Here is a 144,179-nt window from a genome sequence, read left to right as displayed (position 1 = left end):
AGACACGAGAAGCAGTTGGAGTTCTCAGTTTTCTTTATTCTGCATTCAGCTTACAAGTAGATGGCTTCATGGCTTCCCAAACGCTCGCAGCCTCTTATATAGGCAACTCCCGGGTAATTGTGTTACTTTTCCCGCGCCAGCACCCGCGCATGCGCATGGCGCTGGCGACAGTCTGTCTGGTCCCGGGCAGCTTTGCACCTGCCCGGGACTGCCTGCAAACGCCCGAGCCGTTTGCAAGGCTCGGGACATAACACTCTCTATTGTAACTTAGGAAATATGCCTTCTTTGTTGTGGCATCTGGCTCTGAACCAGCATCCCCTCAACGATCCATTTTGTTCCTATGTCAATTTTCAAAAAGTTGTTGAAAACTTGTTGGATTCCCCATTCTGGAGTAGGATAGCATCAATTCCTAGTAGAATTTTACTTTCATATGAATACATATGATCTTTGCTCCTATTCGTTTAGTGCTTGCTTACTTTTAATGATGTGAGCTGTGCAGAGTCTTGTGGAATTAGTTGGTCTCAAAATTGAATCAACCAACCAATCAGCCAGCCAGCCAGCCAACCAAATGTCTCATTTCATAATGCCAGCTGAAACAAATTGCTAGGACTACCAGATCAGGACTTGCTTTCATCTAATGGTCATGTGGAGTTTTGTAGCTAATATCTGGTATTCCTAAAATTGCTTTATCCATTTGTGCAGCAGATCCACCTTGCATGTTCGCTCAGAATTAAAAAATGAAATAGCTTTCATCAAAGCAAACACATGTTTGTATAGCACCAAAGTTTATGAAATAAATTAGCAACAAAAATTCCTTCTTACTCTTTGTTTTAATTAATTTTTTGCTAATTCTATTAACTTTGTCACCTGTGATAACTGACAGTTTATTCATTAGCACCAGAGAGCAAGAGACTCCTTAATGCTTAGGCACTGATGTCATCAAATTCCAGCTTTTCCTTTATCAGAATTTCAACTCCCACAAAGGTCTGGTTATCACAAGCTGGCAAATGAGAAGGAGATCAAGATTTTTTTAAAAAAAATCCCCTTCTCTATATTTCCTATTTACCTTAAAGACCTATTTCATGTAGAAAAAGAAAAAGAAAAAAAATTGAATAATGAAAACTATTACTTTTAAATTTTTTTAAAAAAATAAAATATCAACTTTTGTATACTTACCTTAGAATTAAATGATCAAAGGAATGAAAATTAGAAAATGTTGAACTTTTTTTATATGATAACAAATGTTTTAAATAGCTATTTTTCCCTTTCCTTTTGTCCATTCTGAAAAACAATGGAACATAGCAAAAGATTCTTTCTTTATGATGCCACAGACAAATTTCCACACTGTGCTATCGAATGATGTAATGGAAAAAGTTATCAGAATTAGCTGGTCTGATGAAGATTTAATGCTATGTTTAAAAATGGAACTATTTTATTTCATTCTGTTTGTTTTCCTTCTTTTGGTATTATTTTCTCTTTATTTCAGTGTATTAAAACAAACAGATTAAAGTAATACATCCCACAAATAAAAAATAGAAAATCAAAAGTCCTTCAGGGATAAATGAACCTATGGAACAGATTTACCATAACTTTATTGCTTCATTGTTAAGAATTTGTATATCTGGAACTAATATACAATATAAAGCTTCGGAAGTGATGAACAAATAAAGACTCTTATTTTATTTGTCAGAATCTATGTTGCTTACTATAAAAATATCAAAAGGAAATAAACATTTGCTGGGTCTTTCTAAGCTGCATGCTATTTCTCACAATCCATTAATCGTAGGATGACAAAGAACGAGGCTCGGTGGGTGGGTGCAGAGGCTGTTTCAGGAAAGTAACTGAATGTAGCTAATTTTTAAATGTAGTAAACAAAAGCTTTTTGCACCTTTAAACAAAAGTTATTGTGTTTCTTCATTTGCTCTAGAGCCTGTTTGGGCTTGGGGAACAAACAGGGCGAGCTAGAAGTAATAGTACATGAGGGAGGGTATGACAAAACTTTGTGTAACATAATACCATTTTCTTTAATTTCTTGTTGAAAAACTGGACCAGAACTTTTTTTAATAAAGCAAACAAACAAATAACATGATCCTTCGAAGTATGAACGCCACCTATAATTCCAGCTGACAGAAAAGATATTGGAAGCAGGTACAGACAAGCTCAGGTCTATTGGATTAAACAATGACACTTCTGACAATGGTGTTGGCCATCTTTCCTGGAAAGCATGGGCTTTAATCATAGCTGGAATTAGCACGCATGACAGGTGATTATGGGATGGAACAGCTCCAGGCACAGCTGTGTTGATTCTTATTATTGGTAACTTCTGTAATTGCAGCTTTTCAAAAACAAAGTTATTCAAAATTGAGAATGATGGGGGAAAGGGATGATAGCACGTACATTTTGTGGGGAATAAGATAGGGAAGAATAACTACTTACAGTTGTAAAGATAAAATCTGTCAAAATCTCATCCAGTTTTCTTAACAATTCTTGGCTTAAATTCAACTTTATCTTTTTTAATTTAACCAGTATAACATCTTTTCAATCTTTCTTGGAAACCAATTACAGATTCTGTTTTTAGAAGAAACGAAAAAAGACTTTGGAATAATTCCTTCTTGAAATATAAAACTCCTGACTATGTTCTTATGAACACTTTTCTCATTAACTCATTAAACAGATTTTACTCCCCTAATTATGATATTAATATTTCAAGATAAATTTTAAGTTATGCAATGCTATTTTCACACATCACTATTATATTTTACATATTAATATTAATTTGAATTTTAAAAATAGTAGGACAGTCTTTTTGGCACACATCAGACAGATCCAATATCCAGTAATGTGTAGATGTCTCTGTCTCTTTACGTATGTATACTGATTTTCACATCTGACTAGTGCTTATTAGTCATTAACGCATTTCTTATTCTTCATGACTCTAATGGACCTCATCCATCCAAGACTGTTTATCTGTAACGGCTTTTATTTTGAAGGAACAATGACTCCAAGTGTTAAAAAATTGAAATATACTTATTTCTTAAAATTAAATAATTCAACACAAAATATTGTGTGTTTTTGGTCCCTCTACGAATATTTAAAACTCTTTTTGAGTATTAGGTATGATCACTGCTTTTTGTTATTTATAAAAATAACAAAAGAAAGATAGAAAGAGAGAAAGAAAAAAGAAAGAAAGAAAGAAAGAAAGAAAGAAAGAAAGAAAGAAAGAAAGAAAGAAAGAGAATACTCTTTATGTTGACAGTGTTTTTGTAAGCTCTTGCTTATTACATCTGTGGTAGTATTCTGACACTATGTCTTCTGTCAAATTCTTTTCAATTGTCTTCGTTTTTTTTCAACAGTCCAAATCTTTTCCAATGACTCTTGCCTTCATTGTATCCCAAATATATAAGTTTAACATCATTAGCAGTGTTTCGAGAGAAGACTGGTTTTATTTTATCTAACAGTTTATTTTCTTGTGAACCAAATCAATGGTACCACAGTTCAAAGGCATCACTTTTTTTGTGTTTAGCTTTTCTCATGTTCAGTGCCATAGATTTAAGCTGAGAAATCATGGCAAACTGCACCTTTGTTGTCAGCAGACTGCCACTGGTTTTTAACATTTTATCTAGTTTTGTCACAATCTTTTCTCCAAGCAATAGTCATTGTCCTTGTAAAATTCTGAGCCTTGGAAGATAAAACATATTACCACTCCAACTTTTTCTTTATCTATTTTTATTGGTTCTGCTCGTTGAAGTCTAAAATGAATTTCAGTGTTTTTGTTAATGCTTTTTCAATTATTGAGTGGCAGATTGGCTTTTCTTTTCTTTCACTAGAGATTCCTTAAGATTCCAATCATTAAAGCAGAGAAATTTCAACTGTTGGAAGAAACTTTATTGATTTATTAATGTGGCTATATAAATCTTTTAAGTAAAAAATAATATTTTCCCTGCAATCTGTTTCTTCCAAATCAGCATGTCCTAGGAAATACTTTGAATATAACTTAATTTTTTTAAAGGGAAAAACTACAGATTTGGTGCACTTTTTTTTTTGACAGTCTTGAACTATTTAGTTGTCTCATATTCTTGGTTTCCATAACTTGGTTTCCTGGCTATCATAGAAATTCTTCAATGGCTCAATGTTTTGAAGTGCTATCCATAATTTCTCAGTTTTTCATGTTCAAAAGTTTTTATATAAATAATGTTCTTTTTGGAACTCCCTTGCCTTTTCAGTTATTTATTATATTTCAATAGAAAATAATTCATCAGGGGTTAGCAATTAAATCTCAAATTCCCCTGGCTCTTTGAATTTTAGTTATTTAAATATAACTTCTTGTCTCTTGCTGTTGTCTGGATCTCAGTCTTTAGTTGGATATAGTTTCTTCTGCTTTCCTTCAGCTATTTCCAGTATGTGAACAGAAAGTCATTTTGTCTTTTTTTTGTTTCTTGCATCTTGTGGTATTTTATGTCAAAATTGCAGTTCAGAATTATTCAGGTGCTTTGTCAATTATAATCCATTAAATCTATTTTTTTTATCTTCATCACAATGTTGTTCATTCATTATGTTGATGAAGGCGTCAGCACTGTTAGTCACATTAAATCTGAATGTGGTGTGTCCAAAGATGACTAGTCAGGCCAAATTGGGCAAATATGTAGGCACTGCAATTGTTTCACTGCTGATTCTAGATTGGTCTTATATTGTGCTTCAACAATGTGCTTTACTTCATAAGCTTGACAGTCCTTGTGAATTAGGCCATGCTGATAGGTCAGTTTTGTGCCAACAATTTCCCAGATGATTGTATCTATGTCAAACAATTTCAGGGAGGCTTTTAATGTGTCTTTGTATCATTTCCTCTGCCGTCTATGCAAGCATTTTCTACCATAGAAGTTCCCGAAAGGAATACTTAGGAAGGTTTGTATTCTGATCAACAATGTATGGACAGATGGTACATACAGTATGCTCTAGAAAGAACTTCAATGTCTGGTACTTTATCTAGCCATCTGATACCTAATATTCTGTGAAGACAAATAATGTGAAAATGATTGAACTATCTTATATGCATTGATACACAGCCCAATAATAGAGACAGCCAGAGATGGAACCAGGCAGAATGGATGACCAGGATGTCTTTGGTGCCTTATCATGCACATTGCACAACACTTGCAGAGACCACCTTGTTAACTGTTGAACCTTCAATTGGTCTCATCTACTCAATTTACCAGAGTCTATCTTCATGTTCTGAGAAGATAGACTTTGATAGATGTAACTCCTGTCTCACTGAGGGTTTAAGACCCATTACCCATTGCACTACCTTCATCTGATTTTACTAGCTTGTCGAAGCTATTGCCCAGTGTGTGGCTGCAATCACATGCAAACAGTTACAAGGAGCTACAGTTGTGAGCTGATTGCCAGGTGGGGATGAAAGGAGAATGGAGGGACTTGAAAAGGATGTGAGATATCCCCACCAAAAGTACTATCCCTTCTTATACTCAAAACAACCATCTCTAATGTCATATCTTGTTGGCTGGATAATTTTGTTATCTTCAGTTTAAACTATAATTTTGTAATGAGTTGTTGATTTGTATCATACTGTAGGTCTTATTTTGTTGATTGAACAGTTTTCCAAGTTTGCTTGCAGAGTGCATAGTCAATCATATTTCATTCTTGTCTACATTATATGTTGACATAATTAGTCGTCTTTTATGTTGCTGTATGTGGGTATTTGCTGTAAACATGTAAACAGTGATTTATCTTAGCAAAAGTCTGTTAATTGTTTTGTTTCATGCAGAGCCTTTCTGCGTGGCTTCTGTATGATTATGTAGAAATTAATTTTTATAAAGAAAATGTCCTTTTACAGTTTTTATATACTGTTACATTTTTCTTAGATTTTGACACATAAGTGCTGAGTTTAATCTTGTAATAAGAATTACCTTTGTAAGAGTTTGACACATGACTTAGGGCAATGTTTCTCACCTTGGCAACTTTTAAGATGTGTCGACTTCAACTTCCAGAATCCCCAGAGTTGAAGTCCACACATCTTAAAGTTGCCAAGGTTGAGAAGCACTGCATTAGGGAATACACCACCTAATCATGTTTTCAGTGATTGTTGGACTTTGGGATGGTACTGAAGGTTAAAACACTAAACTCTACCTCTCAGAGACTTCTATCTGACCTTTTGAATGCAAGTCACATTTAATCAGGTTAACATACTAATCCAGATGGCAGGTTTTATGAAGTGTTTATTTTCTGTCTAGGGAAAACTGAAAAAGGAGCAGAAATTCAATATACATTTTATTTATTGTATATATTTATTATTTTAGACATTACCTGTCTCCAAAAGATCCTGGGAGGCTTACCCTTTAAAAACAAGAACATTTTTTAAAAAAAAAACAAGTCATAGACATTTAGAAAAGAAGGAAACCAAAAAAGCAACAGCAACAACAAACATACTAGGGCTCAATAGCCACCCTACTTCAAGGCCTGGGAAAACAGCCAGGGTTTCAATAACTTGTGGAACATCATTAGGGTGGGAGCTGTATGAATCTTGGGGAGGAGAGAATAGCATTCCAGAGGGCAGCTGTGGAAATAGAGAAGGCATATTTCTTAGGTCCTGATCGATAACAATGTTTAACAGAGGGGAGCTGGAGCATGCTTATTTCATCCAGTCTTATTGGACAGGAACAAATTATGTAAGACAGATGGCCCCTTGTTTCATAAAGGACTTTATAGCTGATAAATGAGCACCCAGAATTCGACTGGCAACCACTGAAATTAATGGAGCAACAGAGTCATATGGCCACACTGTGGCAGTGTGGTGGTCTCCCATGATTTTTACATTTTGGGCACACAGTTTTGGGCTTGGCTCCGGGGATGGCAGCGGGTCGAGCTGCGCCGCCTCCTGGGGCTCTGCATTGTTTTTTAAAATGACCAGGTTTTTTACAATTGAAGCAAGTGCCTTGGGGTTGATTCCCCTTTTGGATTGCAGCTGCAATCCAAAAAGCATTGGTTCCCACAATGCGGCAGGCTTTAAGAAAGTCTGCTAGTGTGGCCGTGGGACTGGAAACAAGTGGTTTAAGAATGGACTGGCAGTCTGCATTTGCATGTCATAAGCCAATTTTATGAGGATTTCATTTGCTGCATCTCTGTTTGAAATTTGACGCTCAATGGCAACTTGCAGGCGATTCACAAAGTCTGCATAGGATTCAGTTGCAGTTTGGTGAATGGCAGAAAAAGATTGAATCGGGGTGCCAGACTCATCAACATGAGCCATGGCAGAAAGAACACAAGTATTAATAATTGGAAATGCAAAGGGAGTAAAAGTTTGAGCCTGAGCATTAAGGGTAGCAAAATTACCTTCTCCAAAGAGTTGTTCTGCTGTCCATTGTGAACCTGGGTGATTAGCTCTGTTTTGTGCCTCTCTTTTATATTCAGATTCAAAAACTACATATTGCGTTCCGTTAAGAAGCATGCGGAACAGATCTTTCCAATCTTGAGGCAACATTCGATATGCACTAGCAACTGAATGTATTAGTCCTCTAGTATAGGGACTGGTTATGCCATAATCTTTTGTAGCCTTTTTCAATTCTCTGATCATAGCCAGGGGAAGTGCTTCCCAATCGACCACTATGCCTGTTGCAGTCTGTTGGTAAGTAACAGGGAACAACTCAGTCTCGGATAGTTCAGAAACGCTTAAATCACCATTGTTTAAAGCCTTTTGAAAAGCACCATGGATGATTCCGGGCCGGGAGAGAGGCGGCAACGTGGCAGGAACAGGAGAGGCTGTTTGTTGTTTATCAGGATCCATAAAATTTGCAGGGGCCGAAGGAGGGTTAAAACCAGCTCCAGGGGGTAAGGGAGTGGCCAACATAACAGACGGATTTTTATACGGTGGAGGGTCTAATAAAGGCTGATGAGGCGAGTCAGCATGGGTTTGAATCAGGGTATAGGCAATTTTCCAAAGGCACAAAATCTCTGGGGGGGGGGCTCTTGGAGACTGATGGAGAACGGCATCAATTTTCCTCCATGTATCTACTTTTAAAGATCCAGACTCCGGATAAGATGAGCAGTTAGCCCATACGTAAGCAAGCAATTTAACAGCCTCAAATTTAGAAAGGTGACGGGTTAATTTCTGTTCCTGATCAGTAAGATATTTTTTTCCTGCCAAGTAGCCTCAGCTCTTCCACATGCTGCTTTTGAGCGTGAGACATTCCACCCCCCATACTTACGAAGAGGAGTCAGTTGCCAGCAACTTCGTCGGGTGCACCAAGCCTATTCCAGGCGATAAGTAAAGGGTCGGCAGGGACGTATCCTTCAGTGGATCACGTCGGGGTCACCAGATGTGGTGGTCTCCCATGAAGAATGAGACACACACGCAGGTATCTCGGGATGAGAGCCCAGAGCTGACTCCAACACCCTCTTTTATTGTTACTAAGGTTTTTTCATCACACAGCGTAATCAAAAGACGTATATAGGGGTGGTTACAATATATCAAATAACAGACACTCTCCAGATGCAAGGCTACGCAGGTGTTCTTATCAGACTCTGTCCAAAAGGCTGATGAATATATCCTGTGTTTGGAGCAGTCCGCCTGCTATCTCAAGGCCCTTGTGGGAGATGCCCATGGACATATTTGTGCAATTAATCCCACATGGCAGATCAGTTATTTCCTGAGTGACTGCATTCAGGAAAATCCAGGAGATCTTCCAGAGCAGTCCCTTGGAGGTCACATGACAATAGCCCAATCCTGAGATAACACAAGTGACTATCTAAAGAGCCTCCCAATCTAAGAATGAGTATAACTGGTGCATTAGATGAATACAGGTAGTCCTTGACTTACAACCATTCATTTAATCACTGTCAGAAGTCACAGTGGGTGCTGAAAAAAGTGACATATCTTGATAAGACCAGTCTTCATACTTATGACCGTTGTAGCATCCCTGCAGTCACATGGTCAAAATTGGGGCACTTGGTAATAGTTGTAAATTCACTGAAAAACAGCATGATTCACTTAATGACAATGGTGATTTGTAAAATCAGTGTGAGTCATTTAATGATAGCATCATTTAGGGATGGAAGTATCAGTCCCTATTGGGCTTTTAAATCAAGGACCTATGTGTCCTTGGCCACAGCTACCCCATGTGATAAATGCAAGGTTTACTGTAAAGTGTTTGGATGGATTAAACTGGTTTAAGGCTCTTTTTGTTTTCCGCTCAGTTGTTACCCCGCCCCCCAATACGCAAAAAGAAAGGACAGGATGATAGACAAGAAGTATATGATAGGAAAAAGAAAGGCTTCAGTAGCCAGCAATTTTAAGAAAGAACATGTGGTGCCCTCTTATAGCTCACAGACTCTGAGAAGACTCTCACTGTACCTGACCATGAAAAACAAAACTATTAGCACGGAACTGTAGAATACTTCTACAATATAATATATCAACATCTATTTAATTAAAGCACTAAGACTGAAGAACACTTGCTAAAATAATAAATTGTGAAAGGAATTTAGAGCTAAATCTCATTTTCTCTTTCCTTATCCTGGAATTATCCTTGAGAAGAAATGTAAACATGTTTGCAGACACACTAGTTATGTGTCCATTTCTCTGGACATTTCTGAATCATTAGCAAACTTTGGCTTTAAATTTAGGGTTTATTCCATTGGAAATAACCCAATTTCATTTTAGAAATTTTCTGAATTTATGCTACCTGATTCAATTTGGTCTGGGATTTGGCAAAATCTAAAATATAACCATACTAATTTTTAATCATGTGCCCTAAATAAGGACTACAGGAACATAAAAAGGGAGTTTGTTTGTTTTATTAGATAATGTAATTAGTACAACATCAACAGAAGTCCTGATGCAGCTGATATTTTCAACAAGCAGAATTGATCCAGCTATAAACATCCAACAAGATGACTGGATTGAATGGAGCAATATTCGTTGTTGTTTTTTAAAAACTTAAACTTTGCAACTTTGAAATTAAGCTAGCAGGACTATCGAAAGAAACTAACTGAAAACAAACTAAATTGAGTAAACCAGATGACACTGAATTTTAGTGGTACTAAAAAGTGTGTTGAACAAAAATTACTAGGAAAATAAGTCTTTAAGGGACAAAAGCTAGAAGCTTAAAATTACATCTTGTCCTCTGTTGATCTCTCTTACTTACTACCTGCAGCCTGCCTCTCCATTACCTCTGTTTAGCAAAGAATATGAGAACCTATTGGGGAAAACTAGGCAAGAGTTTTGCTCTGCTCTCTCCAGGTTTAGGTTTTGTAGTGACATTGAAGTCTCCTACCTGTTTCTTAAGTTTGGGACTGTGTATTAGCTATCTGGCTGAATGAGGAATGAGGGAAAAATGTACCATATCCTGCCTCCATGAACTGAGAATTACCCATTCACTATAACAATATATACAAATTTTTAACAAAAACAAGTAAAAAACATGGAATTGTGATCCTCGGACATGCCCCACTACAAAACTTGAAGGGGGATTTTGTAAACAGGCAGTGGAACAATACCATGGCCTTTGTGTTTTGGGCTAAGTGGCAAAAATCAACTACTCACTGCCCTTTCTACGATGATATTAGGAGAAAAATATTTTAGCAGATTTTAGCAGCCAGATCTCAAACAACTGAACTATCGTCTTGTAGATGTGATTCCAATGCTTAGTATTCAGATTGCTACCTTTTGCTATGAATTATGTTTCTAATGTTGGTTTCATCTTAATCCTCCTATATAACTTTTCTTTGTTATTCTTTTTTTTCTATTGCAGCTATTTTTTTAAAAAAAGAAAGACACTATATAATGATGTTACAATCTGTGGACACTAATAAATTTATCAATTGGCTGGGTGTCATCCTCCCACTGATTTAAAGCAGAATGTCTAATCATGGCAATGAAACAGCATGTGTTAAATGACACAAGTTCTAAATAGTTAACTTAGGTACTTTCACTAAATTAATAATAGAGAATTATGTTTATTTATTTATAAAAATCAAACCCATTGAACTAAAAGAAACCAAAGACTAATGACTAATAAATGTTACTGCAATTGGGAATTACTGTCCTCCAATGCACTTATTATAATCCACATATTTCTAAAAGCCTCGCTATGATTTAGGAACCCAGCCATGCTGCTTTAAGTCACTTAGGAGCTTTTGAAAATAATTTTCCCTAATTTAACAAATGATAACAGCTTTTCTCTTTGTGTTGACTTTCAGAATTAAGGAAAAGTGGATTTAAACAGCAAAGGCATTCTGAACCTTCTGCTAAAAGGTATTTCATTGCTTTATAATAAGATTACTGCTTTATGGCCTTGTTGATTTTAATTGCCATTTTTGTTATGGAGATGCCAAAAGAACTGAGTATTTTGAAAACAGCATATATTAGTGCTTATCTAAGCTTTCTGTATTCTGTAATGGGAATTCAGAGGACAGCATTTTCTATTTGCAATTTCTCTTATGTCCTATTTTTTGGTTTCTAAGACAGAATTTGGCCTGTTAAAGACAGTAAAATCTTGCCCCTTCTAAGTGTGGTTGGACTTCAGTACAGTGTTCACTCATACTCATTACTCATACTGATGATGTTACTTAATTGGGTAATAAAATGTCTGCCAGCAAACAATCAAGCTGAGAGAACATGAAGGTTTCTACATTTCGGTTTTTGTCAATTTCAGACAACTTGACCATGTGTCAGAGACTATGGAAACTAGAACCCAAAAGTTCCTATATTCGTTAAAACCATGCTGACATTACTCTCCAATAACGTACAGGCACTGTATAGGTTTATATTGCAGGTAATCTGACTTATGATCACAATTGAGTCCAACTTTTCTGTTGCTAAGCAAAACATTTGTTAAGTGAATTTTGCCCCATTTTACAACCTTTCTTGCCACGGTTGTTAAGTGAATCAGTGCAGTTGTAAGTTAGTAACATGGTTTTAAGTGAACCTTGTTTCCCCCTTGACTTTTCTTGTCAGAAGGTAGCAAAAAGTGATGTAAAGGTGATCACGTGACCCCAGGACACTGCAACCATCATAAATATGAGTCAGTTACCAAGCATCTGAATTTTGATCACGTGACTCAGGGGATGTTGCAAAGGTGATGTAAAAACTATTAAGATGCCAGCCCTGATTGCGTGATGGAAGTTCCAACTTTAAAAAGAAATAGCTTGCAGAATGCCAGACCCAAGAGAAGATACAATTCTGATGACCTGAAATTTTATGGGGATGACTGAAGAAATACCTTGAAAAGTAATGTTTCTATTAGATAAATACCTGTTCAATTTCTGTAGCTGGTTTATTGTGGCGGTTCTTAATTGCCATAGGATCTATACCAAATGACGGTTACTAGTGCATGTTTTAGAATTAGATATCTTTCTAGAGATAATGGATCTATATAAGCCGTAAGTATAAAGTAGTAGTATCAAAGTACACTTAGTGGTATACCTTTATATTGCATGTGTGGAGACTTTTAAAATAATTACTCTCTAAAGGTGTTCCATTAATTTTATTGTTGAATCAATATTTTAATCCTGTGATAAAGATTGGACAAACCTAGTATTTTAAATATTTCAAACCATTATCTTTAATATTATAATTTGGTAAGAAGGAAACTGCAATACCAATAAACATATGATGGTAAAAATCAACATGAAAACATTTAATTCTAGTTTTGTTTTAAAGATTTTATTAAGACAATGGTACCTACTTATAATATAATTAAACTTGATCATAAAATTTCCATTCCTTATGGTAATAATAAATGATTTATTACTAGGGATACTTTTATATTAGTAATAGAATCATGATTTAGGAGAAAGAAAAAACAACATATGGCAATAGTGCTATTGAAATATTAACATGCTGAATATGATTAAGAGAATTATTTTCCAGTATGCTTTGTGGCTCATTATCCAAATGAGATTAAAATATTTGTGGCAATAAATCTGATATTTGATAAATAGGAAAAGGAAATGTTTTCATGTGGCCTAAAACACTTTATGGTTCACATTTATTTTATCAATAGTTTAATAAGATATTGAATGGTTTATTACAAATAATGTATTATTTAATCATACTTGCAAGCTTGTTTTATAAAAAGAATAAGGCAATTAAAATATATGATTAAGTATCCTTATATATTCATTTACTGGTAAATTAAAGCTCTTGGTTATAAAGACAAAAAGACATTTTGCAATAAATCTAATAGAGAGGTGCCAGTCATATATTAGGTAAATACTTAAAAACAAAGACTAAAATGAAATATGTGCTTTTTAAAACAAAACTGTTTTATTAGATATAACATAGGAGGAAAAATATAGAAATTGTTAATAAATATTTAAAAACATTTGAAGACAGCATTTTATTGTTTATATATAGGACTAATCTCCCCCCCCCCTGTAATGTGATCTGAACTACAACTTGGAAATTTTGCTGCTCAGTGTAATTGTTTTGTATGTCTTGAATTAAGTTTTGATTAAAAATAGTTATAAATGCAAATGGAAAATAATATAAAAATATGACACAACCAGGGACTTCTGGAATAATAACAGAGTTGTAGTTAAACTTACTTTGAGGGGAGAAGAATATTCCATATGGTCGGGACCACAGCAAAAAGGCCCACCTCCTGGGACTCACCAAATATAGGTCCCTGGCAGATGGTATACATAACATGCCTTCTCTGCTAGATCTAATGAGACAGGCTAACATAATTGGGGGGGAAGTTGTACATCAGATAACCCAGTCCCATACCACAAAGGGCTTTAAAGGTTAAAATCAGAACCCTGAATTGGACTTGGAAACAAACTGGCAGCCAAAACAGCTCATGAAACAGAAATATAATATGTGGTCTTCTAGGAGCATACATAATTGCCTGCACCACTGCATTTCTGAACCAGCTGAAATTACCAGATACTCTTCAAGGACAGCCTCATGCATTGCAATAGTCCAATCTGAAGGAGACTAGGGCATCAGCAACTATGAATAGAGTCTGCTCATCTAGGAAAAGGTGAAACCCTCCTAGCTAGATTGTTACTGGGATACTATGTCCATAGTATCGCTTAATTCACCAGAGGCATATATGTATAGCTGGGTATCATCAGCATACCTAATGGCCTCATATGATGTTATATAGGAAATTCCTTAGCTTCCACCGGATTCCATGTAGCAACCAATAGTTTGGATGGACTGTGCAGCGGACCAACAGGAACAACCTCCAGATCCCTCTGAAACCACTTACGGTCCATCATTCACAGGAAGTGAACAGATCTAATAAGCCCAGCTTCTCTAGATAGTGGCTGCGGCACTAGATAGTGGCTGTGGTACCATGGAGATCAAGCTCCAAGACTCCCCGAATTTCAGATCGCCACACCTCAATCATTGCCACAGAGTCTTGGCTGATGTGACACCTGATGGCTACTCCCATTCCAGACACAGACAGATTGCACTAATACATGCCAGGTCAACCTTTTCATCAATGTTTAAATCACTTATAAGTGAGGCATTTTTGCAGACCAATTTGGCATTCAGTAGCAGCAGCCAGAGGCCAGATTCAGTATTATGTTCTTTCTCAAGGTCTTCAGCAACAATTTTGCAAGATCCTGTCTTAGGCCATAAAAATAAGAAAGCAATAAGCGAAAACAAAATATGAGTAAAATAAAAAAGACAATATTGCTAAAGGAACAAAGAATTTTCTCCAAATGCCTTAAGATGACAGTGAAAAAAATGCTATGTTTGATGCAGAAAAATAAAATATGAAAATATGAATGTCGAGGTGCTAAAATTTAGCACAAGTCGTTTCAAGGGCTGTTTTCTCATAAAATTTAGGTACTCAGTCACTTTGGCAGCATTTCAAGCAGAAAACCTTTTGGCGAGGAAGAAGGACAAAGTTTATGCAATTTATTTAAAGGGTTAGACTTTATTATTAGATTTTTGCTTCTTGACTTTGCTTTTCCTCCTTTTTCATTTAATAAATTACTGATGGGCACAGCAGGTCGATGGGGGATGGGCAGTGGTTTGATTTCTGTGTCAACCCTCCCCAGGAATTCAAGATAGAAAGCACAAGGCAGTTGTTTATATCCTTTTTAAAACCTTCTCCTGTGCAAAAAATTCCAGGATCAGCAGTGAGAAATTTCCTTCTGTGCTGGGTGTTCTTTTTTGGCAGCAAAACAGATAGTTCTCATATCAGCACACAAAGATAAGACATGTTTTTCTTTACTGAAGAATGTGCTAAAATATAACTTCTGGGAAAATTAGCCATTCAAAAGTTTATACTTGAAACCCTGTGTTTTATTAAGGTGACCAACATTTTTACAATGAAAAGGAGGAAACAAATAAATTGAAGAAAAAATATCATAAATAAAAGAAACATTTTATTCATTGCAACAACAATACAGAATACACTATAATATGATAAATGCATAATAAAAAACATTTGTAACAATAACATTTTATATTGTAATTATGCTTACATGCCGCACCCCCGTCCGCAGTCGCCCTGCCAGCACTGCTGCCCCCCAGTGTAGAGCGGGCCCTGCGGCTCCCAAAGCACCAGCTGCACTGGCTCCGGTCCCGGGGGCAGCCCGCCGTCAACACACCCCGCCTGCAGCCGCCCCGCCAGCACCACCGCCCACCCTGTGCAGCCCTGTGTAGAGCAGGCCCTGCGGCTCCCACAGCACGGGGGGCAGCCAGCCACCGCCGCACCTCACACCCTCACCCGCAGCAGCCTTGCCACCCCTGCCTCTTGCGCCCGCAGCCATTATTGCCCTAGCAGGGCCGAAGATCAAGAGAAAGTTACCGTGGTGTCGCCGCTCCAGTCTCCTCCAGGTATCTTCGGGACTAACTAGGAGATGGTGTAGTTGGGTAGCAGGGAGGGGTGCAAAGTTCCTGCCAATTCGCCTTCGCTGTAGACAACTTACATATGCAAAGTTTGCCGGCCGGGTGTTTTGGCGCGCTCAGCAGCAATTCCTATTGGCTTTCGAAAGCCAATAGGGGGAGTAGCACAGCTCATGCAAAAGTTGAAAAAAAACCATCAAAAAAAGGTGCCGGAACGCCGTTCTGAGTGTTCTATGAGGAAAAAAAAAAAGCCCTGCAGATTAGTCTTCAAATATCAAAAAGAAGGACATGTAGGAGGACACTTTTCAAGGGAGGACAGAACTCACAAAAGGAGGACTGTCCTCCCTAAAGGAGGACAGTTGGTCACCTTAGTTTTATATAACATTGAAATACTTATTAGAATATGGCATCTCAGTTCAGATAAAGCATAAAACTAGGCCAGGATGAGACAAATCCAGCAATGATAAAATCTACCATTATTGTGAAAACAATTCTTTGTCACAAGTGGTATCAGCAACTTTTCATCTTGTATGATATTGCAAGCACCAAATTTCAAAATAAATAAACAACCACTAAGAGAAAAATGGAATATAAAATATAAAATCTCATAGGAACTTGTGTGAGGATACAGGTATTTCGTAACATGTTATTTAAATTATTATTTTTATTTTGGTGTCCATGTAATAATGTTGCTAATATTAGAACTCCTTTGGCTGATTAACTCCTCAAGTCCTTTCTAGTCCAGAATGGTAAACAGAATACATTTTTCTGTTTACTCCTAAGTTATGATAAGAACAATGAATATTTTCCCATCCAATACAGTTTGTATTAGCAGCATGACCTCCAGCTTGTGTGGATTTCAAATATTTGATCTCAATTTCCTTGTACTTTTTATATGATTAATATTTCATAGTTATCATCATTACTAAATAATGAAATATAATTTGTTAAAGCAAGTTATTTGGGTATGCACATGAACATATATCACATGTACCCAGATCATAGGAAGCCCTTTATTAAACATATTGACATGTAGGAAATAAAACAAGCTCTGTAAGACTGCAGGTTGCTTACTGATGTGATTTATTACAAACTGGGAATTTATTAAATCACCGAAGTCCAGGTACTGCTATTTTGTATTACAAATAGTGGCACTTTTTATTTCTAATATTATTCAAATGATAACTTCTGAAAGCTAGCTCTAGTAAAAGTGCCTTTTAGCTCTGTTAAAACTACAATCTGACAGTCTGAGAATTCCAGGAATTGTAATCTTAATATAGTGGTAAATCACCAGATTGGAAAGGACTTGTTTAATCATTATGTTGCTGAAGTCCAACTTAAGAATTTAAGAACAGACAAGACGATTAGAGCTGACTTAAAAACAGACAAGATAGTTAGATCAAAAGTTCAGTAAAGGCATTTTTGGCTACTGACATCACCTCGGTGTTCAATGGTAAAGCCCTATTTTTGAGAGTGCAAGAGAAGCCAGCAAAGTTGTTCAGTCTACCTAACTCAAACTTTGTTGAGATAATCCTGAACTGAATTTAGGAACATTCACTTACATTTAGAAAGATTACATTTGGAAACACTGCATTTCCTTCTGTTTTTATCATAATCCTATACAGAAAGATAAGGTTTAGATAAATTAGCTTTTAACCAATTAAAGCTTTAAAAAAAAAATTTTCTCCCCCCCTCTCCCTTTTCCACTAACTACTGCTAATTCAATAATTCTTTGTTATTGTCTTAGGAACAATTAGAATTAAGAAAGGAACAATTTATCCAAAAGATTGGCAAGAGAAACCTTTAGAAAACATGAACTCTTAAGATTAAAAAAATGAGCAAATAGGGAATAAAAGGTAAATCTTAAATGTTCTTCATTCTAGGAAGGGAAAGGGAATCTCCAAATCCCAATTTAATATTTTTGATATGATAGAATGCCTTGTCGCTCTTCTTTCTTCAATATATGTTTTCTTTCTAGAACAATATATAAAATGCTAAAAAGTTGGGAAAAGGACAACAAATATTCTGATTTGAAATCTAGAGTCTTACTTTTGAGATAGCATTAACCCATAACATTCTATTGTTTACTTATAATCCAAAGCAAATTATTTAAGGGGAGATCTATCTGAAGCATTCTGCTCATGAATGAATGAATCTTTATTATCAATGTACAACATGTATACAATGAGATTGGCTGAGCCTCCCTCTGTGCCTCCCCCCCCACAACTCACAGTGACAACAAGCCCACCAACTTATTACCCCATGTGAGCTAATTGCACAGCACGCTGGCCTTGCAAGTCTATCATGCATAAAGGTATGTCCCGTTCAAGAGCCTGACAGCCCATGGATAGAAGCTGTTCTTCAGCCTGTTGGTACGGCTGGCTATACTTCTATATCTCCTACCTGATGGAAGGAGAGTAAAGAGGTACCAACCAGGGTGTGAGTCGTCCCTGAGAATTTTCCTCACTCTTCCAAGGCAACGGGCCCTGGTGATGTCATCCAGTGGTGTCAGGAAACAGCCCACGATGTTTTGTGTTGTGCTCACCACCCTCTGTAATACCTTCCTATCCACAGCTGTCAAGCCAGTATACCAAACCACGATACAGTGTGAGAGGACGCTTTTAATAGTAGACCGGTAAAAGAAGGTCATGAGTCATTGTTCTACCCTGTTCTTCCGCAAGACCCTGAGGAAGTGGAGTCTCTGTTGGGCCTTTCTGGCCACCTGGGCTGTATTGATTTTCCAGGTAAGATCTTCACAGAGGTAGACTCCCAGGAATTTAAAGGAGGAAACTCTTTCCATACAGCCCCCTTTGATGTAAAGTGGGCAGGTTCCTCTCTTTTCCTCCGGAAGTCTAACACCATCTCCTTTGTCTTGCCGACGTTCAGGTGCAAGTTGTTCTCTAGACACCATGAGGATACTTTTTGTACCTCCCCTCTGTACGCTGGCTCATCTCCACCTGTGATAAGACCCATCCTGGTGGTATCATCTGCGAACTTGATGATCGCAGTGGACGGGTCGGATGATACACAATCATATGTGTACAATGAATACAGGTAGGGGCTAAGCACGCAGCCCTATGGCGAGCCAGTGCAAAGCTTCAGGGAGGTGGATAAAACAGATCCGACCTTCACTGTTTGTAGGTGAATGGTAGGAAGATTTTTTTGTTTTGTAAGAGATGAGGTGATGAAATGATGGGTAGTTTGCATTGTATATACATACAATAATGAAGTAAAAAAAAGTTTGTGGGTCCGCTGCTGGCCCTGAACATCATAAAAGTAGAATAACTATGCCAATTAGGATAGATTGGTTGATATAAAAAATATGCAGACACAGGAAATGTTTATTTAATTGTCAAATTTATATAGATACACAATAAGTGATTCTGGGCAGCATACAATAATCACTGGAACTAGAATGATGTGTATGTATGTTCATTACTGTGTACACTGTTGCACATTAGATAATGAACAGTAAAAAGTAGTCTTTCAGTTAAACAAGAAACCAACACCTTTTAGGAATTTCAGCTGCTAGGTGATGAAAAGTGAATATAAAATAGAGAATGTTCACCTGTGATAGATGTAGTGTACATCAACAGAGACAATCTTCACAAATGATTCTGCACCAGAGAGGGTTGCAATGAATAAGTTATAAAGTTAAGTGTTATGAGTAAACATGATTGTTACCGGTACTGTATATTTATTACTGGTTCTTTCAAGGTACACAAATGAAAATAGAATGTCTATTGTCAGTTGGGACACAATTTTTTGACATAATTATGATATAAATATATTCACATTAGTTATTTCAAATTTATATCTTTCTACTCAGCTTCAAATCTTCTGGGTTCTCTTGTTTGCTTTAAGAGAATGGAATGGGTATTCTTACAGATAAATAATCTCAATTTAAGTACATTGGATTTAAATATTTATTTTCATAAAAAATAGTAAGTGGATTACTGCCATTGGTGAAATCTGTTAAACTGTATAATAAGGATTGAAGAATTAAGCTATGATAGTTTTTCATCAAATGTCATTACCTTTTAAAACTCACGTAATGCCACTTCAGAACATCCTGTCCATTGAATGCATTTTGCAGAAAGACCATAAAAACTGAGTTGTCTAAATATGTTTGATTAAATACCTAGTATCTATGGGACAAAAAGCTTAGTCTTCATCCTATAAAGATTAAAAAAAGATTTAATCAATTATTTTTTTTAGCATTCATTAGCAGTTCATTAAAAGACTTATTAGCTATCCTATACAACAATGTTTCTGGTAACTTTAATATACGTGGGTTTCAATTCTCAAAATTTCCCAGCCAGCCTGCTGTAGCACAATAGAGTATGCAGTATGACAAGTAATAGCATACCTGGTAGGAGAGGAAGCCATTGAGAAAGTTATAGGTATAGTTCAGAAACATCCAAAGAAAAGCATTGGGAAGGCAATTCTCAAGCTAAGGTTAACATCCAGCAGGAATTCACTAATTATCCACTTGTCTAGTCTTGCCAGATAATCTTAAAGTGTAGGGAAAGATACAAGGTCAATAAAAATAAATTTACCTGTTGAAAATTGATGGCTTTTTTTTTGCTTGTAAATAATTTATATTATTTGCTACTTTCTCCTTTTATCTTTAAATTTTAGATTAGATGTTCAGCATTGAATTAACTGAATACACTGGATTGTTCAAATCAAATTATATATCATGCTAATTTACCATTTAATCACCATTTATTGATTAAAACAAAATAGGCTGAATTTACATAAATCATGATCAAAGAGTTTTTGTTTTTGATTATTTTACTGTTTTATAGTTATTTTATAGTTACTAGTTTTACTGTTGTGAGCCACCCAGAGCTGTTTAAGGTGGGTGTCCATATAAATATTTAAAATAAATAAAGATCATTATAACCAAGCTTCACTTTTCCTCACTTGAATGCCTTCCATATTCATGGGCTCCAAATTCTAGAATTCTCAGCAACTGTGTCATGCTGCCTCAATTATTCTGGAAATAGAAAGTTACATACCTAAACCATGTGTAGGTTGGGGAAGGCTGGTGTGTGAAATCTAGACTTCTAAATTATATAGGCTATATAAAATTACTTAATCCATTAATATCTTGCTTCCTATGCAGTGAGCCTCATAAAGACTGAATACACTGTTAAGAGTTAACAGTGCTGACAAGGAAGGTTTTGTATTGCAGCTGCCACTGTTCCAAAGTAGTTTTAGGAGCCAACTCATACTCATGTTAATGTGCATATCACAGCTCCCTTATAATTTTCTTTCAGGCAAGCAGTGTTGAATGGGAAGTTTTCAAAAAAAAGGTAGTACTTAATCTTTTGCCTTTTGGTAGCTTTCCCCCTCAACATTAATTTTCCAGATATACATCCTACAAGTTTCTTTAAACCTGATGAGGAAAGACAATTAAATGTGAATAACTAAATGTGAAATTGAGATGCTTCCAGTGGACGAAATATTAAGTGCTGTATATTCTCCTATGCTCTTTATTATGTCTCTTTCCTAGGCAACTTTTCTAACATGTGTTGTACTGTACACCCACACCCACACATACATATATGCATGTTGTGCAGCTGTTAGCACTTCTGTCCTGATTTTAAGTCATAAATCATAATACATACCAGGCAATCTGAGGCTTCTCATATTCTATCAGCCTGGGTTTGCCAGTTTCTGAGTACCCTGGTTTGTGCAAGATATGAAATTCCTATAGTGACAACATTAGCATTTCAGTTTTGTAGACAAATACCAAGTTTTAGATCTTATATGGAACTACCCAAAAGGGCACTTTAAAAAAAGAAGAGACTTTTGTGAAATTTTCCAGAGACATTCACTTTTTTTTCATAATCACAACTGGGACTGAATAAATTAAAATTTCTGATTATGTTGTGCTGAACAAAAGTGCTTCTCATACCACTTATTGTCCACAGTATGACCTGATCTACAGTAAACAAGGATTTGCTGTTTGATTCTTTTATGCCTCCAAGATTCAGTGAACTAAATGACAAACATTATGACTCATCTGGCACTTAGAGATCAATTTTACACTAGGACCAATCTGTCATAGTTTAACAGTGAAGAATAAACCACATCCTATTAGCTCTAAGAGTTTCCTGTTGAGTAATGGGGGAGCTTATTCTGTGTTAACACACCCATTTGTATTTTCCAAATTGTCCATACTCTAACAGAACAATAGTCCACTTTTCTTAACAACCAACACATATGAGTGAAATCTAGGTCCAAATATTTGCTCTGAAAACTTTCTGCAATATGTACCAGTTTTTTAGCCTTTGCAAATTTACAGTGGCTACTAGTGTGGCTTTTCTGAACACAGTTCCCATGGAAGTAGATGCATCTAAGTATAAACAATGCCACTTCCCAATATTTTATTCTGCCTTTATATGTTACAAGTTTTGCTAAATTGGCTGATTGCTTCTTAGTCCCCTAAGGGAAGCAAATTTCAGAATAAATCAGTTGTTCTTTTATCTATTTAATTTCCTGAAAGTTCAAAGCTTCCTTATTATAATATAATATAGTAATTTAAATTCAGCAAAACAGGATGGAACTTATGAACTTTTAAAAATCTATTATTTTAAACTATGTGTGATATTTTGGTAGCAAATAAGAGGATATAAGTTATCTAACATTTTTCCAATTATCTATATTTGGCTTTTACTGACCATCAATTTTCTTAAGACTAAAAACATGCCTACAACTATATGGGTTTTTCTCTAGCAAAATCCAAAAGTAACAATTATTTTTTAAAGAAAGAAGAGGAGTTTATGCCTAATTCTACATGTGAAGCAATTTTCATGGCACCATAGAGGACTTTTGTGTAAATATTAAACCACAGTCTTCCTCCTTTATAGATCAGCATCTCTTCACATTTTATACTATTCTTTTAATTTATAAAATGGGCATAGAAAGCTGACATTCTGCAAAGCATCTCACCAGCTTTTAGTATTATACATAGATACAAGAATGTTTAGGCACTCACAAAAACCCAACTGGGATGATAGATGGTGTTATGTCCTGCTCCTTGGGGGATCAGAGCATTGTACTAAGAGTGGGTTGTGTATTATTATGGCATTGGTCGTAGTTTTAGCCCGGGGGAAAGGGGTGTTATCTCCGGAGCCTTGCAAGCAGGCTCGGAGCATTGCAGGCGGTCCCGGGCAGGTGCAAGCTGCCCGGGACCAGACAGGCTGTCGCCAGTACGTGTGCGCATGCGCGGGTGCTGGCGCGCCAAAAGTAGCAGATTGATCCGGGAAAGGCCTATAAAAGGAGGCCGAGAGTTTTAGGCGTTGCCGCCATATTCCAATGTAAGCTGAACTGAAGAATAAAGGTTTCCTGAGAACTTCAACTGCTTCTCGCGTCTTACCATTTCGCGACGGACTCAACACTGGCGACGAAGGTGGGATCGCCTTACATCAAAGAAGAAAAGGTGTAAAGCTTACCCGAGTGAGTTTGGAGCGGCAGGAACGGCGTTGACTCGGCAGCTACCCGCCAATCCAGTGCGAATTCGGGGGTAGGATGGCTGATAGATCCTTCCTGATTCGAAATGGCAAAGATTGGAAGGCTTTCGGAATTCGACGTCTCACATCCAGAGAAGTGGGAGTCCTACGTAGCCAGGGTGGAAAACTACCTCAAAGTGAACCAGGTGAGGGAAGAGAGCTTGAAGGCTGCCACCCTGCTGTGTGTTTGCAGTCAAGACGCATTCGAAATCACTGAGAACCTCACAGCACCTGTTCCTTTAAAGTCTGTCAGCTATGCAGATCTAAAGAAGTTATTGAAGGAGCACTTCCAGCCTAAGATGTCCGTCATCGCGTGGCCCACACCTTCGAGCAGAGGGATCAACGACCTGGAGAATCGGCCAAGGAGTACATCGCCGCACTGAGGAAAGCCGCCAAACATTGCGAGTTCAAGGACCTCGAGGAACGACTGAGGGACCGGTTTGTATGCGGGCTAAGGCATCGAGAGTTGCAACAGAGACTTTTCGCCAAGGAGGACTTGTCTTTCCAAGATGCCTTGAGAGAAGTCACCGCAGAAGAAGCAGCGGGCGGCGCCATCAAGAACATGCGGCCGATCAGAAACAGTCCAGATGCTGCGTCCGTGCACCAGGAAGAAGTCCAAAGAAACTCCGAGGAGGATCCGGACGAGGAAGTGGACCTTCTCCACCCCACAAAGGAAGGAAAACCAAGAGGAAGCTCTTCAGCTCTCCCCAAGTGCATAGGTTGTGGAGGTCGCCACAAGAGAGCCGACTGCAAGTTCCGCTCCGCTATCTGCCGGGCGTGCGGAAAACAAGGACACATTGCAGCTGTGTGCCTGGGCCGTCAGAAGGTACAACCTCAGGAAGAATTGCGCCTGAAAGGTACCAGGGTTCCCAGCCAGAATAGGGTGGGGTTTTTCGCTTCGCGAAGAAGCATCTACAGGACAGGCACACACAAGCCCATTAAGAAAAAGCTGTCACTTAAGGTGAAGCTACAAGGGGTTCCATTAACTATGGAACTGGACACGGGGTCTGCACTTTCGATCATTTCTATGCACACATTTAGGAAGATTTGTTCCGGCAGCGGAACCCAGGCCAAGTTGAGGCCTTCTGACATTGTGCTAACGGATTTTCAAAACTCCAGAGTGTGTGTTAAGGGGGAGGCCACCCTTAACGTACAGTATAAGGATTTTGAGGGTCCACTAGACCTACTAGTAGTAGAGGGTGAACGAACGAGTCTCATAGGACTCGAGTGGTTTGAGGCCTTGGGGATACACGTCACAGGGCTCAACAGCCTACAAACACTCGACCTACAGGAAGTCTGCAAAGAATTTGCAGACGTTTTCAGCCCCCAGCTGGGCACATTCAAAGGACCCCCTGTGTCGTTAAAACTAGACCCCACGGTCACTCCCATTAGAATTAAAGCAAGAAGGGTCCCTTTTGCTTTAAAGAGTAAAATTGACACTGAATTGGATAAACTGATCCAACAAGGAATTCTAGAACCAGTTGACTCCAGTCCATGGGAGACCCCCATTGTCACGCCTCTTAAGGCAAATGGGGACATTCGCATCTGTGCTGATTACAAATGCACTCTAAATAAGGCATTGCAGCAACATGCCTATCCTGTTCCTGTGGTCAGTCATATCCTGGCCTCCCTCAAGGGGGGGCGCGTTTTTGCAAAGCTTGACCTAGCTCAAGCATATCAACAGCTGCCTGTTGATGATGACGCTGCTATAGCTCAGACTATTGTGGGGGCTTTCAAGGTAAAGAGACTTCAATTTGGAGTAAATGTCGCTCCTGGGATTTTCTAAAGCGTAATGGAAAACACACTACGGGGTATACCTGGGGTTTGCCCCTATTTTGATGATGTCTTAATTACAGGAGACTCCACACACATTCTAGCTGAAAGGCTAAGGGCTGTCCTATTAAGGTTCAGAAAAACGGGACTCAAACTCAAGAAGGACAAATGTAAAATTGGGGTGCCTTCTACTGAGTTTCTGGGGTTCAAAATTGATGCTGCTGGGATTCATCCTGCTGAATCCAAACTAAAAGCCATTATGCAAGCCCCTAGGCCAAAGTCTAAGGCCGAACTACAGGCTTTTCTGGGCCTTCTGAATTTCTACAATTCCTTTCTTCCACACAAGGCTAGTGTAGCTGAGCCTCTTCACAGGCTATTAGATAAACAGGCAGTGTGGCAGTGGTCACAAACACATGAGGCTAGTTTCAATGAGGTCAAGGCCTTGCTCACTTCTAACAGTGTACTTGCTCACTTCAATGAGTCCCTTCCTGTGTGCATCGCTTGTGATGCTTCCCCTTATGGGGTGGGTGCTGTACTGAGCCACCTCAGGGCTGATGGAACTCAGGTTCCTGTTGCATATTACTCCAGGACATTGTCTTCAGCTGAGCGCAACTATGCTCAAATAGACAGGGAAGCCTTAGCTGTTGTTGCTGGAATTAAAAAATTCCATGATTTTTTTATATGGTAGGCATTTCACGGTCTTCACTGACCATAAGCCTTTCTTGGGACTGTTTACCACAGGTAAACAAACTCCCCAAATCATCTCCCCCAGGATGCTCAGGTGGTCTATCTTTTTGTCTGCATATGATTTTTCCCTACTTCACAAGCCTGGGAAGGAAATGGGCCATGCTGATGGCCTCAGTAGATTACCCCTGCCGGTAATAGAGGCTGACCCCGTGCCAGCCATCAATATTTTCTTCATTCAGGCCTTGCCCGAGTCCCCCCTGAATGCCAGGGATGTAGCCGCTGAATCAGGCACAGATCACACACTTTCACGTGTCCTTTCTTGGGTTTTGTCTGGATGGCCTGAGCACTGTCCTAGTCCTGAGTTTCAGAGTTTCTGGTCTAAAAGGAACGAGTTGTCCACCTCTCAGGGTTGTCTGCTTTGGGGAAGCAGAGTTGTCATTCCCACCTCAATGAGGACTAGGGTCTTAGATTCCCTCCACGAGGGTCATCCTGGCATTGTACGAATGAAGGCTCTTGCACGCAGCCACTTGTGGTGGCCAGGTGTAGACAAAGACATAGAAGCTAAGGTGCATGCTTGCCACCTTTGTCAACACTCACGCCCTGAAATGCCCCAAGCTCCTGTGCATAGATGGGAGGAAACACAGTCTCCATGGTCTAGGGTGCACATTGACTACGCTGGGCCCTTTCAGGGTCAATTCTTCTTGGTCCTCGTTGACAGCCATTCAAAATGGCTTGAGGTTGTACCTGTCTCTTCCACCACCACTGCAAAGACTATTCAGGTACTGAGGGGGATTTTTGCTGCACACGGGCTCCCAGACGTCATTGTGTCTGACAACGGCCCTCAATTCACTTCCTCCGAATTCCAAGCTTTCTTGCAGGCTAACATGATTCGTCATGCCACTTCTGCACCTTTCCACCCGTCCACCAACGGTATGGCTGAACGCATGGTTCGCATCACCAAGGACGCCTTGAAGAGGCTCACCTACGGGGACTGGCATCACAGGTTGGCTGACTTCCTCCTTTCTTATCGCACCACACCGTCCACTTCTACAGGGAGGAGCCCAGCTGAACTTCGTTGGGGGCGCAAACTGACTACCAAGCTTGACCGGTTGCATCCGGACAGACTGCCTCCTTCTGTCTCACACCCCAGGGCACCTAGGCAACTACTTGTGGGTGCCCCGGTTTGGACTCGTAATTACGGGCCTGGTCATACATGGGTCCCCGCATCTATATCCAGGGTCACAGGTCCTCTATCCTATGAGGTATCCCTGGACAATGGTCGTGTCCTGCGTCGGCACATTGACCAACTTCGCCCTAGACGGGACCTTCCCGCTGAGACTCCTGGGTCTTTTCCAGGGGGGGAGGGGGAGCCCTTTGAGCAAAGGGAGGGGCATGGAATGCTGCCCTTTACCAACGAGGGAGCCACAAACGGCCCATCCCAAAATTCCGCGAGTGCTCCAAACAGGAATTCTAGGAGCTTAATCAGTTATCAGGCATTCACGCCTACTCCAGCCAGGGAGTCACCCCGGGGGCATGATCACTTCTCACCCGTATCACTCAGTACTCCAGTCAGGGAGGATACCCGGGAGCATCCCAATAAACCATACCCCACAAGAGAGCTGGCACACACTCCTCATAGTTGGCCTGATCTTACCCCTAGTCCTAGAAGGGAGCAAACACACAGGGAGGTGGTCGAGGAACCAAATCCCGACTACAACACCTCTGACTACACTCAGGGGACAACTGAATTTTGGGACAGTACTGAAACCCACACAAGCCCGGACACAGAACGGGATTCAGGGGATAGACAGCCTACTGGCAGGTCTTGGACGGACCTAGGAGGTTCTACAGAAACGCCCAACAGTGACAGTCACTTAGAAGAGCCAGAGAGCCTACAGCTAGGCGGGACAACCAGGTCATACACTGGAAGAAGCCCTGGCCTGACGAGCCCATTGGGCAAGCAAGCAGGCCAGGCATTGGAGCACAGTCCTTGGGAGTCACCAAGGCATAACAAGGGAAACAGGCACACATCACCCCTCAGTCAGGGGGTACCTGTCAGACACCCAGAGCTTAGGAGGTCACAGAGAGCAAGAAAATCTCCTAAGTACTTAGAGGATTACATAACACTATTGGCTAAACAGAGCCAGTAGGAAGGTAGAAACATTAAGGCAATGGAAACGGGGGGAACTCCGAACACTGGGGGAGCAGAGCATTGTACTAAGAGTGGGTTGTGTATTATTATGGCATTGGTCGTAGTTTTAGCCCGGGGGAAAGGGGTGTTATGTCCAGAGCCTTGCAAGCAGGCTCGGGGCATTGCAGGCGGTCCTGGGCAGGTGCAAGCTGCCCGGGACCAGACAGGCTGTCGCCAGTACGTGTGCGCATGCGTGGGTGCTGGCGCGCCAAAAGTAGCAGATTGACCTGGGAAAGGCCTATAAAAGGAGGCCGAGAGTTTTAGGCGTTGCCGCCATATTCCAATGTAAGCTGAACTGAAGAATAAAGGTTTCCTGAGAACTACAACTGCTTCTCGCGTCTTACCATTTCGTGACGGACTCAACAGATGGTATCTTAGGAAGAGTTAATTCTGGTAAATTTTAATGCTCAAGTGTAGCTATTTGGCTATATGGTCAGCCATTTTGTGACTAGATAAATTTGTCTTGTCCACCATTTCGTGAGTGTTTATCAACATAGTCTCTCTATTCCAGGCATGTCAAACTGCTGGCCTGTGGGGCGGATGCGTGACACCGAAACCGCACCCACCCATTGCCAGCAATGGGGGGAAAGTCCCGATACATCCTGCGACATCACATGACATTGCAAGTTTGACATGCCTGCTCTATTTCAAGTTTCTTTGTTTTGGCATAACAGCAAACAAGGTAAATATATAACACGATGCTCTATTTAAATGGCTGTTCTATGGAAACAAAGCAATGTGGTGTCAGTTCAAGCCCGGGAATTAAATGTTTAAATGTGGAGATGACAATATTTAAAACTTTAGTCTACATAAGAGATAGAAACAGGTGGCTATTTGAATACAAGGAGCCAGAATTTGGCTGCTTTCATTCTTTTTGAAATGAGGGCAGTTAAACAGAGTCAAAGGAGAAAGGGAGCAGATGAAAAGCACCTCACTTCTCTTTTACATTTTTAAACTTTTGTCAAGGAGAAACTAATCTACTGCTTCCTAAAATTTTCCATCTTTGTAATTGTACATTAGTAGAATTACAAGAAAACATTTCAAAAACTCCACTTTGAATTTTGATAAAAATTTCCTGCTTTAAAGTGGAGTTTTTGTCTGATTTTTATTTTCTCTTAGCTGACAAGCCAGGGCTTAGACTGTAATTATTCCAGCTGTGTCCTCCTTTTGGAAATGTTGAACTATCCCAAAAAGTTTTTTTAGAGTAGAAAATTGAAAGCACATCGGTTTGCTGTATAAATTTGTAGAAATATAAAATATTTTTAAATAAGCAAATATTTTTAAAAAAATGTTTAATATTAATGCCTTAATGGTCAAGGTAAACTATATTGAAAACTGTTTCCTTTTCATTATTTTATTTCTATTTTATATATTTAATGTGTTTTTTCCTGTTTAGGCATGTAATAACTTAGATATAATGTAGGGATTGTCCAGCTTGGTGGTATTACTTACCGTATTTTCCGGCGTATAAGACGACTTTCTAAGACACAAAAACCTTCTTAAAAGTTGGGGGTCGTCTTATACGCCAAGTCGTCTTATACGCCGGAAAATACGGGTATTCTATTTTATTCCTTTACACATGTGGTTTGGTATATTACTCATCAAGTTTTCTCTCCCCCCCCCCTCACTCAAAAAGAGTCCTTGATTGGTAGAGTGGCAGTGGGGAGAGCAATTAAACTCTAAGCTGTTTGTTTCAGTAATCCGTCCCCGCGGCTCACCTCTAGCAGGCGTGTGGTTTGCAGCTGCTTTTTGCTAACTTGAAGTCACAGGCTGGTAAATGCCTGTGGGTCTCAATCTGTCTCCTCGCTGCTTTGCACCTTCCAAGCTGGAGATCAGGGTGGGAGGGAAGGATTGGAGGGAGAGGGAGGAGGGAAAGGGGGCATGTGTGTGTTGTGTGTGTGTGCGCACGCTTCTCCTCGCTGCTTTCTGAGCTGGGAAGGATTGGAGGGAGAAGGAAGAGGGAAAGGAGGCCACGCGCACGCACACACACGCTTTGCATTTTCCGAGCTGGAAATCGGGGTGGGAAGGAAGGATTGGAGGGAGAAAGGAGGCGTGTGTGTGTGTGTGTGTGTGTGTGTGCGCGCACACACACACACACTTCTCCTCGCTGCTTTGCACTTTCTGAGCTGGAAATCAGGGTGGGGGGGAAGGATTGGAGGGAGAGGGAAGAGGGAAAGGAGGCGTGTGTGTGTGTGTGTTGTGTGTGTGTGTGCATGCTTCTCCTCGCTGCTTTCTGAGCTGGGAAGGATTGGAGGGAGAGGGAAGAGGGAAGAGGGAAAGGAGGTGTGTGTGTGTGTGTTGTGTGTGTGTGCGCACACTTCTCCTCGCTGCTTTCTGAGCTGGGAAGGATTGGAGGGAGAGGGAAGAGGGAAAGGAGGCATGTGTGTGTGTGCGCGCACGTGGGATGGAAGACCAAGAAGAGGAGATCCAGTCTCCGGAGATCCCGGTGCGCAGCCCGGGGGAGTCGCATGCATGCCACGCGCACGCACACACACGCTCAGCACTGGCATAAAAGAGCGCCTGCAGAGGAGAAAATACTGTACTCATTTGGGCTTACAGGTGGCCAATGAGAACTCAGAAAACTTCGCTCCCTTTCCTCCCTCCCTCTCCCCTTCTTCAGCGAAAGGGTGTATTAGCATGTCCATTTTTTCCCTAGGGCATATAAGAGGACAGGGAGGGCTGGGCAGGCAGGGAGAGCTGACCCACCCAATCCAACCAGGCTTTGTATACAACAACAAGCCAATCACCGGTAAGGTACATCGCTTGCCAGTGATAAGGTATATCGCTTGCCATGATTGGCTGGTTGTTGTATACTGGGTACGTACCGGTACAGTACAGCACCAGTATCTGTACCAGTTCATACAGTAGAGCACCAGTACATACAGTACTGTATACAAATGTCCAACAGTCAAGATGCCATCATGGCTCCACCAGCAAGAAGAAGGAAATATGAAGCCAGTTTCAAACTTAAAGTTGTAAACTTTGCCATGGAACATAATAACTGCGCTGCTGCAAGACAATATGGAGTAACAGAAAAGATGGTTCGGGACTGGAAAGCAAATGAAAAAGCGTTAAAGAGTATGGCAAGGGGTAAGTGTGCATTAAGAAGAGGCACCCCACATTGGCCAGAACTTGAAAAACATGTAGCAGACATGGTGAATGAGCATCGCCAAAATGGTTATGTAGTGACACGAAATAAAATATGTTTGTCTGCACTTCAGTGGGCCAAATCTAACCCAGATCACAGCAACAGATTTAAGGCCACTGTATCTTGGTGTACTAGATTCTTGAAAAGGCATAATATGGTACTGAGGCAAAAGACAAAAATGGCACACAAATTACCTGCAGATCTTGATAGCAAAGTAATTAGTTTCCATCGATACGTAATACAACAGCGCATTAAACATGGCTATGCGTTAAGTAGTATTGGAAATATGGATGAAACTCCAATGAATTTTGATATGGTTGGAAATAAAACTGTCCATCAAAAAGGTGAAAAAACAATTTTAATTAAAACAACAGGACATGAGAAGTCCAGTTTTACAGTGGTACTAGGATGCACAGCTGATGGTGCCAAACTGAGACCAATAATTATTTTTAAAAGAAAAACAATGCCGAAACTCAAGTTCCCTGTTGGTTGTTTTGTACATGTGAATGAAAAAGGCTGGATGGATGAAGAAGGGGTAAAGCTATGGCTTGATAATGTATGGAGCAGGCGACCAGGCGGACTTCTTCAAAAACGTAGTCTACTGGTGTGGGATATGTTCAGGGCTCATTTAACTCCCAGCACCAAGCAAAGGCTTGCAAGAATAAACACAGATGCGGCAGTTATTCCTGCAGGATTGACATCGTTGGTACAGCCACTGGATGTGTGCCTAAACAAGCCATTTAAAGATCGCATTCGAGAACAGTGGAATGAATGGATGGTTAGCGGCGAAAAGTCATTCACAAAAGGAGGAAACATGCGTGCTCCACAGTTGGATGTTTTGTGCAAGTTTGTCATAAAAGCCTGGAATGATATTGATGCAGAAACAGTAATCAAGTCTTTCAAGAAGTGTGGCATATCAAATTCATTAGATGGTATGGAGGATGACTACTTGTGGCAAGATGAAGAGGAAGCTGAAGCTGAGACCACACCATCTGATACAGAATTCGATCCATATGATGACTGCCTTACAAATGTACCACAAGATGTCATTGATATTTTTATGATATCAGATGATGAACAGGATGATTTTGAAGGCTTTTAAAGGGAAACTGTCACGCAAGCAAAACCTGTAAAAATAGCTTGCAGTTATGATGGGCGTTGCTGACTCGCCAGGGACTTGCCCGGCACTTGCTCTTTCTATTGTTTTTTATCTTCCTCCTATCATCATCAGTTCAGTTTGGTTGACAGCTTAGAAAACAAACAGCATGGCAGCTCCCATGGTTTTATTGTCTTATCCTTCCTTTCAGCTTTAGAGTGAATTAGGAAAAGTTTAATCCACTTGCACTGTTTTATGTTTATATGTTTGATGACAGCCTTATGTTTATAAATGACAGTTTTTCTGCTAAGTACCTGCATGTCATAAGCATTTGAATTAAAATTACCATATTGAAATCAAATCTGATGTTTTTTAATTTTTATTTGGTGTGCGTTGGAAGAGGGGTAGTCTTATACGGTGAGTATAGCCCAAACTCTATATTTTAACTGGAAAAGTTGGGGGTCGTCTTATACTCCCAGTCGTCTTATTCGCCGGATAATACGGTATTTTTAATAATTATACTGTATGTATGTATATATGTATGAATGTATGCATTTGCTATGTGCTTTAATTAGACCACTGTATTTCCTAAGAACCTGTGGCAGTATGCAGTTAGAATACACTCCAATGATTCAATTACAAATGGTCCCCAACTTACAACTATTCATTTAGTGACCGTTCAAAGTTAAATGGTCCTGAAAAAAGTGACCTATGACCAGTTTTCACACTTATGACCATTGCAGCACATGGCAGCTTGGCAACAGGTTCTTGCACGGTCCTGGAGTGAAGTGATCACAATTTGTAACCTTCCCAGCTGGTTTCTGACATGGAAAGTCTATAGGGAAGCCATATTTGCTTAATAACTTCATGATTCCTCTAACAACTGCAGTACTTTGCTTAACAACTGTGACAAAAAAGGTCTTAAACAGAGTGAAACTGACTTAACAATCGTCTGTCTTAGCAGTGAAAACTTTGGGCTCAGTTGTGGTCCTAACAACTACCTATAATGAACAAATAAATTAACCAATAAATTATTCATCTGCAATAAAAATAGGCAAGAAATGAACAGATATCAATTTCCAAATCTCTCTCTGAAATATTCATTTCCCAGTCTAGAGCGGAAACTCTGCAGTACAACTGCTTATTGGGTTTACATAAATTTTGACAGTAATTCCACTGACCTTGTAAGGCTAATCAATCCTTTTTTTTTTTTAAAAAAATGTGATTTTCTCTTCTAGGTTAGTGACCTTGGGAGTGTCCCAAGTCAGAGTTGGAAAATCCCCAAATAAGGTGATAGTTAAGGCCATCAATTTAAATAAAATGGCTATTATATAACTAATAGAATCATAAGGTTGGAAGTAAGCTTTGACATTTTCTAATCAACTTCCAATCCAGGACAAAATTTCCTCAAATCATCCCCGACAACAGTTGTCTACTGTTGTATGAAAACCTCAAGTGAGGGAGCATCCACCACACCAGAAGGCAGGCTTGTCCACTGGAAAGAAAATGATTGGTGACTGCTTTTTAAACTGAAAAATTTGGAAGGCAATCTAAATTGAGCCCAGAATTATGGTAATAAATTCTTGTGGTTGTAAGTTGAGGCATCACATGAATGGATTTGAGGTTATAGCTAATTTTTACATTGGTTATTAAGTGAATGGCACAGTGGTTAAGTGTATCTATTTTTCCCAATGGACCTTTTTTGCCAGAAACTGGAAGTAAATGCTGGAAAACAGCAAAAAAAATGTTTCAAATCATAAGTCATGTGGCTGCAGGATGCTACAAACAGCCATAAAAGTGAGGATTGCCAGGCACCCAAAATGCTATAGTATAATTGTGATTGTGTGCAGCCATTGTAACTCCAAAAATGGGTTGCAAGTAGGAGGAGTGTCGCAACTTCAAACGGTCATAAAAATGAACTGTCATGAGTCGGAGGCTGTCTGTAAAAGAACATGGATGGTTTTAGTCAGAGTTGCCAACCTTTCTGGCTTTGTGGCTGGGGGGGGGGAGGAGAGAAGGGATGGTCCCATGCGAGCAGCATGCAAGTGTGCACATACACAGCGACTGTTCGTGCAAGTGGGGATGCATGTTGCACATTCTCAGCTGCCACTTCCACAGCCCGCTTCCGAACAGCTCAAGGCCCAGTAATGGGCTGAGATCTGGGGGTTGGGGACCCCTACTTTTAGTGACTAGGAATTGCACTTAATAAAGGTAGTACTTGACATACCACAATTGTGCCCACCATGGGTCCCTTTAAAAGTGGTAATCTATCAATTTTCTTTCAATTTGGGTTTTAAAAACAAATTGCTTTGGAATACTGAATCAATTATTTATTATCTGTTTTCTACCTTACATGATAAGGGAAAGGGAATCCCAAAGAAGTTAGCTTTCTTCCCATAATTAATCTTCCCATTTGTTGTCTATACATACAACAGCATCTCTCTGTAATATCCTATTTCATCCTATGTTGAATCAGTAATTTTATTTTAGTCCTTAACTTTTATCTCTCCATTACTGCATCACAAATTAAAAGGAATAGAAAAACACATGAGCAGTTGCTGCAACAATAGCTATTTATTAGCATAACACTTTTCTTAAAGATCTCGTAACAACTGAAATATATACAAAGTCTTACAGCATTTACACATTAAAAAGTTTCCTATTAGCTGACGAAGTATATAGTGCTGCAAAGTACTTCAAAGCATGAATAATAAGAATAGTAATAATAATAATGAAATAGACCACTGCACTTTTAACTTCTCTGCTATGCACCACAACTGCCACATTGATGTGACAGTTAAACCATTGGGAAGACACAAGTTTGTAAAAAAAAAAAAAAAAGATTGACGTGCAGCACTGAACACTGGAGGGACAGGAATAAGGGACAACCAAAAATAAAGCTACATACTGTCATGTTTCTACAGTTCCTAGAGCTGTAACAAACTTCCACAGCCTTAAGATATAACATAGTTAAGACAACATAATGACACTTTCTCAGATATAGTTCAGCTAAATTGTGTGTTTAATTTTTGGGTAAGAAGTTCTTACACTGCTATGGCTGTGTATTTCCATTTTCTATTCATGAAATGCTCAAACAGGTCTACAAAAATGTAGTCAGCAGCAGGAGCTTGTAATCATGATGTGCTTTGTCTATTTAAAGGCATTCAAGATAAGCAAACAGGATTTAACAACTCCTGTCAAAAGTTTAAGACAAGGAACCTTCCTTTAAAGGCATCATCATCATTTTTATTATTCACTATCTAGTTACTTTCCAAAACAACAACAACAAAACCAAATTGCCCTTTATTAGGGAAACTAAGATATGACAGATCTTTTTTTCATCATAATCCACAATAGTAGTTTAAAAAGTTTGAAACACTTTCCTAGCTACTTATAGTATATGGAAAAAGACCATAGGAAGAATGTGTTTATGAAGGGGTCTCTGGTTAGAATATTAAAACAGAAAACCATGGAACATAGCTTGAAAAGAAAAAAAAATGAAATAAGATGAATTATACATTGTAGGTAACAGAAAGTTCATCTGATCCATTTTTCCACAAACTACTATGCAGTTCTAGCTAAGGTTTATGATAACCTTATTTATGAAATGTTTCCCCCTTTCCTTTCTTAAGCAAATTAAGTTGTGCTTAAAACATCAAAAGTGGCCAAATATATATATATATATATATTTAAAAAAAACGTCAAGAGACTACAATCTATTATAAAGAAACCATATTACCATTTAATGTAAACAATTTATTGAATAACAAAAGCCCTATTTAGATTCTGGTCTTAAACCTTTGGCAGATAATGTGTGTATGCTCAGCCAGGCTCTGTAGCTAGTTATTATTCAAGTAGAAGCCAGGTCAGTTCACATGTTGACAGGCATGCAACTTGAAAACATTGCACAACAAGGAACATAAAAAGAGATCTGAGAAGTGTATTAAGACTTCAAGTAGACTTCACAACCCTTCACAACTGAATATACACAAATTAGTCTTTCTTTGCCTCCCCCCTCCCCTCTCCAACATTCACTCACACATGGGACACTTTCTGTGACTCCCTAGCTTGTTTGATGCTGTATAACCACTTGATGATTCTGGCATTTCTTTCTATTGCAGAAATACCATATGGCACACGGTCATTGGCACTGTCATCATTCCTAAGGTCACTGTTGCTATCCTGAGACTGTTCACAGTCTGAACTGATCATACTTGCACTGCGAAAGTTGAGAGAGATAATGTCAGAGTTAGCCCTTGCAAAATTTTCCATTCCAAGATTTTCAAGCTCTTCAGGATCAAGTCCACAGTAGTTAAAGAACCTTTCAACGTCTGCATCGACTCTAAAGTATCTATCACTTAAGTCCGACTTCGACCGTTGAAGGGAAGGTCGTCTGCTTACTCCACAAGTGGATTCCACTGAGTCCATCTCTGGTGATTTCAACATAGTGATGGTTGCAATTTTGGGTTTTGGAGGCAGAGGTGGAGCTGAACTACTGCAGGGTATTGCTTTTAAAGGTTTACCACTGGATACTTTCCTAATGTCTGAGGAACTATGTGAAACATGCAAGAAAGATTCTGCCGATTGTTCCAGTAGCCTTCTACTCACACTGGAGCTGCTTTCTTGAGGACTGTTAGAACTTTGGGTGGGATAAACCTTTAGGGATTCTGCAAATGAGTGACGATTTAAGTCTCCTGTGTCAGATTTGTGGGGAGGCCAATTTCGCGAACTGTGTTTGTGACCTGAACCTGAACTGGAGCCCTCTGAACTGTTTATAATATTCTTCAAAATTTCCAACTTCAGGTTCTCTCTCTGGACACCACTCTCAGTCTTTGCATTGTTGCTAAATACTTTCAAGGTAGGGCTGCCCAAGGCTCGCTTAGCTGCAGGGCACACTGGCGGCTTTGGAAGCACTGCTGGCTTCACAGGTTCTTGTTTGGCGTTGATGACTTCTTGGCTTTTCACATATTTTGCCTTGTCAGCTTCCAGCCTCTCCACGGCGCTAAGTCTTTTTGGATTAGGCTCCGTTTGCCTGCGAAAATAATCAGGTCCTTTGTTTAAAATGCGGAGAGGAACAGCTGAAGTGAAAGTGATGGCAGGATTGACAGGTTTGACCATGCTACCTGTCTGTAGTGTTTCTGTAGGCATGTTTGGTGGCTTTTCCCCCGCAGCCGTTTTGAATTCCTTTCTGGGATCTTCTAAATGCACGGTGCAGAAACATGTATATTAAGCACGATGAATAGCAGATGAACCTTGGAATCTGAAGCTTAGCAGGAGAAGCAGCAGTGCTTCATTTCACAGCTTGTTAAATATCAGGGACGTTTCCTTCTTTTCTGCTCTCCACCCCCCCTCCCCAGGCAGCTTTTGTACAAACACACCACCAGAAACAAGCCAGTTTTAATCTTGCTCTGTTGGTTTCTTTCTTCTCACTGAAGGATGCGGAAGTCTCTGCAGTTTCTTTGTGTTCCACTACAAGCAGTGATCTGAAACATAAAATAGCCAACCACATGTTAGCAATGGTGTGTGATATCACCACTGTAGCAACAGACCCTTCTCTTTCCCCACCCCTTCATTTGCTGGCTGAGCTAAAGCAGTGGGTCATTCTAGCTGATGCGTTTCATCACATCATCACTGAAAAGTATGCCTTTTACTAAGACTGTAAGCAAAGTAAGGACTGCTGATCTTCTATTCAGGTATAAGCATGCATTTAATTGTGATACCAGTTTTTTCACAATTTAAGTCAAGAGTTAATTTAAATGATTTAAAATATTACAGTTACATAGTTCCAAGCTTATACTGTATACATGATTTACAATATATGGCTTCTGGCTTTCCTAAAGCGGTGTTATCGTTTGAGTAAGCAGGCAGAGTGAAACAAGCTTTAGCTAAAAATAAAATGTCTATTGTCTATTAGTATTCGGTGACTGCTATGAGAAGACATAATTCCAGTCTAGGCAGAAAATTTGTTTAAGCCAGTGTGATATAATTGTAATTAAACAACTGTAATATATATACATTGCAAGTTCTATTAGGTGCCATTTACTATGTAACTGCATTGGTATTAAAGTGGTAGTAAGGCTAATTTATCATTTAAAATTGCAATAACAATTCAAGTTAATTTTAACGATGCTTATAGAAATATATTAAACTCTCAGGAAGAATGTTAACTTTTCCCTTCAAACAAATGGTTTGATTCCCTTTATATTGTCATCTTGATCTTCAGCTTTAAAATCTTCCATTTCAACTCTCAGTAAAATAATACAGAACAACAGTGTTGTCATAAATCATGATTAGCCATGACTGATTATCCTATTACAAATTAAAATCCTTTCATGTTTCATTATTATAAATGACATGTAATAAAGCCAAAGAAGTAACCTTTTCATGGTTAAATTAACTTCTTGCTGCCATAATGCTTCTGATTTGTTTGAATAAATAAACAAAAATACCAATAGAACATTTCTTTATTCTCAACCAGTGATAAACTATACAAATATTGCTGACTGGTTTCTATAAAGATTGCTATCTGATTATCTGCAAAGCAGAATTTCAGTTGGATTTTATAACTTGTTTTGAAATAGATATAAACAAAATGTAAAAAAACAGTTTCCCTGCACAGAACCTGTATTTATGAAGGATCCCCAAAAAGCAAAGGGAAGAGCCGAAATAATGCATCCTATGTGCATCCTCAGCACACATGGACACCTGGTTTATATTAGCTGTTTTCAGATCAGATAGCATAGCAAAGCATTCTTGCACATTACAATGTTTTGTTTTTGTAATGCAACTTCATGTACAAATCAGTATACAGAACTTGTTTAAAAAAACAGAAAACAAGACTAAACAAATTGCTCCTACAACAGAAGAGTGCAATGAGTAAGATCTCCCAGGCATCTGCACTATCATTTTTTTAATAGCAGACTATAGTTGATTGAGAAGAAAAATGTGACAGTAGGATGGCCAAGGTTATTAGTACAGCTTACTTGTATAATATTAATACTGTCAGAACAACTCATCTAAAAAGGAAAAATACAAGGAGTAAAACTAAAAATTCTGTTTAATGGAATAAAAGCAGTGTTTCTCTACCTTGGCAACTTTAAGCTATGTAGACCTCAACTCCCAGAATTTTCCAACCAGCATATTTATTGGGGATTTCTGGGAACAGAAGTCCACCCAATTTAAAATTGTCAAGGTTGAAAAAAATGCTAGAATAGAAAGAAATGCTATTTGGGACACAGAATTTTAATTTCACTGTGGCCCTATCATTACTGACTAGTGATCTGGGGGTTGGACATATTTTGATAAAATATCTAGATGCTGCAAAAAAAAAAAAAAAGGCAAAGTCCATGTTGGAAAGTTGCTGAAAATAAAATCACTAGTATAACTTTTGTACAAACGAACAAAGCAACAATCCTCAGACTAGAACTGCAACACCCCTGGATAAGAATTAAGTTCTGAATATTACCTTCCAAAAAGAACAGAGAACAGCTGGAACACATGCAGGAAAGGACAACCAAACTTATTTGAAGGCTTAAAAAACTTTCATCCACAAAAAGTTATAATCTTCAAGCCTTTTTAGCTTTTAAAAAGACTAAATAAATAAGAAACCATGATGTTTATAATATTTCTAGTTATAAATCAAGTAATGGTTCAGCATGGACAAAATTATCAATTAAAGTACGGAATTTATCATTTGAGTATCCAGTAATGGTTGCTTAAGTTTTAACAAGTGATTAAACAAAGTCAAGGGGAAAAAGAATATCAATATCCACATATCATGATAAATATGCAGCACTCTACTCACAAGAACAGCATATTTCTCAGTATCAAATATTCAGCGATAAGCAGGACAATACTATTATTCCTTGACTTGCACAGAGAATCTCTGTAATCACATATGTTCCTACATATACAATTCAGAAGATTTAAGAATAAACTGTCACTCAGAAGTTCAATCCACAGCTTTTGAATGCAGAAGGTACCAGTAATTTGTCAATTGTAGGAAGAGACAAATCCTATCTATGTAATCAATTTCTATATATAATTCAAAACTTGCCAAGGGGTAATTGTGAAGTGTTCCAACTCATGTGAAATTGCTTCTTTACCTAAAAAAGCCACAAGTCATACCATACTTGGAGAGGAACTGCTCAAAACTCCTTGAATTCTCTATCAGAACATATATGATGAACCAAGCATAATAAGTAACCTGAGACATCTCTGCCTGAAATATTGCAAAGTTACTACACCAGTGTCTGTCTACAACAGGAGTGTCAAACTTGCAATGTCACATCCCATGTCATGATATAGTGTGACTTTTTTTCCATTGCCGGCAATGGGCTGGGTGCGGTTTTGGTATGACGCGGGCCGGCAGTTTGAAACATCTCCCTATTCAGGGCTTGGAAAAGAGTTGATAGGAAGATAAAATTGCCAAATCCAGCCTAAACATCTGGCTGATGTTCAAGCAATAATAATAAAAAACTTGTATTTGGACAATGGGAAATGATGTGTGCCAAGTTACAGTATTTGCTTTTTTATTAAGTCTTCTAAATGGGTATAAAATAATAGCGTATTTATCATTACTTGCTATAAAATAACAATGCTTCTTTCTGTTCTAACATTACTTGCTATAAAATTAAAGCACCAGCTATTCACATATATAATGAATTCTAAAGATCTTTGATTAAATAATAAATATATTAAATGTGGTGAAATTTAAATGTCTTTTAAATGAATACTGAGATATTACAAAATAAAATAGCATTAAGTGATATTAGGAATTTTTTAATGGGCACTCCAGGCAAGTTAGGAAGTATAGACAGCTATACAATTGTTATAAAACAAAACATGCTGAATTTCCTATTATAAATATAATAATGCAAATTTAGTTTATTAACAGTACTTGTTTTCCAGCTCTACAAATATTTATACATAGCTCTTTTTATTATTATTTTATTCTAACTATTGATTTTCAGGTTTTTTTTGTTTTTCTTGAGACAATATATCTCAAGATATATCTCAAATAGATAAACAAACAAGCCAGTGATGTTAAATAATTATATTCATTACATTTGACTGGGAAACATGCATTCATAAAGACTACATACATTTCAAAGTTTCTTTGCATCTCAATTATCTGTCTTCAATTTGCCAAATAGATTACAATTCCCAAATTTTAGATTTCCTTAGATTATTAAAATATATGTATATGTGTATGTGTATGAAAGAGACACACAGAGATTGTATCCCAAAACATGGAAGTACCCAATTTATAACCCAAGGTGACTTTTATCAGAAATCTGGCTGCAAAATGGTGACCAGCTGATGACTGTTAATATTTGGAGAGAAATAATTCATACAATGTATTACAATCTCCAAGATGGTAGAATATGGTAGTAAAGTAATGGCAAATCAGAATTATCATTATATGTATGTACAATTCAAAATATACAGGATTATTTATGAATGAAATCTTATGTTGTGCTATTGATCTGTATGTATTAGTTCTATAGTTTTTTTTTTCCAGTATAGGCTCAATAACTAGATTAGCTTTCTCCTATACAAAAGATATGCAGTGTTAATTCAGTAAATGAGGAGTTCAATGCTCTTTTGTAAATATACAGCAACTGAATATAAATGCACCAAAAGTGAATAAAAATGTTGTGATCTCCTTTCTCAATAAATTTATCTGCTTAAATAGCCTGTTCAAACAAAACCAAAGCAATTTGAATTATTAAATAGTCTGCAGAAAGATGGAGGTGTTCTCTTTACAGCAGTGCCAATGTTGATCGAGTCCTGTTCCTACCATTATAAAAGTGCAATTTGGGATGGAGAGAGACAACATCAAAAAACAATGGTGTAAGTTATATAACCAAATGGAGAATTAAGTGTTGTTTATTGTAGGTAGAGAAGAGCAAGAGTCTGGAGCAGGAGAATCTAATCATGCAGAAGCATGTTCAAAGTTGGAACATAAATAATGATAGTATCATTTTGTGTCTATATAATTGGCTAAGAAAAGAAAGAGTGAGAGGTTTCAGAAGAGATGTCTGACCTTAGAGATAATTACGACTGTCTGGGCTGGAATGAAGACAGACCTTCAGTAAGTATATACTGTATAAGACCCTGACTTCCAAGGCAGATTGTAAAACACAACATTCCACCTGTCCATAGCTAATATCACACTTTTTTCTAGCCTGTCTCAAAGAACCTGACCCCCAAAGTTGTGGCTTGGATATACATCTTGCTTTACCTGTGTGGTCACCATAAGTCAATCAATTTATGACTTGGAATGCACTTGGTTTCATCCCTATAAACACATCTTTCCAGATATGGAACCTGGATAGTAGACTCCCACAAATGGTGCTTGTCCTGTATTTTGTTTAAAAGCAGAAAAAAGCTATATTGATCTCAATAAGATTATGGGCAGCAAATGTGTGTCAGACTTGTGATACTCTGCATAATATACTATATTCTGTATATTGAAAAATTCTATTTAACAGCAGTTGGATTTGTTTAAAACTAAAGGCCCATTAATAATTAGAATTCATTACTTTAAGATATTTCACACTGAAGACAACAGTATTGAAGTACAATAATGAAGGGAAAGAACTAGCCACAGTAGGCAAAAATAAAGTGAAATGTAGCATTTGGCAGGTTTTAGATATCAAAGAGTGTTGTCTTCGGAAGAATTGTCTTTTTTAAAAATCAAAGGCTTTCCAGGTAGATTATAGGACTACAGACATCTTCTTCTAAGAAATATGGTACCCAACACACCCTTAAGCTTTAATGTTATTTTAATCTCTTCCCTGTTGACTGAAGAGATTCTGATACTTTGAATGACTGCTTACCTAGAATCTTCCCATGGCTTATAAGACATGTTTAATTTATTTTGATTTTTGTGATTGTAGAGGGTCATATCATCTTTCCTCAAGGTTTAAGATCCTTCTAAATGCCTCTTAAAGAGAACCTTTAGAGGCTCACACCTTTATTGGCAGTTCAGCAATCAATAAACAAATATAACTTACCATCAAATTAGTTAAGAGCATGAAATAGACTGTTGAAATGTACCTTTATAAATAAAGATTTGTAACCCATTGTAAGCCCATGGAACCTCATGTTTTGATAGCATCCTAGAAACAATTGTCTTGAAATATATTGCAGTAATTTACTATCTCCCTGATATTTGCATTTTATGAATATTTATTTATTGAATAAATATTTATTAATATTTTAAACCAGAGTTCCCCAATCTTTCCGGCTTTGCAGACCAGCGGGGGGGGGGGATGATGGTTCTGCTCACCCGCCACTTCCATGGCCCAATTTTGAATGGCTGAAGGCCTGGTAGTGGGCTGCAGCAGATATCAACATCTGCATCAGGTCCTGTGCAGAACATATTGGGCAGCAATGGTGTAGAACACAAATAGAGACTGAGCTTAAAGGTCTTGATACAGATATCTTGGTTGCCAAAAGTAGTTTCTTCCAAACTAGAGCACAAAAACTGAATGACTGGTTCCCTTGAATTTAATTTGCACATTTTGGAGAAGTATAGACAGTTATCTAGAGGTTCGCAGTATCAATCTCTCCCAGGCAGAGAAAGCAAAGAAATTACCCTTTCATAATGATAACTTGCTGCTAAGTTTACACCTTGTTAAAAGAAGGCCTTTCACCAGCTCAATCTCTAGGGGCACAGGTTTAATATCAATTATCACTATCTTCATTATTACTATTAACACCAATATTTTTAGACAGAAAAGAAAAAGAGAAAAGGAAAACTAATTAAAAAGAATAATTTAGTTAACTCTTAATGGAGAAAATTCTCAAAGTTACTACAGCAACTGAAAAGGAACTGTGAAGAAGCAGAAACTAGTTCCTGTAGGCATATACAACAAATTTGGCTTGGAAGATTCTGATGGGGCTTCCACATAAGCATGGAACCCATTTATGTGTTACATAGAAGCCAGGAAGAAAAAAAATAATTAAAATTGTTGTTGTTGATACAGAATAATTAAAATTCTGTTGTTGATACAGAAAGATGAATCAAACTTTCATAAACAAATAAACCAAAAAGGAATTTGCTGGGAACGTTGCCAAAGTATAAATTTTATAATCATGATGCCACAACCCCTTCCCCCACTACCAGGTAAGTTTTAACTAGTGTTGTATCTGAAATTGAATAAAAGCAACCCCTACGCCTAGCCAGGTTCCCGCGTAAGAGCCATTCAACCAAGAGACTCCCCAATAACCTGTTCTTTAGGGGTAATTTTGTTCTATTAAAAGGATAAACTGCTGGAGCTGACAGTGAATTCAGATGAACAAACAAAAATTCTGTGTTACTAGGATTCAGTTTAAATCCTAGTTTCTTCCATCCAAATTCTTACAGCCCCCGTGCATCAAAACAGGAGTTCAATGGCACCATTCTGGCCTGGAATACAGCTGGATATCAACAGCATATTGATAAAGATCAAATCACCAAATCTTTGAATGACTTTTCCTAGAGGCTTAATATAAATGTTATATTACAGAGAAAAGGGACAGTAGCCATCAAGCCCAGATCTTCTAGTCCACCATCACCAACTACAAGCATCCTTCGAGAAAGAAATGCAGCCACCACAATATGCTACTCTAAATTCCCAGCACTGTGGGCAGCCTGGAATGATGCCATGTTTGATGGTATTCAAGGCTGCTGACAGGTCTAAAAAGACCAAAATGAATCTACATTTTGCATCCACATTCTGGCAAAGGTTATCTATTAGTGCAATTCATGCTATCTCTGAACTTTATCCTTAACTCCAGAGACTCTTCTAGGATGCTCTAATTAATTCCCAATTTCAATCTCAATAGTTGTCTTCTAAAAAGAAAGATTGGCAACTGGACAACAATTGAACACCTGAAGAACTATAGAAGATCTCCTAAAGAGAGAATACACCACACTGACTCTTTTCCCAATAAGGCAGTAATAATCTTCCTGATCCAAGATATTATTTCCCTAGATGCCCAAAAGAACCAAGAGAAGCAGAGATTCAACTACCAGGTGGCATAGGAAACTTTAGAGAACACCCCATACACTTCATTGGAAGTCATAGACTAAAAGGAATTCCAGGTAACTAAACAAGATAATTGTTGGGATATGTCTAGCAAGGCCTGGACAAACATTCCACCAGAGAATTAACCTTGAATCACTGTGCAGCCACAAGACATTCAGGACTGATCTCCCCCCAAACTCTATGGAACCTTATTTATTTGTTCCCAAGGGAAAGCAAAATTCTTGTATTATAGGAAGAATACAATAAAGTGTGTAGTTTGAATCCTACATGCGTGGATCTTGTTGCTTGTGCCTGACAAGCATCCCCCAGTCACAATCTCATACTCTGCTCATATAGAGTGAAGACTTAAGCAAATCTGGGTGACTTTGTCAACAAAATGTTGAACTAATTGCTCTGTGATCAGGTGAAGCTATTCATACTGGTACTTTTCTAACAGACTGTAGAACAATTCACTGGCACAATACTATACAGTACTTTACCCATCTTATCATCATGGAATAGGCTCAAATGTGTTGAGCCAGATTTACTTACTTTCTCCATCGGTGCTCTAAGCATAATATTTGCCAATTCAACTCTTTTAGGTTCTTAGTAAACCAAAAAGCTACCTGGGATTGATCAATTAAAAGATTCTGCTCAGAGGTAATATTATAAAGGACCTGAGTTGTTTTATGATGCCAACAGTAAATTAGGTCTTCAATGAATTCACCTGTCAGATTGATGAGAAACTCCCAAATGCTGGCTGGACCCATGATAAATTCAAATAGATTTGTCCTATGGAGCCCCCAGGTGGTAGTCAATGTATCTGGACAGGAAGATCACTTAAAAGTTTGTTGATAATGTTCCCAACATTCAGATCACATAATATGTGCTCTGAAGAAAATGTAAGAGCCAAGGTGTGTTTAGGTCTATGATTACTTGTGCTCAAGCCCATGGGAGCCATATACTGTAAGTCATGAACTCCTGGGCCCAACTGTATTTAAGATGAATATCAAAAGACGAGGAATCTCTATTACAGTTCAGCAAGTCTGTTAATATCCCAACAGAATCTATAAATTCTCTTAATGGTCCAATGTAACAAATAAGGACTCACAGAAAGCCTGATCACATGCAATTACATTGAATGCAAGTAAGTTAAGAAAAATGTATTTTCTGGATAATAAACTGGCAGGGCAGAGCATATCTTCTGAGCTAGGAAAAGTAAGGGATTTTTCTCTTGTAGATAAGAACTAAAGTTTCCTAATGGTACGACCTCTTCTGTTTGGTTGGCACTGGATTCTACTTAAATGACTATTTAAGCTAGGCTGAGTGGCCATCTTTTGAATAACAGATTCCTGTTCTCAACAAGGATTTTGTATCAGGTGATTACACACATTTTTTTTCTACACTTCCACTCAATAATTCTATACTCCGTGCAAGAGGCAAGCCTTCAGAATTTAGAGCAATAGCAGGAAGTCTGGCATTCTTGAGGTAAAAATCTTACCACCTACTAGTTATGGCAAATGGGACTGGAACAACTTGCTTGCTGCTGAATTACTGAACCCCAGCAGAAGGACAGACTGAAATACAAGTACAAATAATCCTTGACTTACCACAGTTCACTTAGTGACTGTTCGAAGTTATAACGGCACTGAAAAGTGACGTATGACCATTTTTCACACTTATGATCATTACAGCATCCCCATGGTCACATGGATTTACATTTGGATGCTTGACAACTGACAAACGTTTATGACAGTTGAGTGTCCTGGAATCATATGATCACCATTTGCAACTTTCTGACAAGCAAAGTCAATGGAGAAACCAGATTTATTTGACAACTGCAGTGATTCACTTAACAAACGTAGCAAGAAAAATTGTAAAATGGGGCAAAACTCACTTAACAAATTTGTCCCTTGGCAACATAAACTTTGGGTTCAGTTGTGGTCGTAAGTTGAGAACTACCTGTATTGGTCAGATTTTTAAAAATACTGCTCATATTTTAGGATTGTAAATTTTATCCCTTAATTTATTTGACTGAATAACGGGAGGTGATTTGGATATTTCATGAGGAAGAAATGAATACAAGCAATAATAAAGAAGCCTCATTCAATCTGTTCAGCTATATATCAAGTCCTAACGAACACGTACTGGGGAACACACAAAAAAAGCACTTACAAAACTTCAGCAGTCAATCAGCTTTTGGAATTAAAATGGGTACTGGACAATAAAGGAGAAGAATGATTGGGAAGACATCAGGTTCACTTAGAGAGGATCTGAAAATATAAAACTTGATCTATGGTGACATAAAGCAGATCACTTTTTTTAAATTAGCTTCAATAAAAAACCACATTCCAGGTTGAATTGTTTCCTCTCTATGGGAACAATTCAGTGTGAGAGCTTGACATAATTCTCAGTTCAAAGCGCTTTACAGGAAAGTGGATTTCATGTTGCAAGGAACTGTTTTTAAATTATATTAAAGATTCAGCCTACAAAGTGGCAGAATAGCAGATAAATGTGCACTTTTATCTAATGCAGATGAAATGCAAATATGTTCTGCTGAAAGTACAATAAAGAAAAGATTTCCTGGCCTAATAATGCAAGCGTTTGATGTGTTGAACTTTAGAAGACCTTATGCAGCTGCAATGGGAACACTGCCCACAGAAGAAGTCACTGTGTCACCTACAGGAAGTAATGTGTTTGTCCTTATTCTGAAAGGGAGAAGATGTGGAAAGAAAAGGCAAATGTCATTTGCAAGAGGGCATTTCAAAAATCCAAGTGTTTTTTTTGGGGGGGGGGGAATTCTTTACATTTACACATTCATTTATGCATACATCACAAATTTATTCTAAACAACCTTTAATTTCCCGATTGCTGCTGCTTTTAGTGACTTTCCAAATTAACTGTTTCATAGCCCATCATGTGCAGTTTCTTTCAGTTTCATTTATCCATATCTGAGGACAGCATGACCACTGTTTTAGCCCAAAGCAAAGCAATTTCAAAGTATATAGTGTTATTCTGTTTTTGTACCTTCAGTCAGCATTGACTCCTGGTGCACTGCCTAGACTGCAGTTTTCTAATAAAAGTTTTTCAGAAGTGATTTGCCACTACCTCCTTCCTAGGCTGAAAAAGAGTGACTTCTAGCTTGGTGTAACAGTGTTAGAGGGCTTTAAAATAACCCAGTTACGTTCTCTTTTTGTCTTAAAATATGAAGATGTTTATGGTGAAATAAATGTATAACTGTAATTGACACATGAAAAAAACCTATGCTATTGTGCTGTATTTATATAAAACCAATTTTCATAATCTGAATCAACAGTAAACCTAGTTAAAACACCACTACCCACATTCATTGCATTATTTCTGGATTGGCCCCACACCTGTCTTTATCCCACATTCTCTCTTCTTTTCAGCACTGAAACAGGTTTTGTTTGTTTCTGTGTCGGTTCATCTGAAACACATGCATACACATACACGTGTACACACACACACACACACACACACACACACAGGTCCTCAACTTTCGACCATAACTGAGCCCAGAATGTATGTTGCTAAGTGAAAAATTTGTTAAGTGAATGAATTTTCTTGCCACATTTGTTAAGTGAATCACTGCAGTTGTTGAATTAGTAACACAGTTGTTAAGTGAATGTGGCTTCCCCATTGACTTTGCTTGTTAGAAGGTTGCAAAAGGGGATCACATTATTCCCAGGGCACTGCAACCGTCATAAATATGAATCAAGCATCCAAATATATTTCATGTGACCAAGGGGATGCTGCAATGGTCATAATTGTGAAAAAGGGTTATAAGTCACTTTTTTCAGTGCCGTTGTAACTTTGAACAGTCACTAAATGAACTGTCATAAGTCAAGGACTACCTGTATATATATGTGTGTGTGTGTGTGTATGTATGTATGCATACATGTATATGAATCTATATCTATATTTATATAGATAGGTGTGTGTATGCATCTGTATATTTATATATGTGCGTGTCTGTGTGTATATATCTATAACTATAATATCTATCTATCTATCTATCTATCTATCTATCTATCTATCTATCTCTATCTCATGTATGGATGTATATATATGTATATATATATATATATGTATGTGTATATGTATATGTATGTATGTATATATGTATGTATATATATAGAGCATGTAGAGAAATGTGAATGCAATGATAAGAGTGTTAATAATTCATTTTTCCCAAAGCCATAGGACTTAAATCTCAGAACTCAAGAGGGTTTGAATTTGCATATTAGTCATCTGGTGGGAGAACAGAATTAACTCATGGAGATCTCAGAGACTGATAAATGCAACAACAAGCAATGCTAATCTCAACTGGATTGCAAGGTATTGGGAACAGAAATCTGTGCTTTGTTAAATTCCCAGTCCTCAACTAAACTGCTTTTCAAGTATTTATCTAATTCTTGCAATGAAATGGTGGACTGCATAATCTATGTTTATGCAATCCCACAAATCTGTGAGATGTTGAAACATTACTAACAATTAAACTATGCAGTGCCAAAACATTCAGCTGATTTCACTAATTGCCTCCTCTCTTTTAAACAGGTTTTATTACAGGATCTAATACATTGCTCTCTTATGGGTCCACCAGAGGGAGCACAGATTGGCTAATTGTGTTTTCTGTCTGTGCTCAATAGTCTGAAATCGGCAGAAGACAAAGACAGCTTCAGAATGCCTTGCAAGACTGGGGAATGGAGACTGCTATGCTAAAGTACCATTAGCTATTCTAATTGCCTTTTCTATGAATTACTGAATTGCCAAGAAATATGTGAACAGCTGCAAAAATTTCATGTTCACATTAAGAACAAGGACATATTTTTAATGATATGCTATCTAATGTAGATTGAATAACTTGGACTTTTTTTCTGCATCCCCCAGCAGAAAAATCATATGATTAACAATCATGCAATGCTTGAACACAGAGTTGAGACAAAAATCTTTTCCTTCTCTAAATCAATGGTTAAAAACAGTAAATACATTTGGAATTTTAAGGTAGAAAGACAATTGGTAAAGGAAAGTGTATAGAAAGGGTAGCAAATAGGTTACTATGAACAAGTTATACAATAGTGTGTTTTAACATGGTTTTTTTTAATTCTATGAAATCTTAAATTGTTTTCCACAAAAGTGTGTACTAGCATACATTGATAAGGACAGGAATGAGGTATAATATGTATTACTCTAAATATAAAAGTATATATTTTGTCTTGGGTAAATTTGTGTTGCTAATTTAAATGAAAGAAGGCTGTTTCATTTATGGAAAATTGTTATTATCTGATAACGCTTAAAAATATTTTCCATTTAAAATACTTTAAACAAATTTTGAATATTTTGTTCTACCTATTCAATCAGCCAGACAACAATACATAGTTCTCTGAGATCAGAGATCAAAGAATATAGATTAATGAAAAAATATAAGAGCAGATTTATTTGCACATTGATATCTTCCTTTAGCAGAGAAAAGAATCCACTGAGATTCTCAAAAATGTAGGGGATCTACTTAGGACACGGATGTCAAACTTGATCGTGTCACATAACATATCGTGATGTAGCACAACGTTTTTTGCCTTTGCAGAACCAGGTTGGACGTGGCCTGTGCGTGATGTATCTGACCTGAGGGCCACCAGTTTGATACCTGTGACTTAGGAGATAAAGCTTACAGCAGAGGTGTCAAACTGCCGGCCCACAGGCCGGATGTGTCACGGCAAAACCGTGCCTACCCCATTGCTGGCAATGGAAAAGAAATCACAATATCTCACGATGTTGCGAGTTTGACACCCCTTCTTTACAGCTTTACAGTTGGGCTTTGCTTTCTAATGGTGATATCTATTTGATTAGCTCATCAAAAACCTACAAACATTTACTAGAGGTAGAATTGGAGGGAGAAATAGTAAAAGGTCCAATGATAGCATGGGCACGAAATATAGGGTGAAATATAGAATTAGAAGAATGGGAAAGAGTATGGAACAAAAATTGCAAATTAACATTGTCATCTGCATACAAAGAAAATCAATATAAAATGTTCTATAGATGGCATTTAACACCGGCGAGATTGGCTAAAATATATAAAAATATGAACCCGGACTGTTGGAAGTGCAAAAATAAGGAGAGAACATTTTATCATATGTGGTGGCAATGCCCCAAAGCAAAGATCTATTGGGAACAGATTAGGAAATGGATACAGGAAATAACAAATGAATGAATTGAACTTAAACCCGAATCATTTTTATTAGATATAATCAATCCAAAGATGAAAAAACAACTTCAATACATCATTGTACCCATAATAACAGCGGTACGCTTTGCATATGCGCAGTGTTGGAAATGTGAAAGTATACCAACAAATGACATGATTATTCACAAAATACTAGAATGCGCCAAGATGTACAAACTTACTCTAGAAACAAAAGACAAGGAAGCAACAGAATTTTACGAGATATGGGATAAATATTATAATTGGTTAGAACAGAGGAATAAAAATGTATGAGAAGTAATGTAAATAACTGTAAATAAATGTATGAGATATATGGCACAGCACTATTAAGGAAAAAAATTGAATTTTGTATTTTTTTTTTTTTTTTGTAAAGTGAAAAAGGGAAAAAAAAACTGTGGCAAGACATTCCCTAGACCTCAACATATGTTATAGTAAAACATCAACTCTAATCAATCATTTCTGGGAGGGCTGACTGGGCTGAGAGACATTGCAATCATTTTCAGTGCAAGTTCAGTTAATGACCTAGGTATATGAAGGTATGAAAAGAATGGTCAAGAAGAATGCAAGAAACTTTAATTGCATTTCCACTAGAATACTTAGGATTTTAATAAAATACCATTGCTAGAAAAACTCTGTGAGTTCTACACTGCATTTTATCCAATCTAAGGAACCTGAGTTTCTTATAACTTACAAAATATATATCATTTCTAATGTTTACAGAATTCTGTCAAATAAGAACACCCAATAGTGCATTTAATTTATATATTTTATATATGTATATATTATATTAAATGCACCACTGAAAAGCATTTTCAATAAAAATAAGATAAATGAGGCAGTTAAGTTTGTGCTGAAATTAAACTTTTCTGCTCTAGTATTCACTATTTTAGAAACTTGAGCAGCCTTAAGTGAACTTGATAGAAGAGTCCAAGGATCCATACAAAATATTGTAAGACAATGTTCCAGTATTACAATAGCAGGGAAAAAAAATTCTCTTAAGCCTCAATCAATCAACACTTGTTCTCAGCAACTTAGTAACTCCCAATTGCTAAATTGATTTTGATACTGCTGTTCTTGAGTCACTGTATGAATCTTTATTCTTTATTTAAATTTCACATGTGCAAAGAATGGAACATTTAAACATGCTATGAAGCCTACATATTTCCCCCTTCCACTACTTTTCCTTGACCACAAGCCTTACTATGTATAATGAAATAAGGAAATATCTTTCATCCAGAAAGGACTGGCATTATATAAATCCTTGTGGTTTCCCAAAGGAAAGACTGTACTGGACAGTGTCAGTCCCTTTCCCAGCTGAGAAACTGATGCTGTAAACATTTCAATTAAAATATCCTTTTCTTCAGTCAAGAACATTTCATAACTTGGTGCTTTCTCAGCTTGATTGTTGTAAGAAAAGGAATGGCAGAACCTGGGGCAGAATGAAAAGGGGGATCAGCCTAGAATATATAGCCACAAGAGAATTCTTCTTCTTCTTCTTCTGCCACATCCATTATCGGACGTTTGTGATGCTGTTTTTATCAGCAGCTGCACAAAAAAGTGCTGCTGAGTTTTGTCCAAACCAGTCCCTTAGATTTTGAAGCCATGATGTTCTTCTTCTGCCTGGACCTCGTTTGCCTTCAATCTTTCCCTGAAGGATTAAATGGAGTATGCCGTATTTTTCTGGGTGTCGCATCACATGTCCAAAATATTCTAACTTTTGTTTTTTAATTGTTTTGATGATTTCCAATGACTCCCTCCAAATGCCATTGTCCCTTATCTAATTCTGATCAGGTGCTGTTGATTAGTTATTAGATTCTTGTGCATAGATTTTTAGCAATAAATTAGAAGATGAGCAGGGTGAGGTTAAAAACATCATCAGTCTGGAATCATTGCGCAGCCACAAAAGAACCAAAAAACAGCCCCCACTCCCATGAATTCCACAGATCCTTCTGTACATCCTTTTACCCTGGACCATTAAGTGCTCAGATTTTTGTGTACAGATTGCAAGAATAAGCTCTTCATGCTTATTCCTGCTTATTTATGGCTGATATTAATCAGTTTAATGTGTGAATCTGGTCTTCCTGACAGTTGTTGGCTTGCGTAGGTTTTAACATCACCAGTGCTGTTGAGTGTGGGGTTTGCTCCCTGTTTATATAAAGTGGTTTGCCCTGTCAGTGTTTGGTGTGTGGTTTTCTCCTTGGTAGTTTCTTGATTAGGGTACTGTTTGTCTGGTGTTAGTCTCTGTTTATCTGAGTGCTGATTGATGGAGAAAATGTGTACTCCTGTTTGTGTTTCCTTCTTAGCTTTTCTATCATCTATTTTGAGTAGCGTGTAAATGTAATTTATCTAGGACTGGAGTAGAAAGGACAGCAAAGGAAATGAAAAATAACTTTGGGAGAAGTTAAGGCGGGTCTGCTTACTTGTTTATTTATTACATTTATATGCTGTCTATCTCAGCTCATCTCAATCTCTCTTGTGAGGGATTGGATACAGTATGCTGAAAGGGCGGGGTATAGTGTTGTCTGTGTCTCTGCATTTAAATAAAAAAAATATACAATGGTCAATAATGACTGATGATGGCAGATGTTGTGGTGCTAACTATTTTTACTAGAAAAGCACTTCATTTTTACAAAAGGATCAGACTGTTGTTCTTTTTAAGTAAAAACTAAAAGCAGAAGCACTTAGTATACAAAACTTGGCAGCTAGAGGCTTCCATTAAAACAAAATCCCAAACATCTTTGGTTGTAATTACTGACTTGGTTTTATAATAATGAAAAAAATATAACTGCATTTTAAATGCAAATGAAACCTAAGGCCTTATTTCATGGCCTTGCTACCTGAAATAAATTATTAAGTGATTGGGGCAACAGCTTCATTATAAAAATAAAGTTGCCTGGCATATTTCAGATTCAGGATAACAAAAGGAAAAAGAAAGAAAGAAAGAAAGAAAGAAAGAAAGAAAGAAAGAAAGAAAGAAAGAAAGAAAGAAAGAAAGAAAGAAAGAAAGAAAGAAAGAAAGGGGAAATAGAGAAGGGGGGGGAAATAGACAAGTTCCTCAAGTTACTGATTTGGCTATAAATGATATAAAATGCATTTAACAAAAATATTTTTGGAGTATATATACTGACACAAGAAGGTAGTCAATATCCTTCCTTGGAAAAGACAACCTGTGAATATTCAGCTTCAATCAGTATATCAGAATTTCCAGTCGATTATAAATATAGGTAATCCTTGATTTACCACCACAATTAAGCCCAAATTTTCTATTGCTAAGTGAGACAATTATTAAGTGAGCTTTGCCCCATTTTATGGCCTTTATTGCCACAGTTGTTAAGTGAATCACTGCAGTTATTAAGTTAATAAGATGGTTGTTAAATGAATATGGTTTCCCCATTAACCTAGTTTGTCAGGTCACAAAAGATGACTCTGAGACACTGAAAGCATCATAAACATGAATCTGTTGCCAAGCATCTAAATTTTGATCACATGACCATGATCATGAGGATGTTGCAATGGTTGTAAGTGTGAAAATAAGTCACTTTTTCAGAGCTGTTATAACTTTGAAAGGTCACTAAATGAATGGTTGTTAAATCAAGGACTACCTTGGCTTAATTCATATTCATCTTGATTGTGGAAGTCATTTTAGCCAGCTAAATATTAATTGATATTTAGAGAATGAGAATATATTCACTGTTAGTATATATATGATACTCAACATTAATTCACTGATGTGTTCGGTTTGCAAATATTTGTTGGTTACAGGATGCAGGAAATAGGTTATATATCCAGCTACATATAAAAATTTGTGGATATTGATTCTTTCGTACTTATCACTAAGTTAAGGTCATTTAAGATTTGCAGTTGGGAAGTAGAAGTTCCTGCACTTTTAATAATTAGGATATGAAAAATAATAATCCTGTCTATAACAGAAGAATGTGTATTTTCTATCCATTCCATTCTTGCTGAAACGGAATCCAGTAAAACCTGCTTCTTAAGATAGCTGCATCTGTTTCTTCTACTTGTATATAAACATTTGTTATTATCAATAATATAATACACTGGAAGAAGAACATTGTGAGGCAAAAGAAGTCAGTCAACACATTCTTTTGCTCAATTAATATTGGGACTTATAAATCACAATTCTTAATGAAGAAAGCAAAATTTATCTAGTATAAGCAGACTTTCTATTCTTTTAAAAATTCACCCCAATCATTTCCAGTTAAAAACAAACATGTTGACATCATTATAAAGTTAAACCATTCACATCTTTTCCTCTTATACAATTGTGTGGTAAGAAGTAACTGTTGCTCCACAACTCTGCAAAAATACATTCAGTCCTTTTTTGATTTTCTTATGTGCATCTTTACCTCTGAGCCTTTCGTTTTATGTAGGAACTTGTGGTACACAAAGGATATTCAAGTAAAGAAAAAGCAAAGCTTGGTGCTCATTTAAAATGTGATGTGCCACTGTGAAAACATAATTGCTCTTCCAGTTCAGTAAATTTAATTAAAGGAATAACTACGTCCAGCTTTGTGAGTACTTCATTAAACAATCAGGGGTGATGCAGACCAGCCTTGATCTATATATATATCACAAGCTTTGGCTTGTAGAAAATAGTGAAGAGACATGCTCCATTTAAAGGAAATTTAGGAAAATCTCTGTAAAATGATTGATAATGCCCATCTGTCTGGAACAATTTCTCATTCTGTCAGATTCCTAATTCTGCCACATTTGGCAAACTCTGTTGAGTGTGAGAAAAACAATATATAGGAAGTACTACAATATTTGATATTGAGAATAGCATGGCCAGGCAAGAAAACGAACAGCCCTAGTACCCTTCGGAAGTCTGTAATGCTGGGAAAGTGGAAAGAAAGAAAAGCAGTAAAAGGGAAGGGAAGACAGCAACCAGTTGGATGGACTGGAAAATGAAGGACTAGGTTGGCAACAGTTTGTCATACAGAACATTTAGTTACATGGTCATTAAGACCCATCATTGACTTAACTGCCCATAAGCTATTAACCACTGGAAAATCTGGTAATAAGTTAGGAAATCCTAGCAACATACAACAAGGGTGACCAAGTATATAGAGTAAGTTGTATTTTAAAGATTATAAGAGGAAGGAAACATGATGACCAGAAAATGGCAACTGGGAAATTACTGAAATGAAAAACCTGTAGTTTTGACAGATCTTTTTTCATGATACACAATTACAAAGTTTCTGATGAATAGATAGAAATAGTAATCCAAAGAATATTTTTAAGCAGTAATATTTATCAATTGTTGAAAAAGTTAGTCTATTCTCTACTTCTGTAATGAAAGAAATGTTTGTTTTTCCTTTATGAATTATTTCTTTTTCCCCTTTTATTATATAATACAATATATTTTATAACACTTTGCCAGGCAAATTGTCAAAAACTTGCAAACTCTTTACTGCCATTTTGACTAGTTCTAAGAAAGTTATTAAGCTATGGATTTGTTTTATTTTCCCCTGCTGTTTAAATTAACCATGATTGCTTTTTTATGCATTTCATTAAAGCATTTTTATATAAACAGAGGCAGCAAAATAATAAAACTAAAGATAGTTTCCAGATCGAAACATTAATTAAAATTAAAATATGCAGTAAGTAAGGTAGGCTCTTTATTAATATGCAACTAGCTAAGGATCTTCCTGGACTTTAAAATAAAAAAATATATGTACATAGCAAAACAAGATGGTACTTCAAGCCAGCATATTAAAATGCAAGTTCAATCATTGTATAATGTAAAACTAAAAAGTGGGCTGTATATGAATGCCAAAATGCAAAAACATGCGCTGAATTACATATTTGTTGTTTATATAATAAATTCAGCTGTAGAGTGACCCAATCATATATTGTGCAGCAATTCTGTTATTCTTCTCAACAGAATTTCTGTGGTTAAAATAAATTTCTGTGGTTAAATAAATAGGAAGAAGAAACATGGAAAAAAAGCAAGTCAGATTTTAATATGTTAATGGTAATGGGTGGATCCCTATACAATTTTATGAATCTGGCAGGGAAGCTTTTATATTCAAATCACAAATACTATTTATAATCAGTCAAGTTGATTAAAATAAATCTATAAGGTGACCAACCGTCCTCCTTTATAGAGGACAGTCCTCCTTTTTTAAGTTCTGTCCTCCCTCAAAAAGTGTCCTCCTACATGTCCTCCTTTTCGATATTTGAAGACTAATCTGCAGGACTTTTTTTTTCTTATAGAACGGTCAGAACGGCGTTCCGGCACCTTTTTTTGATGGTTTTTTTTCAACTCCCCCCCCCCATTGGCTTTTGAAAGCCAATAGGAATTGCTGCTGAGCATGCCAAAACACCCAGCCAGCAAACTTTGCACATGTAAGTTGTTTGCAGCGAAGGCAAACTGGCAAGAACTTTGCACCCCTCCCTGCTACCCAACTACACCATCTCCTAGTTAGTCCCAAAGATACCTGCAGGAGACTGGAGCGGCGACACCACAGTAACTTTCTCTTGATTTTTGGCCCTGCTAGGGCAATAATGGCTGCGGGCGCAAGAGGCAGGAGCACCGGGGCTACTGCGGGTGGGGGTGTGAGGGGCAGCGGTGAGTGGCTGCCCCCCGTGCTGTGGGAGCCATGGGGCCTGCTCTACAAGGGGCTGCGCAGGGTGGGCGATGGTGCTGGCGGGGTGGTTGCAAGCGGGGTTTGTCAACGGCGGGCTGCCCTCCAGGGCCGGAGCCGGCGCAGCTGGTGCTTTGGGAGCCGTGGGGCCCACTCTACACGGCGGGGCAGCAGTGCTGGTGGGGCAGCTGTGGGCGGGGGCACGGCATGTAAGCATAATTACAATATAAAATGTTATTGTTACAAATGTTTTTTATTATGCATTTATCATATTATAGTGTATTCTGTATTATTGTTGCAATGAATAAAATGTTTCTTTTATTTATGATATTTTTTTCTTCAATTTATTTGTGTCCTTTTCATTGTAAAAATGTTGGTCACCTTTTAAATCTAGTATCTCAAAAGGATAAAAAGGAGACTAAAGCAACAGTTTTCCATAATCTTTGTTCAGCAAATTAAACATTCAGAAAGTACAAACTAAATGTCAATAAATTGGACTACAGAGATTAAATATTAGAACAATTTTCAGTAGTCATTAAAACAACTCTTATATGCCTTAAATTTCTATATAAATAGAAGAAATATCACATATTGTAAGAGTGCTGGTAAACCATATTCCAGTATTTACAGATAACAAAGATTCTGTGAAACATTATTTGTTATAACATAAAAAAGATTTTGTTCAGTTCAGACTGTGACAAATGCAATCCAGTGGTCTCCAGTTTACTGCTTTATATAAACAACTTGAAAGTCTTTGAAAGTCTCTGAGGATTGTGATAAAACATGGATTATCAATGCAGCACAAATCATTTCTCCAGAAAGACACTACAGAATTCAACTCAAACCAAATGTATTATAAATGTTTCATTTTCAGAAAATGGGTGAGAGACCATGTGAGAACTCCAGAGCTCACAAAATTTGAAGATGCTGTTTTTGTACTTATTTTAGGAAAGCGTCAATATAATTTAAATGCCTTTTTCTTGCAAGAACTGGCAAGCTATAAATGTTGAAAAAATACAGATAACAGATGTATAAGCATATGCATTTACTACAATGTTTATTAATCTTAGCTACTACATCAAAAGCAAAGTCTCTGCTCTATGAACTGATGGATGCCATTTACATTTGTCAGTTTCAACTTATTTCACAGCAAATTGGACTTTGGGAGGGAGAAAGGTTGAGGAATACCAATATTTTTGGCTGTAACTGTACCCGTTGGCAAGTGTTTAGATCTAATATGTAACTACTTATTTATTTATTTATTTATTTATTCATTTATTTATTATTTCTGCCTTAAATTTATATGCCACCATATGTCAACTATCAATGGTGACTAGTAGACTACAATAAGATTCATTCTCAAAGAATGAAACAGGGTAACAAAATCAGGACAAAAATTAAAAGACTAAAATGTTTCATATGAGGTACCTGAAGAAGTTAAAAATGTAGTCAAGATGCTGGTAACTAAGAAAATGATCAATATAAAACTGTGAGATTAATAGTGGAATCTGTAATGGGCCAAAACATAAATAGATGGGATAGTATAAATAAACAATACAATCTGGGAATTTACACAGTGTGATATTATACACATGCTTCTCATTACCTGGCTTTTAATATTACTACACAGGTAGGAGGATGATACATGACACACATTAGCAAGTCATGAATGGCATATGGCCTTCGGATACTGCAGCCTATCAAACTGTAGGAAATAAAAGTTTCGGAAAGATCACTTCACAGACAGGATTATTTTAGTAACAGAAATATTGAACTGTTGTCAAAATCCTCATCTCCCGCATTAATGATTCAGCTCAATATAATTAACAATACCACTTTCTAAGAGTAGGGGAACAAAAAAAACACATGCTAATGCAGAATCAGAGACAATTCATGCTTTTGTATTTGTAAGACACAGATTGCCCACCCATGATTGCCTGTCAACTGCTGGGTTTACCCCAATTCAAAAATGTCATTGACATTAAATGATTACAGCTCACAAAGTATTCATTTAGATGCCAAGTGAGTTAGCATAGGCTGATTAATGTGGTAAATAGAAGCATATGATTATAGATATCTGACAACAGATTATAGCAGTAAGTGGAGCTGCTCCAAGTATTGCTTCATATCTGCAGTCCCTGGAAACATTTTCTATCTCTTTTATCATTTTTATAGCACAATGCTTTACCACCATTCTCTAAGTGCTGTGTAGTATGGTAAAAATCTTTGCTAAACTATAGCTGGTTTCAAAGCAAATATTTGGTCTTGCCAAGGCACCAGAAGCAAATTTATAGTATGCTGCTATGCAGCATTTCAGATTCAAAGGGAACAAGAGTCTGTGGAACACAGATGAATGGAAAAGTAGCACCTGCTGGCACTTTCTTAAACTAAACAGTTGCAGAAGAAACGTAGTGATCCTAGAATTAGATGGGATTCCTTAAAGGAGTTCATGATAAATGACTGCAAGAACAGACATCCTGCAGTCTGAAAAATCTTTCTCCCTTCAGAACTGAAGCACTACATAGTCATTGAAGTATACTCCTTATACACAAATGCTTTCAAACTACCAACATCTTGAACCCAGTGTCCTTAGCTCCACCAGGAATCAAATTTCAGGCTGTAAAATTCTAAAAAAATTGTGAGGTAAGTCAATCAGGGCAAAGGCAAATAAATGATCCAGACAATTCAGAGTTTGACTTCTCCATTTGCTTTTTGGTCAAGACAAATAACCTTTTTTTAACTTTTCCCTCCCTTGGATAAAAAAAATATTAGCGTTCATTAAACACATAAATAAATGTCATCATGTTTCTAATGTTTTTTGCAAAAACCCAAAAAGTATGAAAAGAAATTAGACCTTCTTTATTCTCCAGGCAAATCAAGAGCAGCCTCTTTGATATAGCTGCTGCATTTTCCAAAAGTCCAATTCACATGATTGGATGAGTTTAAATTCTCCTTTTTACCCTCCAGAATGGAATGGAAAGAAGAGGTGAATTTGTTTCAAGTCAAGACTGCTGCAGAAATCAAAGCAGTACTTCACAGAATACTTGTGAATTAGATATTTCTTTCTGCAGGGAATACGATGAAAAAAGAATGGATTTTCAGAAAGTGCCAGGAACATGTTCATGTTTTTGCCTCCTGCAAAATTCTTGTGAAGAACATAAATGTTAGAAGTGAGGACACATGGCAATGATCTTTCTTCCTATTAAGTTTTGAAAACAGTGCCAACCCAATGTGGCTATTGTTTGCAAAAGCAAAAACTGTGCTATTTGAATCTTCAAAAAGAGACTGACACAGGGCAAATAACTTTCATACCCCTGAGTTGTCCATGTTCAGGATAGAAATTGTGCGGTAGGATCTGTGATGATGTAAGCAAGGAATTTAAATAGCCAAACAGAGAGCATGTGCCAGCATATTGTGTAACAATTATTCATAATTCCAACTGGATTGGGTCTAATTCTTATTATAAAAGGAGCCTTACAGGTCTATTTGTTATTTTTATGACATTCAGTAATGATAAAGTCAAAAATGTTAAATTTAAGAGATCTCCAGAATACATAAACAAATTAAAAAATAAGATTCTATGTTGGTTCAGGATACTTTTTCATTATTAAATCGACCCAAGATACTAGATCTTTAGTATAGTTTTTAAATATATGCGGATACAATATTACTATTTCAAACATGCTTAAGTATTTTTTTAAAAAATTGGGGATCTGCTTCCATGATAGTAAGATAATAAATTATTTCGCCTATCTTCAAAATGGTAACTTATGGGAAAATAAAATACATTTTATTGTTTATTTATAACATTTATATAGCTGTCCATCTTCTAACCTACTCTGGTGGCTCCCAATCACATTTTGGCATTGTTCATTGTAAATAAATGCATGACTTATAGTTTGCATAGCCATGGCAATATCCTTGGGTAATTGTGTTTAAGATGGGGTTATCTAATCTAATTTTTAAATTATTTAAATTGGTCATAACTGTATGAAGGTAGTTAAATGAAAGCTATTTTCCTTTATATATTGAATATCCCATCACTCAAGTTTCAGAGTGCTGAGAAAAGGAAAAAAATATCTTCCTTGTTCAGTTCCCTGACACCATCATATATTGATTGTGCTGCCTTATCACTTTATAAAATTAAAAAATCTCATAACGTTGAACCTTGTCATCATACAACAGCCCCTTCAAACATTTCAGTTTTACAGTATCATTTTTGAAGTTTAGTGACTACCATGATAGATCATATTCTACAGTAAATGAGTTATGCCACAGACTCATAGACCAGCTCTGGGCTGTTACCAATCTGATTTATCATTCCTTTCAAATCTTTCAATTTTGATTTTTGAAACTATCCTCTGGGCCAAAGTGTTCATCATGCTAACTACCAGATTCCCTTTCTGGCTATTTACCACTTAAATCACATTAATATATATTATGAAATTAGGATATTTAACATTTTTCCTCCTCATGTTTGGAGAGAATCTTCTGAACTTCTCTGTTTTTAATTTTGGTTTTATCCATTTAAGGAAAGATTTGGGTCAACATTTTTGGTGGAAATGTTTTGAATTAAGGAAGTTTGGCAGTTTCAAAGATGCATGATATATAATTGCTTTATTGTCTGTTATTTGAAACATTTAGAGCATATCTATTTCAATTATTATTCCTATAACTTTTATAAAGAATTCTGATTACAATAATAAAAACTAATACAAACTAAAGTTAGAGAAAGATAAAAAAGAATAAAAACTTCAGGCAAAAAGAAAAAGAAAGAAGAAAAAGAAAAGAATGAATAAAGAATATATTTGTTTTTTGAGGTTTTTGTGGGTGTTTATATGTAGGTCTTTGGTTATTCGGGTTTTCTCCCGTGTAAAATTGGAAGTGTCTTGGCGATGTTTTGACAAAGTCCCATTCGTCATCTTCAGGCTGGTGTTTTCAGCTTCCTGCTTCTAGGAGCAAGAAGCCGAAAACACCAGCCTGAAGATGACGAATGGGACTTTGTTGAAACGTCGCCAAGACACTTCCAATTTTACGAGGGAGAAAACCTGAATAACCAAAGACCTACATATATATATGTAGGTTTGCTAACAAAGAATTAAGGGAGAATGGAATAGCTATTTTGAGCTATTAGCTCTCATCAACCAAACATACCCTTCTGAGATTCGAACCCGGGCTGCTTGCACTTTAGGCAGCTGTGTTAACCTCTAGGCCACAGGCTCTTTCTCACTTTGTCAGCTGTGACAGGGAGGGACACAGCCAAAGCCATCTCAGCCCAGATTATTAATGTGGGCGGGCCAGCAATATGAGAAGAGACACTTGCATCCTCTCTTCTCAGTTTCTTGGGTTATAAAGGAGACAAGAAGCAGAAGTACTTTTAGATTTGCAAGATTCTGCTAATGTGGCTTTACATATAATAAATTGTATAATTTATTATATAGCATAGCATCTTAATTGGTCATGTTTCCTGTCTGGTCTACCTCAGAAGGCTGACAGGTTTGGGGGCCTGTATTCTGTACATTTTAATTGTAAAGTACACATAATACATAAACTATAATTATCTTATCTGGTCATATTTCCTGTCTGGTCTACCTCGCAAGGTAGACAATTTTAGGTTCTTATATCCTGTTATTCCTTCTTTTGTTGCCATAAATGATTGCCTCCAACAGCAAAACTACACTTTTAAGTTTTATTAATTTATATGAACTTTTGAAAATTTTAAGCCTCAATTTGAAAGCATACACACAAAGGACATAAATTAACAACATGGAGATTAAAATGAAGTGTTAACGTACAGACCTTAAGAAAGCACAATGGATTTCTAGGTTACATGCTACAGATACTAAGATCAGGCTGCTTTATGATAAAGCAGGAATGAATTTATGATTTAATGGCAGGTCTGAAGAAGCTCAATATCTATAACATCACCTAACCGTATGTAGTTAATGTAATCTTCAACTTATGCCTAGTTGCTTAACCATTTGAAATTAGGAAAAGTTAGTTATGACCCATCTTTAAAATTATGACTGCCACACCACTTCTACAAAGTGATTGCATCTCATGTGATTGCAGGTCACATTTGGCAACTGTTCCATACTTTCAATTGGCAGACCAATGTCCTGAAATCATGTGATTGCCATTTGCAGGCAGGGAAGATTGCAAACTGTTGCTGCTACCTGCTAAAGAATGATTTCCCCTTCCCTCTGTATAGGTGGGATGGGGGAAGCTTCAGAGATGGGCTGTAGAAACAACATTTGAATCACAAAGATTAATCGAAATGGATATGAACAATTTTATGTCCATTTTGTTCCAGTTCACTATGAAACAGTTGAAACTGGAAAATGAAATGGAAAAAATAATTCACATAAGACACCAGTGCAATGCACATCACAGGTCTGTCCCATAGGATTTGTATTTATATATATTCTTAAATTCTACTAATCACAGCAAATATAGTCTTAGGTTTCTCCCTTGATACTGTCAACATTCTCATGCATGCTGGTGATGGAGCGTTGGCTTACCTGAACGCCTTTTCTCAGCATGATGAAGAAGAATCCACCAATGGGTTATCTTAGTCCTACTGCCCAATCAGACCAAGTTGTCAAGTTGTCACGCCTCCTCATTATCTGGGGACCTCCCAGTTTTCATCGACGGGCGAAGCCATTGACAACAGTACGACGTGATGACTCTCAAGCAGGTAGTAACGACAACTAACAGAACAACCATCCCACCCGGACCTGACTGACTTCTACTTAGGGAGGGCGTGGATTCTTCTTCATCATGCTGAGAAAAGGCGTTTAGGTAAGCCAACGCTCCTTCTCCAGCATGATTAAGAAGAATCCACCAATGGGACGTACCAAAGCTTCTCGAGTCCCTAAGGGTGGGAGCTAGTAGGGGCCGTGCCCCCAGATAGTGTGACTACTTGTTGTAGGATACGTCTACCAAAGGCGGCCTCAGCCGAAGCAAACTTGTCTAAACGGTAATGTCTAATGAATGGAGATGGCGACGACCATGTCGCCGCCCTGCATATGTCCTCAATGGACGCCTGTGTTGCCCACGCCGCAGTTGTAGCAGCACTGCGGGTAGAGTGAGCCGTCACATGAGGAGGAACTGGTAAGGCCAGGGAAACATAAGCGCTTGAAATACAGGCCCTTATCCACCTCCCTATGGTGGAAGCTGAAACCTTTTGCCCCATAGACGAAGGCTGAAAGGACACAAATAGGATTTCTGACTTACGGAAGGGCTTAGTGCGCTTGATATAACATCGCAAGGCCCTCCTTACGTCCAAAGTGTGCCAGCGTTGTTCCAATTCATGTGACGGGTGAGGGCAAAAATTTGGGAGGATAACCTCCTGTGCCCTATGGAAAACCGTGTTAACCTTTGGAATAAATGAAGGGTCAAGCCTGAGAACTACCCTATCCTCATGGAATGTGCATAGGTCTTTTCTAACCGACAAGGCTGCTAACTCTGAAATGCGCCTGGCCGAGGTAATGGCAATGAGAAAGGAGACCTTGAATGACAAATGTCGTAATGAGCACATTTTGAGTGGTTCAAAAGGAGAAGATGTTAGAGCTTGAAGCACTCGGGGTAGGTTCCAGGAGGGATACCTGTGAATAACAGGCGGTCTAGTATTCGAGACCCCTTTAAGAAAAGCCCGAATGGCTGGATGTCTTGATAAGGAGCTCGAGGAGTCCCATGACAAAATTGAGGACAGGGCTGCTAACTGCACAAAGTGTTGGGTGCCAACCCCTTGTTGACGCCCTCCATTAAATATTCCAGGACCCTGGGAATCGTCACCTGTGATAGACTTACGTGTTTCTTTTTTTTTTTATTGAAAATTTTTTAAAAGTTTTACAAATAAACAACAACCCTCACCCAATCCCTCCCAAACCCACCCCTCCCTCCCCCCTCCCCGAACTTCCCAGAACTGAATATAGGCTTATTTAAAAAAAAATTTTAAAAAAAACTTAAACAACATTTACAACTTATAAAATAATTAATAATAATATATATATGATATAAGCATTAAGAAAAAAAAGAAAAAATACTTAAAAAAGAGAGAAAAAAGAAAAAGGAAAGAGAGAGAGAAAAAGAAGGAAGAAAGAATAAAAAAAAAAGTTCATAAGACGGAAACAAAAGAAAAAAAGAAAAAAAAGCAATCAATACAAATTATGAAAAAGCTAAATAATATTTTTCCATATTCAAATTGTGTTGAATAAAATTTATCCATTTTTCCCATACAACAAAAAATTTCTCTTGAGATTGCTCCTTTAAGAAAGCCGTAATCTTTGCCATTTCTGCCAAATACGAAACTTCATAAAACCACTCTTGTAAAGTAGGCAAAGAATCCTTCTTCCAATATTGTCCAACTAACAGCCTAGCGGCTGTGATCAAATTTAGCATCAGTATAACTTCCTTAGCATCACAGTCAGTAATAATACCTAATAAAAATAATTGCGGAGTAAATTTTACCCTCCTTCTAAAAATTCTTTGAATATTCTACCATATCTTAATCCAAAAGGCTTTTATATTTTTACACGACCACCAAATATGAAAATAAGTAGCGTCCAAACAACCACATCTCCAACATTTAGGCTGTAGATCAGGGTACATAATGGACATTTTCTTTGGATCAAGGTGCCATCTATAAAACATTTTATAAAAATTCTCTCTTAAGTTCTGTGCTTGTGTGAATTTAACATTCCTCACCCAAATAAGTTCCCAAGTATCCAGTGAAATTGATTCACCAATATTTTGTGCCCATTTAATCATACAATCTTTAATTAATTCAGATTCTGAATCCATTTCCACTAAAACCCCATAAACCCTCTTGATATGGGTTGGTCTTTGATCCCTTACTTGTTTGATGAGATTTTCATCTTCTCTAAGCCATCCCATATTACAATCCGTCTTCCATCTATCCACTATTTGTCTATATTGAAACCATGAATAAGTAAGATTTTCATGTGTTAAATCTTCCAAAGATTTTAACTGCCAATTTTGACCATCCCATCTAAGTAATTGTATATAAGAAACCGTATCCATCTTGACTCCTTTCTTTATTCCCTCTATCGCATGCCAAGAGAGTCTATTCTATTGGCTTTCAAAAGCCAATAGAATAAGAGGGAGTAGCACAGCTAAAGAAAAGGGGAAAAAAATGGCGGACTGCGTTGTTTGGTGACCCCCGTGAAATGGTCGTTCAACCCCAAAAGGGGTCCCGACCCACAGGTTGAGAACCGCTGTACTATAACATAATAAAAGGATAGTCTGCATGAAAACGTATTTATGAAGTACATAGCACTTTGGAATGACATTGAAAGTAATTAAAAATGAAGCACTCAATATCTACATCTATATAGGAAAAGGAGTGGCAGAATTTGGGGGTGGAATCAAAAGAGGAATCAGCCTAGAGTCTCTACACAGCCACAAATTAACAAACTTGAATTCCATTGACCTTTATCTAACATCAAGATAGTGCTCTTAGTTGAATAGATTCTTGTGCATATGTTGGGTAATAAATCAATTTAATTGGAACTTCATGTTTTCACCCTGACAATCTGGTTGTTTAAAATTTATTATAAGGTCATAGACATGCTTATGTTTATCAGGTACTCTATAAAGGAAGCCAGACAAAAGAACTTGCAAGTCTACTTTTATTGGGTTGATAGCAAGATTTTTTTCTGATGCTTCCCTTGTTCATCTTTTTATTGAAATCAAAGAAAACCTATCAGATATCTTTATAGGTGGCAGGAGCTAGCTGGCTGGCCTTATCTGGACCAGGAAGCTTATTAGGGTGAGCCTAGTTAGTATTTGTAGAGGAAACAATTAGGAAACTTTAGACTGTAGGTGAAATTGGAAATAGACAAATGTCTTACCACCATTACCAACAAAATTGTACAGATATGTCAATGTTATCTAAAAATATCTATGATTTTATTTGGGGTATTTATATGTTGTCTGGAAATAACATGGAAGGTGGCTTCCCTACACATAGTAGGCTTAACAGATGGTAAAGAAAAAACCCTGCAAATTCACTTCACTTTCTATCAATGGCCAAGACCATTACTTTACCTGTAATCACGACATTTAAGAAGCCAATGATGTCTACTAAATTGGAAGAAACAACAACATTACAGGAAATAATTTCTGGAAATATTCAATCTGTTAATATTATGTTAGAATTTCTTTAAAGCAGTGATGGGGAACCAAGTACAGATAATAAGACCAAGATAACTTTAAGATGTGTGGACTTGCAGAACTTTGGGAGTTGAAGTCCACATATCAGTGTTGCCAAGATTGAGAAACACTGATATGGAAGAAAAAGGAGCTTTAAAACTTACTGCACAGAAACCTTAAGAATCATTTGCATTTGCCTTGACTGCAAATAGGTAACTGATATACATACATGGAAGGCAAAGACTGAGAAACTAGGGCAAACAGTGGCAAGAGATGACATATTTTATGGCAAACTGAAAACAATGATTTGGAACAAATGATACCTATTTTAAAATGGGTTTTGAATAAACTGCTATTCTGCCATTATCCTAATTCGTGATAAAACTTTTACTGAGATGTTTCTTGTAAAACTCTTCAAAAGAATGTAGTAGAACCCAAGCACCGGCAGACAACTGCAACTCAAAGTATCATTGTGATAAAATAGCTCCACTATGAAAGAACTCAAGCTGCAGGAGTTTTCAGATAAAAAATATTAAATTCCTATTATTTTTCATCATTAATAGTCATTCCAAAGTAGGATACATGTTTTTCTTCTCCTTCCACGATCCAGAATTCCAGTTTCTCCAATTCATCTAATGATTCAGACAGATTAAAAAGAAAGCCCTTCTTCATAAATCACACAATTAAACATGAAATAAATAGATAAAAAAGATTGGAGCAATTTTAACATTTCATGAAAGTAAGATTAAAAAGAGCACTTGCTCTGTATCCTCATACTGGATGCATAATGCTTTTGAACACAGCAGGAGATATGTTTTACCCTAATGTCTAAGTTGTGGAATACCTATAAGATTCTGGGTAGTCAGACAGGAACAGACTTTTGAAATTATTCAACAGAACTTTTGTATTTTATACTGGAACCAAGAGAAAAGTTATGAATCACAGGAATTCCAAAAGATGGCGTTCCATAGTCCACACTGCTTTTAAGACTAATAATAAAGTTTTTATTTTTATTTTTGTCTTATCTTAAACCCCTCAACTTTAGTTTTTTTCTCCCAATGCTAAAATGATTCTTCATTCTCAGCAATTATCCAATGCCTCCATGTAATATATTATGAATTTATGCTTACTGTCTCAAAATTCTAATTTGAAAATTAAACTGTAAATTCACAGCTTGGATGAGAATTATCCTATGGTGATACCAAGGAAAGGTATCACCACACAAACAAATACACACTGCATATCATACACATACACACACACATACACATATATACACATGTATTAGAAACTGAAACCTATAACTGGAGCTGTGATTGGTAAAATTTAATTAGAGAAAAGCCTGAAATTAGGAGTAGAGATAAGATTTGAAAGAAAAACAAATCTATAGTTCATTCTCCTATTATCCAGACCTGCATGGTGGCTAAATGCCAGCTGGACAATTCATGACCTAATGCACATTTACGTGGCCGTCAGCAGTCAAAACATTCCCAGAAGCAACCTCAAAAAATTTATAAAAAGCTTCACAGAAACAAACCATACTCATGTGCTAATGCCCACACATAAGAATAAAATTTACACAGACGTAGTTGTCAGAGGTTTGTTATGAGTGTTTTCTTTTGTGAGGAATGGAAGTACATAATTAAAGATCTACTGTAACACTTCCTGCTTCAGCTGTTCCTTTAATAATCAAGCAAGGTGCATACCTTCAATCAGCACACTTCTGAATAAGTTTGGTTCAGTTACTGAGGGAATCTCAAGTATCAAGCCACCTATAAACAAGAATCTAATGGAAAGGGCAGAGGAAGAGAATCATAACATACTCTTCCCTTCCTCAAAAAATAAACCAGCCAAGATTGTCAAAACGTTTCACTGCACCATCCAGTTATACCAAATTCCATTTTGCTACATACTAGGAAAGATCTTTTGACACATACCACACATACACAAGCTTAAAAGTAGTATTTGGCATCTTGTAACAATAGCTATGCAATGATAGATCCACTGCAATGTAAGTGAGTTCCTACTTAATAAGGAATTTGAAGGATCAAACAAAGAATCCACACAAACATGCTGCAGACAGACAATAGAGCATATTAATCCAAGTTCCTGTCTTTGCATAAATAGGCATATTGTTACTGCCTGGACTGAACTGAAAGCTACCTCCAGAATTATCTCTGAGTGATGGTTTTTATGTAGAAATATTTCATACTTCATGGATGAAAAAAGTTATATATGTTCTAATTCAGTTTATGTTACCTTTTGTTTTTTTTAAAAAAATCCAAATAAATACTAACACTCTTCTTATCACAACAAAAATAGATAGCTACCAGGGTCGAAGATTTCACCAGACCCTTTTCCTCATGCAATAACAAGATATATTCCTGCTAAATATAATCATGTGTTTTATTATGTGATGACCAGTCTGGTAGGTTGCACATGTTAACGAAAACAGAAGAAAATTAGATAGATGACATGATTAACTGTATTCATTTCATGCATGGATGTGTTTTATGGGAGGAGATAAAGACCTAAAAGTAATTACCATGAATTGAAACTCCTTCACTGACCTCTGCCTGCAGCCAGCAGTTGTTAAAATGCTGATAGGTTTATAATAAAGAGCAATGACTCTCTCTTCTGTATGCTTTTCTCTTATGCTACAGAAGAGTTCCTTCACCGTTGCATGAACACTATACCACTGTATCTATGTCTCTAATGCAGCATAAAGATTACTGTGGAAACCTATCAAATTGGAAAGCAGTAAATGTTGCCAGCCAATGGCAGAAAGGCACATGCAGAATCTAGCACATGCTCTCTGAGGCTTGGATACTGTCACTGCTGTTTAGCAGGCTGCTAATCTAATTATAGCCATTTGCTAGCACAGAACAATGAAAGGAGGGCACATGACCAAGAAAATCAAATATCCCTCAAGACAGGTATACCCTGAGAGTGTACAAAAATGGATGTAAGCATATGCACATGCATTCTAGTTTCTTTCAATGCAAGAAGTCCCAATTAGATAACCAGTTGATTTCAGCCTAGACGAGTTTAAATCACCAGGACCAGATGGATTAGATCCCAGGGTTCTCAAGCAAATGGCAGATGTGATCTTAGAACCATTGAACTATATTTTTAATAGATTGTGGAGCACTGGGGAACTACCGGAGGACTGGAAAAGAGCTGATATAGTTCCCATCTTCAAAAAGGAAAAAAAATGGACCCAGGAAATTACAGACCTATCAGCCTGACCTCAATACCTGGGAAGATGCTGGAAAAGATAATAAAACAACGAATCAGCGAACACCTAGAAGCAAACAAAGTCATTACTAAAAGCCAACATGGGTTTGTCAAAAACAGATCATGCCAGACAATCTTATTGCATTCTTTAACCAAGTGATAACATTAGTAGATCAGAGGAATGCTGTGGATATAATTTACTTGGACTTCAGTAAGACATTTGATAAAGTAGATCACAACCTATACTTGATAAGATAGAAAAATGTGGGTTAGACAGCATCACCACCAGATGGATCCGTAGCTGGCTGACCGGCTGTACTCAACGTGTGGTCCTCAATGGAACTGCATCCACATGGAGGGAAGTGTGTAGTGGGGTGCCCCAAGGCTCTGTTCTGAGCCCAGTGCTCTTCAACATCTTCATCAACGATCTGGACGAGGGGATAGATGGGAAACTCATCAAATTACAATGCCTTGGTAAGGCCACACTTGGAATACTACATCCAGTTTTGGTCACCACAATGTAAAAAAGATGTTTAGACTCTAGAAGGAATACAGAGAAGAACAACAAAGATGATTAGGGGACTGGAAGCCAAAGCATATAAGGAAAGGCTGCCGGAATTGAGTATGTCTAGTTTAGTTAAGAGAAGGACGAGGGGGGACATGATAGCAGTGTTCCAATATCTCAGGGGCTGCCACAAAAAAGAGGGAGTCAAGCTATTTCCCAAGGCGCCTGAAGGCAGGACAAGAAGCAACGGATGGAAACTAAGCAAGGAGAGAAGCAACCTAGAACTAAGGAGAAATTTCCTGACAGTTAGAACAATTAACCAGTGGAACAACCTGCCTCCAGAAGTGGTGAATGCTCCAACACTGGAAGTTTTTAAGAAGAGACTGGACAGCCATTTGTCTGAAATGGTATAGGGTCTCCTGCCTGAGCAGGCGATTGGACTAGATGACCTCCAAGGTTCCTTCCAACTTTATTATTATTATTAACCCCTTTCTCATGATATTTGAAGCCCTGAATAGCATGCATCAATTTTGCATCAATTTCTTTAATAGCCTGCAATTGTTATGTTATTAGCCTTAATTCTTTGCAACTCAAACTCTATACTTTTATATAAGGTGTAGTTATAGTGAAACATTTCAGTGAAACATTTAAGTGGACAAAGTTGAGCTATTCTGGTTCTAGGTAAGTGGCCAACAGAATAAGGATGTACGTAGAATTAGCTTTATATTTAAACACATCTGATAGACATGAGTAATAAGGAAGGGGGTGATGGAGGTATTCTTTACTTTCTTTGAATCCAGAAACCAACTAGGATACTGAAAGACAGGAAGCATCTTTTTCTTATATCTTCCCATCTCAACTTTGCCAAACATCAGGAAAGAAGAACCTACCAAACCAGTGTGAAAAAGGACAAATCTGAATTAAAGAGAATTGTTCCCAATGGCTACATACATATGATGTTTGTGTCTACACATTGTAGAGTATGAGTAACTATATATCTGCCAAAAACTACACTCCAAAGAGGCCCAGAGTAGATATATTTTAATCAAATTAGTAGTTACAGATTTAGACATACTGTCTGCAAATTAAATTTATCCATTCATAAAATTAATTGCTCTCCCATATGCAATAATTTTATCTCAGAAAAATAAAGCAGAAGGTTTCTTCATTATTACAAAAAAGAGTTAAAATAAATAGCTCTCCTAAAAATCCATCTTCAGTGCATGTAAAGGTAGTTGCAAGCAGCTGTATCTCTTACCCATTTTTTTCTTTTCAGCAGCTTCTTCTAAATCTTATACTTTATTTTATCATGAACATAAGACTGGTAATAAAAGTTTTTTTTTCACATATTGGGATAGATTTCAGTATTTACAAGACTAATATAAATATTTAACGTGGCTACTGACACATGCTTTTGTCTTCCTACTCCATATCATTTGTGTGTCAGCAGAAGATAGATTTGCAACTTATTTGCAGCATCTAACACAAATGAAAACTTTTGCAACATTAAAGCTAAATTACCCAATAAAGTGATTAACTTGGTGATGAAAAAGAATTTCATGTCTATTATGCAGTCAAACATTCAAATTCAGCAAAATAATTCCCAACTCAACATAATTACATGCAGGGAGAATGACCTCTTTGTCCAGGTCCAGATTTCGCAAGCATTAACAAGTTTAAATGAAAATAACAACAAAAGTGATATATCTTGAATGGCACAAGGATGTGCGAGAATCTGATTTCCATTCATTAAAATACTGCCAATGTATCTAGTTCGCATTTATTAAAACTAATTTAATCATACATAGTACTGCAGACTCTGAAAATAACACCTTTAAAAAACCAAAATAATAAAGCAAAACAGGAAAAAAATGGACTGTGTCTGCCAACAAATCTTGTCTATAAATATCTGTGGAGAAACAGGAGGTATCCCATTAAAGATGCTATTTTAATACAGGGAAATAACAGTTCTATAATGAATATTCTTATTTAACAGTCTTGGTCCAAAATATTTGCAGCCTTAAACACTACAAATTAGTTCCCATCCCCCAAAATCCTTTTCATATGAAAGTAAGGAAAAATGGGAGCAGAATTTTACCTCAAAACTAGTGACATCTATCGTTACAGCAAATATCCAGTTTTGGGAAACAAAACAAGCCACGTTCTACCAAGCAATAAGCCTTCTTGTCCCTTAGATCAGAGGTCCCCAACCTTTTGGGCACTAGGGACCGGTTCCGTGGAGAGAGGTTTTTCCGCGAACCAGAGGGTGCATGGTTCTTTTTTTTGCCTACATCCCGCGGATGGGCTTTGTTTGTGCGGATTGTTTGCTGGCATGCTACGGCCCGGTACCGGTCTATGGACTGGGGGTTGGGGACCCTGCCTTAGATTAAAGTAGTATTCTAAGAAGGATTCTTTAGTATATTGCACCAGAAAATTTTCCAACCTCATTCTAGAGCAGTGTTTCCCAAACTTGACAATTTTAAGGCATGTGGACTTCAACTCCCAGAATTCCACAGCCAGCATTGCTGGCTATGGAATTCTGGGAGTTGAAGTCCACATGCCTTAAAATTGTCAAGTTTGGGAAACACTGTTCTAGAGAATGTACATTCTTACAGTTTATTCTGTTGACAACTTCCTCTTAGAAAGTCAAGCTACAGTGAGTACGTATCTACACTAACGTACCTACACTTAGATAATAAGAGCAAGGTGCCAAGCTGCAAAAGGAGGCTATTCCCAGTGCACATGAAAGAAAACACTGAACTGATGTCAAAAGCATACATGCTTCCTTTTATTTTATATTCTTACAAACCTTCACATGCAAGAATCCCATGAAATTTATTCCATGGAATGTTTTGTATCTATACAAAAGTGTGTGGGTCCTTGAAAAACACACAAGAGACAGCATTCCATTTTTTGAAAGCAGGACACCCTTGAGGAGACAGCATCTGCTTTTCTTGCATGCTTTCACACACATCCAAGCCCATGGCTGTTAGCATCAGGTTAGATGGCATGTTTAGCTTTCCAGATACAGTATGACCTATTTACTTTGCCCCCCCCCCCAAAATCTTTCATTAGCTAACTTTAAGTAAGCAATTCCATTGCAGTCACTGGTACAGAGATTCCTTTCGTGCCAATAATGAGGTAACCAAAGAGAACAAGGCTCCTAGTCCAATGTTTCTAGTCTCTTCCTATTCTTCAGAGACCAATGAATCTTGGTCCTTAACAATCATTTATATTTCAAAAAGTCCAGATAGCTGGCCACTATCTTCCCTTTCCATAGTATCATAAAGAGTAGATTTTCTTCGCTTCCGAACAGAACTGATTAAAATAATTAAAAAAACAAAACTTTAAATCAGATTTTAAGTTTTAAACATGTTACTGTCTGAGGGAGTTGGTTAAAAAACATGAAATATAAATATATAAAAATACACACACAGACCTGTTGTGAGCATAATTATATAATTATATAATTAATCTAGTGATTGGCTTCTCCTTCAGAATGCAAACAGAAAGAAAAATGAACAAAGAATTTGAGATGATAGAATACATCTAGCAAAAAGTAAATTTCTGGATCCAAATTAGATCTGGAAATGAACAGAAAGTGAAAGAAATTTCGTCTTTCAGTTCTGAGGAAGTGAGAAAAACTTTCCAGTGCTTAACTGTACCTTCTGTACAGTGGTGGCGAACCTATGGCATGGTTGCCAGAGGCTGCACTCAGAGCCCTCTCTGTGGGCACATGCGCCGTCACCCCAGTCCTAGGCCGTCAGCTGGGTTTTATAAAATTTTTCACTTTAGGCCTCCACCATGCCAAAAAAAAAAAAAAAAAAAAAAAATCCATCAGTCAATTTCAACTTCTTGCGGGGAAAAAAAATCTTGCAAAGTTGGAATTGATTGACTGAACTTTTTAGTCCCACCCAGTGTGCCTTTACTACCACAGCCACACCCACCCAATGGGCCACACCCACCCAATGGGCCATACCCACCTGGCACTCGACGATGCATAAGTGGGTTTTGGCAGTTTGGCACTCAGTCTCTAAAACAGTGGTTCTCAACCTTTTTAATGCCGTGACCCCATAATACAGTTCCCCATGTTGTGGTGACCCCCAAGTGGGTGTGGCCACCAATAAGAGGGAGTAGGACAGCTAGGGAAAAGGGAAAAAAATGACGGACAGCATGGTTTGGCGACCCCCATGAAATGGTCGTTTGACCCCAAATGGGGTCCCGACCCACAGGTTGAGAACCACTGCTCTAAAAGGTTCGCCATCATTGTTCTATTGTCTAAGTCAGGGGTCCTCAACCTTGGCAACTTTAAGACTTGTGGACTTCAACTCCCAGAATTCCTCAGCCAGCAAAGCGTGCCTGGCTGAGGAATTCTGGAAATTGAAGTCCACAAGTCTTAAAGTTGCCAAGGTTGAGGACCCCCTGGTTTAAGTCCAACCCAGGGCAGCAGGCTATAAGAAATAACTTTTGGGGAATATTTTAATAAAAGTCATAGTTTTGGGTAAGATACTATAGATGAGGGCACAAAATGAAAATGATGAGGAAAAGAAATCTGAGTCTTGCACATATTTTTGAAACAGCACCTCAAAATATGAAGATATTCATGTTAGTAGACATTTGTATGACTTCATTTCCTTTTTTGTCTTTCCTTTGATTTCTCTAGTATAACGTTTTGGAAGGGTTTTTACTGTTTCATTTTTATCATCACTGATACCCAATCACAGTAGGCAAAGTAACTACAATCTGCACTGATTTTGGGGGGGCTGGGCTGGAGGTAGGTAGATGCACTTTAAAATACAATAATCAGATGACCAGCCATCTCCACTATCTTCAATGCCATTATCATCATTACTATTTTAGTTACCTGATAACACTGCAGCTGCAGTATGCACATCATCAAGACCAACTGTACCAAGAGTCTTCAAACATGGCCCTTTTATGACTTGTGGACTTCAACTCCCAGAAGTCCTCAGCCAGCATGCCTGGCTAAGGAATTCTGGGCACTGAAGTCCACAAGTCATAAAAGGGCCAAGTTTGAAGATCCCTGAACTATACTACGCCATGTCAAGCTAATCTTACAGGTATAAACATAGATAACTTTGTAATAAAAACCAGTAAATTACAGAAATAAACAATTAATTAAAATGGTTTGACTGCTAAAGCAAAAAATTATTTTCTACGTGATCAAACTACATGACTAGTTTGCAACTCTGGTCTGAGCTCATCTGTTGCCATTCTGCCCTTTTTTCTTAAAAATCTACGCTGTGCTGGTTTATCAGAATTATGCAGTTGTGTTAAACTGCTTAACAGGCAGTACTGTAAGTGCTCCAATACTATTGCCTTTAACATGGGAGTGCAAAGCTGAAATAGTGAAACAGCAGAACGATATGACTAACAATGCCCTCAACAACAACAAAAGCGATAGAATAATCTAAAAGTACAAATAAAAAGGTGAAAATGCTGCTTTTGAGTCAACTCCCTTGCTTTGTTTTTAAAACTTTATTCATCATAGGTTATATCAAATAATAGGCTATAAAAAGGAAAAGCACAAAAAAGCCTAAACATGATGGAGTTTGCAGTCAGGCACGCACCATTCCAGACATGCTGAAGAGGGAGGGCAGCAAAGTTGGAGGAATCAACCAACCAATTTCCTGATCACTTAGCATACAAGCAAAGCCAGAATTCCACTCACAGAACATACAAATCAGTAATGAAAAAACTTTTGTGCTGGAACAGGTGGTCCTTGTTTAATAGTTATTTGTTCAGTGACTTTTCAAACTTACAGTGGTACTGAACAAGTGGTAATTACATTGCCCTTGTACTGACAACTGGTTCAGCATTCTACAGTCAGATGATTGTGATCTGCAATCTTCTCTGCTGCTTCCAACAAGCAAAGTCAGTTAGGAAGCCAGAGGAAACTGCAAGTTATGGTCATGTGAGGATATCACTTAACAGAAACTGGGACTAGGGTCACTAAGCTACACGATCATGCAATGTTTCGACTTAATTATGTCACTTAATGATGGAGTTCCCAGTCCCAATTATCATCATTAAGGATTCCCTGTATACTTTTTGATGATTCAAGAATGGCTTGTCAGCACCTGAATTCAGCAGTCAAAATGGCTCTTCGTCAATATGACTCTGCCACTTTGACCAAGAAATTGTCCATTCAACAAAGCTCGTATTGTAATTATTGGATAAAGCTGTAAGAAACTGAAAAGCATGCAAATAATCTATCAATGATCAATCTATCAATCTCTCAACTATTACACTAAATCTTTATATATAGGCCAATTCCATTGTATGTGTATGTCAATCAATAGAAGAGAGCATCTTCTCAGCTGAAATAACTGGCACATCAAGAAACATATACAGTGTTACATATGCACAAGTGGTAGCAGTAAAAACTATATGTTAAATTTCAGATTTATGATACTCTGCTTTCTAATAAATAATGTTGCAAATTATTCAAAGTAAGAAAAATAAAACAGAAGTGAAGAACCTCCCAAAGAACATAATACAGTAGCAGACACATTAGCAAAAGTTTTCAGTGATCTAGAAACAAAGGCTAATGTAGTCATTGACATTGGCTGAAAAGTGCACCTATTTTGAACTCTTTAGTTTCTCAAAAACACCCAGTGCTGCATGATATCTTGCGGACATACAAAGCTGAAGAGTTTGGATATTTCAGGAAGATAATTGTCACAAACGAAGTTCCAAATAAATTATGAAATATTTATAGGAAAGATAAAGCTTCTGAAATGACCTTTGTAGTCCTCAAATTTGAACAGAAACCTTATGAAAAATATGTGAAGCAATCTCAAATAAGCAGTGCATGAACAGACACCTAATATTATTTATGAGCTAGAAGAATTCTGCAAGGAACAGTAGGAAAATTTTCCAAAAATAAAAATAATCAGCTGGCTTTAGGAAACCTTTGCAAACTGTTATTTCTGCCAAAGGAGGTGTTACAAAGTGGTGACTAAAAGGGCATCCAATCATTTGTGCAAGCCATATTCAATGTTCTTCTTTTGAATTTACAAACAACTGCACATAAAAATATGTATTCAAATTTGCAGAAAGTTGTCATGTTTAATAGTATCAGTTTCTGTTCACTTAGAGATCCATTAAGACATCCCTTGACAAGGGATACTTGCATTCTTGTATACAACTGTGTATGTACAGCAAGACTATACATGGAGAAAATTAAACCTTGTGACCAATTTCTGATGGTGAAAAATAAGTTTTAAAGACGATTTCTAAAAAAAACACAAATATTCTCAGTCATCCAGGTCATAGTGTTCCAATGGTGCTTTTTCTGGAGGCAACTGGATTTTCTTGTTTTTCTTTGAAGACGTTTTGCTTCTCATTCCCATCAGTTAAAGAAGCTTCTTGGATGAGAAGCAAAATATCTTCAAAGAAAGACAAAAAAGTCCAGTTGCCTACTGAAAAAGCACCTTTGGGACAAATATTTGTATTTGATAAACAGCTACCAAAGAGTAAACACAGACTGGAGTTAGCACATCCAGCATATGTAAACTGTTTTAATTGATTATTTAAAAGAATACAAAGCAACCTCGCCATCCGTAGTTCTCTTTCTCATCTTTTCGTTATTCAGTTTTCAGAGTCCAGTCTGTCTTCGACGGTGAAGGTTGTCATATAATTACAGTTCTGGACTTTTTCTTACTATATGCATGTAGAAAATGGAATACTGAGTTTTGCATTTTGTGAAACTTTATTATCTGCAATTTTCTGAGGATGATTGGATGAAATAGACCCCATGCAAATAACGAGAGCCACCCATAATGTGACCTGCAGGCTAATGCTATTTTTGTCTTCTTCATATTTATCATTCACCCACATTTTTCACCTTCCAGTCTTACTTGCATACTAGTTCACCCAAGCTTTTGTTTTTCCTGATAACAAAGTGTTGTCAGCTAACATTTTTAATACTTTGGCATCCTATTTAATGCATTCTCCTCACCCCTGCCATTGTTATCACAGAATTTATGCTTATGTATGCAACTTGATTTCAACTCCATCAATAATTTGCATATTCTTTTGCATCTTCTTTCTTTAATTATATATATATATGACCGAACTTTTTCAATCTCCATGCCGCTGTTTGGTTCTGCATTTGTTGACACAGAATTGCTAGCACTTTAATTTCCTTCTCCTATAACTTCAGTTTAATAAGCCTTTCATTTGCACCTGTGATTTTATATGACAACTTTAAACCTACCATTTGTCACGTTCTAGTAATAAATTTATGAATATATATATTGTCTCTAAAATACTTCTATCATTCTAGTATTACATTTATAATTTTTCAATGTTGTTCTTTCACAATTGTTTAACTTTTGTCACTTCTCTTCTGTGATTGAATAACCTCCTTATAAAATTTCCTTTGATTTCTGCGATCATCTTTAAAACATCTTTTTTTAAATTTTCTTCTATTTGTTCATAGTCTTGATTAAGAAAATATTTTGTCCTTGTGTGCTTGATTTTTAGAAATTTGAATTCAGTCGTGGTATATCCTCTTGCTGTCTAAGGCTTTCACCTTCCATCATTAGCTATCATAATGTCTTATGAATTTGGTTTTTTTATTTGATTTATAAGCCATCTAATCATGAAATAAGTCAAAGAGACATACAAGGGTTTAAAATGCTTAATAAAAGGAGCGGGGGGAAGCAAAACAACAACACTGCATTAGAACATTTTTTTAAAAAATACATGCTCCTGATATGGGTTCACAGATCACTTTAGCTACGGGAGGCCTGTACAGATTTCAGTGGGAATTCTGTTCTGGGGGACAGAGGATACAACAGGAATTACATCTCCAAAGTTACATAAAACACATAATAATAATAATAATAATAATAATAATAATAATAATAATAATAATAGTACAGAGACCTACAAATAGAAATAGAAAGACTGTGGCAAAAGCAAGCAAGGGTAGTACCAATAGTAATAGGCTCCTTGGGTGCAATCCCAAAACAACTGGAGCACCACTTGAACACCATTGGCATTGACAAATTCGCTATTAGTCAATTGCAAAAGGCAGCCTTATTAGGAACTGCTTCCATCCTGCGACGATATCTGTAATACCATCAAACATCCACATCTGCCTATCCCAGGTCCTGGGTAAGGACTCGATAGGTAGACAAAATGCCAAATCCAGTCTGAACATCTGGCTGACTGTGTGATGATCCACAATAATAATAATAATAATAATAATAATAATAATAATAATAATAATGATGATGATGAAGTTGGAAGGGACCTTGGAGGTCATCTAGTCCAACCCCCTGCTCAGGCAGGAAACCCTATACCATTTCAGACAAATGGTTGTCCAGTCTCTTCTTAAAAACTTCCAGTGTTGGAGCATTCACCGCTTCTGGAGGCAGGTTGTTCCACTGGTTAATTGTTCTAACTGTCAGGAAGTTTCTCCTTAGTTCAAGGTTTCTTCTCTCCTTGATTAGTTTCCATCTATTGCTTCTTTTCCTGCCTTCAGGTGCCTTGGAAAATAGCTTGACTCCCTCTTCTTTGTGGCAGCCCCTGAGATGTTGGAATATTGCTGTCATGTCCCCCCTCATGCTTCTCTTCATTAAACTAGACATACCCAATTCCAGCAGCCGTTCCTTATATGCTTTAGCCTCCAGTCCCCTAATCATCTTTATTGCTCTTCTCTGTACTCTTTGTAGAGTCTCAACATCTTTTTTACATCGTGGTGACCAAAACTGGATGCAGTATTCCAAGTGTGGCCTTACCAAGGCATTGTAAAGTGGTATTTATACTTCACGTGGTCTTGATTCTATCCCTCTGTTAATGCAGCCCAGCACTGTGTTGGCCCTTTTGGCAGCTGCAGCACACTGCTGGCTCATGTTTACAGTAAGTGATTGTCCACTAGGACTCCGAGGTCCCTCTCACAGTTACTACTATTGAACAAGGTACCCCCTATACTATACCTGTACATTTGGTTTTTCTTGCCTAAATGTAGAACCTTACTTTTTTCACCACTGAATTTCATTTTATTAGGTAGCGCCCAGTGTTCAAGTCTGTCCAGATCCTCCTGTATCCTAAGCCTGTCTTCTGGAGTGTTGGCTATTCCTGCCAGCTTGGTGTCGTCTGCAAATTTGATGATTTGCCCATCTATCCCCTCATCCAAATCGTTGATGAAGATGTTGAAGAGCCCTGGGCCCAGAAGAGAGCCCTGGATACTGAGGATGACAGAAGTATGCCAACCCTGCCTGATCTTATACAGTGGGCCGAAACAACTGTTGCTATCCAGCTACCTTAAGCCATAAAGAGCTTTACTGATGAAACCAGCACTTTGAATTGCAACTGATCTGGTAATCCAGGCAGAGAGATGTCACATGGACAAACTGAGGAGCATCAAAAACTACTTATACAATCACATTCTGGATCAGCTGCAATCTTCAAGAGCAGCAGAAAGTGCAGGATCTTGTTCTTTTTCATATTTTGGGAACATTTTTTTTTCCTGATCAAATCTTCACAATGTTTCTTGTCTCTTTCTCAAGGCTCCAAGTTCTCTTTTGCATAAGTTTTGAATTTAACCTATTCTTTGCACTAATTTTATATTCTGACATATGTCCTTTATATTTCTTTTATCTTTTTTTAAATTTAATCCATATAGTTGCTGGCCAAAATTGATGGCCTGCACCATGATGTATGCATGAAAGTTTCTTGGGTCAACTGAATTTTCAAGTTTCTTGGTCGACTTAAATTTCCCCATTTTCTATAACTATTATGTAGGCAGTTTGATTCTGATGTTGTGCAACTAATGATGTCCTTGAGTAGAATATGCATTTACACTGGCAATAAACAAAGAATTCTTTCTGAAAAACTCTACTAGTTGATTTCTTACATTTTTATGTTTAACCAATCAAAATCATCCTGTAAGTCTAGATTTATTTATTTTATCTATTCTTGCATTCAAATCACCCACTGATTTGAAAACCCTCCATTACTGCATTCAAATCACTCACTATTATTTTCTTTCTTGATGTTGCATTTAGCTTCTCTTGCAATGTGCAACAAAATTCTCTCAGTACTGCAGCTGTAGAATATGCATATATTGTTGGACATTCATTAAGCATTAATTATAATAAATACAGCCTTGTCATGTCAGTTAACAGGATATCACGTAATCATATGATTTGAACTTATTCCTAAATACCCACATCCTGAAAATATGTTTGTTTCACAAATTTCAAATCTTTCTTGATATTTCTCAAATTCTACATTGAATTTTATCACTGTTGTTTTATCACTGTTGCTGTTTTAATTCACTCTAACAGTTATGGAGCAGTTTTAATTCCTAACAAAAATAAAGAAAGCAGTATAGTCCAAGATTAATAGGTATTTACAGACAGAGTACTTTGTAGCTGGATCATTTTCAGCATTCTCTTACAGCGTAGTTAAAAATGAGATTGGCGCATGGTGATTCAAGGGGCCTGATTCATGTTTCAAGTCACATAAAATTCATGAAATGTTCAGAGAAGAATTTCAGTTACTAGTAATAGCAAGGGAAATCAAAGGGTAGCCATAAATCGGCAAAGTGGGGTATCTCCCTGGGTGTTGTTTAATTACTCTGCTAGAAAGACTTTGATCCTGCCAACTCTTAACTTCAGGGACTTCAGGCATCTTCACCATAGCAGTCTCAATTGCTCTCTTGGACCCAGAGGAGCAGATTCAAGCAATTCAGCATTTCCAGCTGTCCCCTCTTTAGGAGAAGTAATAGCTTCCAGCTCTTCCCTACAGATGGTTGGGATTTCACTGTCTCCTGCAAGTCCAGATCCTAAAAGAAATACCAATGTCTCCTTATTAGGACCAAAAATAATACATTCCGTGTTCCAGTTTCCGTGTGTCTTGTACAATGAGGAATGCTTTCAATACTGGCACAATAAGTGGCCAGATTTCCTTGCAGCTTTGGGAGTCCACCCCATCACCACAAAATCTACTTGTTATTCAATGTTTTTTTCCAGTAACCAGAGGAGCTTCTTCCAATATGGGGTGTAGTGTGATCTTTTAACGTGCATGGAATTTTCTTGATGACAATTGAGAGTAGTTTGTTCTTACTCACTTATGATTCTAATTTTAGAGTTACTTCTCCTAAATGAATTAGCATCTATCAGCCCTTTGAGGTAGGGCAGCTCAGGAAACAAACAAAACAAGAACAGCTGTAAAATTATTCTTTTATAAAAATCAAAACCTTGAAAGCCTGTCAAAGGTTCTCTTTCCCATCTCATACCAATGAAAAAGCAAATCAACTTCCAGTTTCTATTACATTTCTTCCTTCCCTCAGATATAAGTGGATTTTTACTACTGGCTATTGTGTACCTTCTTCAGTATGTCCATACTTCTGAAGAATGCCAACTGCTTTGACTTCTGTTGGGTATTAGTGTTGGCTTCACCCCTCCCCTTTTGATCCTAGGAAGGAGAAGTTCTACCATGTCAAGGTATAAAGTCTGAAAAGGAACAGGCAAGAACCCAGGTAACTGAAATAATATTAAGGCTTCATAAATACTTAATGCAGAGACATATTTGCAGGAAAAGGTCCTTGTGATTAAACATATCAGCTATTGAAATATATTTCAAATGCAAATTTTTACAAGCAACTTAGAAAAATAAGGCCAACTTTAGAATATGCATCTAACCTAAGGATGTACTATAAAGTAAATACTGGAACTCTGTAAAAAATTTGTCAGAAATTATTTGAAGTTAAGCAGGATCAGAAACATTTCTATCACTCCAGTCTAAATCTGACATTCTTCTCAAGTTATGACAGGAAAATTTTGGGGAACTATTAATATTAATATTAATGAGGAGGAGGAGGAGGAGGAGGAGGAGGAGAAGGAGTAGTAGTAGTAGTAGTTCTAAGATGGCGGCGCCTGGATCGGCTGCAGCTGCATTGGCTCTCGAAGGTGAAGAGTTATGGGAAGGATATTAAGGGATAATATCATGATAAGGAAGGTTTTAATGTGTTTGAGCAATGTGGTGGAACTAAGGTAATATACAACATTATAAGATCTGATTGCTGGCCCAGTGACGGATTCTATTGCAAATAAGGGCTGTTTCCAAAGGAGGCAGAGGAGGAGAGGTCCTGGGGCTTATGGAGCGAAGGAACTGGATGAGGCTGTCGGCAGGCCCAGAGGATGGGAGAGAGGCTTTTGGAGGAGTTGGTGGTGGCGGCAGCGTCCTCCAGGGGCGATAAGGCCTTTTTAAGGAAAAGGTGGAAGAGACAAGATCAGAAAAAGAAAAGGAGGCAAGGTTATCGTGCAGGAATACAAGCTAATTTGAGGAATAATCTACATGGAGCTCCATTTCCATCTGTCCTGTTTGCCATCGTTCGCTCCCTAGAGACTAAATTGGAAGATCTGTAACTTGAGCTGGCCACGAACAAGGAGTGTATATTGGAGTTGGTGACCCTTTGAGAGCTGTATGCAACGAAATTTCATTTTCATGTATGCCGATTGGTGTACTTTCAAATTGACAATAAAGTTGTTATTGTTGTTGTTGTTGTTATTATTATTGTTATTATTATTATCCTAACATTCTTAATTTGGATAGTTTGGCTTAATACATTCATATGAAAGGGTAACTGAAAGGATTAAGTCTTCTACTTCTATAGGCTGTATAACAGACATTTCTTTTCCCATAGCTGCTATTCTAAGCCCTGGCTTCTTATTGCTGCTCATGTCATGTTCTTAGGATCCAAACCATTCCCAGATCTGACCTTCTTTTCAAACTCTAGCTCAGTGGTTCTCAACCTGTGGGTCGGGACCCCATTTGGGGTTGAACGACCATTTCACGGGGGTCGCCAAACAACCCAGTCAGCCATTTTTTCCCCCTTTTCCTTAGCTGTGCTACTCCCTTTTATTCTATTGGCTTTTGAAAGCCAACAGAATAGACTCTCTTGAATAGAGTCTAATTCTATTGGCTTTCAAAAGTCAATAGGAATTGTCCAGTCTGTCTCTGCCCTGCGGAGCCTGGCAAAAGTCCCATTCTGCAAACGGTGCTGCACCAGTTGAGTAGTCCTCGACTTACGACTGGTTGGGGGTCGCGGCATTAAAAAGGTTGAGAACCACTGCTCTAGCTCTTTGGCAGTACTTATTCAGTGACTGTGTCTTGGCTGCACAAATTTGGAAGACTGTCAAACTGGAGCTAAGAAACTTGAACATCTGAACTCTTGGCTGCCACCTAGTAGATCAAACAACTAACTGGATGGCCCACATTTTCAAGGAATGGCAAAAAATAGAGTATGAAAGAAAAAAATGTAGTGCATGAACTAAATAGAACACTGTATGTGGCAACTGGAGGAGGCTTTTCCACGATGTTCTTAGGTCTAGAATTTTAGCAGAAAGGACCATTATCACATATGGCCCACATAATGTCCATTCAAAATTCACAACAGCATGATATATCACTTCTGGGTTTTGGAAAGGGCACACTAAGGGGGACAGAGAGGTTTAGGGTGGCATGGCTTTCTATTATCTGTGAGATAGGAGGGGAGTACAATAAAGCAGCTATAGTAGCTCTCAACATACGACCTTTCATTTACTGATCACTGTTACGGCACTACTGAAAATGTGACTTAACAACCAGTCCTCGTATTTATGACTGTTGAAGCGTTCCTGCAGCTATGTGATCAAAATTCAGACATTTGGCAACCTGCATGTATTTATGATGGTTGCAGCATCTCAGGGTTACATGATCACCATTTGCAAACTTTCCAGAGGGATTTTGCCAAGCAAAGTCAAGAAGCATGAAGCCAAAAACACCAGCCTGAAGATGACGAATAGGACTTCGTCGAAACGTCGCCAAGACACTTCCAATTTTACGCGGGAGAAAATCCGAATAACCAAAGACACACACACACACACATATGTATGTGTGTGTGTGTATATATATATATATGTATATATATATATATATATATATATATATATATACACACATACATACATATCACATACACATAAACATACACATACATGCATGCATACATACATACATATATATATATATTCTGAGGTTTTCGCGGGTATTTGTATGTAGGTCTTTGGTTATTCAGGTTTTCTCCCGCGTAAAATTGGAAGTGTCTTGGCGACGTTTCAACGAAGTCCCATTTGTCAAAACGTCGTCAAGACACTTCCAATTTTACGCGGGAGAAAACCCGAATAACCAAAGACTTACATACAAACACTCGCGAAAACCTCAGAATGTATGTATGTATGTATGTATGTGTATGTATATATGTAGGTCTTTGATTATATATATATATATATATATATATATATATATATATATATATATATATATAGATTTTCACGGGTATAGGTATGCAGGTCTTGGTGTATTCGGCTCTTTTCTCATATAAGATTAAGAGTATCTTGGCGACGTTTCGATGAGGTCCCACTCGTCATCTTCAGGCTGGGGTATTCGGCTTCATGCTTGTGCGAGCAAAGTGTGATCGGAGCTGCCGTCTCTCTATATATATTGGTGGGGGTATGCGGAGTGCTGGCTTAGTTGCTGTAGGTGGATTGGTTGGCTCTGTAGGAGCTATTGATTGTGGATTGTTTGGCTGTTTTGTAACATCCTGAGTAGTTGAGGTGCTGGCTGTGTGCCCATTAGTTTTTTGTGTTGTAATGACCTGGGTAATGGATTGTGTGATAACATCCTGATATCTAGTGTAGTGATATCCTGAGTTCTGTGTTGCACCATCCTGGGTGGCTGGCTGTGTTGTAACATCCTGAGCTTTGGCGTTGTAGCCTCCTGAGTTCTGTGATGTGATGTCTAGGGCTGAAGGCTGTGAAGTAACATACCGGGCTTTGGTTTGGCTCTGAGTTTGCAGTCTAGCTCTGTGTTCATGGTGTGTATCCGTTTGCTTTGTGTGGGGGTCGGAGGGAGGTGCAGCAGCTGGTGATGTCATCGTGGTTTGGTTTCTGGATGGTGGTTGCATTTGGTCTGAGGGATGGGTTTGGGCTTGGGTTTGGGTCTGGTCAGAGTGAGTGGTGGTGGCGTACTGTGTTGTTCTGGGTCTGGTGTCAGTTTTCGTGGCTAGGACGCATTTGTTATTTAGGGCTAGTTTCCAGATGTCTGGTAGGCAGGAGGTATCGTCACGTTTATTCATGTTGTGGGTGTTTTTCTATTTCGATGGCTTCCATAATTATTCTCTTGTTGTGGTGTTCAGTTTTGGAGATTAGTTTGGTTCTTTCAAAATCAATTTCATGCCCTGTAGCTTTAAGGTGCTGGAAGAGGAAGTTTTTTCTTCTTTTCTGACTGCGTTGTGTTCTGCGATGCGTGCGTTTATTTTCCTATTAGTTTGTCCAATGTATGCGGCTGGGCAGATTTTGCATGGTATTTCATAGACTTCTTGGTTTTCTAGCTGGATCGTGTCTTTAGGGTTTCTTAAGATGTTGGCTATTTTTTGGTCGGTGCCGAAGGCTGTCTTGATATTGTGTTTATGGACAATTTTTCTGATTTTATCTGTGGTGCCTTTGATGTAGGGGAGGAGGGCGATGTCATTGTACTGTTCTATGTCTCGGTCCTTGGGGGGTGTTTCCCTTTGGATTAGGTTGATAATAGTATTTCTTTGGAATCCGTTGGAGATTAATATGTTTGTGAGAGTGTGTAATTCAGTTTTCAGGTGGTCTTTGTCGGCTAGGCGTTTGGTTCTGAAGATGAGGGTCTTGGCTATGGAGTTGATCTGTGCAGGGTGGTGGTGGGATTGTGCGTTTAAGTAGCAGTTGGTGTGTGTTTTTCTCCAGTAAATGGTGTATCCTAGGGAGCCATTGGGTTTTTTGTAGATTAGGATGTCAAGAAAGGGGAGTTGGTTGTTAGCTTCTATTTCTATCATAAATTGTATTTTGGAGTGTAGGCTATTGAGATGTGTGAGGAAGTTGTCCAGTTTTTCTTTCCCGTGTGGCCAAATTACAAAAGTGTCATTTACATACCTGAGCCAGAGTTTTGATTTGTGTTCAAATTTGTCTAAGGCATTGGTTTCGAAGTGTTCCATGTATAGGTTTGCAATGACGGGTGAGAGGGGTGATCCCATAGGTGCTCCTTCTATCTGTTTGTATCTTTGTCCATTGTGGATGGACACACCCCCACCAATATATATAGAGAGGCGGCAGCTCTGATCACACTTTGCTCGCACAAGCATAAAGCCGAAGACCCCAGCCTGAAGATGACGAGTGGGACCTCGTTGAAATGTCACCAAGATACTCTCAATCTTACACGGGAAAAGACCCGAATACATCAAGACCTGCTCATATTCATATTCATTCATATATATATATATATATATATATATATATATATATATATATTCAATAATGATGGTGAAAATGCGACTCCCGGGCATAATTATAAATGGAATGAATAAAGCGCGTTCACCAGGAGAGTTTAAAGTTAAAATACTTTAATTAAAGTATTTTGCTATATTAAAAGGTTGCAAAGCTTTCGTTGGGAAAACTCCCCAACATCTTCAGGGCTGAGAGACCGTTTCTAACAAGGTGGTTCAAACGGGTTCCATAGACGTCTGCGCTTGGTTCCTAGACTGTGCCAGTATTCCCTGCTGAACAGCTGATAGGTGGGAGGGGGAATCGGAGTAAAGATTTCTTCTGTCGTTCTCTCGAGCACTTGTGTTCACATCTCCGTCAATCTCAGGGGGTATTGTTAGAGCTATGTTCCGCCCTCTTTCGGCAGCACTGGTTCTCGTTGCAGCGGGGGGATTTAGTTCGATGTCATTGTGTATCCTACCATGGAGGCGGGGCTTCATCGGCTGCAATTTAACATCTTTCCTCTGCTGTGTGTTCCCGTATTTATCTTCGCTCGCATGTACAAGCATCAACTGGATGTGGTATTTTTCAATGTTTGAATCATCCTCCTCCATCATGGTGTCCTCCATGCTCATCTTCCCTCGTAGATCAATATTCAAGTTAAATCCCCCCATTTCTGTGAGCAAAAGTCTGTTGGTATTTGGGCAGATTCCCCACTCATGTTACTTTCCCTTTTATCAAGCGAACGGGTCGTCATCACATGTTTTTTCTCTCCTCTCTGTATGGGATATTCACTTTTATTATTATTATGGGTAGTGCTAAATTTAGTGGTTCTATCCTCAAATTTCTTAAGCGCTCCAATGTCATTATTGTTGTTTTCTCCAATTAAAGGGGGTGTGGTTTCTCCTTGATGTTGTTGGGAGGTTTCTGGGTAGTCTATATCAGATTGTTTCTGGTAGGGAGGAGGTGTAGCTTCTGGTTTAGAACGTTGTGGATGTTGATTGTAAGGTTTGTGATATAAAGGATGATGGTTTGAGTTCCATTTTCGTAGCGCTTGTTGTGCTGGGTGCAAGTCAATGTGACGATTGAGTTGTTATTCGAGAACCAGGCTTCTTTTAGCAGCCGATCTCCCTTCGTGGCATCACTTGCTACGATAAGGGTGTTATTGAAGTCAAACTGATGGCCTTGTTGTGCCATATGCATCCAAAGTTGTGAGTGTGGTTCGCCTCGTTTTATGGCCAGTTTGTGTTCGTGGAGGCGAGTTTTCAAGTGTTTGGCTGTTTCTCCCACATAGTTGCCTTCGCAGTTTTTGCAGTTGATCTTATAAACAATAGCAGATTTCTCCATGGTAGGTAGGGGGTCCTTTGGACGCATAATTTTTGATCGTAGGGTTTGGTTAGGTTTGTGAGCTACTTCTATACCATGGGGTGCTAGTAGTCTGGCTGTGGCCTCTGAGATGTTACTTATGTATGGGAGGGAGATGCGTGTTTTTTGTAGGGGGGAATCCCTTCTTCGTTGGGTGGTCTGGTGCTGGAAAGTTGTACAATGTCGTTTGATAAATTTTAATGGATAACCGTTATATATGCACGTACGGAAGAGGTGTCTCCTCTCTTCTTTCTTATATTCATCCGTGCTGCAGTGGGAGTCAACGCGTTTAAATAACGTTTTAATGCAGCTGATTTTATGTGAAACAGGATGATTACTCTGGTAATGGAGGATTCTATCCGTGTGGGTTGGTTTACGGAATACCTTCGTATGTAGGTATCCATCTGGTTGACGGTGGATGGAAACATCTAAGAAGGCAAGAGAATTGTGTCTTTCTTCCTCTACAGTAAACCTTATGTCAGAGTAGATGGAATTTAATATTCCCATAAATGTAGTTACATGTTGTCTTTTGACAATAGCAAATGTATCGTCCACGTATCGAACCCAAAATTTGGGTTGGTATAAAGTCATAGCCTTATGTTCAAGCTGTTGAAGGACTACCTCAGCTATAATACTGGAGATGGGGGAGCCCATCGGGGTTCCTTTTATCTGTTCATAGATGGTACCTTGGAATGTGAAATAAGTCTGGAGACATATTTCTATCAATTTCACAAGGTCTTCTGTCTGAAGGGAATCTTGGTGATGACCTTCTCTCATAGATGTCAAACGTTCTTTCAGGACAGAGATGGCTAAGTCCTGGGGAATGGAGGTGAAGAGAGAGGTGATGTCGACGACACCATCATCTCATCATCCTCCACCCTAAGGGTCTTAATTCTAGTTAAAAATTCGCCCCATTGTATCATTCAGGGGCACCCCCATCTCAGGACTAGCTAAATGGCTTAGTACCCGCATCAACCACCTCGTAGATGGCAGTAACACCATGGTCAGATCTGCAGAAGAATTTTTAATTATTGACAAACGACTCCCTAACACAAAAAATGATACCAGACCCACACTCACAAAAACCACACAGGATGTCACCACCACACATCCACGCAAAAAACAAACCCAAAGCCACACCGATGACGAGGCACGACCACAAACCAGAAGCCAGACCACAGCCGAGGTGGCGCAGCAGTTAGAGTGCAGTACTGCAGGCCACTTTAGCTGACTGTGTTCAGCAGGTCAGCGGTTCAAATCTCACCGGCTCAAGGTTGACTCAGCCTTCCATCCTTCCGGGGTAGGTAAAATGAGGACCCAGATTGTTGGGGGCAATGTGTATATATATATATATATATATACACATTGCTTACTGGTGTACACCGCTTAGAGAGTGCTTGCACTTAAAGCGGTATATAAGTCTCATAAATAAATAAATAAATAAATTAGCCACTTTAAACCCCTCCAATCCATACATGAAGCAAACTGACACCCTCCATGAAGAGGAGGCACGACCACGAACGCGAAGCCAAAAAATAGCAAGGCAGCCCAAAATCTTAAACCCCTCTGCAACTCAGACTAACCTGAGCACAACCAAACAGAACACTCCCCCAGCCAATCAGAGCACAGCCAAGCCCCTAACCATTCAGAACACACCTCCACCCAATCAGAACACAGCCAAGCTCCCACCCAATCAGTTCATACCCCCACTGGCAGTTAAAAGGAAGAAACAGCTAAGACCACACATTGCTGCTCAAAGCACGAAGCTGAAAACACCAGCCTGAAGATGACGAATGGGACTTCGTCGAAACGTCGCCAAGACACTTCCAATTTTACGCGGGAGAAAACCCGAACAACCAAAGACCTACATACAAATACCCGCGAAAACCTCAGAAAAATATATATATATATATATATATATATATATATATATATATATATATAGAGAGAGAGAGAGAGAGAGAGAGAGAGAGAGAGAGAGAGAGATGTAGCTATGTAAGCATTTGATTAATAAAGGTTGTTTTTTAAAAATATATTTGTCCATTTTTTCAGTTGATTTGATTTTCCATATGATTGAAACTGCATGAAGAGTAGTTTTTTTCTCTTAAAATTATCCTGCTTAAAGAATGAACATTGAGTATTTACTTTATTTAAAAGTTACATACCTTAATAGACCACAGAATATTTGGGTCACAACAAATAAATGTTTAATCATTCAGGTTTTTATATATTCAATTTTTTTTAAAAAAAGAATAGCACTACCCCATTATACCAAGAGCAATGAATTAAAGCAAGAAGGAAGCTAATTATTCAAAATCTTCTTTAAAAAGAGTCTTTACCAATTTGCAGAGAGTGACAGTAAGGATGTAAGATGGCCTTCTCTGGAAAGAGTTTAGGCATTCTCTTAACCTCTCTACAGATGGCAGTTGGGTACAGTTTAATCTACCATTTTAAATTTATTCCTAAACCGTGTAGAGTTTTAAAGTTCCTACGGCTTTGAACTGTACCTAGAAACAAACTTGTAATTTATTCAATGTTTTGGATTCAATCTAGAAGAGGTGTTCCAGAATGCTTAGGTGAATAAAGACACCACATATTGCATTCATGAAACTCTAGTCCTGTTTTCCAAAGCATCTCTTTATAATCAAACCTTGTTAGTAGACTTCTGAATTATAAAAAGATGTTATACTTATCCTCTTATCAAACATGCTGAATTTTGAACCAACAGTAACTTCTGAATATCTGGATATGATATAAATAAGGGAAAATATTTCTCTGGCCAGAGCTGTATTCTCTGAAAATAGATTCAGCTGGAACAACTAATTTTGGTAGAATAAAGGGGTTCCTGGCAACTTTTGATACTTAGCATTAAGGTCAAGGTTATTGTCATATAAAACTATGTTTTCAATACTAGCAGGGTGTGCAGTTTATGAATGAAAACCTGTATGCAACATCAACTACAGAGTTTGCACAAATAGAATTACATCATTGTAGAGATTGGTCCTCTAGCGTGAGGATATAATGGGAAAAGTGATTAAAGTATGCAATATATTTTTTCTCTAAATATCTTGGATTTCCAGTTTAATGAAATCTCATTGCCTTAAATTACATCTAAAAAGGATTCAGTTCATTGTTTTTCAACCCGACTGTCCCTTTCTCTTGACTTCTTTTGCCCTTCAAGACTGTCAGTTACAAATGTAATACCTAATTTGGCAGTTGTTCTCAGTGACAAATTTAAATTTAAGTAATTCATTGCTAACTGTATAAGAATTTGTAATTTTACCTTACAAATATCCAAAGAATGCATGCACATCTTATTTCAAAAGCAACTATGCAGTAAGTTCATGCCTTGGTGGTGTTCTGTCTAGATTACCATAATAGTTTGGTGATAGACTTGCTTGATTTTTCTGACCATCACTCTGCATCCAGAATAGTGTAGTCTGTATGCACCTAGATCAGTGTTTCTCAACCTTGACAATTTTAAGGCATCTGGACTTCAACTCCCAGAATTCCACAGCCAGCATTGCTGGCTGTGGAATTCTGGGAGTTGAAGTCCACATGCCTTAAAATTGTCAAGGTTGAGAAACACTGACCTAGATAATTATAAGAACATGACAGAGTTGGAAGGGACCCTAGAGGTCTTCTAATCCGACCCTTCCCCCCCCCTTGTTCAAGCAGGAGACCCTATACCAGTGATTCTCAACCTTTCTAATGCCGTGACCCCATAATACAGTTCCCCATGTTGTGGTGACCCCCAAGTGGGTGTGGCCACCAATAAGAGGGAGTAGGACAGCTAGGAAAAAAATGGCGGACAGCATGGTTTGGTGACCCCGTGAAATGGTCATTCGACCCCAAACGGGGTCCCGACCCACAGGTTGAGAACCACTGCCCTATACCATTTCAGACAAGTGGCTGTCCAGTCCCTTCTTGAAAGCCTCCAGTGACGGAGCACCTACAACTTCTGAAGGCAAGCAGTTCCGCTAATTGTTCTGTCAGGAAATTTTCTTTATTTCTAGGTTGGTTCTCTCCTTGCTTAGTTGCCATCAGTTGTTCAGGATAGATAAAATAGGTTGGCCCCCTCTTCTTTGTGGCAGCTCCCCCAATATTGAAACACTGCTAGTCCTTCTTTTCACTAAACTAAACATATCCAATTCCTGCAATTGTTCTTCATATGTTTTAATATAGCCCAACTCTTCTCATTAATTGCTATATTGATTGGGCTGAGTCTTGTCATTTGGATTGCTGATGTTGACCTTCATAGGAACAGGAACAGCCAATTATTTGATTACAATTCACTTTCCTTTCCACTTAGCTCAATTATACAGTCAACACCAAGTAGTTGTTCTTTGTGTAAAAATGGTCACCTCACCTTTTACAGCTTTTTTTTCCGGCTCAGCTCAGACTATCTGGAATAAATTCCTCCCTGAATTACACAATTTATGATGAAAAAAATGTCCCATAGCAAAATAATTACACTTATTTTTATAAATTAATAAAGATTAGGTTGCATCTAGTCTTTCCATTCCTCCAGTGGAATCTTCTGTTAATACAAAAAGGAGTTCCTTGGTTCCTTGAATGAGATTTAAACCATATGTGACATACAATTCTCATGCAGTTATAATCATGTAAAGAACTATGGTATAAATGAATAGCTTTGTGTAATTTTAGCAGTTTTATTAGAATGCACTTATAATAAGCACAAGTACAGGCAAATGAAAAATATAAACCAATATAATAAAATACAAAATTAATGTTATACATTTCATAATGCAATATCAACATGTATAGCCAACACATACATTTCCTGAAAGAAGTCCAACTTCAGTATTTTCAAACTCTTGGTTTCATCTTGCCTAATAAAATGTGCTTTCAGGTGAACAAATAGATATAGCAGTCAAAAACTGTGTGCAATTTGTTCCTCCTTAACAGACTTAATGGAGAAAGAAAAAAGATACAAGCAGTAAAAGGAATAATGGGTGGACTACAAGTGGAGAATTGTTACTTCGCGGTATTTTGCACTATTCAATGTTTAAAGATGTGAAATAACTTATTTCATATGCTAAGAGTTTGTCCACCTTGGATAACCTGTTTCTCACTTCTTTCAGACTATGACTATAAAGGACCAAAGATGGTGATTAGGTACATTCATTTTCAATGAAATTTGAAACATTGATGGGGCATTTGAAAAAATGTGGTAGGATTGTACACAGTGACAGTCATCTTTTCACAAAAAATCGATCCTAGAATTATCACAAAATAACAAGCCTACTTGCCACTAGTAGTAAAGTACCTGCATAACATGCTCATGAGGTCTGTTGTATTTGCAGATAGTTTCCTATATATTAGTGAAAGAAAATTCTTTTAAGCAATAGTTCCAGTATTCATATCACCTACAATGAAAATTTACCTACATTTATCAAAGTATAGCAATATTCATCCTCTTCCAATACTACCCCTTTCCACAGCATACCTACTGTTTATTTCAAAGTTGTAACACCTTAGAAGAATAGTTTTAACTTGCTGATGTTGCCAGAACAAAGTTTCAGCCAGTTTCTAATAGTCAATTAAAACTTATTTGCAATGTCTCACAACTAAAGTGCTGACTAAAAAACAAGAGGAAAGAATCATTACCTTGAGTTTGTAGTACAGAAGTTTATATTTGAACACAGCTGGCTCTGAGTCACCCAGTTCCCATGACAGCCTCTCCAAGCTGTATTGATTTGTAGAGGGGAAAAAAGCACTGTAAATCTCCTTCAGCTGAATTGCATCACTGTTGAGGCTAGTTTTAAAAGGCAAATTAAATGTCTTCTGTTTCTAACTGAGCAGCAGATGTAGCTGTCTTTCAATTTGCTTGAAACTCTAGTTACAGAATACTACTATATGTGGCAATTCTGCTGTTTAAAATGTATAGAGCCAGAATATTCAAACTTAACAAGAACACACTTCTTTATGCTCCTGACTTTCCAGAACTATGCTTTCTTTTTTGGGAGGAGGAAGCAGGGTAGAACTACTGTTTGCATAATAGCAGTGTTCATTTTTGAAGTTTTCCTTTAAACCATGGAGGAAATTAAAGCAAATGTCAGCTTCTCCTCTAGGGAATGAGACCTCACAAATATACAAGCAGAGGCTATGAGATGACAAAGGATAAAATATCACGGTGAGCAGGAAACCAGCAGAATTATCATTTCAGGTAACACATGAAGAATCTTTGATAACTTATTCATGTGATCTATTGCAATAGGGAAGAAGAATAAAGAAGGACAAACATTATCTTCACAACTTGAAAAAGAATCCTCCATTTTCCTTCAACATCTGGCAATTGCTTTATTCCAGATGTTTCTCATTAATATCCCGGTCCCATCTATATTTGGAGGGAAGGGAAGCAAGAAGTAGGTTTCCTACAAAGCAAAAATGTTTAAGAGAAGCTCACCATTCTCTACAATAGAGGCAGACAACATGGTGTCCTCTGGATATTTAAAGACAACTCCCATGATCCTTTGCCATGGGCTAGGCAGGTTGGGGTTGATAGGAATAGAGGCTCAGATAACTGGAAGCAAGCAAAATGCTATATGATATTTATCACATTAAATACTTAACACTTTGATTTTGGTAACAGCATTAAGGTCACATTCTAGAGGGCAACACTACAGATACATCAGACACAATTTATGATAGTACGCCTAGAAAAAGCAGTTCTAAGGCATTTGTATTGAAATGAATAGCATTTATTGTTGAGCCAATATGCAGATGGTGCCACATGTGAATTTCCCAACAGGAAACTTAATTTCTTCTTCTTGACTAATGTTACACTTATACAATTTCACAAATGATACAATATAGGAAAAGAATTTTGTAAACAGTGATGCTATTGAATAAGCAGATCCACATATTTCAGATGTATACATACTCCTGTGTGGGACTGTTCAGCAGTAGAAAAAAAAATCTCAAAACACTGTATAAAAAAGATGCTGACACAGGAAAAAGTTAATATTTATAGTACAGAAAGGTGTTGATGGAGGCCAAAGCTGCTGCTTGCTCATTCAATCAAAATGGATGTCCAGTTTCACTTACATTTCTTAGCAAGATATATAATTTTGAATACCAACTGCCTTAAAAGATAACCACACTGTCATTTTAAGGATAAAGAGACAAAACAGCTTCCTCCATTATTCAAAAGATAGTGGGCTTGGAAACTAAGCACGATCAGACTAGGGAAGCACTTGGGTGAAAGAAAAGTCCACACAATCAGCTAGAAGGGGAAGTTGAAAAATGTCCAATAAGGCCAAATCAAACTGACAATATATCTGCATAAGTGGGTCCAAGACATCACCAGAAATGGAACACCACTTCAAAGATACATTTGAGGTAAAAAGTTGCTTCTATTATTCAAAAGATATTTTCCAAATGAGGATGTCCCATTTGAAAGCTCTCTTCATTGAATTATTTATTTTTTTAAGTGCTGTGTTGGCAACAGCTCTTAAAAGTAGCCTAACTTTATGAAACAGTTATTGTGAAACATATCAATTGCTCCTAATGTCAGTCAGATAATTATGTCAAACTACAACCCCAATGTTTAGAAACCTGGCTTTGGTACAAGTGCCTTTCCTTTAGTAACAAACAGGAGTGATCCAGGTAGGGCCTGCACATTGCTGAATTAGTTGAATAGGGGATGAGGGTGTGTTTGTCTCTCAACATGTCAGATACATTCCAACAGTGATGTTGTATTAGCCAAGCAACATGTTGCGGATGAAAGATTCACCTACTGCTACTTTTTAATGATTTGTAATTAAGCACACTAAGGCCTTTACATGGGGTCTACTAGTCTCCTCTAAATATGCTTCTCAGCCACTGCAGCTTTTTTCAAACTGTTGCTGTCAATGACTTCAATAATTCAAAAGAAAAAGGAGATATGAAAATGTAAACCATTTTTTTTTAAACTGAACTCAAAGTCCCAACCCTCTATATGAGTAATTAAAAGTAGAGCTAATTGCATATCAATTGTTGGCCCTAAGAATTTAGCAGCAAAATTAAAAACTGGGTTGGAAATCCCAAGCTAAGAGAGTCTGACTTATTTTCTTTTTTTCTCAGAATGATTCTGAAAGCATTTGAAAATCACTACTTCAATGGAACAATGTTATTGAACAAGTACCATACAATGAGAGGAGAAAAATCACACTATTCCACCTACTCCTTCCCTCACTCTAATTTGATGCAATCAGCTGAATTCAGTAAAATATCTTGATGTTTCTTCCCACCTCTTTGCAGCTAATAAAAAGCTTTTTTGTCACGACTGGCAAGAGATTAATCTCACTCTGGGATTTTAGCAGACTAAATGGCTGATAATCAGGAATACTTTCCTATCAAACTGGGTTTCTATAAGAATTGCAGGAAAGAACATGGGAAGTACTTAAAACAGTCTAAAACACGGGTGTCAAACTCGTCACGTGACGTGTCATGACATATCGCGACTCTTTTTGCATTGCCGGCAATGGGGTGGGTGCGGCTTCGGTATGATGAAACCGGCACGCAGGCCAGAAGTTTGACACCTCTGGACTAAAACATTGCAGATATAAAAGTAGCAACTTGTATCTGTTGGTACCCATAGTAAATAGGTACAAGTCTTCCTAAAATAGGGGGTTAATTTTCAGAACAGCTCTTCATTACAGGTAGTTTTCAACTTATGACTACTTGCTTAATTAATGTTTGAAGTTACAAGAGACTCAAATGAAATTACAACCAGTTGCAGCATCCTGTGGACACAAGATCACTTTTTTGGAGTTTTCTGTCAAAAATGCCCATTGGATAAGCTGTACTTGAACATGACATGTGGTTTGTTTAACAAGTCTAGTGACTTGCTTAATGATGTAGTATAACAGTCATAAAATCAAGTCTTGCATGTGGTGATTTGACTTACAATCTCAAAGATGTTTGGGCTCAAATCTCAAAGATGTATGGGCTCAAATTGTAATCAAGGACTACCTACAAATGGAAAAAGAGCTGCACCTGGTAGTAGACTGTGCTAGCTTAAATGGTAGACAAAGCCTGCAGCATGAAACAACTTCTTCAGTTGGCATTTCCATCCCTTAAAAAAACTAAAACCCTGACACATATATGAGCATGATTTGCACAGGAGCAAAAAAACAGTTCAACAATATATAATTGGGAGCTATTGTAACTGTAGAATACGTGTAGTCCTGTCACATTTTTATCTCTGTTGTACTATTTATATTCTGGCAGTTTGCTTATCACTGAGGAATTAAATCTGCATCTTCAGATTATAAGGGAAAAAATGTTTGCAGAAAGCTGTGTCAAAGAAAAGAATTCCGGCCTGGCACTCATCCTTAGAAAATTCTTGCAGTTGTAACAAATATGTGTATGTCATAACCATTTGCAATTTTCTCTGTCAGATTCTCCAGAAATGCAATGGGGAAGCCGGCAGGGAAGGTTGCAAACTGTCACTGCCTGCCAAAAGGACTCCATCTTATCTTGGGGTTGGCTGAAAGAGCTGCCTGCTGAGGAGACCTGAACTCCTCCTTTGGGGAAGTGCAAAAATGAGCTCTGTGCTGGCACCCCAGCAAAGTAGTTCCCTTCCATGAATGGAGGGAGTTGAACTCCTTCAGTGAAGTATAGAAACCAAGCTCGATTTGAGCTCCAAAAATCATGGAACGAAAGAGAATGTATAATTTAATATAGTTGTTCCTAACTAAACAAAAATGTCCTGCTACTTCCTCCTAAATATTTTGCAGGCTATCATGTATTTATATACTATCATATATGTATCCTTTTTCATTTTAGAACATAAAATGGGATTATTTTCACCCTTTCCTAGGTAGTCAGTTTAACTACAGTTTTATGGTTGAATGCCAGTTCCCTGAGAAAAAGTATTGTCAAAATCTTCAAAATTAAATTGAAGAATAAAATAAGATCTTGCCATGATAGCAGGCAAGCATTTGGTTAAGAAATGTGATCAAGTTGTTTGCCTCAATAGAAGTCTTTGTCTTTTTGTACAGAAGAGAGCAGGTGCCACATAGCATTATCAATTTTTTGCACCTAAAGAAAGAGCTGTTGAATACATGTATGTGGAAGTGTCCTCCCATTCAGCAAGCAAAGTAACAAAGCTGAATAAGGGAGACTTAAGAATCTTAATAGTCCTTATAGATATGTCTGTTGGAGCATACACAAGGTCACATGTTCATGATTTGGGCACTTGGCAACTAGCTTGCAATTATAATGCTGCAGTATTCTGAAGTAACATAATCACTGTTTGAGAACTTCAGTGCCAACTTCTGACAAGCAAAAACAATGAGGAAGCTGGCTAGAGGTTGCAAATGGTTATCATGTGACCCCAGGGCAGTTCAAATGTGCAGGATTCTCCTAACAGCATCAACTGGGACTGTTGGTGACATGTACGATGACTCATTGCTTAGTGATGGAGTTTCTGGTCCCAATTATCACTGATAATGAGGATTATCTGTACACGAATACAGGTAAATAGAAGAAAAACTTCTGCAAATAGTAACTTAAAGAATCCCAGTACATTCTACTCATGTAAACATCATGGTCATCCACAAGCACAAAAAAATAGGCCATAGTAGACTTGGCTCACAGATGATTTGCTTTTTAGAAACCAGGTAAATATCTCAAGCACTAGATTCAGGGTATTGATAGTAGTATCTATATAAAAAAAGATAAGATCTTCCACTCTGTAGGTATGTATGTATGTATATATACATACACATACGCACACACATGTGAAAGTGTATATAAATGGGGGAGCAAGGGCAGGAGAGGCTAGATTGAAAAATTAATGTAGAGTCCTTGAATATATAATTGCTTAAGAACAGATATGTCAAACACAAGGCCCGGGGGCCGGATGTGGCCCACAAAGCCATCTTGGAAACAGTGAGGGAATGGCCCCCGCTGCCTTGGCCCTGGCCCAGGCCACCCGGGAGCCACTGTACAATTTTGTGGTGGCCATCTATGCTGAAATGCATTCAGTCTTAGCTCCACAAGGCCATCTGGAAACAGCGAGGCACCGGCCCGCCACATCAGCCCCACCCCCTGGGCGTGCACTGGGGAGGTGTCACCCTTTGTGAGGAATGAAGAAATACACCATTGCCTGGAAGTAGCCAGCAAATGGCCCTTGTCTACTTCACATATCCAGCTTGAGGGGCTCTGGGAGAGGAGTTTCAGCAGGCAGCGGGACACTCTCCTCATAGCGCCGAGAGGCTGAGCCAGGCGGTGCAAATTCAAAAAGAAGCACGCTGCTGCTCAGCCCCCAGCCTGCCCAATTTCAGCAGGCAGCAAGGTGCAAAGCTGGCGAGCTTCACACTGCCCAACTCAGCCTCTCAGTGCTGTGAGGAGAGTGCCCCGTTGCCTGCTGAAACTGGGCAGGCTGGAGGCTGGGTGGCGTCGCGCTTCTTTTCGGACTCACGCTGTCTGGCTCAGCCTCTTGGCACTGTGAGGAGAGTGCTTCATTGCCTGCTGAAACCAGGCAGGCTGGGGGCTGGATGGCATTGTGCAGGTAACGTCGACTTTCACGTTGCTCATGGTGTCCCCTCCTCCAAAGCCCACCAAGTCAGATATGTGAAGTAGGCGAGGGCCATGTGCTGGCCACTTCCAGGCGATAGTGCATTTCTTCATTCCTCACGAAGGGTGACACCTCCCCAGCTGTGTTTCTTGCCTGTTTTTCTCCCTCCCTCATCTCAAATATTTTCCCACCACTCTGTTCTTAGGAAGGAAGGAAGGAAGGAAGGAAGGAAGGAAGGAAGGAAGGAAGGAAGGAAGGAAGGAAGGAAGGAGAGGGAGGGTCTCAGGAAAGTCCTGCCTTAGTTTTGCCCTGCTGCCCTTTCACCATCCCCTTGCCCCCTCCTCCTGGCCTATCCTGGGGGTCTCCCATCCTAGTGCTAATGAAGCTTTGGATACAAAGCCGGGTCTCCTCCCATGGAGAAGGAGTGGGCCTCCCTCTGACTTTGCCCTCATACCCATCATGAGTAACCTGGCTAAGAAGAGCAAGCACAGCATCAGCAGTCTTAAGGAGGAGCTGGGCACTCCCTTGGGGTAGTGGGGCTGGGCTTGATGCCACAGGTGCTTAAGGCCAGGCTGGGCCTTTGACCTCTGCTGCCCAGGGCTATGGGCAGCCCGCACCACCATTCAGCCCCCACCATTCGCATGGCCTGAGAAGAACAGTGAGGCTTCTCTAGTGGACCATGCACTTGCCTGAGTCCCACCCCCTTCTGCCAGAGACCCTCAGATCTGTCCCACTCCTGCCCAGGCCCCCACAGGCACCCTTGACGTGAATGATGTAGAGTTGGCATGCCCACCCAGTAGGCTACACCACTCCAGGCACGCCCACCAGTAGGCCGTACCCACCCTGGCCACACTACCCGGCCCCGAGGACAACCGCAATACTGATACGCCCTCAATGAAATTGAGTTTGACACCCCTGCTTAAGAAGATCAGAAGCCACTTTTTTACAAGTTTTCTTTTCTCTACATTTTTCTTTATTTTATTTTATGGCTTTTACTTTGTTAAAATGTTATTCAATAAATTTATTTTTAAAAATGTAGATTTTTGAAATCACTTGTCCATCAAACATAGTATGTTATTCTTTTTAGCATTAGTGGTCTTGGCATTTGGTATGTGCTGCATACATTCTATTTTAAATTCTGGAAACTCAAGAATGCTTGATTTTGGATAAGCCCATTGCCTTTAATTTCTATTGGGGTAGTCAGTTCTGTTTTCTTTAGCTATCATTTGTTTCACTGACATTTAGTGATCTTTTTTTCTCTATTGCACGCATTCCAATACTCATGAAAATATACAGTATAAAGTTCTCAAAACAAGCCAAGGCTAATGTGAGATAAATTTATGAGGCTGAACTGATTTCTTATCAGAAAGTCTCTACATTTATTCAGATCTACAGAAAACTTTATGACTCATTCCTCAGCCTTAATGACACTTCATTCCAATATAGCTATTTTAAAACTAAACAGAATCAACATACCGATTAAAAATAGAACATCATGATAATAGTAACTGTGATCAGAGGGCTAAAAGGCTCTGTAGCATTCTTATTGAAGCATGACTGTCTGTTCCAAAAAGATGCAAACACCTTCTACACTGCAACTGACCTACAGTAGAAAGTATGATTATTGGGGGAAGGAGGGGGATAATTTCACAAAACAAAACAAAAGTGGGAGGTCATAGACCTGCATCTAGTTTGAAACAAACAAACAAAAATCCTTACAATTTGGCATAATAAGAAGCCTGCTAAGAAAACACAATATAAGAAGACACACAAGCTTATATAAATATGTTTGCAGTAAGAAATGTCCTATGCTGAACTAGATCTCACATTCTCCTGGATTCTAGTATGATTCATACAATATACACAGATTCTTCTATCTCCATTTTCAGGGACCCTGCTTCTCCAATTTTAGTGGGAAGAATAATGAAGGGGAAATATGCCCACGTTTCTGGAGATAGATAGGCCCTTAGTACTATTTTTATTACTTGATAGTGTAGCTTATCATTTTTTTTTTTCTGTCTGAGCTCTTGTTTCATTAACTGGATTGGAATAACAATACAGTATGTATTTCACTAAAGCAAATGCTAGACAACCTTCTCTGCTTTCAAAAACATTTGATACATCTGATCTGGTTTGCACATAAACGGGAGACCACCAGAAAATTTCAAGGTTATAGGTTACATGAAAATTCACAACATCTCAAGTCATCTGCAAACCACTTCCATCCTGTTGCCAAGTAAACTACATGGATATAGAACTGTGCTCTATTGAGGCAAATCTTTATTTTTTCATATTTTGCATGATGTAGTCCAGGAGTGTCAAACTGCCGGCCCATGGGCCGGATGCGTCACACAGAAACCGCACTCACCCCATTGCCGGCAATGGCAAAACAGTTCCGATACGTTGCACGACGTCACATGACATTGCGAGTTTGACATGTCTGATGTAGTCCATTCAAAGCCATGAATGACATAATCACCACATCAAAATTTTGGAAAATTCAGGAAGATTTGGAAAAGATAAACAACAAATCTACAACCACTTAAAGGTAAACAAAGCAATAACCAAACACAGTCCTAGGCTTCATTAACAGAGGGAATAGAATCAAGATCACGTGAAGTGTTAGTACCACTTTATAATGCTTTGGTAAGACCACATTTGTAATACTGCATCCAGTTTTGGTCACCACAATATAAAAAAGATATTGACACTCTAGAAAGAGTGCATAGAATAGCAAAAAAGATGATTAGGGGGACTGCAGGCTAAAACATATAAAGATCGGTTACTGGAATTGAATATGTCTAGTTTAATGAAAAGGACTAGGGGTGACATGATATCTAAAAGGCTGTCACAAAGAAGAGAAGGTTAACCTATTCTCCAAAGCACCAGAAGGCAGGACAAGAAGCAATGGATGGAAACTAATAAAGGAGAGAACCAACCTAGAACTAAGAAGAAATTTTCTGACAGAACAGTTAATCAGTGGAACTAGTTGCCTCCAGAAGCTGTTGATACTCCAACTCCAACTGCAGGTTTTTAAGAAAAGATCGGACAATCATTTGTATGAAATGCTAGAGTTTCCTGCTTGAGCACAGGGTTGGACTAGAAGACCTCCAAGATCCCTTCCAACCGTATCACTCTGTTATTTAAAATAAGCACACCTAGACATGCACTATTATGTCTAAGAAAGTATTATGCCATGCTTACAGTATGACACTGCTGCTAATCAGTTATAACTTGATGTATATACGACAGATCATCAACCTAATAGCCTTCAAGCCTTATAGCTTTCATATTGCAAGCCATCACTCCTGTTACTCTTAAAATATTATCATATATAGCTGTGCCATTTCTACAATAGAAGTGTATAGCACATGTTTAGTCATATTGTAGCTATTATGCTATGTTTAGTATTTTTCTAGTTCTTACTTAGGAGTGTGTATTTGACATCTAGCCTTCTTGGAACATGCTTGGGCCTTCTACAATTTCACTTAATGTGAAACAGATTTTTTGTAAAGAGGTTCTACAATTGCAAGCAGAGAAAGTTTTTCCATCATTCTCCCATGTATTGCAGAGACTCTAAAAACATGTCTAGAGCTATTTTACAACTTTTGGCAAGAGAAAGAAAATACTGACAAATAATGTGAATAACCAGTACTGGAAGGACACTGATATATAACTGGAAGTTTTATCATTATCAAGTTTGGTCTAGTGGTTAAAGGCACCAGATTAGAAACTGGAAGTCTGGGAGTTCAAGTTCAGCCTTACCTAGTTGAGTGACCTTGGGCTACTCACCCTCTTTCAGCCCAACTCACAGGGTTGTTGATGTGGGGAAAATAGGAGGAAGCGGGAACATTAGATATGTTTGCTCCCTAGAGTTATTTATAAAAATAATAAAGGTTAAAATTAAATGATAGGATTTTAAAAACAGTCTTAGGCTGCAAAATTCCATTTCACAGTCATTTTAATAACATTATTGATACCAAAGAATTATACATATCTTTGGGATCCTCCTGAATTCAGAACCTTCAATTGCCCTACTTTTCTAATACTGAACAACCTATCTGTACTTGAAGCTGACATTTAGTCAGTTTCCAAGGCAGGTATTTATATGCTGCTGGTAGGTGAAATAAATTATTCAGATAATCTTCTGCTACATAAGAGGATGGGATGAAAATGAGAAAGAAGAGCCAGCAAGCTATGGAAACTACTGGGCTAAATAATATGTAGAGCAACATGCCTGTCTTTAATATAGTGTGTTCTTTTAAACAGAATATGCATTTAAATGCCTGCCACAATAAATGAAAAAATATTTTTTATAATGGGTAGAGGGGGAGAAAAGGAAGATTCAAGACTCTTCATATACAAGAATCATTTGAGCTGCACTGGCTTCCTGTGGGTCTCCGGACGCAATTCAAGGTGTTGGTCATCACCTTCAAAGCCCTTCATGGCATAGGGCCAGGTTACTTACATGACCGCATTCTGCCGCACAGCTCCCAGAGACCAGTGAGGTCCCATAGATTGGGCCTCCTTCAGGTCCCGTCGGCCAGACAATGTCGGCTGGCGGGCCCTCAGGGAAGGGCCTTTTCTGTGGTGGCTCCGACCTGGTGAAATCAACTTCCCCCCAAGGTTCGAACTACTCCCACCCTGCCGGCCTTTAAGAAAGCCGTTAAAACTCTCCTGTTCCGGCAGGCCTGGGGCTGATGTCCTCGGCGGGCCGGGATATGATCGGACTCGCGGTATGACTGGATTATTTTATTTTATTGTTTTATGACTGTTTTTAATTTTGTACGCCGCCCTGAGTCCTTTGGGATTGGGCGGCATATAAATATTTGTAAATAAATAAATAAATAATTCCTAAATAGAATTAAGTAGGACATATAACCACATATAAATGCACATACAAATATGATTTTCATAATTTAGAAATTTGGAAGACAATTTAGAAAACATGAAAATTTAATTAACTAGTTTTATTACAAATCCCATGGAACTTTTATACATATCAAGATTAACCAGAATATGATCCTAAACAGAACTATAATTTTCTTAGTTTTTCAAGCTTGCTATAGTTTTTAATAAAGTAAAAAAAATAAATAAACAGAATATTCATTCATACAAAGCCTGCATAACCATATCTGACTACACAAATATGTAACTGGACAAAAGACATAAATACCAATTATTTTGTTTAGTTTGTAGGACCCAAATAAGTTGATTTCTTGGTGTCCTAATTTTCTATTTTGACCCATTTCATTGTCTACCATTTCTATAATCAGTGCAGTGGATGCAGCTCACTCTTCTATTTATAATTTATTATAAAAATTATTTGTTTATGATGTCATCTCTTAAATTTCAGTGAGTTCTTTATGCACAAGGACATAAATAATCTAAATGGTAGTCAAGCAAGCAAAAGTAATGGAAGGGTATAAAACATGAATTATAGGCTCCAACCAAAAATATACTTTTAAAAGACACATGTATAATGAAAAGAGACCATCTAGTACAAATTGCTTAGACCAGTTACATTGTGATACATTGATATATTTGTGGTAGCTCTCTAAAGGGACTATTCTAATCAAAAAGAAGTGGGCCAAGGATTAAAAAAAAACATAATCAAACATTAATATCAAAAGTAGGTCAAGGAAAGTTAGGATGGCCACTAATATAGACTTTCTAGCATTGCTTTCAAATTCATGTCCATGCATACACACAAATGTCAAATGATAAGAGAGTCGTGCTAATGTATGGTACTCTAAAAGTACTGAAGCACCTGACGCCATGGTGGCACAGTGGTTAGAATGCAGTATTGCAGGCTAATTCTGTTGACTGCCAACTGCTGGAAGTGTTTAGACCTAATTAGAACTAATAAGTATAGGTAGTCCTCGAGTTACGACCACAATTGAGCCCAAAATTTATGCTGCTAACTGAAACATTTGTTAAGTAATTTTGTCCCATTTTAAAACTTTTTGCCATACTTGTTAAGTGAATCATTACACTGGTTAAGCAACATGGTTGTTAAGTGAATCTGGTTTCCCCATTGACTTTGCTTGTCAGAAGGTCACAAAAGGGGACACTGCAACCGTCATAAATATGAGTCAGTTGCCAAGCATCTGAATTTTGATCACGTGACTATGAGGATGCTGAAACGGTTGGAAGTATGAAAAACGCTCCTAAGTCACTTTTTTCAGTGATACTGTAACTTTGAATGGTCACTAAATGAACTGTTGTAAGCCAAGGACTTCCTGTACCTGTCAAGGATGTAAGCCTTTCATTCTATGAATTTCCATTATGATTTTGGCTGTTATTATTTAATGTTGTACAATCTGGTTTATTTTTAAACTAACAAATGGAATAATCATTCAATGAAATCTTTTTTGTGTTTAGTGTCACCTACCTACTTACCTACCTACCTATCTTATGGCATACATTGTCAGGGAAATCTACAAATGCTAGATACAATGTAGTCCTGGATGCCTAAATTGTTAGTTCATTCTGTTCTGCACTTGAGTGCCTAGCCTAGGGGCACCACAGAGGGCAAATTAGCTTACACTAGCTGACTAGTAGCACTCAGGTTGCTGGCTCTTCTGGGCTCCTCTGCTTATCTCGTGCTTTGCCTTGTGTTGAGTTGCCTTGCATCCAGCCAAGTCCAGTGTCAGCTTCCACTGTCCACACACACGAACACAGCTAGGTTTTTCCACTGTCCACACACACGAACACAGCTAGATAAGTGGTACCCATTTATCTACTTGCAATATTGCATGCTTTTGAACTGCTGGGTGGGCAGGAGCTGGGGAACGGGAAGCAGGAGTTCACCAGGTTTAAACTGCTGGAGTGTAGTTCTAGCATCATTAAGCCGCTGCCCATCATTAAGCCACATCCTATAAAAAAACATGGTCACACCTACAGACTTATAGGGGTATATGCAAAATATAAATAAGCAAGCACAACTAATAAATAACAATTAGCAAGGGAAAATGTTTCTGATTACATTTTTCAAGTGCTTGCCACTAGTAGCTAATTAGATTGTTAAAGAATATTTTAAAGAATAAAGCTGAGACAATTAGAACCAAAGTGGGCTGGCTATGACATAGACATATTCAGGAAAAGACAACTGTAAATGTAGTTCTCTTCTATAGTAGCATTTTCTCTTTCTCATTTGTAATTCTGCAGACAATATTAATGATATTTCTTAGATTACAAAATTTACATGGTTCTTTATTTAGAAAAGTGCACAATTAGGAACTGTTGGCCAAGAAAAAAGTAAATGTACGTGGTCCACACATTAAACTAAGCCATAAAGTGGTTCATTTAGTTTTGGTTTAACTATTTGTGTGACATTATCCATTATGGTTGTACATGACTTAACATAAATCCATACAAATATTCAAATCCAGTCAATTAAACATGGTTAAAACATTCTACATTCAATGTGTGATCAGTGTATTCTTAATCGATGTATTTTTAATACAATTCAAGCTTTGGGGTACAAAACACTTCCTGTATTTGCTTCCTAAATCTGGAGTTTTTCCTGAATGCTCATTTTCTTTCTCTCACTAGAAAAACAAACTCCTATCTATGGTAGATAGCTGTAGCTACACATGGGTATTAACCCTCCAGATCTAGCTTATTGTCATCCCTGCTTCGGATGCCACAGGTCTGTTCATTCCAGTCTTCTCTAGAAATGGCTTTCTCTTCTCATTTTGACCTTAAGTTGAGAAAGATCTCTCCCTCACCCAGCACCTTTTTTCCACAAAATTTTGTATCCAAAAACCAAATGAACAAAAACCATATGTATCAGATCAGAAATGAGTAGGTGATAAGCCGCCTGGGAAAGCCAAGGGAAATCATCAAAACAATTAAAAAACAAAAATTAGAATATTTTGGATACGTGATGTGACATCCAGAAAAATACGGCATACTCCATTTAATCCTCCAGGAAAAGATTGAAGGCAAACGAGCTCCAGGCAGAAGAAAAACATCGTGGCTTCAAAATCTAAGGGACTGGCTTGGACAAAACTCAGCAGCACTTTTTCGTGCGGCTGCTGATAAAAACAGGATCGCCAACATGATTGCCAACGTCCGATAACGGATATGGCACAACAAGAAGAATATCTCCTTCTTTATGCTAATCCTGCCACTAGATATATTTCACCTGAAACAATGTTTACTAAAAATAAAAATTAAAAAATGTACTTCCAATAGAAAGCAGATGATTTGGAGGAAAGGGACCAATTTCATAAAAAAAAAATATCTATGTGAGCCTTTCTAGGAATATGACGTGACAGCACAAAACACTGCCACATTTCAAAGCATATGAGTTACATTAAGTTACCAAATAAAATTAGAACTCTGAATAAATATAATTAATCCTCCCATGGAACTCTATTGGGAAATATTTCTATTGCACAGCAAACATTTAAATGTACATTTTTTTCCAAGCTGGTACACTCTAGATGTGACAAAACCTTAAGGATGCATGCAGTCCTGGAAGGTGCTAACTGCACTAAGATAAGAATCCCCCCAAATCAGACATTTGTAGAGTCACAAAGAAGCCGGTAGGAAAAAGAAAATTAACAGGAGCAGCGGGCATTTTTTTCTGAATAAAATTTGTGAAACCAATAACTAGGAGAGTTGCCCATACATTATTAATAAGATCAAATCTCCTGACCTAGATACTTCTAAGTTACAGGAAAAGTCAACATTTTTGAAAAGCAACATATTCCACATATGCATGACAAAGAATAAAATGACGAAAATCTCTTTTACTCATGTGCATACAAAGTTCAACTAACATGCTTTGCTGAAAAAAATATACTAAAATGTATATTAAAACCATTTGTAATCTAGTTATACAATAAACATCATCAGCACGAGATGTCTTGGAATCCCTAAACAATTTGAATACAGACACACATACATATACATTATTATACAATTTGACTTAACTGATTTTATTCTTAATGCAAAAGTATTTTCCAGGGTTTTTTTAGGTAAGACTGCAACATTTATATTGCACTCTGCCAAATCAAGATACCTGTATGCCCTACCGATGGCAAAAGACAGACAAGCAAATAATGGTCTTGTTTTGTTTAGAGAGGTGGAAGAAGCAACTATTCATCTATTTTCTATACAACCTGAAGATTGGGTGAAATCTTATGCTTAAAATATGTACATTGTCTCTGCATTCATTTGGCACCTGCCATCTTGAACCTGGCATGAACATACAGACCCCATAACATTAACATTGTATCAGAAGCTTTTGATGAGCCTACAGCTAACATACCTATTAAAAATACCCCTTTGACCAATTTCAGATTTTCATCCCATAGTGATCAACAAAGCTATAAACTGATTTTTATTTAAAGCTCAAAACTAACATCAAAACAAAATAATATATCTAAAGTTAAATTCATTGGGTGTATTCACATTTGACAAAAACACATAAACACTTTTTGTCTGCATTTAAAACTTGAGTTTGATTTAGAAAATATTAAGTATATAATTTGCCAGGATGTGAAAAAAAATGTAATACGAAGTTCACATGTCACAGAGTTTTACAAACAGCTTACAGTCCATAATCAGTTGGCAATCCCCAACTGAGTTCTGAAACTAGTTTATGCCAATTAAATTTTGTACAAGTTTTGAGGGGAGGGCTCACTCAAAATATTTATACTAATGCTACCACAGGTTTCCATATACCTAGAGATATGATGTCAAAAAGAATTTCTACATACACCTTGACTTATAATCACAATTATAATCACTCTTTTCAAGGCTGTTGTAACTTTGAACAGTTGCTAAACAAAAAGTTGTAAGTCAAGGGCTACCTGTATATTTTAACTTAAAGGCTCAGTGGAATCTCTTCTCAAAAAGAATTACAAAAAGAAGAAAAAGATTAAATTAAAAACATCACACGTGAAACATATTATAATAAAGTTAGTGAAGCAATACAAACATTTTGGTTTATATTAACTTATTCAGATGCTTATTAGCTTATTTAGATGATTTTTTTTTTAAAAAAATCAGTATCTCTCATTATTCTCCAGCTATAAACAGAGACAGGCTACTGTGTTTTCCCAAAAGTAACCGCCCTAGAAAGTAAGCCCCAGCTTGACTTTCGGGATGTGCCTAATATAGACCACCCTGAAAGTAAGCCCTAGTTTAGAGCAAGGGCAGGGGTACTGGGGATGAAGTTGCCCCACGCACCCCACTCCTGCTTACCTTCGCAAAAAAAAAAAAAATCTCACAAAGTTGGAATTGATTGACTGACCCTTCCCCCCCCCACACAAATTTCTTTTGTTTCTCTGCACACGGTGGCGGCGGATTGTGAAGGACAAATGGCATGGGGCTGGAAGTTAGTAAGGAAAGAAATGCAATTCCTGGGGGATGTGAGGGCATCTAGCCGGTAGTATGGCAAGGTCTCCAGCTCCACAGCGAAGAGGCAGCCAGCCTGGGTGCTGATGGCAGGATGCCTGCCCACTTCACCACCCTCCCTCCCTGAGCCTCCGGCACTTCACCTGCCGCTTTGGTCTGCCTGGTCACTGCCCAGCATGGCCACCCGGGGCTGCAGGGGCTGGCCTGGCACAGGAAGGGCACGTTCTCCACCCATACCAGTACTGTACCTGGTCAGCCACCATGCTCTCGCCGCCGCATTGCTTCTTCACCCCATGCACAAGCCCCGCCCCTCCTGCATGCTTGCAGCCTGGTACCGACAAAAAATAAGCCCTCCCCCAAAGTAAATCCTAGTGCTTACTTCAGAACCCAAAAGAAAGTAAGACTGGTCTTACTTTTGGGGAAATACGGTACTTTTCTAAAATAATTTATATCTTTTCCACAATGCTAATTTTATGTCTTAGTGGAATCATAAATCTATGTAAAGTTATGTCAGATTTATCAGATTTGGCAAACTACTAAAGATTGAAGAAAGAGCTGTCTGTTTATTCCTGGGAAAACAGGGCACATTACACATGCCATTAATTAAAAACTATAACAGATTTCTGGAATGATTTTGTTTATTTTAAACTACTCTTCTAATATCTAATTTGGTACTTTCTACAGCTGTGGAAATAATTTTTTGAGTCATTTTGTTTCCCCAGTTACCTCACTGAAAATGTTCAGAACCTTTTGAGAAGCCCACTAAAGGTGTTTGCAACTATTTTACCATCAGGGAATGGATCAAAAGAGACAAAGCTCCTTACCGAATTATCTGCATACACCTCTACCTGTATAAAACGAACATAGCAGTCAAATGCATTTCTTTAAAACAAGAATTAGGAAATCCTCATTACTGTCCATTCTTCACACATAGAATGACCATTTAGCTGAATCATTATGTAAAACATGCATTATTTCTGATATACATGAGGCTCAGAACAGAACCAAGTTGATAAACAGCAGCCATAACATTTTCAGAAATCAAAGGATGATCAGGCACCAGTGAGAAAGCTGGAAAATAATAAGATGTTAAAAAGTAACTGTAAAGAAGATAAAATGATGTAATAAGAGTAGGAAAGGATCTTGAAGAACTTCAATCCCCACCTAGACCATTTTACACTTTGTTCTATTCTTCCCAGGCAATAGGCTTTTGCTTTGTCAATTCCCACACAATGGTTAAGTGTTTTTTTTTTAAAAAAAAAATGCTACATAAAGGAATACAGCAAAAAGGTCATGCAGTTACTCATGTCCTAGTCACCACACATATTAACTACTGCAATGTGCTCTACATGGCTATGCTCTTGAACACCACTTGGACTTCAACTGGTCCAGAATACAGAAGCATGAGCCTTGATTGGCATGCCTCAGTAGATTCATGTGACATCTTTGCTTCACAAACTGCACTGGTTACAAAATGCTTCCAGGTGTTATTCAAGGTGCTTATCATAATCTATACAGCCTTGCATTGCACGGCAAAGGGTCTTGTTATTTGAGGGGCTGTCTGTCTCCCTTGGCATCAGCCTGGCTGATTCAATTTGACAGAGTTGGTACACTGCAGGTCCACCTGTAATTTATCAGAACCTAGAAGCATGTCTTCACTGTCATGGTGCCTGCCCTCTTGAATGAGATTCCCCAATATCCCCATGGCTCTCCGTCTGGCATGTTCTCCCAGGCCTTGGGTAAAGGTGGTTGGGGCCCCTGTTGGACTGTGTTTGACTATGATTGACAGGATCCAACATCAACTCTTATTGTTTAATCTTTTATAAATGTCATACTATTTTTATGCTGTCACTATTTTTGTACAACACAACACCCAAAGTTGGTTGGAACTGAGTGGCATCTACACTGAGTAAATTATGGTGAACTCCATCACCATAAAACTATCTATTCAAAGAATTTAGTCATCAACAAGTTGAAGACACACAAGGAGGAAAGTGATACTAAGGATTTGGAGAAATGAGAACTGCATCTGTAACAAAATGCCCTTACTATCCCATTCATGGACATGTCTTTATCAGCTATCAATTATACAGGTGACTGTCCAACATCTGCTTGAATGCCTTCCATGAGAATAGCCAATCATGTTCAGATGCTCATTTAGTTAGATGTTAAATGCTCTAATCATTTAAAAGCTTTGTAGAACTCACATCCATAATTTAACCATGTTTTGCTCAATTATCCTAATTTTTTAAATGTTAACACCATTTGTATTCACTAAAATATGGTTTGCTAATTTATAGTTCAGAATCATGCTCATTCAAAATCTATTCTCCTTAATATAAGCCAGTTAAAGCTACCATTGCTGTCTTGGTATCAAACACCAAACAATCATGTGGCAAAACACTTGAATGCTATATTCTTAATCTTTTGTTTTCTAAACTAAGTATTATTATTTTGCCATTTTCACAGAGCTTCTAGTCTGTTCCAGTTTGGATTTATCATCCTTATAGCTTGGTTTTAAGTTTACATATGGATAATATCTGAGTTTAAAAACAGCATAAAATAAAGCTATTTTTTATTTGTAAAATTATGGTTCTGTTAACACAAACTACAGTTGCAGCAGCTTTTGTAGCAGAATCATACTGCTGACTCACTTTTAGCTTGTGATCAAAATACATTTCACCTCTATTGCTGCCATCCAACTATCTCCCCATCCTGTACTTAGACAATACAGTAACAAACAAAAGGGCAGACAAGGATTTAACCCAGGATGAAGACCTAACTCTAACTCTGAACCTCCCTCCAACTATTGACAACCCCAAATTTCAATTTCCTCTGACTTAGCATCAATTTAATAATAAAATTTGATAGGATCAAAATAATACCAATCCTGTAGAATAAACTATTATTGTACCTGCATTTTAGATATGACATGAAGGTAAGGGGGAGGTTTAAGACTGAGATTAAGAACTTCCTTTTAACCATTTCATTAGAATATGACAGAGGAAATACTGTAATGGTCATGCTGCAAAAACTTCAAGAACTTAACCAGATAGATATGCAAAGCACAGGCAATTTCTTGCTGGAATTATGTTTTAGATTCATGCTAACAATAGAGTCCTGAAACAAAATGTTTATATAATTTCATACAGTTGTCACTGGTATTCCAGTTCCTTAACTAGAGCACACCAAATGTGGAGACAGCTGTATCTGTCTGCCAGACAGAAATTATCAATATATCCAGCAGCAGTTATCTTCTGATATATATAGGCAGTGTAAAACTTGAAAGGATATTTATCCATCTTTAAAAGAGGCTACCAAACTTCAGTTATAAGCACAATGACAAAATGTCAAACACAGAATATTTTTTTCTTCAGAGTAAACATCCACACTACACTTACTTTTCACACTGTCAAACACAAACACCACAAAGACACATTGCTCCAGTATCCATACAGCGATGAAATAGCCAAAGCCAAGGCTTAATTAAAGCTGGACTGACATCCATCCTAAAAGTGACACAAATACTTTTCTCATACGGGCGCCAGACGTTTGCTCTAGAGGGCAAAGGATGCGTGTTTCAAGCACTTCCATCCCAGTTCCGCAGCCTATACAACTGTCTTCCTTCGAATTCAATCGTTCCCAAGAGTCTACCAAACCGCGTCTTTTCTTCAAAAGCGGAGATTCTGGAAAGGCAGCGCCGAGGTTCTGCAGTACTTCGCAGGTAGAGCAGCGACCTTAACGAAGGCGAACTTCCTATTCTCCCGGAATTGCTTCCATTTCTACAAGTCTAAAATGAAACGTTGCACCCAGATACACGCATATACATATACACACATACACATGCGCGCGCGCGCGAATAATGAAAGACAGAATAACCCGCCCCCACTCCCTCCTTCCCTCTCTCTCTCTGTCTCTGCCTCTGTCTCTGTCTGTCTGTCTGTCTCTCTCTCCCTCTCTGCAATACTGTACTAACCCGGTTCTCGGTTTCCTGAGCAGGCGCACGTTAAACTTCCCCCTCCTGCTTCTGCGCTGGCACTCCAAGCGACTCCCTCCCAAAGCTACTACAAAAAATCAACCAAACAATCCGCCCTCTTGCTATTTGCAGGGAGGAATAACAATCCAGGTGTAGTGACCGGCGCATATACAGCGCAAGTCGTCCCTGGCCGCCGCCTCTAAAACGGGCTTCAGCTGCTAGTTACGTCGGCGGTGGAAGGCAGCGTTTGCTCAGGCGCAGTAACTAGCGCTACGAAGCGGGCACCGGCATTCCAGGCTCAGATAACCCGCAGATGAGGAGACGAGCGAAGAAGACAGAGCCGCCAGCGCCGCCGCATCGGAACTGAGAGACTAGGCTCCGGGCAAAAGGAGCGTTCCCCCTTCCCGATCTCCAGGCTCTGCTGTCTGCGTGTCCTTCCGCCACGACCACCCGTCCAGAAGCGCTGGGCGGCCGCATTCCCTCGCTCCAGCACAACGAGACTTACCTGGTGCCCTGCTTCGGTCGCCTCCTGCGAGATAGTAAGCCCTAGGCGAGGAGACGCGGTCTTGCCGAGAAAGCCATTGGGAGCCGAGGCTTCGGTGGCGAAGAGACCACGGAGGAATTGCACGGCTTGCGAAGGCGACGCGGTGCACGCGCCCCCGGGCTTCCTCCGCACATTGAATGAAAACTCTCCCACGGCCGAATTGCTGCCACCGCAGCCAGAAGCGGCGCCGAGCTCCGTCCTTCCCACTTCTTGCTAACGCAGAGGGGGGGGGAGTTGAAGAACGGCGGGCAGGGTGTTCTTTCTGTGCGGGCTGCCTTCCAGGATGGCCTGGAAGGCAGCAAGAAGTAGACCTCGCGGCTCGCCTTTGAATTTTTCACAGACTCTTCCTTGTTTCGCCTGCTTTCTCTTCCTTTCCCTACGCCTTGTCCCCCATTCTGCGCTCTGAATGGCTCGGTCCATCCTGAAATGGGTAGGGGGCGGGGCGGGGGATGCTATTGCTCGCTTACAATAGGCTTGAAGCGACCTCCGCGATGTAACGGAGCAGAAAACAGCGCTGCGTATAACCTACCTTGGTTCCTTTTCAAAGGCGATATTCTGGATTTGGATGATGAGATTAGGAAACTATGGTGGCTAAATTAAAGGTGGGCAAAGCAGGGAAATATACACGGCTCTAAGGTGGTGTTCATCAAACGCGCTTAAATTATTCACTAAATGTGTGTTGGTCTAATATCAAAAACTAATCAGTGGAATTGGGTTTTCACAATACTAAACAAACACGAAGTCCGTGGTTATGTTAAACAAATCAGGATATTGTGCACTATGTTTTTCCCTCTTATGATTACTTCCATTGTATGAATAAAATAATTTGGGTAGCTCTACTGTATGCGTGGGCAAATGGGAATGATGTCAATACAAATGATGCAACTTCTTTTTGTGTAATTATGAGGCACAAGAGTACTTAACCATAATCTTTGATGATGGCATGACACAACTGTCACCATTTTGATGCCATCCCAACTTTTCATGAGTGTAGCTAGTGTTAATTTATCCTGCTGTAGGTTATGAGTGTAGCTAGTGTTGATTTATCCTGCTGCAGCAAGTCTGCAAGCCCATAACTCTAGAATTTTACCAAACCATGTTCCTGCATGTTAGCTAGAATACCAACATCACTCATTTTAATAAAATTTATTCTCCCCTTAAACTTATATCTGTTGCATGACAAACAGGCTAAAGTTATACAACACCTTGAGTCATGCTTGCCTAACAATGGTTTATTGAATAAAGAATGGTTTCACCATAATGTGAATGCTCACCCATAATTATCCAGTTTGGGAAGAGAGCTTACACAATGCAGTGAGCCATTAATTAACTACACAAACCAGCTGCTCCATGTGCTAGACTAAAATGTATGTGACTAATGTGTTTTCAGTGTGCAATATGGTTATAGAACAGAACAGAATAACAGAGTTGGAAGGGACCTTGAATATCTTCTAGTCCAACCCCCTCCTCAGACAGGAAACACTCTACCATTTCAGACAAATGGTTGTCCAATCTCTTCTTAAAAACTTCCAGTGTTGGAACATTCCCAACTTCTGGGGACAAGTTGTTCCATTGATTACAATTGTTATACCAGTTCTCCTTAGTTCTATATTGCTTCTTTCCTTCATTACTTTCCATCCATTGCTTCTTGTCCCACCTTCAGGTATTTTGGAAAATAGGTTGACTCCTTCTTCTTTGTGACAACCCCTGGGATATTAGAACACTGCTATCATGTCATCTCTCGTCCTTCTCTTCATTAAACCAGACATACCCAATTCCAGCAACCATTCTTAAATGTTTTAGCCTCCAGTCTCCTAATCATCTTTTTTGCTATTTTCTGCACTCTTTCTAGAGTCTCAACATTTTTACATCGTGGTGACCAAAACTGGATGCAGAATTCCAAGTGTGATTTTACCAAGGCATTATAAAGTAGTATTAATACTTCATATGATCTTGATTCTACCCTTTAATGCAGCCTTGAATTGTGTTGTCTTTTTGGGGCATTTGCAGCACACTGCTGGCTCATATTTACATGTAAAAAACAAGAAAAAAGTTAAGGAAATGATTGATCCATTGGCAAGAAAGTGACAAGCAACAGGGAGAAAACAGAACTACTTGTTTTTTGCATCCGTCTTTACACAAAGGGAAAAACAGTCCAATACATCAAAAACAGTGCCATAAAAAACAGAATAGAAACACAAGTTAAGATAGGCAAGAAAATGGTAATGAGCACCTGCCCACCCTAGACAAATTCGAATCACCAGGACCAGATGGATTATATCCCAAGGTTCTGAAGGAACTGGCAGATGTGATCTCAGAACCACTGAACTATGTCTTTCAAAGATCCTGGAGAACCGGAAAATAGCTGATGTTCCCATCTTCAAAAAAGGGAAAAAAAATGGATCCAGGAAACTACAAACCTATAAGCCTAACAATAATACCTGGGAAGATTCTGGAAAAGATAAGCAAAGAATCAGAAAACATCTAGAGGCAAACAAAGTCATGACCAAAAGCCAACATGGGTTTGTGAAAAATAGATCATACCTGTGATGACCCAGGGCCCCGAACGGAGGCAAAACAATTAACTGGTCAGAGCAATTGTCTTTGTGAGCACTGCCAACATTCACCAACAGCCCCCACATATGCTGGTACAAGTTCAATAAAACAGTCAACGAAGTTAAACAGTTCTTTAAAGTAAAACAGATAACAAAGTATGATCTTTTGAACCCCCAGCTTGCTTGTAACCTGCAAACTGCAAAACAGGACAGCAAGGAGAACTCAGCAGGAAACAAACTTGCTCCAAAATACAAAGAGTCCAGGTACAAGAGCTCACATCACAAGAGTTCACGTTTGCCCCACCCACAGCGTCTCCTTAAATACCTACTCCACAGGTGTGCCTTGTGGAGTGAGGCATGACGCCCTCCCGAGCAAGTGAGCCTGCCTCCATTGTTCCCTCCTCCTCTTTGCTCTCCTTGCTTTGAGATCTGGTGAGAGGGGCCTTGCTCCTCACCTGAGCTCTGCCTTCCCTGTTCCAAACTTGAAGGGCCCTGGCCTGCTTCAGCCTGTTCCTCCCCACAGTCCTCCAAAGCCACAGACACCTTCTCCTGGGCCTCAACAGGGAACTCCATGTCATCCTCAGAGTCAGGCTCAGACGGAGGCATGACAATACCAGACAAATCTTATTGCACTCTTTGACCAGGTGACAAAATTAGTGGACCAGAGGAAGGCTGTGGATATAATTTACTTGGACTTCAGTAAGGCATTTGATAAAATAGACCATTGCTTGACAAGATAAGAAAATGTGGGTTAGACAGCATCACCACCAGATGGATTTGTAGCTGGCTAACCAGCAGTACTCAGTGTGTGGTCCTCAATAGAACTGCATCTACATGGAGGGAAGTGTGTAGTGGGGTGTCCCAAGGCTCTGTTGAAGATGCTCTTCAACATCTTCATCAATGAATTGGATGAGAGGATAGATGGGGAACTCATCAAATTTGCAGATAACACCAAGTTGGCAGGAATAGCCAACACTCCAGAACATAGGCTTAAGATACAGAATGATCTTGACAGACTTGAACATTGGCTGCTGTCTAACAAAATGCACAGATACAATGTAGGTCACAGGTGTCAAACTCACCGCATCATGTGAAGTGCTGCGATGTATCACAACTTTTTTTTGCATTGTCGGAGCTCGGGTGGGCATGGCCTCAACATGATGCAACCGGCCTGCAGGCTGTCAGTTTGACACCTGGTATAGTTGATACCTTGCTCAATAGTGTCTGCAAATTTGATAAGTTCCCCATCTATCCTCTCATCGATATCATTGATGAAGATGTTGAAGAGTACCGGGCTAAAACAGTACTCATACTTCCAAGTAGTTGAGTGTGGTTGGTCAGGCAGTTACGAATCTATTTAATGGTGAATATAGCTACAACACTCAACAGTGATTTAGGAAGCATAATGCCTGTGTTCTCATATTAAGCCAGGATCAAGGTAAAATGTCACTTACAATCTGTGTTTTATTATTTCCCCCCCAAATCCCTCCCATATAATTCTGTACATAATATTTTTCAATATTATGTATGTGGCTTTCTCTACTTCCCCCCTCTCCAATTGATGATAGAATACTTTTGAAACTCATCAGAAAGAATGTTGTACATACAATATATTTAGCTTAACATTAAGATGATTTGGATTCTTCTGTACAGTAACTGATTGTAGAATGTTCATCTCTTCTGTAATTTAGTGGCTGATTAAATGCCTTACTCAGACATTTGGGCATGCCAGTAATATAAGCAAATGAAGTACAGCCCTATGTATGCCAACTGGCTCGGAATGAATTACATTGAGATAAGGACAGTAGGCTGGCATAAATTGCAGCCAAAGTTCCATCATCATTTATATAAATGCTCCTTATAGGTTCACACACGATGTGGCTTATTCAAATTTCCATTTAGCAAGTTGCATGCAACCCAGCCTAAATGAGAGTTTACAAACCAAATATATGGTTAACACAATATGTGAATTCATCCACATACTGTTCAATTCCATAAGCCATGGCAATATAAACCAAGGTTTAGCACAACTGCTTCCTTTCAGGTTTCAAGCTATACATTATTCCTCATCTCCCTCCATTTGAACGAACATTTTCATGCACCCATGTATACATGTCCATGATTTAGAGGAAATATAGCTGTTTGGGGAAGAAGAATAGCTCAAAATGGTTCTTATCTTCAGCCTTGGAGACATAATGTATTGGAATTGCAGTGAATGAAGAAAAGTGAGAAGAAGCCTCCCCTAATGCTAATATGGTGAGGGGCTCATAATAAGGAACATTTACAATTACTGGAAACAAAAACTGCCTCCTGAAATGTCATTCATTCTGCCTCTGCCTTCTCTCTAGAGGTAAACATTAATTCCATAAATGTATTCCATGACAAAGCAAGTTTAAATAGTAAATTTTTATTCTAATTGGGTGTACTCGTTCAATTTGGTATTATGTTCATGCCAATGAAAAATAGAAATAGAAAGCAGAGGTATGAAATTTCTGCCTTTTGTTTCCTATTAGGTCTTAAGACCCATCTCTGTTCTAGCACAACTTCCAGTCCTTTCAGTTATTCATGACTGCAGCCACACAAACACTTTTCCACAGATCTCAAGGCTGTAGTAGGAACAATTGTCCAATAAAATTTAAAAACTGCATTTTAGGATTGCTGTTCTCCTTTGGCCAATGGGATACTTGTATTAAGATTCAACAGTCTTGGAATAAATAGCGAAACCGGTACCAATTTTGAAGTGTGGACAACCGCTACATGGCAGGAAAGATTGAGAGTTTTCTATACCTCTATGCCACCAATTACATCTAATATTATAATGTCTGCTGAGTTGTGTTTGATGTCAGATCTAAAATATCCTTAATGTATGATATTTTAATACAATCCATACTATAATATTAATAAATTGGAAAAAAGGGATAAAATAGAATCTCTTAAGAAAATTTTTCTTGCTGTACTCTAAATATTCTTACAAAAATCCAAGATCTAACAGATCTGGACTGAAGAAATCCAGACAACCATGAGATGGCATCAATGAAACACAGAGACTTTTGATGTCCTCTGAGCAAGTTCTGGATTCTTCCATTTAACAATCATAGCAGAGCTTTATGTTTTGCCAACTAATGCTATTTCTTTAGTTATTTTGATAATGGTGACTCTCAGATGATATAGAATAGATGGATATGTGCAATTTTTGTTATATTCCCTTAGGAGAAATATTTTATGAATTATAAAGTAAATGGGGATAGTTCACAACAGAAGGAGATTACTATCATTGTTCCCAGCATTGTAATCTTTATATCAAAACATTATATCAAAACATCCATTCCCTTGGTCCTAGAAATACTTTTGCCATCTGGTAACTTGACACTTGAACTACTTTCAAACTTTATTGATTTTTTAAAATCCTGCTTTTACTATTTTGATAAATAATTCAAGGTGGCAAACATAACCAATACTTCTTTCTTCTCATTTTTCCACACAATAGCAACCCAGTGAAGTATGTTGAGCTAAGAGAAAGTGACTGGCTCAAAGTCATCCAGTTTGTTTTTCATATTTATGACGGGACTAGAACTCACAGTCCTGGTTTCTAGCCTGGTGCCTTAACCACTTATTATTCTGTAGTGTGGACTGGATCAATTTTTCTTGTCATCATAGAATACAGACCTCACACACTTAAGAAGGACTAAGTCTCTTTAACTATAAATATGGATATGTTTACATGATACTATACTGTAATTCCAATTCAGCATGTGGATATGAATGTTCCAGAAAGTGAAAATCCTACCTGAGCAAACCTGATACTTTAACCCTTTTTTTTCTAGCACATGAATAAGGCATGCACATCTTGTCTAAAATTTCCCAGGAATAGAGAGTTTTTCCACATGGAATAGAATACTTGGAAAAGCAAAACTGAAAATGTGACAATAATCAATGTGTCAAATATGTCTATAATCAACGCTGTAACCAAATATAGTCAGTGGACAATTAAATCAGGTTCCCATATTCTCATTCCATTGATTCTCTACCTGAATACAAATCCTTGCCAAAAAAACCTGACATAGTAGGCATAGGTTTCTGTTATAGTATGTATTCTATTAATGCTTGGAATCAGAACTGTATATTATGTGGGGGGGAGGGGACCATTGTTATCTTCCAGTTTAACAAAGTCGTAGGGGCATTAAAGTTGCAAAAGTAACTCTGGCCCTGTTTTGATCTGTTGTCACTTTAGGCCCCAGATGCAACAATTTGGCTTTAGAATATTTGCTGAATATTGAATGTTTACTTATAGCAGTACAATCCTATATGGGCGGAGTTTAGGACTAGGCAATTTCCAAGATCATCAGAATTTCTGAAATGGAATTCTTGATTGACCAGGTAACTTGCAAATAATCCAAACTGAGTTTACAATGGTTCAGCTGATTTAAGTAATACAGATTTGTCCTGCTTTATACAAATTTGCTATAATGTGATTGAGTTTTCGTCTAAGAATTTACTTTTTATGAAAAAATGGCTGTTATATTTGTGTTATTGTATCAATTTGCTCCATAGATCTGGAAATATGCAAAACTACTTTCTGCCCTTATTCCTGCATTTACCATTGTGTTGCAGTGTGGTTCAAGCCATGTGTCTTGAACCTATCTTTCACTTACTTTTGTACCCATAATAATACTACTGTTAAAAGTGGTTAACCCAGGCATAACAATTTGACCAAAACCCTTATTGAAATTGACAAGGAAAGGCATCCAATATTGGAAATCAAGCTGGATATATTATGTTGGATTGTAGAAAATAAAGTAGCCCAAGCCTTAGGATAGGTTTAAATCATCTGCAGTGTAACAAAGAATGTTAATAATCTGTAGTGCTGTTATGAATTCAACCTCTTTGTAGGCCATGGAAATCATGCAAATTAAAATTCCAGTTGTAAAAAAAAGGTGGAGAAAATGCATTTATTGTACATAGACCACAGACAAGGAAGAAAACATGTCTAAGTAACCTAGTCCATAGTAATAAAACTCTAAACATTTATGAACAAATTTGTATTGGAGTTGCAAAATTTGACACTATAACTGTAACCACCATTTCCCACTCGTTCAGTGTCTTGTTTTATTGAAATTGTTTTATTTTGGGAAATGTGTCCCTAGCATAAAGTGAGAGAAGTCTATATTCAGTGTATTTGCTGAATAATAAAGAAGGGGTTTTTGGCGCTGATTGTTTGTGCCTTTAAGATATTGTTGACTGCCAGGAATAGACTCTGTAGTTTTCTTGGCAAGGTTTTTTAGAAATAGTATGTCATTGCGTCCTTCTTAGGGCTGACAAAGAATGACTGGACTAAGGTCATTGAGACAGCTTTGTCTTTCTAATCTGGTGCCTTAACAACTATACCAAACTGGGTCTCCAATAAAGAGTTAACCTACTACAACTGAAATACTATCAGTACAACCTGGTTATAGAAAAAGGTGAATTAAAATTTTAATCTCCTTAGGAATAGATTTATGATACTTCTCTTCATATGAATAAAGACAACATAACCACCAGGATTATGTTCAGTAAACAACCCAAAGAAGTCATTTTTGTTTTGCTTGAGTGCTTCAATAAGCTTCAGTTAATAATCCCTTGTACTAATATCCTAAATTAAAAGATGCTGAGAGTTTTACATCATAACATTTGGTATATTGTGGGCCAGTGAATTTTAATCTCTGTAGTACTGTCAGTATAGTACTGTCAGTAATTCTTGGCACAGAAATTCAACTGCAGTACAGAGATGAAATTAATGCATTAAATCCTTTCTCTTAAAATGGATTATAGCTAGTCCTCTTCTAACAATGCTAATTGAGACTGGAATTTTCATCGCTAAGCAATGTGGTTGTGAAATATGATTTGAACAATTCTGTTAATGTAGCCTTACAATGAAGTAGATTTAGTCCACCTACTCGTGTTTCCTATCAGGTTTATCTAGTACAGTGGTTCTCAACCTTCCTAATGCCACGACCCCCAACCATGTGGTCATAAGTCGAGGACTACTTGTATTTCCCTGTGGGCGGGGGCAGGAGGAGGCGCGCACGCTCTGCCTTCTCTCCTGCGGCTGGAGCGCACGCCAGGCAGGCAGGGGCGCACACAGGCCATCGCCCAGCAACCGCCTCGGCCCGGGAGTGCCGCGTATGCATGGTACAGCCCCTTGCGCCGGCTGAGGCGTAGCTGGCAAGGCACCGCTGCCTGCAATTTCATCATGCGGAGGGCTCGGCTCGGACTGGCTGCCCATGCAGCTGAGCCGGTCTGGGGCGGTGTCGGGGGCATGTTTCAAGTGTCCGGACGTCGGTGGGGAACCTGTGGGGCCACTACACACTGCCCGGTTCACGACAGCCAGCTGACAGTCAGCCCCACGCGTGCCAGCTATCCTCCCAGTGCCCGCCACTGCCCCGCTAGCCTTACCTTGGCCACCGCCCATTCACTGTGGCAGCAGGCCAGCCCAGGCACTCCTGGGTAGCCCTGGCAAGCGGCAGTGATGGTGCAGGCTGACCACTGGCTGGCCAACAGCTGGCCCAGCCCAAGGGAGGTAAGCCACCTGTCGAGCCTTATGTGCGCCAGCTACCCTCCCTGTGCCTGCTGCTTCCCGCTAGCCTTACCTTGGCCACCACCCATTCGCTGCGGCGGCAGGCAGCCCAGGCACTTCTGGGCGGCCATGGCAAGTGGCAGCAATGGCTCAGGCTGACCACCGGCTGGGCCACCAGTTGGCCCAGCCCAAGGGAGGTAAGCCACCTGTCGAGCCCCATGTGCGCCAGCTACCCTCCCTGTGCCTGCTGCTTCCCGCTAGCCTTACCTTGGCCACCGCCCATTCGCTGCGGCGGCAGGCAGCCCAGGCACTTCTGGGCGGCCATGGCAAGTGGCAGCAACGGCTCAGGCTGACCACCGGCTGGGCCACCGGCTGGGCCACCAGCTGGCCCAGCCCAAGGGAGGTAAACCACCTTCTGGGCCCCATGCATGCCAGCTACCCTGCCACTGCCCCACTAGCCTTGGCCACTGTCCATTTGCTGCAGTGGCAGGCAGGCCCAGGTGTCCTGGGCGGCCCTCCCACCCCTGGCCCTCTTTTACTTACATTTAGTAGTTGCTTAGCAGGGAGGGATGGAAACTTCCAGAAAGCTCGCCTTAGCTGCAGACAACTTGCAGCAACGTTTGCCGACTGGGACTTTTGGTGGGCTCAGCAGGGCAGAGACAGCCTGGACAATTCCTATTGGCTTTTGAAAGCCAATAGAATTATACTCTATTCAAGAGAGTTTATTCTATTGGCGTTCAAAAGCCAATAGAATAAGAGGGAGTAGCACAGCTCATGAAAAAGGGGGAAAAAAATGCCAGACTGCGTTTCATAAGGATTCTATGAGGAAAAACTCCAGGACTTTGGTGACCCCTGTGAAATGGTCGTTCGATCCCAAATGGGATCACGACCCATAGGTTGAGAACCGCTGATCTAGTAGGCTGACAACTGATTTGGTATCAGCTTATTCAGCAACATCATATGTTCAAACAATCATTGAAAAAAATGTCATAAACCAAGGACCACCTGTATCACAATTTTTATTTACACAGGCAGCCAAAATTGTCTTCCTGTTTCTTCATTCTTGCCTGGTCAAATGAAAACAATTAATAACCCAAGAATACCAATTGTAGCTTTTATATCTTTGATTGCTGATACAAACACCATTACTGGTTAGCATAAATTATTTTCTCACACAGAAGACTGTAATGTACTTATTGATTATCTTCTTTGGGGCCTTTAACAATACATTTTCTAAATATGACATCTTTTAGAATTTGAATTACAGTAGTACATAACATGAAATTTCATTAAAATATACTTAATTAAATGTGAATGAACAAATGACATTCATTTCTTATTTATATAATAAGCTGGAAAACAGAATCTCAGTGGGCATATTTGAACAAAAGTTCTCTGGCACTGGTTTATACAATTATGAGCAAAACAGCAGTAGAAAATTTGATTATATAACAGGCTTGATAAAACATTAGTTAAAGAATGTTTAATTTGACCTGTTGATACAAGGCCAAATTTTTCAGTCAGTCAGAAAGAGTTGGGCAGCATGTGTGAAATTGAGCTTAGAATTGCTATTGCAATGCTAGAATCTATTGAAAGCTCATTAAATTATGACTGTTCTTAAACTGAAATATAAATAGTCTATGAGAAAAAGAAAAGTTATAGTAGATTCTACAGTTTGGATATATGCAGTACTCTTTCACTTCCCCTCATTTCTAGCCTGGTACTTTTAGCAACATTAAGTTTTGCTTAAGAAAATGTGTTTTATAAAGTGACATATATTATTAGATATGATATGAGATTTTTGCCATGTGACATGAAAAACAGTTCTTGGATAAACAACAATTATTTGCAAGTATTTTGGTTTTGTTTTAAATCCAAGCCATTATATTTTTTTAGCCTTGTTTACATAAAATAATATAATAGCAAAATCCATATTTTTATTGATAGTGTGGCATTAAAAGGGGTTCTTTCAAAAAGAGACTAATCTGTTGGATGGTTACTAAATTCCAGTTTTATGAATGAGGAAGAGAGTATATATGAATGAGGAAGAGAGCAGTGTGCTGCAGCTGGCAAAAAAGCCAACACAGTGCTAGGCTGCATTAACAGAGGGATAAAATCAAGATCACGCGAAATATTAATACCACTCTACTTGGTAAGACCACACTTGGAATACTGCATCCAGTTTTGGTCACCACGATATAAAAAGGATGTTGAGACTCTAGAAAGAGTACAGAGAACAAAGATGATTAGGGGACTGGAAGCTAAAACATATAAGGAACGGTTGCTGGAATTAGGTATGTCTAGTTTAATGAAGAGAAGGACGAGAGGGGACATGATAGCAGTGTTCCAATATCTCAGGTGCTGCCACAAAGAAGAGGGAGTCAAGCTATTTTCCAAAGCGCCTGAAGGCAGGACAACGGATGAAAACTAATCAAGGATAGAAGCAACCTAGAAATAAGGAGAAACTTCCTGACAGTTAGAACAATTAACCAGTGGAACAACCTGCCTCCAAAAGCAGTGAATGCTCCAACACTGGACGTTTTTAAGAAGAAACTGGACAGCCATTTGTCTAAAATGGTGTAGGGTTACCTGCCTGATCAGAGGGTTGGACTTGATGACCCTCAAGGTCTCTTCCAACTTTATTATTACTATTACTATTATGGATCATCGCACAGTCAGCCAGATGTTCAGACTGGATTTGGCATTTTGTCTACCTATCGAGTCCTTACCCAGGACCGGCATAGGCAGATGTGGATGTTTGATGGTATTACAGGTATCGTCACAGGATGGAAGCAGTTCCTAGTAAGGCCGCCTTTTGCAATTGACTAATAGCGAATTTGTCAATGCCTATGGTGTTCAAGTGGTGCTCCAATTGTTTTGGGATTGCACCCAAGGAGCCTATGACTATTGGTACTACCCTTGCTTGCTTTTGCCACAGTCTTTATATTTCTATTTGTAGGTCTTTGTATTTTGTTATCTTCTCCAGTTCTTTCTCGTCTATTCTGCTGTCTCCAGGCACTGCCACGTCCACTATCCAGACTTTTTGTCTTTCTTATCGACAATTGTTAAGTCTGGGGTGTTATGTTGCAGGTGCTTGTCTGTTTGAATTCTGAAGTCCCAGCGCAGTTTAATTTTATCATTTTCTATGACTTTCTCTATTTTATGATCCCACCAGTTTTTGCTTACAGGCAAATGATATTTTTTGCAGATCTTCCAATGCACCATTGTTGCTACTTTGTCAGTCTGTACAATCTTCTTGCAACAGCTTACCAGGTGGTCCACTGTTTCTTCAGCTTCTTTGCATAGGCGGCAATTACTGTCTGTTGCTGTCTTCTCATTTTGACTTTATATGCATTTGTCCTTAAGGCTTGGTCTTGTGCAGCCAGAATTAGTTCCTCGGTCTCTTTCTTCAATTTTCCTGCTCTTAGCCATTGCCAGGTCTTGTTATTATCTGCTTTCCCAGCTATTTTTTTTTAATGTATTGGCCATGTAGTGCTTTGTCTTCCCATGCCTCTATTCCAGTGGTTCTCAACCTTTTTAATGCCGCGACCCCCAACCGGTCGTAAGTCGAGGACTATTCTACCAGTCGTAAGTCGAGGACTACTCAACTGGGGTAACACCGTTTGCAGAATGGGACTTTTGGCGGGCTCAGCAGACAGAGACAGCCTGGACAATTCCTATTGGCTTTTGAAAGCCAATAGAAATAGACTCTATTCAAGAGAGTCTATTCTATTGGCTTTCAAAAGCCAATAGAATAAAAGGGAGTAGCACAGCTAAGGAAAAGGGGAAAAAAATGGCGAACTGCGTTGTTTGGCGACCCCCGTGAAATGGTCATTCGACCCCAAATGGGGTCCCGACCCACAGGTTGAGAACCACTGCTCTATTCTGTTCTTCATTTGGTCTTTCTTTTAGGCCAGTTTGGTCTCTCCAGTAGTCAGTAAGCCTTCCTGATATACTAATTTCAGTGCATCTTCATCATTGTTCTTCAGATATTCTTCCAAAGCCATTTTTTTTCTTCAACCATCTGATGTACTTGTAGCATTCCACACCCACCTATTTGCCTTGGTAGATAAAGTCTATCAATGTCACTGCGTGGATGAAGGGCATGATTCATTGTCATTATTTTTCTGGTCTGCCTATCCATTGCTTTTAGTTCTGCTTGAGTCCAGTCCACTATTCCAGCTGTGTACCTAATGACTGGGATTGCCCAGATGTTGATTGCCCTTATGGTATTTCCTCCATTGAGTTTGGACTTTAAGATCTTCTTCACTCTCTTGATGTATTCACCTCTAATCTTTTTCTTGACTTCAGTGTGCTTGATGTTATCAGCTTGAAGGATACCCAAGTATTTGTAGTAATCTTCCTCATCCAGACTCTTAATGTTATTTTTGTGGGGCATCTTGATTCCTTCAGTTTTCACTACTTTTCCTTGTTTGATAGTAAGTGTGGCACATTTGTCCAAGCCAAACTCCATAACGATATCTAGTCTATATATACGTATATTATTATTATTATTATATAAATACTGTATTTCAATGCATAACATTTGAAAAACAAATACATAGTAAAACAATTTATTTTATTTGTCACTTCATATAATGTGGCATCATTACTGTTACTAAATATGAATTGCAATTAATATATTTTTATGACTAATAGCTATATTTCATTGATGTATTTATAAATGTCTAAATGGGGATTGAGTTATATTTCTAAATTTTTTGTATAGACATAAATTTTTATATGTCTTCATTTAAAAGTAAATACTATTTAATGTTGTAAAGATCTATAAAAATATATTCAGTTCCAGACTCCAAAATTTAAAGTATATATAAAGTATATCTTTGTATTTAAACCACGAGTGCTTGTAATATCATTTGACCAGCCCACTAAGGATCAAATTATTAAGCATGCGCTATAGTTTATACACTAGCCAAAGAAGGGCCAATTGTAGGAAGGGTTCTCACAGAGAAGAGGATATCAATTTATTCTCCAAAGCACCTGATAGTAGGACAAGAAGCAATGGGTAGAAGCTCATCAAAAAGAGATCCAATGTGGAACTAAGGAGAAATTTTCTGACAATGAATTAATTAGTGGAACAACTAAAACAACAATTAAAAATTAATTAGTGGAACAACTTGTCTCCAGAACTGTGTGTGCTCTGTTGCTGGAGGTTTTCAAGAAAAGGCTTGACAACCATTTGTCTGAGATGGTACAGAACAGAATAACAATAACAAAGATAGAAGGGACATAGGAAGTCTTCTAGTCTGACCTCCTGCTCAAATGGTATAGGAAACCCTATACCATTTCAGACAAATGGTTGTCCAGTCTCTTCTTAAAACTTCCAGTGTTGGAATATCACAACTTCTGGAAGCAAGTTGCTCTACTGATTAATAGTTCTAACTGTCAGGAAATTTCTCCTTAATTCTAGGTTGCTTCTCTCCTTGATTCTCTTCTTCCATCCATTGCTTTTTGTCCTACCCTCAGGTGGTTTGGAGAATAGCTTGACTTCCTCTTCTTTGTGGCAACCCCTGAGTTATTGGAACATTGCTATCATGTCACCCCTAAGCCTTCTTTACATTAAATTAAAAATGCCCAATTCCAGCAATCGTTCTTTATATGTTTTAGCTTATTCTTTGAAGGATAGGTTGACTCCAGTGGTGGGATTCAGCCAGATCGCACCAGTTCAGCAGAACCAGTAGGTAATTTTCTGTTGCCCAGGCCCAGAATGGACTTCTGGAAGCAGCATCCTCACAGAGAACCAGTTATTCACATATTTGAATCCCACCACTGGTTGACTCCATCTTCTTTGTGACAACCCCTGGGATATTAGAACACTGCTATCATGTTACCCTAGTCCTTCTCTTCATTAAACCAGACATACCAATTCCAACAGCCATTCTTTAATGTTTTAGCCTCCAGTACCCTAATCATCTCTGTCACTGCACTCTTTCTAGAGTCCCAACATCTTTTTTACATCATGACAACCAAAACTGGATGCAGTATTTCAAACCAAGTGTGGTTTTACCAAGGCATTATAAAATGGTATTAACACTTCACGTGATCTTGATTCTATTCTTCTGTTAATGCAGCCTGTGGTACAATGTCTCCTGCCTTGGGAAGTGGGTTGGACTAGAAGATATCCAAGGTTCCTTCCAGCCCTATTAATCTATGTCTATGTCTGAGATGAATTACTGGTACCAGACAGCATCATCAAAATACTGAAGTGAGTCAGGAGAGCTCTCATCTCCAAAGAGTTCTGATCTTATAATTAAACTGAAACTATCAATTCAGATAAAGGGAAAAGAGGATCAAAGCCTGAGAAAATCAAGCCTTAAAGAATCAATCAGGAGCATAAACAATCTTTCGCAGACTTTTAGAAAGATGATGTGGCAAAAATAGGCAGGATTCTGAAAGGGGAGATCGTGAAAAATACAATAATTCAGAAACAATGAAGCTAGATGTAAATTGGGGTTTTAGGATATTTTATGGAAAATAATTTGAGTTGAGTGGCTTTATTATAGTTGCTTCTTTCTCTCCCCCCCTCTCTCTGTAGTCCTGTGAGGACAGAATTGCTTAAGAAATCTTGCAAAACACATAATTCCCCATCCACCCCTTTTTTCCTTTTTGATTTTTAACTTTTGTTTAGTTCCTTATTATTGATTCTTACTGAATCAGCATTCTTATTGTGAAAGGAATGTAACTTTAGCACACTCTCCTACATGGTTAAGTTGCAGAAAGAAAGGAATCAAAGGGAAGAGATCACCACTTAACTTAATGCAGCATTGGAGAGGAGTTCTTGGTAGAAAATGACAGTATTCTGAATGCCTTAAGAGAACAGAGAATTCCCAAGGATATAGGAACTATTTAATAGACTCCAAGTGATCAATCCATATCCCATATATGTGTTCACCTGTGCTCAAATACAATTATAGAAATATAAATATTTTCACAGATGAGCAGGATAAGAATTGAACCTTTATTGATATTTTATTATTTTATTTATTCTCCAAATTGTAAAAGAAAGAAAAAACCATTCCAAAATATTTAGTATGGCCAGGAGCATCTGTTGTTGGGGCAAGGAAAGACAAATAATAAAGCGTACATGGTGACAACATCATACAAATGCCACAAGTTATGTACTAAGGTCAGATGCCAGAATGCAAATTTATAACTATGGCATTTACATAAGGAAATCACTGCAAGGGTCTTGTCATTTTGATATCATCACTACAAGTGCTACAAGTGCTATTTATGACCGTGAAGAACTTGGTTTCACTTTATTGAAAGCTCGAATAAAGGATACCTCTGAAATAAAATGGTGTAGTGAGCCAGCATCCCACTTCTGAACAGTATACCTAAATGAACTCCTCACTTTGCTGGATAATACAAGCATCTCTCCTGGCACAAAACCCTGTGATGTCCAAGCTCAACCACTTGATGCAGCAAGTTGGCCTTTCTCTTAGTCTTAGAGTTTGGACTCAGAAATTGTGTCTGCTCCTACTAAATCTCCCCTATTTTCATCAGTGTGGTTTTCTGTTGGTTGTCCCATCTGCTGTTGTTTTCGCAGCAAGTTTAGCACTCAGGGTAAAGTCTACAGTTCTCTAGCCATTTCATGGAATACATGTTTTGCCTGATAAAAGATTTAAGAGTTGGAAATATTTTTCACACTTATGGTAATACTTCTAAAATTATTCTCATTCAAATTGTTCTTTGATTTTATTTTTAAGGTTGGGCAGATTGATAAGTAATAGAAAAATAATGGGCCTTGGGTAGAAAACTCTTCCCTAGACACCACAGAGAAAAAGGATAGTTAAATTATGTTTTAATGATGTACTTTATAATAAAAATTGTAAGATTCAAAAATACAGAGAGCCAACAGTACATTAAGGTATAATTTAATCACCCTCTGTCTATAAATACTTCAAAACCACAACAGTATAATATCCATAAAATAGCAGCATGTTCAATTCAATAGATCTATTAAAGGGCATCTGAAAAGGATTTTCAATAATGAAAGGTCTGCACCTGAGAGACAAAGTACAGCATTTTTTATACTTTTGCTTGGGTATAAATGCAATTTTAAAATAAAACAATTTTCTATAGCTTTAGTAGAAGAATTTTATATAACATCAAAATATTTGGAAACTATTATTCCATCCATCCATCCATCCATCCATCCATCCATCCATCCATCCATCTATCTATCTATCTATCTATCTATCTATCTATCTATCTCTATCATATATCTATATTCTTCTTCATCATCATCATCATTATCATCATCATCAATCCATCAATCATCTATCACAACATGTAACTTTTCTTGCATTAAAATTGCTTGTTTGCTCCCCCTACTTCTTCCAAATGATTGTTTGGCTTTTTTCTGTACCACTGCGTTAGAGCAAAGCATTGGAATTTAAGTTACCCATGTTTGAACTTGAATCTGACCTTGAGGTATACAATAGGAGGACTAAACAACTAGAAGCATATAAAATAACTATAATGGAAATATTATGTCATAGAAATGAAATATCCTTCTGCATACTGTAGTTTTGCATTTACTATATATAGAAATGCATTTGGAGTAAATCTACTGAGATCTTGCAATAATTTGTATTAATTATGATTAGTCTACAATTTGTAGAAATTTGTTCATTTAATTAGGACACCTAGAGAGGGCCTATGGAGAGACTCATATGAATTTAAAAGGGTAAGGCCCATGGCACGGTTTTTCTCAGTGTTGATCCCCACTGTATGGGACAACTTTCTCCTCGGGGGACAGGCAGTGCATTGTTCCTTGCTTTCAGAAAGTATGTTAAAGCAGTAGTGAAATTTTGAATGTAACTTTGTTTGGATGATAATAATAATAATTATCATACAAATATAGAAATAATAACATAACATAACGTTATGGGGCTGGCTAGTACCCTGAAAATCTTACCCCCATTTTTAACTAATTTTGATATCATTTGCTCTTTTAAATTTTATATATTATTTTTATATTTTTAATATTTTATTAAACACCACCCAGAGTCCCTCACAGAAATCATCTAAAAGTTGGAGAATACTGTCTAGGGATAAGTAGGATCAATTATCATTTTTCATATCTCTTAAGAAAATATTATCCCCATACAAAGATTAGAAACATGTAAAAGCTTTTCCTATTACTGATTTTCCTTCACCTCTGGGAATGCCTCATACATTAAAGGAATTTTGGATTGGCCCAGCTGATGCAAGAGCCTTGCTTCTTGATAAAGTTATGTCATTAATATTTAAAACTCATATTTTACAAATTGCTTTTTGTTTTCTCCTTTCTGCATGGCTTGTGACTTAAATTATAAGAAAATTTTGTTGGACAGGACTCTGCTGCATTAGAAATATCTGGAATGATTCCCCCGATGTTCAAGAAACATTAGAGAGAAGTTTCTGTCATCTGTCTTTACTTCATTAAGCTACTCAACTAGACATCATATTTTTAAATAAATCACTACAACAATACTCATTATGAATAGGAGCACAAAGCCTAGTGAAAAAGTGACATTCAAAACCATTTCCATTTACTATATTAATGCATACTACTCAGTTTACTTAGATGCCTCACAAAGAAAATTTGTGATTCCAAATCAATTTGGAATCAAGTCTGAATAGGAGATGGAAACTCTGATGGACTTTGTCTTGCTGGATCTTTTGATAGCCTTCAACATAGCTGACCACTCAATGTTAGAACAAGTACAAAGGCTAGGAGTTGCAGGCATAACATCACAATAGTTTTGATCCTCCCTGAGCAGTCATCTTCAAATGTGATTTGTTGGAGCCCCTTGGACAACCCATGAATCAGCCCCTTTTCCATCCTATTTAACATATTTAACATGAAGCTTCTGGAAAAACACCAGGTTGAATTGAGATGCCATCAATATGTAAATAGTATCCAGCTCTACATTTACACCATAGGTCCAAGGGGAGACTGAGGAGCTCCATATATTGGGAAAGCAGCCCTCAGAATTCCACCAAATTGTCATAACTTTCTCATTTATTCAAATCACGTTCTTTCAATTGCTTAGAGCATTCCTGCATTTTTCTCCATACTACAACTGGTATGGGGAAATAATAACTGGAGAAGTTTCTGCTATTTAAACAAGGAAAACAGACAAGAAAATTAAGATCTAAAAAAAGTGTGATGTTTCTAATTCTTACTATCTTTGAAATCTGGGATGTAAGGGAAATGTATGTGTGTACAAAAGTAAAGGAATAGATGCAGGTATTTCAATTGAGCTTGACAGTGTTGTTCCCATTATATTTTACTGAAAATTAAAATGTAACATCAGTTTTAAAAAAATATTTCCACTTGAGTAAAATAGCTTCTTGCTGTATGCCATGGTAAAACTTGTTAGTTCCAAATATAGATATGACTTGTTGTGCAATGTTGAAAAAGGAATATTGCTGCATGTTCATTTATTATATTAAATAAATCTCTTCAGGAAGCAATATAACTGTCATATTTTGACATATGTGCAAAGGAAAGAAGGACCTTTGTGTTGTAGATGTCTGTTGCAACACTAGTTTCCATTTTCATTTTATTCCTGTAAATAATGAGTTTTGACAGTTCAACATTTTAATACAACTGAAAATTACATTGAAAGGAATATGAATCTATAATACCTGTTTATAGTGCTCAGTTACATATCTAGCATTTTAACAGCAAAAATAATTCCAAGTATTTCATGTTTTGAAAACCTCAAAAAATATATGAATGGAGAAATGGCTTCAACACACACACACACACACACACACACACACACACACTATAGAAGACCACTTACCATGTCTAACTACTGCAGGCTATGCAAGAACTTTTACCAGTTTTTATACAGCAGAGGTAAATATAATATAAAGCATACTAATTTATCAAATGTTTTCAACTGTGTTTTGCTGTATGAACGGGAATATAATGCTTTTTTTTTGATAGTCTTTGAAAGTTCTCATTTACTAAACATATCACAACTAGTTCAATAAAAATGGCTCCTGTGCGCATTACTATATTTTACTAGATACTGAGAACTACACATTCTGTATCTGAGATTTCAGTTAGGACAACAGAATGCTTTTATTACAACAGGAAATTTGATAACTAGAGGATGAAAAATGAAGCAGTAAAATTAAAATGCAAGGGGAAGATGTTCTAATGTAATCATCACCACATAATTTTCTGAAACCATGGAATAGTCTAGGACTAGGTATCCCCCACAACTGAGGAAAAAAATAGCTTCATTTACAATGTATTATCCATAGACATGGGTGTTAGGAGGGAGAAAGTTTACATAGAATTGTCTAATGTTGCAAATTACTAAATGATATCTATGTTCTGATTTCATAAACCTGACATGAAGAAAGTTGTCTTGTGCACATCAAATCTTGAAGAATGTAGTCTTATGAACGTCAGATCTCTTACTTAGCATATTAAGAGGTAATATTACATACAAATGTAATATTCTACAAATAGCTGGATTTCAAAATATTTAAATAGGATTCTAAGACAAATTTAAATACAGATGTAATAATTGGTTGGAGATTTTAGAGCGCCACAGTAGAAGCACAAGCACAGTTACCATCATTAGTTCACAGAACTTGTGAATTCTATGAGATACAGAATTTTTATTTTAAAAACGTAGCATAATCTCTCTGCTAGTAATTGGACTAAAACTGATAACTATTATAAAACAATTCTTTTCCTAAAAAAAATTCCATCAAGGGCACTTAAGGTAGGTCAAATAAGGCAATAAAAGTAGGCATAGAAGGCAACAGTGGCAGAAATATACCAAGGAAAACCAAATACTGATTGATTAAATCTGCATGTGACCTATCTAATTCAACTCAGAGTGGCTTCTACAACCAAGGCACCAGAATACAGCTATTTATATTTGCTGGAACAGCACTTTCAAGGTTGTCTGCTACTAGTGGAAACACAATTAATTTGAATACCAAGAAGCACCTGACTAGATAGTCTCTGAGTTCCATCATTTTTTTTTAAGTATTGGAAACAAGATAAATATTTCATTTCCCTAGCAAAATTAATCCAAAATAACAATGGAATATTTATTCCCTAATTAGAAGCATCTTTTTTGCTTTGTAAGAGCCAACTTTTTATCTATAATATAAGCATTTGACAAAATGAATAGTTTCTGCCATCTTTTCTGTTACACTTACTTTGGTAAAAAGGTTAATACTGAAAAGAAGAATTCTATGCACATTTTTTTCTTGCTTTAACAAAATTATAGACTGAGGCTGTATTTCTCATACCATAAGCATAATAAGATACTCTTAACCTGTAAGCATGTTGCAACATTATACAAGTAGAACGATAACAGGGTTTTAGGTAAGAATTCAGCATTACAATGCATCTATGGTTTTAATATACAAACTTTGGAAATCTAAAACACTTCATAGAAGTTGGAGAAATATTTCTGTGTCCCAGACTTGAAAAGGAACTTTTGAAGATATTATTTCCATAAGATCTATTCAGCAGGAGCAAATCAATTTATTTGGAGTTAATCTAAAAATCTCAGATAAAGGGGAACAAAGAATTTATTATTTTTTTTAAAAAAGCTCTAAACAGACAGAGCAGTCATTTTTAGGCTGAAACAGCCTGAATTTAAAAAAGACTCGACATTCAACAAGCTAAGCTTTCTTGTGCTAGCAATAACAGATTCCCCACTCCCTGGATTATAAAGAGAGAAGTGTGCCAATAGTTCAACGAAGTTTCTTGCCCTTTCATTATATTCACCAAAGCCCCAGAAAACTACTCACTGGTTACCAAAGAGTATTTCTGCTGCATGGATCTTTATTATGAATCAAATGTCTTCTTGCCCTTTTGTTTAAAGAAATAAAAAAGCACTGTGAGCCAGGATTTATTTTAATCCGGTAATCATGTTTCATGAATAGTCAAAGGAGTGTGACAAAGAAAAACAAGTTATTTTTTATCATCAGTTCTTTTAATAACACTGGGTCAGAAAATGATGGCAGAGGACACAGTTTATCAGAAACTTTTCCTATGCATTCATTTCCTTAAAATGAAAGGAAGTGGGGATAGCTGCTGCACATCATTTCAGTGGTTCATTTCACTGGTCACTGAGAATTCCCAGATGGGTTAAACTTATATCTATGTGCTAAAGCAGTGGTTCTCAACCTTTTTAATGCCACGACCCCCAACCGGTCGTAAGTTGAGGACTTTCCCTGCCCAGGAGCGCCGCGCATGCGTGGTGCCACCCACTGTGCCGGCTGAGGTGTAGCTGGCAAGCAGCAGAAATGGTGCAGGCCAACCACCGGCTGGGCCACCAGCTGGCCCAGCCCAAGGGAGGTAAGGCACCCGCAGGGCCCCACACATGCCAGCAACCCTCCCTGCGCCCGCCGGCCTCCCACCTCCCACCCCTGGCCCTTTTTTACTTACATTTTTAGTAGTTGCTCAGCAGGGAGGGGTGGAAATTTCCAGACAGCTCGCCTTCACTGCAGATAACTTGCAGCACCATTTGCAGAATGGGACTTTTGGTGGGCTCAGGGCAGAGACAGCCTGGACAATTCCTATTGGCTTTTGAAAGCCAATAGAATTAGACTCTATTCAAGAGAGTCTATTCTATTGGTTTTCAAAAGCCAATAGAATAAAAGGGAGTAGCACAGCTAAGGAAAAGGGGAAAAAATGGCTGACTGCGTTGTTTGGCGACCCCCGTGAAATGGTCGTTCGACCCCAAATGGGTCCCGACCCACAGGTTGAGAACCACAGTGCTAAAGGAAAAAATACCCTTCAAACAGAAAAGAAGTTTTCACATATCAATGTGATACAGGTTTGTTAGAGTTTGGATTTTAAAATTATTCATTTTTCTTCCTTCTCCACCTCCACTCTATAGCCTGTTTCTTTTAAGAGAAGTCAAGAGACTTGTCTTTAGGTTTTTGATACTGCCAAATCTTCTTTTGGAAAAACTGATGTGAAAGGAACAGATATGAGTATCTGTGCAGGTGGCTGCATGTCCTGGTTTTTACATGATAGTTCTCTGTATCATTAGCAATTCAGTCCATGTTCACTTTAGACTTAAAATAAAACCAAGCTGGATGCCTTCAGTTACTGGTCATATACTGGATTAAGTTCTGTCCACAAGTAGGGGCCCAAGCAATATTCTCTTCAAGGTTGACTGCATTGTAAATATGTATTATTTGTAAATATTCAAATAAAATACATAATTGCCAGAACTATTCACTGGTCAAAAAACTGGGATGAATGTAGAAGTCACAGGAAAAGAAAGTAGATGTGAACAGCATACTGATCATTTTGAAACAGGAACTTATCTGTATTTTGTACTTTCCTCAGTTAAGCTGTTTTATGCAAGACTTTTAATACTTTAACTTAGAAATAGTTATTGTGCAGTATGTGTCAGTTCTGGCAAATGTTTAAATGAGCTATCTTTTTCCTTCCCATAAATAAAAGATGCAATAATAAAATCCTGAAACATAATTTGAAACTTGTTAAAGAAGGCTTGCCATAGATATTACTTAAGACATTTGATAAGATAGATTTCCCAATTTTATGAAAGAAAGGCTTTTGAAAGTTTTTGTATGACAGCAAAAGCAAGACCTGTGGTTATAGAAATCAGCCAGATATATTGATAAAGTTTAAGCAGGATAATGAAATTATAGCTAGGGTGTAATGGCAAGGCAGATAAGATCTTTGGTTAAATTATGATTTACTTGCAAATAAAATTTTCTCAACATTCATATTTGTTAATCTATAAAATAAAGAGCCTTGCAAATTACCAAAATGAAAGACACTTTTGGAAATCACTTTTTATTTTTCCATTATATTTTTAAAACAAATGTATGAAACTAGTACTAGAATTGCAGATATGGAATTAAATTAAAAAGCAGCATCAAGATAAAGAACAGCTTTGGTCAGTGTTGCAAATTAAGATTTCTGTATATTTAGATTTCTAATACCTACTTCCCAAACACTTGGATTGTTCAACACAAGCAAACAAGAGTTATTTGTCATCTCCCACCTTAATAGTATTTGACTTAAAAATTAGCCTGAGCCATATTTTCACCCTTAACATATCTTGGATTACAACCTTCCCTATCTCTTGCCTGGATAATTGCTTCTTGGATGCTGGGATTTGAAATCCAAAAATCTGAAAGGCACTATGGAGAGTCTGTAGTCTTTCTGAATTTAGCAAGTAAGAAAAATGTCATAAAGATTATTAGTGACAGTATCTTTGTTCTGTGAATGAGGATTCTTAAACAACTGATTTTGTGGGTGCTGCAACTGTGGGGTGGGTGCTACAAAAATTTAAACTTTGAGTTTGCAGCATGCTTGTAGCCTAAGGAAAAAAAACAAGCTTGAACTACAACATACGGTGTAAGTAGTGTAAGCCCTTATAGAGCAGGGGTCCCCAATCCTGGGCTGTGGCCCACTACCAGGCTGTGGCCTGTTTGAAACTGGGCCACAGGAGAAATGAGCAAGCACATGCATGTGAAGGTCCACCCACTCATGCGAGCAGTGGGCAAACGCATGCAGGCATGCAAAGCTACACTCATGCAGGTGGAGGTCACATGTCATGCATGAAGCTCCATTCATGCAAGTGAAGGGCATGTGCATGCCACTCACACAAATGGAGCTGTTCATGCACATGCATGTGCCTGACACACACCCCACACCAGGCTGGGCTGGGCTGCCAAGCTGGAAAGGTTGGGGACTGCTGTTATAGAGGACAGGTAGCAGAAGACTAGCAGACCACACCCATGAACACCAACTAGAAGTCAGAAGACACAATGAAATCTCTTTAATATTACAACACATGGATAGACTCAACCATACAGTAGTTTAACTGGAAAACTGTGAGCATCCTAGCAATCAAGCAAATTTCAAAAATGCTAGAGAATTCCTTGAAGCTTAGCATTCAGGCAAATCAGTCATCAATAGACACACAAAAATAAAGCATATTTACACACTAATAAATAATAATAATAAAAGCTAAGAAGGCAACAAAAAGACCAGAACACATCCTCTTCAGTAGCAAACATCCAGATCAGCAGGAATTAATGTTAGATAGAAAATACATGGCAAAAGACATCATAAAATAGAAAATAATATTCTAATCAAGGAACTACCAAGGCCAAAACTGGCAGGGCAAGCTACTGTATATAAACAGAGAGCAAATCCATGCTTATCAGCAAATCATTGATGATGTTACCTAGTATTGATAATGGAATGTCTGCAAGAAAACCACCAAGTCCCAGAGCATCAAGGATCTCTCATTTCAATCTGAGTTACAAATATTCTCCTTTATTGGTATCTGCATAGAATAGTATATATAGTAAAACATAGTCACTCTTTGAGGGAGACGGCAATTGAAAAACAAACAAACAAGCAAACAAACAAATAAAAACATAAAAGTATATAGATAGTATATATGCCATACTATAATACTATAGTAGTACTACTAGTAGTATAGTATCACTGTAAATTGTAAATTAGTACTATAAACTATTGTTTATGTTCAGAATAAGCAAAGAGCTTATACATCTTCCTTGATTAGTAGAAGCAAAAGTAGAATTTGGATGTAGAATAAATAGAAATTGTTGGGAATAAGGATAATGTTCACAACAAGAGGTACACTGCCTTTATTTGGGTCAGTACCTGCAGAAGTTGATAGTAACCACAATTCCTCAAGGCCAAAACAGTAACCTCACTAAAAAGTGGCTGGGGCTTTGATTGTGCGATTTATGGGCTATACTGACTTTTTTATTTGCCATCCCTCCCTCACATATACCTCAGGCAGATCCTCACTTGTCAGTGCTATAGTTCTCTTGGAACCCAATTGCAACTTTAAAGTATCAGAGCACTGGTGCTTTCAGAAACCTGTTTATTGAAATTCAAGGCCAGCATAATTTAAAATACCTTTTCCCAACTAGTATTCATAAAATAAAAAAGTATACAATAATTCTGTATTAGTCTTCCAGCTCTTGTCTTTCCTCTGTTGTCACATCCAATGGACAAGATAAAATGCATACAATCCATGTCTGGAGATTATCTTGAAAAATAAATTTTACTTATCATTGCTAGATGTTATTGGTTCTCCAGGTTGGAGGCGACCTTAGCAAATTAAAGCAATTTCTGAAGGCAGCCAGATAACTTTCTTCTCAATATTCATGTTTGACCTTGCTCCTACAATTTTTGTCACAGACTTAACAACTTTTATATACCGTATTTTCCTGCGTATAAGGCGACTTGGCATATAAGACGACCCCCGACTTCGGCGCCGATTTCCATGCCTAGAAAGTCATCTTATACCCTGGAAACTACCGTAATTTCTGGCGTATAAGACAACTCAGCATATAAGAGGACCCCTGACTTCAGCGCCGATTTCCACGCTTTAGAAAGTCATCTTATACGCCAGAAAATATGGTAATAACTATGGCCAACTTCACTAGAGGATAATTAAAATATAATTACATTCACAGTTCAGACAAAGGTCGGTTATTCCTTGCTTAAAAACAGAACAAAGGTTTGGATCTGTAATATCTGAAAATTTGTTTTATGTTCTACAGCAAAAACAGAACAGAAACAGATAAAATCATGTTAATAGATTTATTTTTAATATATGATGGCTAAAATAGTAATGTTTTTATCGGCATGCCCTGCAGCCTTGGTATAATGCAGATGATACTCATTGAATCTAGTGAAAAGAATGGAGCCAATCCATTCTCTAACAAAACAGCAACTACAGTCACAACAATAACAAAACAATTTCATTTGATACTTCTCTGTCCTAAAAATATGAGCCTATTTAAGTCCTGATCTTTGTACACTAAGACAGTAATCAGGAAAATTTACAAACATGTCAGAAGATCAGAATTTGTCTTTTTCTAATTGTCTAATTGCTATTAAAGTTCAAAGAGGAG

General features: G+C 38.0%; 1 protein-coding gene across 4 annotated transcripts; it reads right to left on the bottom strand.

Annotated features, from left to right (window-relative positions):
• Nucleotides 1–34,805: 34,805 nt before the first annotated feature.
• FAM110B (family with sequence similarity 110 member B) lies at nt 34,806–117,908 on the bottom strand. Of its 4 annotated transcripts, none has more exons than XM_039346570.1 (2): nt 117,087–117,908; nt 34,806–37,721 (listed from the first exon to the last, which is right to left on the bottom strand). In XM_039346570.1, the coding sequence occupies exon 2, from the start codon at nt 37,384–37,386 to the stop codon at nt 36,274–36,276; it is 1,113 nt and encodes a 370-aa protein (XP_039202504.1). In that variant the 5' UTR covers nt 37,387–37,721; nt 117,087–117,908; the 3' UTR covers nt 34,806–36,273. The 4 variants fall into 4 exon arrangements, with proteins under 4 accessions (XP_039202504.1, XP_039202506.1, XP_039202505.1 ...); XM_039346572.1 differs by lacking the exon at nt 117,087–117,908 and adding an exon at nt 116,582–116,711; XM_039346571.1 differs by lacking the exon at nt 117,087–117,908 and adding an exon at nt 116,007–116,428.
• Nucleotides 117,909–144,179: the final 26,271 nt, after the last annotated feature.

Source organism: Crotalus tigris, unplaced genomic scaffold, assembly GCF_016545835.1.
Source record: "Crotalus tigris isolate CLP2741 ecotype Arizona unplaced genomic scaffold, ASM1654583v1 scf7180000018015.536803, whole genome shotgun sequence".
Lineage (NCBI taxonomy): Eukaryota > Metazoa > Chordata > Lepidosauria > Squamata > Viperidae > Crotalus > Crotalus tigris.
Note: the sequence above shows the minus strand (reverse complement) of the source record. Positions and strands in the feature narration are given on the sequence as shown.

Bases quoted from the DNA above. Each gene is read 5' to 3' on its own strand.
- FAM110B (XM_039346570.1), bottom strand. From the start codon at position 37,386: ATGCCTACAGAAACACTACAGACAGGTAGCATGGTCAAACCTGTCAAT.